Below are 144,179 nucleotides of genomic sequence, written 5' to 3' on the forward strand. Positions count from 1 at the left end.
AACTTTTATTACACTTTTATTTTAGTTCCCATAGGGGACTAATACATGCAATACTTAGCATTGTTCAGTGTATGCAATCTATGCCATAGCATTGATCAGTGTTATCTGTGCCTGAATGCTCCAGCCTGGATCTCAGGCTTGGAGCAATGGAGAGACGATCAGACGGCAGGAAGGAAGGTAAGCACCCTTCCGCTGTCCTCTTAGCTGTTCGGGATGCTGCAATTTCACTGCGGAGGTCCCGAAAAGATCAGCTGAGCTGTCAGTGTTTTCTCCTGTTTTAGATGCTGCTATCAACTTTTATCACAGTGTCTGAAGGGTTAATAGAAGACATCATCCCGATCAGCGATGTCCGGTATTAACCGCGGGTCCCGGTTGCTAATAGAAACCGGGACCTGCCGGGTATGAAGTGCACTCAGCTCCTGAGCGCGCTTCACATACTGGAAGCTGGCCACAGACGTAAATACACGTCCGTATTCATTAAGGGGTTGTACCAGCAACAAAAAGGTTACTTGTATGCTCAATCCTTGGCAACTCACTTCCAAAGAGCATGATAACACATCTGAAAGCCACTGGGCTATACTGCAATTGCTGGAAATGGGGGCTAAATGCTGTGGCCAATGTGCAGCCATTGGCCACTGAATGCAGTCTTGGTTTCACCCACATGCAACTATTACATTAGTCCAAGCTCTAGCGACCAAGTCCACCCCTAGAAAGTGAGGGAAAAAGTGAGCCACCAGGAAACAGGCTTACAGTGACATTTAAAGGGGTTCTCCACTGCCCTGTCTTCTGGAGCTCCGCTTGCAGCGTCCAGAAGTTTATTACTCCGGACGCTGTGTGCGGGCTTCCGTGTTCGAGGCCGCCCCCTCAACGAAAGTCTATGGGAAGGGGGCGCGACCGCTGTCACGCCCCCTTCCCATAGACTTTCGTTGAGGGGGCGGCCTAGAACACGGAAGCCGGCACACAGCGTCCGGAGTAATAAACTTCTGGACGCTGCAAGCGGAGCTCCGGAAGACAGGGCAGTGGAGAACCCCTTTAAACCACTCTGCTAAACTACAAGGAAGGAAGCATAGACTCCTTTACCTACTTAAACTACCTGGTATGATAGTAGTTACACCTCCACTACACTAGACCAATAAAAGTCTGAAATATTGTAATTTTTTCCTCACTTTCTGTTGTCTAAACTTGCGTGCATCTTATAGTTGAAAAAAATTGAGTACTTCCAATGACCTACCCTATATACTCGAGTATAAGCTGAGGCCCCTAATTTTACCCCAAAAACCCAGGAAAAGTTATTGACTCAACTAGGGTGGGAAATACATCCTCTCCCCATGTAATCATCCAGACCCCCCCGTCATCATCACCGCCTGTCAATCCCTTCATCAGTGGTCTTCAACCTGCGGACCTCCAGATGTTGAAAAACTACAACTCCCAGCATGCCCATGTTGGGTGTTGTAGTTTTGAAACCTCTGGAGGTCCACAGGTTGAAGACCACTGCAGCCTTTGTCATCATCCAGCCACCCCCCCCCTCCCCCCTTTTGTTTTGTACTCACCTCCACTCGGCGGGAAGTTAGGGTGAGCTGGTCCGGGCCACCTATGCTGCAGGGACAGTCCGTTGGGGATGGTTAGTCGTTGCGGGCTGTCCATTTTCACCGGGGAAGCCTCTTCTCCGCGCTTCGGGCCCGGCCCCTGACTAGTGACGTTGCCTTGATGATGACGCACAGTGACGTTGCGCATGAACGTCCCTGTGCGTCGTTGTCAAGGTAACGTCACTAGTCTGGGGCCGGGCCCGAAGCGTGGAGAAGAGGGGCGGCTTTATGATGACGAAGGATGCAGTGGTCTTCAACCTGCGGACCTCCAGAGGTTTCAAAACTACAACACCCGGCATGCTGGGAGTTGTAGTCTTGCAACATCTGGAGGTCCGCAGGTTGAAGACCACTGATGAAGGGATTGACAGGTGGAGAGTTCACTCGAGTATAAGCAGAGAGGGGCGTTTTCAGCACGAAAAATCATGCTGAAAAACTCTGCTTATACTCGAGTATATACGGTAATTATTTTAATACAGGGATATGTATGCTTCAGTACAGTCGGAGATTATGACCAGTCTATTATTTACATGGTTAAATCTCTTGTAATGCAATGAAGCAATAAAGGCACATGCAAACATGCAGCATATTGTCTGCCACTGGACAAGTAATGTATTCTCTTGCAATGGTCACAATTAAAGATAAATGAAACTTCAGCCGAAACCAAAGCTAACAGATCGGTTATCGATTCATTTAGTCTGGCCACATTCATTGTGCTTTCATAGTGCTCTGGTTGCCCAAAACAATATATACAGTCCTAGGAGACCTCAGACTGTCATCCTGGATTTTTTTTTGGGCAGCCAGAACACTGAAAGGAGAACGTATTAGGCCAGACTAAGCTAATCAATGGCTTACTGTGGTCACAATCCAGCATCCTTACTATTATTGCATCAAACTGCACAACATTAAGTCTGTTTGTGCACATTTGTATGATTTCTGGCAATCCTCAATTAACCCTTTTCTACAAAAGGGAGACCCAAATACTATTTTTTTCTGTTAAAAAATGCAAACCATACATTGTGTCCATGGATCTTGGATATTTAATTTGTATAACAAATGATTAGGCTCCACATATTTTTCTTACGACATGTTAGTGTTTAAAGAGTTTCACAAGTGTTAAATCTGTTACATGGAACACTTGGTATTATAAGAACATGTGAAAAATTGTGCAAGTGTCTGAGAAGTACAACTAAATTATCAGGAAAGGTAATGACAAAACTATAAAGGCCTTTGATCAATTAGTAGTAAGGATGTTGAAACCAGTTATATGGATATGGGCATAATAAATGAGGAAGGTGCTATAAAGATTTCATATAGTGTTGGTTATACAGCTTATATTTTAAGGCCACAATTTTATTGGCTTTCCTCAAACCTAAACCCTGTATTGTATATTCACCCACAGTTTATGGGGACACACAGCACATATAAGACATTATTTTAAGATCATGTAAATGAGTGGTAGTCTGAAAAGCTCTTTAGGACCAAGAGGAAGAGACTGGATATGAAACATTGATCTTCAGACCATACTATGAAGTCAGATCAACGTGGTATCTTCCCAAACTAGTACATTTTTCACTTCACTTAAAAAGGAGTCCAGTTAGTATCTAGCAAAGCCTATACATGTACAATCAAATTGTTTAAACTGGAATATATCATAATATGGTCCTTTGTCCATGATGAAGTGCAAACGTCAGCAGCTCAACCCATCAGCCTTTTAAGCTGCTGTTCTTCATGTAGCAAGAATATGCCACCATGTGTACTAAGACACTCCACCCAGAGTCAAAACATCAAAGCATATGTTACAAACTCGAACTGGTTTATTCAGGTCAAACTTGATAATGGGAATCTCCTTTGTTGAGCACTTATGACAGAGAAGTCGTCCACAATGGCGACTGTAGGAAGAAAGAAAAGAAAGTACCAACCAGTCAATTCGGCATAAACAGCCATAACTTAGAAACAGTTTAGAAGCATTACAGCCCAGTTTGGGGATTAAGGATAGGTTTCTAATTAAATGTTAAGTACAGTAATTGTACAGTAATTGTATCCTTTATGTGTAAAAAGTCACCCATCTTACCAGTGGTGCTTTCTTGTTGTAACGCCAAACTTGGCAGCACACTCGTAGCAATTGGAACCATCACACCATGGAGGCTCCTGAGTTAACATGTCTGGGAAAGGAAAGGAACTTTGGTAAATATATGCAAAGTATAACATAGGTTTAAACCAATATCATATATGAACTGCCTACTTATGTTATTCTGTTGCTGGAGTATTAACAGAACTTGCCTAAAAGTCTAAAGAGAAGCTGTTTTGTAGCGACTTGATAGTTAAATATGTTGATCCCTTGGTTGTTGTTTACTCCGAGTCTGGCACCAGCCTTCACAATGGCTCGGCAAAGATTGGCGTTTCCTTTTATGTAGGCCAAGAGAAGAACTGGAAAGATAAATCATAAAGCTATAATAAAAAATAAAAAAAACTTAAAATACTAATAAATATGAAACTCTAAAAGGGTAACACTGTTTAAAATGACTGATCTCTAAATATACACTATAAGGCACACATCACAAGATACACTAGATACATATATATTTATTCAACATTGATAAAAATGGTCAATTGCAACCAAAACAATTATTCAGTGGGTAAGATTTAACCACAAATTATTGTTTTAGTTATTTACCCTTAACTGTGCATGGTCCAGTTGGTTATTATGCAAATGACTATTCATTGAAAGACAGTGCCAAAGTGAAAGATTGTGCATCCAGCACCCATCGTCATTGAACATAAATGGCCAAATTAAGCAATTATATCAGCAAAGATATACTGAAAGTGTTTGGCTGTATCAGCAAAAAAAAAAAAAAAACAAAAAAAAAAAACCTACCCCTATCTAATGTGTATACTGCCTTTAGTAATCCTGGCCACTTCAGCCACACCCAAAGCCAATCATATAGCTATGCCATATCCATAGACGAAACTTATCAGTAGAATAGGTCATGTGGAAAGCCACATGTACAGATAATTGTACAGCAACTAACCTGTGCATATGCAGTCACATTGTAACTGTATATTTAAGGTGACAAAGATAACATTTACCCTTGGGCTACCCAGAGCTGACACTTATTAATACAAACCAACTCCTCTTAATCAATTTCCACAAGGGTTTATGGCTACCGTGTGCCACCCACTAACTGCAGACTACTACAGAGACTGTTCGAGCCTGCACAAGTCCGGGCTGCTAAAGCCTAATAAATGCAACAAACGCAACACAAGAAAACAAAACACATTTTTTGGAACGGAGGTTACAAACTGTGAGTAAATGTAGTCACCGGTATTTCCTTCTGAATCTGGTTTATCAAGTGGATATTCTGGCATACATTCCAGGAAGAGTTCAAAGATGGCAGCTGCATTTTCTTTTCCATACTGCCCTAAAATATGCATTGGCGATTGGCCCCTGTCAAAATGAATATAATATTTTTTAACATACAGTCATGTAGTAATGTTTATTTTTATCCAAGAAAGGAGACAACAGTAAAAAAGAAAATAAAAGTGTGAAAATTCAGACTACCCCTAGATGTCTGAATCTAACCTATCCCTTCAGGCACTGCTCCTCCAAACAAGTAAACATGTTTTGGGAGAAAGTACAGCAACTACAACAGTGTGCTATTATCCAATGGGGGTTTCAAACGTCATCAGTATGGATAAGGAAGATTCAGGCTTCAGGACAGAGTGGATGCATATCCAATGCAGGAAGAGAGTGTACACCCAGTGTCCATTGTAACACTAAAGGGATCGGTCTGTTTGGCCAAAAGAAGTGTCTTACGCCTTTAGTGGTACGCTCCCACACACTGGGTGTACTCTCTGTCTCCATGCATTAGATATGCATCCACTCTGCCTGTCCTGATGGAAAAATAAAGCTTAAATCCCCCTTATTCACTAATGCCACTTTTCAAATATCAGTCATGCTCAGAAAAATATAAAAAAATTTATTTGTTACCATGGACTATACAGACATTCTCGGTTAGAACAGTTTTGTCAGTGAACATTTTGCTGTGAAGAACACAATGACATTGCAGGCCACATGGCATTCAAATGCTGGCAGGAATACAGTCATGTGGGCACCCCTGAAATTTTTCTAGAAAATGAAGTATTTCTCACACAAAAGGATTGCAGTAACACATGTTTTGCTATACAGATGTTTATTCCCTTTGTGTGTATAGTAACTAAACCAAAAAAAGGGAGGAAAAAAAGCAAATTGGACATAATGTCACACCAAACTCCAAAAATGGTCTGGACAAAATTATTGGCACCCTTAACTTAAAGGGGTACTCCGGTGGAAAACTTTTTTTTATACATCAACTGGTGCCAGAAAGTTAAACAGATTTGTAAATTACTTCTATTAAAAAATCTTAATCCTTCCTGTGCTTATTAGCTGCTGAATACTACAGCAGAAATTATTTTCTTTTTGAAACACAGAGATGTCTGCTGACATCATGAGCACAGTGGTCTCTGCTGACATCTCTGTCCATTTTATGAACTGTCCAGAACAGCATATGTTTGCTATGGGGATTTCCTTTTACCCTGGACAGTTCCTAAAATGGACAGAGATGTCAGCAGAGAGCACTGTGCTCATGATGTCAGCAGACAGCTCTGTGTTTCAAACGGAAAAGAATTTCCACTGTAGTATTCAGCAGCTAATAAGTACAGGAAGGATTAAGATTTTTTAATAGAAGTAATTTACAAATATGTTTAACTTTCTGGCACCAGTTGATTTAAAAAAAAAAAAAAAAAGTTTTTCACCGGAGTACCCCTTTAATATTTGGTTGCACACCCTTTGGAAAAAATAACTGAAATCAGTGGCTTCCTATAACCATCAATAAGCTTCTTACACCTCTCAGCCGGGAATGTTGGACCACTCTTCCTTTGCAAACTGCTCCAGGTCTCTCTTATTGGAAGGGTGCCTTTTCCCAACAGCAATTTTAAGATCTCTCCACAGGTGTTCAATGTTTAGATCTGGACTCCTTGCTGACCACTTCAGAACTCTCCAGCGCTTTGTTGGCATCCATTTCTGGGAGCTTTTTGACGCATGTTTGGGGTCATTGTCCTGCTGGAAGACCCAAGAATTGGGACGCAAACCCAGCTTTCTGACACAATCTTATTTTTCCACAATTTTGAAAGGGTGCCAATAATTTTGTCGAAGCCCATTTTTGGAGTTTGGTGTGACATTATGGCCCTCATTAACAAAGACTGGAGTGTCTGTTAGGTCTTTTTTTTCCTTGTGATTTACTAATCTGTCGCCCAATTTCCCTTTCTGTCGCAGGTTTTTTTCTGTTGCACAAAATGTATTCTGTGCGACAGAAAAAAAGTCTCTGCAAATTCTGACTACATTAGTGCTTGTACTACTACCCCCATCATGGAACAGGGTCTGTTCCATGTTGGGGGTAGTAGTACAGGGGCTGAGGGATTGATCGCAAACCGATCCGATCAGATGTTATTAAGCAGGGGAGCAGGCGGCATGTTCCGATCCCCTGCAATGTACAGTAAACTTTCATTTTTAAATTCCGCACCAGTCCACCAGGAGCCCTGAATGGCCGGGACCGAGGAGCCAATCAGGGCTCCTGGCAGAGTTTTAATATAGAAGCGCTGTGGTGGGCAAAGATGTATAGAATCACTGGGAGGGTATGTATCTGGCCCCTCTAGCGTTTCTATATATCTTTCCCCCTGCTGCGCTATATCAAACTTAGTGCCCGCTGCGCTTGAATAAATGTACTGCCCCCCCCAGTGCTATTACATATCTATACTGACCCCCGCTGCGCATATTTATATATATACTGCCCCCCCAAGCTGCGCATATTAATCTTAATGTTCTCCCTCCGCTTGCTGCCAATGAATGAAAACTCTATTAGCGGGGGAGCGGAGGGCTGCTGCCCGCTCTCGCTGCTAAGAGTTTGTCATTCATAGCGGGCAGCAGCTGCATATCATGCTGTGGGGGTCAGTCATATGGATATATGTCTGACCCTCTCAGCATACATATACAAATGCCGGCTCACCGTTATGAATGACAAGTAAGCTATTGGCAGCAGCAGCACGAGCCTCCGCTCCCTGCACTGCTTTACTTGTCATTCATAGCGGTGAGCCGGCACCTGTATATATGCTGTGAGGGTCAGACCTATATCCATACGTCTGACCCATATGCACTAAGTTTGATATAGCGCAGCAGGGGGAAAGATATATAGAAACGCTGGAGGGGCCAGATATATACCCCCCCCAGCGATTCTATACATATTTGCCCACCACAGTGCTTCTATATTAAAACTCTGCCAGGAGCCCTGATTGGCTCCTCGGTCCCGGCCATTCAGGGCTTCTGGTGGGGAATTTAAAAATTAAAGTTTACAGTACATTGCAGGGGATCGGAACATGCCGCCCGCTCCCCTGCTTAATAACTTTTGATCGGATCGGGTCTCAGAAGTGAGACCCGACGCGATCAATCCCTCAGCCCCTGTACTACTACCCCAACATGGAACAGACCCTGTTCCATGCTGCAGGTAGCAGCATTTACTCCGTTTTGAGTAATTTCCCGACAGCTCTGAGCTGTCGGGTTTCTGTGTAGCAAAACTCACAGGTTTTCCTGTGAGTTTTCTTCCCACTCGGAGAGTTTTTTCTCTTTTTGTCGGGAACACGCCCCTTTTGTCGTTTTTTTTTTTTTCACTCTGAGTGATTTTGATTTTGTTGGGTTGTGCGCAAATTCTGGCGCAGACAGAATTCTGGCGCAAAACCCGACAAAAAGTGTCGGGATCCTGTTAGTAAATGAAGGCCTATGTTCAATCTGCTTTTTTTCCTCCCTATTTTGGTTTAGTTCTAATACACACAAAGGGAATAAACATGTGTATAGCAAAACATGTGTTACTGCAATCCTTTTCTGTGAGAAATACTTCATTTTCTTGAAAAATTTCAGAGGTGCCAATATTTACTGCCATGACTGTAGGTTCATAATCCACCACAATCCAGCTAAAATGGAAGTATGTACATTGTTTGCAAACACTGCAGTCATGCTTGTCCATACATATTAACTGCTTACCTTAAGTTAAGTGCTTCTGCATCAACATTACATTCTGTTAAAAGACAGCGAATATTGTTCAAGCGACCATGCATTACTGCCAGATGAAGTGCTGTAAATATGAATAATAAAAATTATACTGGTGGTGTATGCTGAGACCAGTGTTACTAGTGTGAAATAGTTTTGTGAATACATCTTAAATTGTCGGGAAATGTACAATAGCAATGCCTAGTGAGCAGGAGCTAAACTCCTCATCTGCTTATATACGTTGTTGCACTTTCAGTTAAGACAAACTATTGGCATTAAAACTCAATGATTATATATTGGCTGTAGCTTGATTTAGGGAAAGCTACCTTAAAAATAATGTTTTATTGGGAAAAAGTAGATTTCTCTCTCTCTCGGAAAATTAATTGGGGGACACAGAACCGTGGGTATATGCTCTTGCCACTAGGAGGCGCTGACACTAGGCATAGAAAGATAAAAGTCGTCCCCTCCTGGCAGGATATACTGACCCTGAGCTAATCAGTTTAGTCCCAAAGCAGTAGGAGGTAACCGACTGAGAAAGAAAAACCAGCAGGAGTCCGTGGGAAACCAGACAAAAAAAAAAAGGAACCAAACCACCCCTTGGACAAAACGAACGCAAACACAAACCCTGGGTGGGTTCTGTGTCCCCCAATGGATCCTCCGAGAAAGAGATTTTACAGTAAGCACAAAAAAGAAAAATCTACTTTTCTCGGTCTGAACCATTGGGGGACGTACCAAAAGCAGTCCTCGGGGTGGGAAAAAAGTACCCCACAGAATCAGGCAGAGGACTGAGCCACTGCCGCCTGCAACACCCTGCGGCGAACACCGGTGTCAGTTGATGTGAAAGTGTGTATAGAATTTGGTGAAAGTGTGCAAGGACGACCAGGTGGCCACCTTGCAGACTTGCAGGGCCAAAGCCCTATTGTGGAACGTCCAAGAAGCCCCAACAGAACGCATGGAATGTCACCCGAAAGGGTGGGACCTTCCCTTTTCAATGGTACAATTCCGAAATGGCAGAACGGATCCAGCGCGAAATGGTTGCCTTGTAAGCTGGAAGACCGTTGCGACTACCCTCAGGAATCACAAAAAAAGGAATCACCCTGCCAAAAAGAGGTGGCCGAAAGATAAATCCGGACCGCCCGAACAACGTCCAGACTGTGCAGGGAATGCTCCTTGGCATTGGAAGGAGCCAGAAAAAAAGAAGGAAGAACTATTTCTTTCTTTGTTTACAGGAAAGAGGGAAACCACTTTGGGCAAAAAGGAGGGAGGTGACTGAAAAACCACCTTATCCTAATGTAGGATCAAAAGAGGAGAGTGACAGGAAAGAGACGCCAACTCAGAGATGCTTCTAATGGAGGTCATAGCGATGAGAAAGGCGACCTTCCACGAAAGGATGCGAAGAGAAGCGTCCCGAAGAGGTTCGAACAGAGCTTCCCTCAAAGCCCCAAGCACCAGGTTGAGCTCCCAAGGAGGAGCCGGAGACCTGAAAGGTGCGGACATGAAAATGAGAGGCCAACTGTCACTGGAAAAGAATAGAAAGAATAGACACTTGACCCTTAAGAGAGCTGTGGGTCAAATGCTGATCCAACCCAGATTGGAGAAAAGGAAGAAGGCGCGGAAAGGAAAAAACAACCGGGGAAACGGACTGTGCCTCACACAACCTGAAATAAGCCTCCCAAATGTGGTGGTAAATCCTGGCGGAGGAGGGCTTTCGTGCCCGAAGCATGGTGTGAATCACCCCAGAGGAAAACCTCCGAGCCCTCAAAACCACGGTTTCAATAGCCATGCCGTCAAATGCAGCAACAGTAAACTGGGGTGGCAGAGAGGGCCCTGGGAGAGCAGATCGGGGCGAAGTGGAAGACGCAGTGGAACATCGGCGACAAGCCAAATCACGTCTGCGTACCACGCGCGTCTGGGCTAATCCGGGGCAACCAGAAGGGCGGAAATGCCCTCCGCCTTGAGTTTCCGCAGAACCCTGGGCAGGAGAGGGAGAGTTGGAAAAAGGTACAGAAGACGGAAAGACGACCACGGAATGACTAGAGCATCCAGAGCCAGAGGAAGAAGCGATCCCTCGGGACGAAAGCGAATTCTATCCGATAACCCTCCGAAATGACGTCTGGTATCCAAAAGTCTTGAACCTGAGCTAGCCAAATGTCCCGGAAAAGGGACAGACGACCTCCCACCCGAGATGAATACGTGGGTGGGGGCGCCCCTTCAGGAAGAAGGCTTACGGGTACCAGACTTGGCAGCGAAACCGCCAGAGCGGTTGCCAGACTTCCAGGCACGACGTGTCTTGAAGGAAGGGGCTTTCCGAGCTTGGGAGGGTGCCTATTTGGGAGGATGACCCAAGGCAAACGGCCGAAAGGAAGTCCCTTTTCGACGGGGATCGGAGTGACGAGACTTGTTCTGCGGAAGCAGAGAATTCTTACCCCCCGTTGTTTCGGAAATAATTTCATCAAGCTGTTTCCCAAAAAGCCAGGAACCGGAGAAGGGCAGCTCTGTTCGAGATCTCTTTGAGGCTGCATCCGCACCCATGCTTTCAGCCACATGGAGCGGCGAATGGCAACCAAGTTACCTGAAGCGAAAGCTGTGCAACTAGTGGACTCCAATGCTGCAGAGCAGAGAAAATCACCGGACTGAGAGTGTTGGCGAGCAACATCCGCCAAGTCCTCCCGGGAAGCACCCGAAAGGATGCCCTGGCGAAGTTGAGAAGCCCATACAGAAACAGCCTTTGCCACCCAAATGGAAGCAAAGGTGGGAAGTAAGGACAGTCCTGCCGCTTCAAAGGGGATTTTCGCCAAGTTCTCAATCTTCTTGTCTGCAGGATCCTTAAAGTGATGCTGTGTCTGCAAGAGGTAGAGTGGTGGATTTGGACAGGTGGGAGACTGGAGGGTCAACCTTAGGCGGCACCGTGCACTTGGCAACAAGGTCCGGAGGAAAGGGGAACCGAGTAAGAATCTTCTTGGCTCCCTGAAGATATATGTCTGGGTGCTTCAAAGGCATGTCCAACAAGGCGTCAAATTCCTCATGAGAACTGAAAGCCTTGGGGGAGCGCCGAGAGCGGCGAAAGGAAACTTCAGGATCGGGATCCGAAGTTCCTGGGTTCTCTAGATGAAAAGTGTCCCTGATGGCTGACACCAAAACATCCACCATTTCAGACACTGCGGTGTGGTCTTCCTGATCCGAGGCGGATTCCAACCCATAATCCACTATTTCCCCTGGGGAGTGGGAATCTGCGGAGGTAGCCTTGGATGGAGGGGTGTGAGACCTGGAATGAGGAGACGGAGACCTGATGATGATGACCTGGAGAGCGGCCCCTGGATAGGGGGCGCTGCCAGTGAACCGGGGAAGAGGAGCGAGACCTGCGGGGTCGGACATAACTGCTAGTGAAAATAGTCAGCAAAAACAAAAATGGAGCAACCTCACCAGTTCTTTGTCCCTCTGGAAAAAAAACAGAGCAGGAGACAGGTTGGAGTGCCGGAGCTGAGGAGGCCAGGAGCAGCTGCGGTTCACGTAGCAGAAGAGAAGAGGGGAGGGCTAATTGTCCCAGGTGAAGACTCTCTCAGCCCAGGACATCCCTCATTGGTAGAGAGTGACCCCTCAGCGTGCGCAAGCAGCCATTGGCTGGCCACAAAAAAGTGGGGGGAGCTCTGCCGCACCACCACACGTGGGCGGGGAGAAGCTCTGGCCCCGGCCGCCACCATTAAAGTAATAAAAAAGTGCCCCAACTGGAAATGCCGACACACGGAACTGACATAGTAAGTGAAAGATGCCGGCCACGCAAGATCAGCAAAAACTAAAGTCAGCACTGCTGCCGGCATCCAGAGACATGTCACCAAAGAAAGCAGTACCAGGGAGGCAGGAGGGGAGGGGGAGGAAACTACCCCGCAAACCCCAGGCCCCAGTACTGAAGAGAAAAAGGACCCTCAACCCCCCCCCCCAGTGGAAATAAAAAGGAGAGAAGTCCCCTTTCTTTTTTCCCTCACAGGAGACCATGAGATAAGGGGCTCCCTAGAGAAAGGTAGAATGGAGGGAATAAACTTACCCCATCTCCGCCATACTTACCTAAAGACGTCTTCAGCCAGCATTTTAGACACCTGCATCATGTCAGGCTGCTACAGCGGGACGAGCAGGGAGAATAGGGGGACCTGGACCCAGGGTGTGCAACCCCAGGCGCTGGGCATTGGCGGGAAGGGGTTAATGGTGCATACATTTATGTCCCGTGCCCCTTAGCCGCAAATGGGGGAACAGGTAGCGCCATGCTCCTGAACCCCACCTGGAAACAAGAAAATAAAAGGATAAAAGAACCTAACACAGGCCCTAACTGAAAAACAAAAAAGAAGACCAGGTCTGGAGAGAGCTCCAGACTTGTGTCTGCCTCCTAGGACACTAAGCTAAAACTGATTAGCTCAGGGTCAGTAGGTGGGGTATATCCTGCCAGGAGGGGCTGACTTTTTTTTCTTTCTATGCCTAGTGCCAGCGCCTCCTAGTGGCAAGAGCATATACCCACGGTTCTGTGTCTCCCAATGGTTCAGACCGAGAAATAACCTTGTTTAAAGGAGATTATCGGTGGGGAAAAAAATGATCCCCTTTCCACAGGATAGGGGATAACTAGCTGATAGTTCGCCCCAATGGTCAGACCCCCCCGCGATCACGGAGCTCAATGAGGAGCGCTTGCTGCAGCCGCATTCGCTCCATTCATTCCTATGGGAGTGCCGAAAATACCCGAGTACAGCTCTCGGACATCATCGGTGCTCCCATAGAAATGAATGGAGCATGTGCTGCCTACTGGTTGACAACACACTCTCCTCACTGAAAGTGCCGAGGTCCCATCCCGGGGGTAGCGGGAGGCCCCAGCGGTCAGACCCCTGCGATCAGCTACTTATCAAGTACTGTATGTAAATTTTTGCCAGAGTACTCCTTTAAATCAGGGTTTTATCACAAACCTAATGGGCAAGATTTATCATTCTTCCTGAAACAAAGACATGATATGATAAGATGGATATGACGGCTCAGCTTTCATATCTTAGCAAGGTATTTTGGTGCATCTGTGACTTTCCATGTGAAGCCCCCACGATGAGGTGGTGTAGATATCTGTAGCTCAATTGTCAGCTTTACATTATAGACTGGAGGAGAATGAGTACTATCATCTCATTAAGAGTGGGCGAGTAATTGTATTGTTAGAGGCCAAGAGACACATATAAGGCTCTATTTACATCTGTCACTCTCTGGGAGATGGGCTAAGCTAGAGACTTTACTTTATAGAGACATTTCTATATCAATTGACTCAATTTCAAAAGTTATAAAGCTCAGACTCCATAATGGACTGTCTATACAGACAATACAGGAAGGTAGTGTGTATCTTCAATATGACATGTCCTAGATAGTTATTTTTTAGATATTAAAAAGAGCTGCTTTAAAAAAAAAAAAAAAAAATTGTAATATTAATAAATACGTTAATAAACATTATTTCTGTCTTACATGTAATTATTTAAACCAACCAAATGCATAGGGCATTCCCTTTAAAAGGTGTTATATCATGTAAACACCCCTTACCATATGTTCTTTGGTATAAGTAAGACATGTGGAAATCATAGTTATAGGTCCTACTTGGATTGCCCACCATAAGCCAGCATGGGCAGCGATTCAACAACTGTGGCTTCCTCACTGTGACAGATTCAACAACTATGTATTACATAGTCAGAGAATATGGCGATAACTACTAGAATTACCATTATTCCCATTTTCATCTGCAGCTCCAAAATCAACACCATTCTCCAACAGTACAGAACAGATAGTGGGCAGATCTTGTTGTGCGGCGAGGTGAAGGGCAGTCTGACGATGCTTTGTCAGTTCATTCACTTTGGCACCTGCAAGAAGCTAACAAAACAGATCACAGACACTATTGATCTAGACATCTACATCAACCAAACGAAAGCAGTCAAAGCCTTTGAACTGCAGAATGACAGTGCAGTTCCGAAATGATTAGGAATTCATTTTAGGTAGATAGTACACATCTGAGTAAATGATCCCATGATTTGACATTACTATACATACCAGGTTACGGACAATAATCTCAGATCCTGCCTGCACAGCCAAATGCAGAGGAGTTAACTTTGAAGCATCCTGCACTCTTGAATTGACATTTGCTTGCACACTTATCAGGAACAGCACACTCTCAATGTCAGAATTCTGTACTGCCACATGTAGAAAGTTCCTTCCTTTGTTATCCACCTGAGTATAACAAATGCAAACTCAATAAAAAGCTATTAGGAATCTTCCAGTGGTACAAAGTCCAAGCTACATCCAATACAAATTGTACATCTATGAAACTTGGTAACTGACAGGGTAAAGATTGGTCAGACCTAAACATTGAGGCTACCCAAAAACAACGCTCTACTTTTTCTTGCTGCACCAACATAAGGCATGTAAAGCATTGGCCACTAAAATAAGGGGGATCCACAAACAGAGCGAAAGATGTTCTTTGTGGCCACTATCTGCTCTGGTTATGGACAGGATCCCGTAGGATTGGTTGTTATGGGCAAACCAAATACGTTTTTAGAGCTGGTGTGGTGTAGATCCGGCACTGCAGAACTATGGTCAATTATAGGAGTGCGGTGTAGTAACAGTGCAGGTGAGGCGTGGGTGTGGACAACTGTGGTGCAGTTCATATGAAGAGACGTAATCCACAAAGAAGAAAATCAAAGAGAATTGCAATCCCCATCCACAAACTTTATTCGCTGGAGTACGGGCACAAACAGCGGAGGCAGGGGCACAACGGGACAAATTGTTTTGCGCTTTGGAGCGCTTCTTCTAGCTGATCGGCTAGAAGAAGCGCTCCAAAGCGCAAAACAATTTGTCCCGTTGTGCCCCTGCCTCCGCTGTATGTGCCCGTACTCCACCAAATAAGTTTTTGTCACAGACAAATTGATTAATCTGGGCCAATGTATAACATATAAAACTATTCCAATTTTCTGTGTAAACCATCTTATTACCTGCTCAGCTGCTCCTGGTTCCCGTTTTAATATGGCCTCTGCTGCTCTGTTATTTTTGAAGGTCATGGCACATGCAAAAGGGGTCATCCCCTGTCTGTCCCTCACATTCAGCCTGATTTCGGGGTGCGAGATCAATAGTTGGATAATTACACGGTGCTGGTTGCTAATGGCAACATGTATTGGAGTTCTTCCTTCTGCATCCTGTAATAGAGATGTTACTTTTTAACATTGTTCTAACCAAAAAAATCACAACTTCCCCTATACCTAAATCACAATACTGATAATTACTGAAAATATGTGGCTAGGCGGATAAAGCACTGTGTGAAGATCTTGTTCAATAGTAGCTTATTTTATTATTGATATTATTGTACCTGTGCGTTCACATTGGCACCAAACTCCAAAAGGCACTGAACTACTTCGTCTAATCCCCAACTTGCTGCCAAGTGCAGAGGTGTCTGCCCATCTCTAGCCTCTTCTTCCCCTTCTCCATTTGGTCCTGGTTTTCTAGGACTGTTGACATCGCAGGCACTGAAAGAGAACAAAAAAAGCGATGCCATTTTACTGACATGCTAACTGCTTCAATTCAGCAATTTTATAGATGAAGTAGGATGAAAAAAAAAAAAAATCTAGATTTAAGGAGCTTCTCCACCATGACAACCTTTTACTTCTTCATATGATAAACACTGTGTGCCTCTATCATTAGACATCCTGTAGAATTTACATTGAGTAGTAAGGGTACATACTCGACCAACACTCCATCCAAAAGGGGCAAAAAGGAACACCATTATCGTGATCACTGGGGGGTCTCAGTGTTTGGTCCCTCATGAACAGAAACTTACCACCATCATGTGAATAGTTAATATGCTGTTACTGTAGAAAATCCCTTTAAGAGTAAGGTCACAAATGCTGTATTTTGCTGCACATGTGTTGCTGTGTATTTTCCTACCCATTGAAGTCAATGGACAGTACAATAGGTAGGAAAATACGCAGTAGCAAATATGCATCAAAATACAGAACTAGTGACCCTCTACCCTAAATAAAAAAATTACTTCCAAATACATTATTCTGGTAAATATGATTTTTGGTTTAAGCCCTGCTTACAACTTTGATGTCAGGCAAAAAGCAGCAGTAAAATGTAGCCAACTTGATATATGTCAGAAGTCTGTATCAGTAGGGGTCTGGGTGCTGAGACCACCACGATCACTAAAATGAAGGGACAGAAGCACAAGGCTGCATGCACTGTGCCCCTTCATCTCTGCGCATTTTGGGTAGTTAAAGCAAGCAGTATAGAGAATTTCAATGCAGGTCTATGGGACTTCTGGTAATCCTGTATACCACTTGCTTAAGCTGCGCAGAGCGGAGATGAAGGTGCATACCTTTGCACCTTCATTCTAACGATCTGTGAGTGTCTCAGCACCTAGACCCCCACTGATACAAACTTCTGACATGTCAGTAATTTTTCCGCCACGATGTCCCGTCACTGTATAACGCCCGTAATGAATTACGGGCATATACGGGTGCAAACAGGCAGTTACAAAACCCCATAGGCTGCAATGCAATTTAGTCACGGCCGTCAGGGGTTTTGTAACGGCCGGGTTTCGCAGCTGTAGTGACGGAACTGGTGAAGGAAGTTTGTAAACGGAAAAATTCAGAGTGTGAAAGGAGCCTTAGAAGTTTGTTGAAATGTTAGGTACACTTACAAACTTACATAGACCCAAAATATTTTGGATCACAAAAGGGTCATTCTGTTTGTTGAAAACAGTGGCCTAGGCTTATAAAAATGTCTGACCAATTACAGCTCAGCTTTCATTTCTTAAACTGCTCTGCAGCTGAGCTGTAATTGGTTGCTATCAGCAACTCTAAGTTTTTTTTCTCTCTCAGACAGGTTAATAAATATCAGCCAATAAGTTGCTCTGGTATAGATACATTTTCTCTAAAAAGTCAGCCACTTTTGTTTAAACTGTTGACAGTGGCCTCCCTTCAGCTCCGCATAAGCATTAAAGGGCTCGTCCTATAATACATTTTTCTGCAGCTTCTATGTGATAAAACATTTCCAAAACGGATAAGCCAAAAATACTTGCATTATTTACAAAACAAACTCTACCCAACCAAATAAATAATCTACTTTTCACAGACTTCTATGGTATACATATAAAAAATTAAGATAAAAACAACTTGTATATGAACAGTGAAAGAAATTATAAAACCAAAATATATACAACACATTAGGGCTGCACAATATGGGGAAAATGTGCGATTGCGATTTTGGGCCTAAATATTGCGATTTCGATATGCGATGCAATCTAATAAATAGTGAAATCGCACCATTTCATGTCCAATCTCCTCCGTTTACAACTATCCACCCATTTTATGCCCACTGACAATTCACATCTCCCCATTTAATTTCTATCTCCCCGTCACATTCTCCTCTCATGGTCACATCTTCTCTCATCACATTTCCCCTAGGTCACATTCCCCCCTCCCCCTGTCACATTCTTTCCCACCCCGTCACATTCCCCCCATACCACATTCCCCCCTCCCCCTGCCACATTCTCCCCCCCCCCGTCACATTCTGCCCCCCTCATATCACATCTCACCCCCTGTCACATTCCCCCGTCACAATCTTCCTTCCATGTCACATTCCCCCTCTGTCACAATCTTCCTCCCCTTGTCACTCCACCCCCCCCCCCCCCCCTTTGTCCCATTCCCCCCCCCCCCCCCCTTGTCCTATTCCCCACCTCCCTGTCACATTTTGTACTGCAGCAACACACTGGGTCGGTTTTCAAATCTCCCACCGGAATCGGGAAACCCAGTGTGTTTGCTGCCGAAAAAGACCTTCCCCCATCAGCCAATCACTGACTTGACACGTGACACCACTGCAGCCAGTGATTGGCTGAAAAGGGAAAGGTCCTACTACTTGTATGGTAAAGAGGAGACACCGGACCGCACGGAGGGAAACGGCATCTGCAGGGACCGGGAGGAGCTGATCAGAAGGTTTTTATTTTTCTCCATGCGCCCTTTTGCTTAGCTCAGTGTTTTTCTATCAGGGTGCCTTCAGCTGTTGTGAAACTACAACTACCAGCATGCCCGGACAGCCTTTGCCGGTCCAGGCATGTTGGGAGTTGTAGTTTTGCTACAACTGGAGGCACCCTGGTTGGGAAACACTGACTTTTAGTATTTAAATTAGTTTTTACCTGCTCTGGCCGTCCCCCGCCGTCCCGAGCAGATAATCGCAAGTTTTCCCGGGGGGGCCGTATCGCTATATCGCAAAAAGTGTGATTCAATTGCTTTTGCGATATATCGTGCAGCCCTACAACACATGGAACTAACCTGCGTATAAGAAAGCAAGCAACCTGCTCTTTGTTCTCATCGATGGCTCTATGCAAAAGAGTCTGTATACATCCACTTGGACCAGGCCCCCAAAATGTTGCATCACATCCATGTCTTACCTAAAATGGGAAAAACAATGAATCTTGGGGGGGGGGAAAGAGAGAAACAAAAACCCTCCATTAACCCTTCTTAGGAAGAAGAATACACAATTCATTTATTAAGAAATAGTGCTGTTATCTACATGTAAATATCAGATTTTTACTTAATGTCTAGACCAGTGGTCTCCAACCTGCGGACCTCCAGATGTTGCAAAACTACAACTCCCAGCATGCCCGGACAGCCTTTGGCTGTCCGGGCATGCTGGGAGTTGTAGTTTTGCAACATCTGGAGGTCCGCAGTTTGGAGACCACTGGTCTAGACTGTTTTAAATTAGGCCACAGAATTATGTTGTTCCTATTCATATGAACTGTTCATATGACTTCAAAATAACAGCCAAGGATAAAGATATAGTTTTATTGGTCAAGTCACCAAAACCAAACGGCAAAAACAAAACAATTCTAAGGAACAGGTTAAACTTACCAATGTGGATGCAATATCTTCCAGTTCATTTTCCAGTGCAATCCACAGTGGAGGGTTCCCTTGTTCATCGGTAACGGACATGTCTGCCCCTCTTGTACAAATCGCATCAACCACCAAGGGAAGCTGGTTTTTAATGGCAAGCTGAAGGGCAGTCTCCCCATCTTGGGTCCTAAAATGAAAAGAAAAATGTAAGTAAACATCTAAGTTTGGCTTTGTTTCCAGTATTTGCATTCAAAAGAGGACATAAAGGGGGAGATTTATCAATATGTGTGTCTGCAGCCACTTTACAGCCTCTTTTTCTTTTTTTATTGTTGTATTTTTGGCTTATGTGCGCCAAATTTATCAAAACGGCGCACAGATTTTATTAAATTGTGCACAAATTAAAAATCACCTCAGAAATTGTTCTAGGATGTCAAGGATGGCAAGGCAGAAGTGGTATGAATTTTCAATTACCCTGAACCTTTTTTTTTTTTTTTAAAGAGTACATGTCATCAACTAAACTTTCCCTGATCCCCCTCCCCATCTGTCTCTTACTCTAACTATGCCTATCCCTGTGTTTATTGAGGTTTAAAACGCTGTGGAAATACCTTTTTTTATCCCTCTTCATTAGCTCAGGAGCACTGTCTTTCTTAGGGGTGGAAGGAGGCGGGTCCCGGCAGGCATGATGTCACATGAAGCCTGGCCGGGACTCTGCTTCTGCCAGTCTTCCTGTATGCTGCTCTCCCTCTGCAGCAGTGTCTCCCAACCAGGGTACCTCCAGCTGTTGCAAAACTACAACTCCCATCATGCCCAGACAGCCAACAGCTGTACGGGCATGCTGGGAGTTGTAGTTTTGCAACAGATGGAGGCACCCTGGTTGGGAAACACTGCTCTGCAGTGTGCATACAGACTGTTTATATGAGAGGCATGTGCAGGCTTGTAGCTCACAGTGCTGAAAGCGAGTCCTGAGCTGAGAGTACTGAACTTCCTGTGGAAGGACCAGTGCCCTTTCAGCATTAGTCCTAAAAGCTGTACACTTACTATGAAAAGCATAGGAAGCTGCCTGCAGACCAGGCATAGAAGAGAGACCCCTAGTGGCCAAAAGTGTAAAATGAAAAAACAATATGTCTTCATTAATGATTATGAACAACATATTAAAAGTTTTTGTTGATGACAGGTACTCTTTAAAAGATGCAGTTAATAAATCTTGTCCACTGCATAGTCAAGCATGAAGCACTGCATTTCACAGTCACTTTTTCCAAAAGTTTTGTATTTTGAAATTGCACAACATTTTTGTACAAAACTAACTGCGCAAACATATTGTGCCAAATTTCTGCCAATAAAATTTCAGAAAGGCAACGACAACTCTCCCCTAAAGTCTGTGGTCCAGCAAAACTTTAATGAGGTTTTACAGTTCTTTTAACTCTTAGGATAGATTATCTATATTAGATCTGTTGTTGGTGCTCCAACATTTACTGTGTTCCTTGTTTAAACTGCTCCATACTTTTAACCCCTTAAGGACATCAGTAAGTTCTGGTGCCCTGGTACTTGGACCAGTGCGTATATTTTCTGCCTATGAAACAAACGCAGGATCTGTACTTGCTACATAAACTGAGTAATGGCTGCTATCAGCAGTCATGCACTCACAATTAAAAATACATCAGCAATCCTGCCCATGTCAGACATTAACTCTTTAAAGTGCCGTGATCAATAGCAATGAATGTCACCTTAACTGATCGGCACCCTTGCAACATATATGAAGAGGTCCAATCTGCTCACATGCCAGCCATCCACTCTTTAAAAAGAGTGAAAAACTAAAATGCTTACATTTAAATTAGCTATGTGTTCTCAAGGCACTGTGTCCTTAGGGTTACTATCAGTGTTTTTTTTTTGCATTATAGTGCATTCCCATTAAATTCAATGGGATCAAGCTGTAGCTAACTGTAATAGCAGGCACAACTGCAATTAGCACAGCACCTTGGCCCCTTCAAACAGCTGATCAGTGGAGACACAAAGAGTCAGATTCCAATTGATCCAATATTTATGGTCATCCATATTGAAGACATGGAAAACCCAGTGAAGAATGACTGGAAAATACTAATAGGAGGAAAAACAAAAAGGAAAACTAACTGGATATACTCAGAATTATGTGGGATATTAGAAAATACTGAAATGCGTAAAGACAACAGTAAGGTGTTGTGAGATAAGACAAAACCCAATAAGCATTCCCAGCCACTCCAAATGAAATCACACCTGATATTTATATCAGCTTGGTGTTCCAGTAGGAAAAGTGCACTCTTACTGTCTTGTCTTCGTATTGCCATGTGCAGCAGGGTCTGTCCATCTGACATGATGTCATTGATAGAGGCACCTGATCCAAGCAGTTGAGCAGCAATGACGTGCATACCTGAAAGATGAGCTGGGATTGTCAGTGTTGACATTGAATAATTATATAGTAAAACTTTTACTTTGCTTTAAAATATTGAAAAATTCATCTTTTGTTCCAAGAAAAAAAAAAAAAAAAAAAGGGAAAGCTGTGCTGAACAAAAACAGCCAAAATGCAAAATACAGGCTTAGAGTTTTCTAATGTTTTAGCCTGTGAAAATGGTGGCTGAACATAGCAAGATAATCTAATAAAATCATCCTAGTACATATAATAGCATTAAATCAAAGCACCTAACAAACCACTAATCATAAGAAAAAAAAAAAACTAAAGGGGAAGAGAAATAAAACGCTCTGTCAGTCTGTGCTAAAAATCTGGTGCGATTTGTGAAAAATAAAAAACACAACAACACAGCAAGTCACACAATAAGTTTGACTTTGTCTAAAAGGGGGCATGGCTTACATGCAGTTTGGCCTGAAAACTAACCAACTTATAAATGCTGCATACTTACACTAAACAATATGTACCAGATTTTACCATGATAAATCTGGTGAATTTTTAGACTGTCTAGCCAAAATTTACAGTGCTTATCCATTTGTCTTGTATGTCCTTACGGTAAGGAGATTCCTTGTATTAAACATTTTAGTTATGCTACTGCAAAACTGGTTACTGTTCTTGGTGACATAAAAAAAATAAATAAATAAATAAAAAAAGACCCTCCAAGCGACAGAACTTTATTTCTCTACGTTACCTGTCCATAAGGCCAGTGCCAATACAGTTTGTTCTTTGGAGTCCTTCAGGCTGAAGTCAGGAATGATTTGAAGATTATTTGTGGCATGCAACGCGTTCGCTTTAAGGAAAATAAAAAAAAGATTATTTATGTATAAGAACTGAAAAGAAAAAGTTTTTTTTTTTTTTTTTAATTCTTACCAAAAAATCTCTTTCTAGGAGGATCCCTTGGGGGACACAGAGACTGTGGGTATATGACACTAGGTGAAACTTGCTGACACTAGGCATACAAAAGAAAGTCGGCCCCTCCCCTGCCTCCCTGAGGGGAGAGTGGAACCACCACAGAAGGGACCGACGGAGGGGGCAGAAGAATCCGGCGATCCAGAGTAGACGGGACTTGCCCCACCGGGCCAAGATTGCCAGCTGGAGAGGGTGATAGTGGAACTGGGTGAAAGGGACCGCCTCCATGGCCACCACCACCCGGCACAGTACCTCCATGCAGAAGCGAATCGGAGCAAGAGAGGAGCACCGTGGGCGAAAGACACCGTCCTGCAGATTTGTCCAACGGAAGACGAACACGGGTGGCTGCAGTGTTGAAATGGAGACCCAGAAAGACAAGAGACTGGGAGGGAGACAGGTTGGACTTTTCCTGGTTGATCACCCAACCAAAGGCGGACAGAGTGTGTACCGTGAGATGAAGGCTCTCCAAGTTTTGGTACCAGGACGGAGCTTTGATCAAAAGATCGTCCAGGTAAGGGAGGACCAAGATCCCCCGGGCCAAAAGGATGGCAATCACCGCCGCTAAGACTTTGGTGAAAACCCTGGGAGCCGTAGCGGGGCCAAAAGGAAGGGCCACGAACGAAAGTGACCCGCAGGGACAGCGAAGTGAAGGAAATGTTGATGGGCGGGGAAAATGGGGATGTGCGGATAGGCATCCCGGATATTCACTGAAGAAAGGAACTCCCCTGATCCATGGACTCTACTACAGAGCAGAGGGACTCCATGGGAAAATGACGTAGCCGCAAATGGGGACGACAAAGAGATTTGAGTAGAACCTCGAAAAACGCTCCGCTGGAGGAACTGGCACAATCACTCCCTGAGCAAGAAGGGTACTTAAAGCGACCTGAACGGCTGCCATCAAAGAACGGGAACAGGAGGGCGGGATCGGAAGAAACGATCCTGGGGAAGGGAGGCGAACTCTATCTGGTAAACAATCGATATGACATCCTGGACCCAGGAGTCCTGAACCTGCGCTAGCCAAACGTCCCGGAAAAGAGACTGACGCCCTCCAACCCGAGAAGAGGACATGGGTGGGGGCGTCCCTTCAGGAGGAGGGAGGCTTACAGTTACCGGACTTGGCCGCGAAACCGCCAGAACAGTTGTCTGGCTTCCAGGAAGGACATGCCTTGAAAAAAGGGGCTTTCCGAGAGTGGGAGGGCGCCTTGAAGCAGAGGACCGAAAGGAAGCAGTCTACCAACATTGATCGGAGCGGCAAGGTTTGTTCTGCAGCAGCAGAGAACTTTTACCTCCAGTAGCTTCGGAAATAATTTCACCTAGGCGTTTCCCAAAGAGCTGAGTACCGGAGAAAGGCAACTCTGTTCGAGATTTCTTTGAAGCTGCATCGGCATCCAACGCCACCAAGTTACCCGAGGCAAAGGCCGTGCATCGGGCTGACACCAAAGCCACCCAACAGAGGAAGTCCCTGGCCTGAGAGAGCTGACGAGCGATGTCTGCCAAGTCCTCTTGAGGGGCGCCTGACAGGATGCCCTGCTGTAGCTGAGAAGCCCAAACCAAAACTGCCTTGGACACCCAAGCGGAAGCGAAGGTGGGTAGCAAGGACAACCCTGCCACTTCATAGGCAAATTTCACCAAGTTCTCGATTTTCTTGTACGCTGGATCCTTAAAGGCTGCGTCTGCCAGCGGCAGGGTAGTAGATTTGAACAGACGAGAAACTGGAGGATCTACTGGAAACGTTTGTCAGGATGCTTCCAAGCCATGTCTGGTAAGGGGTCAAAGTGAGCAAGAGAACTGAAAGCCTTGGGGGAACGCCAAGAATGGCAAAAAGAAACTTCAGGATCAGGATCTGAAGTTCTTGGGTCCTACAGATGAAAAGTGTCCCTGATGGCTGACACCAAGCTGTCCAACATATAAGACACGGCAGAGTGGTCCTCATGATCCGAGGTGGAAACAGACCAGTCATCCATTACTTCCCCTGGAGAGTGGGAGCCTTAAACTGGGGCGTGTGAGACCTAGAACGAGGAGTCGAGGACCTGGGATGGTCACCCGGCAAGCAGCCCCTAGAGTGGGGGCACTGCCGGAGAGCTGGTGAAGAAGGACATGACCTATGGGAAGAGTGTCTATCCCGAACACATGACTCTGGAGAAGAGCCTGGCGAAGTTACTTTAGGGAGTTTGTGAGAGCGCTGGGAGTGGGGGTCAGGAGAGACTCCCTGGGGTTCGTGCGCAGGGGGCGACCGCTCCAAGCCACTGATCTGGAGATCCTAGCCAGTTAGGAAATTGAATGGGAAAGGTAGAAAACCCACTCTGGGAGAGGAGCGGACACCGCATGTTCCAGAGGGACATCCTGAGAAGAAAGCACAGGGGGAATGGAGTGCGTGGGGGAGCAGGCGGGTCAGGTGGATTCAGTAGAACTACCAGGAATTTTGGTCTTGCAGCCCACACAAGAATAGTAGGTGGCCAAGGCTACAGTCGCCTGTCTGGGGGGGGGGGGCTGGCCATTGGCGGGAGGGGATTAACAGTGCATACTCTATGCCCAGTGCCCCTTAGCCGCATATGAGGGAACAGGTAGCGCCATGCTCCTGAGCCCCCACCTAAAAAGAGAAAATAAAAAGGAACCTACAAACAGGCCCTAGCTATAAAATAAAATAAAAAAGAAGACCAGGTCTGGAGAACTCCTGACCTGTGTCTGCCTCCTGCTGACATTAAGCTAAAACGGATTAGCTCAGAGTAAGTAGGCGGGGTATTTCCTGTCCTGCCAGGAGGAGCAGAGTTTCTTTTTGTATACCTAGTATCAGCCTTCTAGTGGCAGCAAGATATACCCACGGTCTCTGTGTCCCCCAATGGAGCCGACCGAGAAAACAGGGAAGCCATGATAATGACTAATTTAATATGGCAAAGTGCTATAAACTCTTTTTCACTATAAGGAGGGGCTCTCACCTTTCTGTTCTAATATGACTGTCACAACATCTGGATGGCGGTAGCCTATTGCCATGTGCAGTGGGGTTTGTAAATATGTGCTGGCTGATGGGCTTGTTGGGGAGGATCCTTTACGTTCAGGGATGGGTTCTTGTGTCTGTAAGTTTGGATTAGCTCCTTGCTGTAATAGTTCTGAAGTAAGATTGGGAAGTCCATGTCGGCAAGCTGTGTGTAATGGCGTTTCCCCCTAGGATGAGAACAGTGTATATAAATATCAAATAAAGGTTTCTGTTCACATTGGCTCTGTTGTATTTAAGAAAAGAATAAGAGTCCCATTCATTAGAAGGATGAAAACCATAATGTGAGCCTAGCAGACCCTATTATATAACTGGGGTTAGTCCTACAACAGAACTGGTGCATAACTGTGCCTTCTAAAGCCATTATGCATATGTGAACAGAGCCTAATAAAAAAAAAAAAGAGCATTTTCTTTAGACATTAAAAAGAAATACAGAATGGATAACCTAGGGGGTCACTTAACACTAACATGCTGTAAACATATACGTATAAATGTTATTAGAATGAATTACCATGCATATAAAAGCCTGTACCATATGCTCTGAAATAGACAGAACTTACCCATTTATTTTTATGGTTGACTTTAGCCCCATGGGTTGCCAAAAAGAGAGCAGCAGCTTCATTTTCTGCCCCTGCAGCTCTTTGTAACAAGCAATTACCTAAGAAAAACGTACATGAGGGGAAAATATGTATGTTATAGATAGATAGACAGATAATACAAGGATCCAGAGAAGCAGCACAGCCAAAGTGCATAAGTGCAGGTGCCCGCAAACAGACAGCCTTGGTCCAGGGCTATTCAGATACAAAAGAAGAAAAATTTGCAGCACTCCAACTAAAAAAGTTAAGGTGAAAAAGAATAAAAATATATTCCATCCAAAATGCATGGTGTTGGGAGACTGCGGGTCCCCGTCGTGTTCAGGTGAGAGCAGGCACCAGAATTGCAGTGGGACTGCTGTGGCCGCTCAGCGACATATACCTGACAGGCCTTTCACCTAGTTACGATGCCCTTACCTCTATTGTGAATCATAGGCTGCTTTCCCTCATCTAAGATGGCCGACTTCATCTTCTTACACCAAGTGTGCATGCGCACGCACTTGACGTCCGGCTGTGAAGTTAGCAGCAGGCTTTTGCTTTTGATTGGCCCCGCTTATATTACTTACTGCCGGGTAACACGCCGGCACACATGAGACTCTGGTCCCCGGGCTTGCTGACGAGTAAGATGATTTTACCTTGGTGAGTGTACTCCATGTACCACCCTGCTTGTAATCTTTTCATACTGAGCACCTGAGCAAATTTTACTTTATTAAGAGTATAAGAAATTTTCCACATGTATGCACTTGCCCTGCATCTGTTGATGTTATGTATATGAATATACACTGTGGCCCAGATTTATCAAAATGTGTGAGAGAAAAAATGGAGAGATTTTTCCACAGCAACTAATCACAGCTCAGCTTTCACTTTACCAGAGCTCGTTAGCGGAGCTGTGATGGGTTGCTGTGGAAAAACCTCACAAATAAACGTGTGTCACCTATTCACACTTGGGCGGTTGTCATGCGTTTTATTAGTGAGGGCTCACAACTCACTGGAAATCCATATAACAATAGTAATAAACGCCACCAACAACTTTGCCACTTTTTAAAATGCTTCAGTGAACATCTTGTAAAAATTCACAATGTCTTTAGCAAAATATTGCAAAAAGTTGATCATACAAAATTATCAAAATTCACCCAAAGTGCACCTTCTACGGACGCACTCGACACTCTTCAAGCTGTAGGAAATTTTCACCCCATATCCGGGCTTCCTGTTAGCAAGACGACCTTCCTCTCACGAAGGGGAACAGACTGGAGCTTCCGTTGACACCTTACGAAGTTTCAGAGACCACGCCTCCTTTTTCAAGTATCCCTAACATGCTCACCATCACCACATTAGATAGGTATGTCAATCTCGCCAGAACTTATCTCTACAAACGAGAAAAATAAAATTAAAATCACATACATAAGAAATGGAACTACGTACAGCATATAAGATGGCTTCTCACAGGTACACTCCAAAATTACATGACTCATTAAGCCCATTTGGGTTCAGTGAATTTAATGACTCAATCCAATAAACTTCACGTTGCAATAATCTTTTCTTTACTTCAATTTCAGTACTACCTTGTATTTCTTCAATTATCATCCACCTCAGTTCACTGATTCTATGGCAACTCCCGTTTCACTATATTTGTTACTTTCTTCAACTGATTTTTTCTTTGCAAGTGTGTTCCGGATTACCGAACGATGTTCGGTAATCCGGTATTTTACACATCGCATCGTTTGGCCTACGTAAATCCTGCCACACGGGCACTTGAGTAGATAAATAACTTGTTTTGTCTCACAACTGTGCCATCCCTTAATAGGGAACTTAGTTCCATATAATGGATGGACGATGTGTTCACTTTTTATAATGCTAGAACAGTTGGAACATGACAAGCAAGCAAATGTACCTTTATTTTTAGAATGTAAAAATTTCTGTTTTGCAATTTTCTTCTTTTTAATATCAGCCCTCACAAGGCTATTTGCTAGTGATTTCCCTTTTCTTTATGTGAAACGGGGCATGTTGCCAAACATTTTGCGAATTTTGTATCCGCCTTAAGGAGACCCCAATATTTATTTATAGCATTTTTAATTAATCGGGCATGTTTGTCATATGTGCCCAAATAAACAAACTCATCAATCTGTTTCTTTTTGCCCGATTAATTAAAAATACTATGAAGAAATATTGGGGTCTCCTTAAGGCGGATACAAAATTTGGCAAAATGTTTGGCAACATGCCCCGTTTCACATATAGAAAAGGGAGATCACTAGCAAATAACTAGAAACAATCTAAAAATAAAGGTACATTTGCTTGCTTGTCCTGTTCCAACTGTTCTAGCATTATAAAAAGTGAACACATCGTCCATCCATTATATGGAACTAAGTTCCCTATTAAGGGATGGCACAGTTGTGAGACAAAACAAGTTATTTATCTACTCAAGTGCCCGTGTGGCAGGATTTACGTAGGCCAAACGATGCGATGTGTAAAATACCGGATTACCGAACATCGTTCGGTAATCCGGAATGCACTTGCAAAGAAAAAAATCAGTTGAAGAAAGTAACAAATATAGTGAAACGGGAGTTGCCAGACATTTTGTTGAACAGAACCATAGAATCAGTGAACTGAGGTGGATGATAATTGAAGAAATACAAGGTAGTACTGAAATTGAAGTAAAGAAAATATTTTTGCAACGTGAAGTTTATTGGATTGAGACATTAAATTCATTGAACCTGAATGTGCTTAATGAGTCATGTAATTTTGGAGTGTACCTGTGAGAAGTCCTCTTATATGCTGTACGTAGGTAGTTCCATTTCTTATATATGTGATTTTCATTTTATTATTCTCGTTTGTAGAGATAAGTTCTGGCGAGATTGACATACCTACCTAATGTGGTGATGGTGAGCACGTTATGGATACTTGAAAAAGGTCTCCGAAAAGTCGTAAGGTGTCGACGCAAGCTCCAGTCGGTTCCCCTTCGTGAGAGGAAGGTCGTCTTGCTAACAGAAAGCCCGGACATGAGGTGAAAATTTCCTAGAGCTTGAAGAGTGTCGAGCGTGTCCGTAGAAGGTGCACTTTGGGTGAATCATGATTTTTTGATAATTTTGTATGATCAACTTTTTGCAATATTTTGCTGAAGACATTGTGAATTTTTACAAGATGTTCACTAAAGCATTTTAAAAAGTGGCAAAGTTGTTGGTGGCGTTTATTACTATTGTTATGTGGAAAAATCTCTCCATTTTTTTTCTCTCACACATTTTGATAAATCTGGGCCTGTATTTTGCACATTTCTGTATGTATATCATTATGCTATAAATAACCTGTATGCACTATTTTGTACTTTATTGTAAATAGATACACAATTATTATCCCTATTTATATGATGCACTTCTTGTCTACACCATTTTGGACGGAATACATTTTTATTCTTTTTCACCTTAACTATTTAGTTGGAGTGCTGCAAATCATTCTTCTTTTGTAGATTGATAGATAAATAGATAATATATAAACAGCAATTTGCTCCGAATGCATTAAGACTTTCAACCACTTTTGCTAGGTACTAACCACTGCAAAATGGGACCTGCCATTTTGAAAATGCATTGAGCCAGTTGTCTAGCCATCAGAATCTGGTCCATGTATACGCCACCCAGATGGTTACACTTATACATTTTTACTGCTTTCATCACATTATAAAGAACGGTTTTCCTGCTTCACAATATATTGCACTTCTTAGGTAGTGTACTCCCATTACGGTTAAAGAGCACCTGTCATCAACAAAAACTTTTAATATGTTGTTCATAATCATTAATGAAGAGATATTGTAATATATCTTCATTAAAAAATATTAATATTTATACCAGTTTTTTCATTTTATACTTTTGGCCACTAGGGGTCTCTCTTCTATGCCTGGTCTGCAGGCAGCTTTCTATGCTTTTCATAGTAAGTGTACAGCTTTTAGGACTAATGCTGAAAGGGCTCTGGTCCTTCCACCGGAAGTTCAGTACTCTCAGCTCAGGACTCGCTCCCAGCCTGTGAGCTACAAGCCTGCACATGCCTCTCATATAACAGCCAGTCACCTCCCCCTCCCCCTGCTCTGTGTTCTCCCTGCCCCTCACCACACGTTATCTTATACATTGTATCATCTCACTGCACTCCCTGCTCTGTGCCCCCCCCCCCCGACATTCATCTTAATTACTGCCTCTGTAATTGCTCCCACTGCCCCTGGTTCTGAGCATTGACTTTTTAGTGCAGAGAGACACAGGAGAGAGAGAGACAGGCTGCTGTCCGTACCCTGTACTTAGTCTGTATGCAGACTGCAGAGCAGTGTTTCCCAACCAGGGTGCCTCCAGCTGTTGCAAAACTACAACTCCCAGCATGTCTGGACAGCTGCTGGCTGTCTGGGCATGCTGGGAGTTGTAGTTTTGCAACAGCTGGAGGTGCCCTGGTTGGGAAACACTGCTGCAAAGGGAGAGCAGCATACAGGAAGACTGGCAGAAGCAGAGTCCCAGCCAGGCTTCATGTGACATCATGCCTGCCGGGACCCGCCTCCTTCCACCCCTCAGAAAGACAGTGTTCGTGAGCTAATAAAGAGGGATAAAAAAAAGGTATTTCCACAGCGTTTTAAACCTCAATAAACACAGGGATAGGCATAGTTAGAGAAGGGGACATATGGGAAGGGGGATCAGGGAAAGTTTAGATGATGACAGGTACTCTTTAATGCATGAGGCCGAAACCACACTCCACAGGATTCACCAATGGCTATGAGACTTTGCTGATAATGACGACAACACTACAGGACCATTAATGAATGTGTGGTTTTGGCATATGGGAACATATCCTTAAGAGGTTCCATTGTCATGAAATACTCAAATGTTATTCTCTTCACCTGCCAGTTCTTGTACCAAAGTGCAAAAGCATCTCCGTAAACGCTACGTGCCTAGATTTTGTACTGCAGAGGATGTCTAATGTTTTATTACAATTAACTGGGATAAGTTGGTTTTACTGCTTCACTGTTTTATGGTGCTCTTACAAATTCACTCTAAAACCAGTAATGTAAAAACCAGTAAAGTATCTATTTTTTAAACTTAATTTCCCATTATGATCCACACATTTTGACTTCAAAAACCGCATCACAAAACAAATATGTCCTGCCCTTTCAGGCTCTCTTCCTTAGCCAGATTATCATATGGATAGGGGAGAAGATGTTCGGCACCGGAGTACCGGTTTTCCACTTAGAATTTAACAAAATAAATCCTCTTTAAAAAAAAAAAAAAAAAAAAAAAAAAAACCTGAACATGAACCCTAAATGTATTCAGGAGAATTCAATAAATGTAAAACAAAGGGTTTAACCAGTCTGTTTAGTCTGGACTTAAGTGTAACATATAGTCATGGCCGTAAATGTTGGCACCCCTGAAATGTTTCTAGAAAATTAAGTATTTCTAACAGAAAAGGATTACAGTAACACAGGTTTATTCCCTTTGTGTGTATTGGAACTAAACCAAAAAAAGGAGGAAAAAAGCAGAATGGACATAATGTCACACCAAACTCCAAAAATGGGCTGGACAAAATTATTGGCACTCTTTCACAATTGTGGAAAAATAATATTATTTCAAGCATGCGATGCTCCTTTAAACTCACCTGGGACAAGTAACAGGTGTTGGCAATATAAAAATCACACCAGAAAGCTGATAAAAAGGGGAGAAGTTCACTTAGTCTTTTTGCATTGTGTGTCTGTGTGTGCGCCACACTAAGCATGGACAACAGAAAGAGGAGAAGAGAACTGTCTGAGGACTTGAGAACCAAAATTGTGTAAAAACAACAACAATCTCAAGGTTACAAGTCCATCTCCAGAGATCTAAATTTGCCTTTGTCCACAGTGTGTAACATTATCAAGAAGTTTGCAACCCATGGCACTGTAGCTAATCTCCGTGGGCGTGGACGGAAGAGAAAAATTGATGAAAGGTGTGAAAGCAGGATAGTCCGGATGGTGGATAAGCAGCCCCAAACAAGTTCCAAAGATATTCAAGCTGTCCTGCAGGCTCAGGGAGAATCAGTGTCAGCACGAACTATCCGTCGACATTTAAATTAAATTAAACGCTATGGCAGGAGACCCAGGAGGACCCCACTGCTGGCAGACATAAAAAACAAGACTACATTTTGCCAAAATGAACTTGATTAAGTCAAAATCTTTCTGGAAAAAACCTTGTGGACAGATGAGACCAAGATAGAGCATTTGGTAAAGCACATCATTCTACTGTTTACCGAAAACGGAATGAGGCCTACAAAGAAAAGAACACAGTACCTACAGTGAAATATGGTGGAGGTTCAATGATGTTTTGGGTTTGTTTTGCTGCCTCTGGCACTGGGTGCCTTGAATGTGTGAAGGCACCATGAAATCTGAGGATTACCAACGGATTTTGGGTCGCACTGTACAGCCCAGTGTCAGAAAGCTGGGTTTGCGTCCGAGATCTTGGGTCTTCCAGCAGGACACTGACCCCAAACATGCGTCAAAAAGCACCCAGAAATGGATGGCAAGAAAGCACTGGAGAGTTCTGAAGTGGCCAGCAATGAGTCCAGATCTAAATCCCATTGAACCCCTGTGGAGAGATCTTAAAATTGCCATTGGGAAAAGGTGCCCTTCCAATAAGAGAGACCTGGAGCAGTTTGCAAAGGAAGAGTGGTCCAACATTCCGTCTGAGAGGTGTAAGAAGCTTATTGATGGTTATAGGAAGCGACTGATTTCAGTTATTTTATCCAAAAGGTGGGCAACCAAATATTAAGTTAAGGGTGCCAATAATTTTGTCCAGCCAATTTTTGGAGTTTGGTGTGACATTATGTCCAATTTGCTTTTTTTCCTCCTTTTTTGGTTTAGTTCCAATACACTCAAAGGGAATAAACATGTGTATAGCAAAACATGTGTTACTGCAATCCTTTTCTGTGAGAAATACTTCATTTTCTTGAACAATTTCAGGGGTACCAACATTTACAGCCATGACTATCATCTTGTGAGTACAATTACTGATTTAACAGAGTTAAAAAACAGAGCAACAGACTCACACTCTTAAAACAACATGTGTGCGATAACCTCTATGAAAGTACAGCAGAAAATGTAGATTATAAGGTTGGGTAATAAGCGTACTGCAAATTAAACTTCCACAAAGAAAATGATGAAAACCTATGGAGCGAAAAGTCTCATTATCCATCAAACACATAGCAGCAGTGAATACAAACCTCTTGTGTTTACCTGTTACTGTGTCGGGTGCATCTGTGTTACTGCCACGTTTGATCAGTCTGGCTGCAAAGCTATTCTCATCAAATGAGGTTCCATTTTCGACAGGGACGTCATCAAAGGGGTTCACAGACTGGTCAGAAGATACTGTGATATACTGGACTGCAAGCCACAAAGCTGTACTTCCTTCATGATCCTTCAGTTCTAAATCTAATCTAACAATGAAGACATTGTCAAAGCCTATCCATTCATATTAAGAGGACATTAAATAGAAAGTAGAATGCATGTAATCTAACAAAAACTTAAAGGGTACCTTTCATCAAAAAAACTTTTGATATATTATGGATTAATGTATGCAGAATAACATTCCAATAGCATGTTATTAAAAAATATGCTTTTTTTTCTATTTAATTTTCCACTTTGAAAAAATGACCACTAGGGGTCTCCCTACCAGTCTTTTTTTTTTTTTTTTTTTTTTTTTTTTTTTTTTTTATAGATTTCAGACTCATGCAGGAGTCCTAAATCTCATACTGCAGCCGGAACACAGACAAACTCACCACTGCTCACTGCCAGGGAGCAGTGTTGAGCTAGTCTGTGTCCCGGATGCAGTCTGAGATTGAGGACTCCTGCATGATTCTGAAATCTATACAAAAAGGACTGGTAGGGAGACCCCTAGTGGTCATTCTTTCAATTGGAAAATTAAATAGAAAAAAGCATATTTTTTAATAACATGCTATTGGAATACTCAGACGGATCCCTCCAAGGAACAGCACAGGATAAAAGCGGCGCACAAGACTTCAAAGGTAAAATGATTTATTTACCCGGCATGCAACGAGATTCGCTGGACAACCAGCTTCATCAGGCATGTTAGGGGTAGGGACACATAAGGTATTTATACATAGTTATTAACCCATACATTGCTGATGTAAAAGCAATGTGCAGGAACACATAAAAAACACGTAAAAACTGGTATAAATGCTACAAACATATACTAAACCAGATAAATATAAAAGATATATAGAAAAAATATAATAAAATATGAAGGAAAAAAATAATATATATATAATAATGGAAAACAGGTCATGCTACCCAGCGTTCTCAATCATCTCATTTAAACCACCAGGAAAAAGGGAACAAAGTGAAAAAATCCAGTCATCAACAAAAACTTTTAATATGTTGTTCATAATCATTAATGAAGAGATATTGTAATATATCTTCATTAAAAAATATTAATATTTATACCAGTTTTTTCATTTTATACTTTTGGCCACTAGGGTTCTCTTTTCTATGCCTGGTCTGCAGGCAGCTTTCTATGCTTTTCATAGTAAGTGTACAGCTTTTAGGACTAATGCTGAAAGGGCACTGGTCCTTCCACCGGAAGTTCAGTACTCTCAGCTCAGGACTCGCTCCCAGCCTGGAGCAGCACTGTGAGCTACAAGCCTGCAGATGCCTCTCATAACAGCCAGTCACCTCCCCCTGCTCTGTGTTCTCCCTGCCCCTCACCACACGTTATCTCTCTGTGCCCCCCCCCCCTGACATTCATCTTAATCACTGCCTCTGTAATTGCTCCCTCAGCCCCTGGTTCTCAGCATTGACTTTTTAGTGCAGTGAGACACAGGAGAGAGACAGAGGCTGTCGTCCCTCCCCTGTACTTAGTCTGTATGCACACTGCAGAGCAGTGTTTCCAAACCAGGGTGCCTCCAGCTGTTGCAAAACTACAACTCCCAGCATGCCCGGACAGCTGCTGGCTGTCTGGGCATGCTGGGAGTTGTAGTTTTGCAACAGCTGGAGGCACCCTGGTTGGGAAACACTGCTGCAGGGGGAGAGCAGCATACAGGAAGACTGGCAGAAGCAGAGTCCCAGCCAGGCTTCATGTGACATCATGCCTGCCGGGACCCGCCTCCTTCCACCCCTCAGAAAGACAGTGCTCCTGAGCTAATGAAGAGGGATGAAAAAAAAGGTATTTCCACAGCATTTTAAACCTCAATAAACAAAGGGATAGGCATAGTTAGAGTAAGGGACAGATGGGGAGGGGGATCAGGGAAAGTTTAGATGATGACAGGTACTCTTTAACCTTTGGAAACAATTTTTTATAGTCGATTGTATAAAATAAAAAATAATTGAAGTTATATCATCAAAATTACCTGCATGGATCTGACAGATATGTCGTAAGACACTGTGTAACATGAGCTGCTTTCCTACATTGGACCAGTGTTTATTCATGCGGGACCGCACCATCTGAACGGTGCGGCCCACATACCGCAAATACAAGATAAAAGATATATCGCATAGCTGCTTTCGCAGCCATACACTCCTTTGATCCAAAAGGTTTTCTTTGAAGTATTACAGATAAAGTTATCACCTTTCTCTATCATAGTGCAACATTTACACCTCATTTATCCACATGGAATAGTGCCATTATCTTGTACTACAGAATTAGATATAACAGATCGATTATTCTTCAAACCATCACTGGGGGCCACCAGATTCCGCAGATTTTGTGATCTGCGGAATGTGACGCCCGGGTGTTCTGACAAAGTATCTTTAAGAATCGGATCACCTTTTAATATATACCAATATTTATTGAGTATTGTTTTTATCTTAGGTGCTGCACAATTAAAATTAGTGATAAAATTATAACTGTAATTCTTAGTTTTTTTATTATTTTTACATTTATCTATTGTAAGGTTTGTAGTCTCCTTCTCAATGTTATTAGCAGCTGTTTTTGAGGTTATCAAATCCTCCTGTCGTTGCACCTTAGCCCGATTGAAAGCTTTATTTATAATAGATTTAGGATAATTTTTCTCTCTAAAGCGGCTCTGTAAAATACGAGATTGCTCTAAAAAAATCAATATTAGAGGTACAATTTTTCCTGATACGCAAATATTGCCCATAGGGCACATTGCGAATCCACTGAGGATAATGGGAACTATTGAAGTCCAACAGGCTATTTATGTCCACTGGTTTAAAAAACATTTTAGTTTTTATGCTGCCGTCAGAATCCTTTCTGAGTTGGAGATCAAGAAAATCAATAGAAGAGGGAGAACAGTGTAAAGTAAATTTTAAACCCCAGGTGTTCAAGTTAAGGGTATCCACAAACTCTTGTGCTTGGAGAAAAGAACCTGTCATCAATATATCGCCTATAAAAGGCAACATATTGATTAAAGGGGACTGTGCGATATGTGAGGACTCGAAACGCCCCATAACCATTACACAGTGTCTCACAACATATCTGTCAGATCCATGCAGCTAATTTTGATTGTATAAAATAAAAAATTATTGAAGTTATACCATCTACTATAAAAAATCGTTTCCAAAGGTAAATTAACAGAGAATCATACTGGATTTTTTCACTTGGTTCCCTTTTTCCTGGTGGTTTAAATGAGATGATTGAGAACGCTGGGTAGCATGACCTGCTTTCCATTATTATATATATATATTATTTTTTTCCTTTATATTTTATTATATTTTTTCTAGATATCTTTTATATTTATCTGGTTTAGTATATGTTTGTTGCATTTTTATTTACCAGTTTTTACGTGTTTTTTTTTATGTGTTACTGCACATTGCTTTTACATCAGCAATGTATGGGTTAATAACTATGTATAAATACCTTATGTGTCCCTACCCCTAACATGCCTGATGAAGCTGGTTGTCCAGCGAAACGCGTTGCATGCCGGGTAAATAAATCATTTTACCTGTGAAGTCTTGTGCGCCGCTTTTATCCTGTGCTGTTCCTTGGAGGGATCCGTCTGAGTGCTTCACCTGTGTTGCCAGGAGCGGCTGCCGATCTTCGCCCGTTGAGGGTTATCCCATGTTTACACCATAGTTGTACTTGGCTGTAGTACAACTATACTCTGTGAGCATTTTTGCTTTTTCCATCTCCTTTTTACAATACGTTATCACACTAGGAGCGCTTCTCCTTGTCTATATGTGCTATTGGAATGTTATACTGCATACATTAATCTATAATATATCAAAAGTTTTTTTGATGAAAGGTACCCTTTAAGTTACATTAAACTACTCAATTATTCCACTGCATTCATTCGTTCATCTTAAAGAAAGATACATTACTATTATCCTTCCCCCATTACACCCAAGTACGACAATGTTCGGAAGCCCCATAAAAAATTAATGGAGTGCTGGCAGCACATGTGTATTGCTGCTACATTTATTCTTAGGACTGTCAGGGTCATTGAGGTCTGACCCACACCAACCACTATTTTTCCCCCATCCAGTTGATAATTAAAGGGTACCTTTCATCCAAAAAAACTTTCGATATATTATAGATTAATGTATGCAGAATAACTTTCCAATAGCATGTTATAAAAAAAAAATATGCTTCTTTCTATAAAATTTTCCACTTTGAAAAAATTACCACCAGGGGTCTCCCTACCAGTCCTTTTTTATAGATTTCAGACTCATGCTGGAGTCCTAAATCTCAGACTGCAGCCACAACACAGATAAACTCCCTGGCAGGGAGCAGTGCTGAGTTTGTCTGTGTCCCTGCTGCAGTCTGACATTTAGGACTCCAGCATGAGTCTGAAATCTATAAAAAAAAAAAAAAAAAAAAAAGGGCTAGTGGTAATTTTTTCAAAGTGGAAAATTTAATAGAAAGAAGCATATTTTTAAATAACATGCTATTGGAAAGTTATTCTGCATTCATTAATCTATAATATATCAAAAGTTTTTTTGATGAAAGGTACCCTTTAAAATACCCCTTTAAGCCATCTCTTTTTAAAGTCTTCTTTTTTATTCCCCTGCCAATTGATTCTCTGGCTATTTATAGCCCAAGGAATTATCCTGCACCCTCCATACATCTCTGACCTAATCTCCCGATACCATTCCAAATAAAATCTCCAATCCTTGTAAGATCTTGTTCTTTTCGCTCTTAAAATAAATAATAAAACCTCCTCATAGATCTCTTTGGAAAAGTGATTTTTATTTAAAGAGCATTCACAAAAATGATGCCGACGGTAACAATTATCATGCAGTTATATACTCTTATGGACCCCAGATGTCATATTACAAAAATATATGTCAGCAGCCTTAGGATGAATCTGGGTAAAGAATATTCACACCAAGGAAGTCCATTTTTTTTGTTTTCAGAGAAAAATGTATGAATCTGCTGTACAACATAAACATGGAGTGAACTTGGCCTCAACCTGAACTTATTTAATAGCAGAATGTTATTAGTGGGCTAAGGATTTTATAGACTACAACAAACCAGCTAAAAATTACCGCAAACTATTTATTACTTACTGTTTGCATTGAAGCAGCTGGTTAAACACGTATTCATTTCTAGAAAGAATAGCTGTATGTACAGGAGTCCTGAAAGCAAAGAGGACAAGAGTTCAGATAAATCAATGTCTGGTTGTTCTTTAATGGTGGAGAAAAAGGCCTTTAAAGGAGTAGTCCAGTGGTGACCCAGTGGTGAACAACTTATTCCCTATCCGAAGGATAGGGGATAAGTTGCAGATTGCGGGGGGGGGTCCGACCGCTGGGGCCCCCTGCGATCTCCTGTACGGGGCCCGACAGCCCACGGGAAGGGGGCGTGCCGACACGCCCCCTCAATACAACTCTATGGCAGAGTCGAAGCGCTGCCTTTGGCAATCTCCGGCTCTGCCATAGAGATGTATTGAGGGGGCGTGTCGGCCGCCGCATCGTGCCAGAGAGCCGGGGCCCCGTACAGAGAGATCGCAGGGGGCCCCAGCGGTCGGACCCCCCGCGATCTCAAACTTATCCCCTATCCTTAGGATAGGGGATAAGTTTTTCACCACTGGACTACCCCTTTAACATCTATCTCCTAAAGTTACTTTATTTACAGGATAAATTGACAGTGAATCTTTAATTCTTTTTTTAATTGCTACTGGATTTCTATTTGGCAACAATAAAAAATACTGAATTTCATGTCAGGTTCTATAAATACATATTTCCAAATAAGAGGAATTAAAAGGAAATTCTTACATAAAGTAGCTATACTCAATTAATTCCTGCATCTGTATCTTTAAGGCTGAAATTATGCGACAAAGCTTGTGCATTAAGTACAATAGTGACGGTCATCATTGATCTAATGGTAATGCCTCACACAGGATTACTGACTAAGCTCTCAAAATCCATCACTTATACCACATGACCTAAGTAAATTCCCAATGAATATCACATAGTAGCAATATTGGATTTCCTATTATACTGGGATACTAAATTAGTTGCAAAAACTTATTAAAGGAGTAAAATAAAACGATGCCAGGCCTTATCAATAGAAGTAGGCAGAAGGAAACAAAAAAAAAAAAACAAAAAAAACTACTTGTCCAAGGGACTAAAGCGGGAACACAATGTACTTGTCCTGGAATAAAAAATAATTTCAACCGAAATAGTATGTAAATAAGGTCTTTATTAATAGGCAGACCTAAAAAAATACTTTAAACCCTCAATGACTGGGCTAATTTTCATTTTTGCTATTAAATAATAAGTAGAGAATGTTGTGTATGCCTTGTGTATACCTATCTTAGCTAATGTGGCATGCATTTATTGTCTGCTATGTGAATTCCTCTTTCCTCTCTGAAAAGGTTTTCTAGTGTTGCCTACATTTCCCATGATGCCTCAGGGGGGGGAGGAGTCTCATCACTGAATTAAGTGCAGTAAGTGACATAGATTCGCTGTCTCCTTCCTTACAGTGTAGAGTACTATAAGTGATAAAGTTGCAGCCTGTCTCCTTTTAAGTGGTTTCTCTGTGAGATTTTACACATAGGGGGAGAAGTGTCAGGCTGCATCATACATCAAGACAAGAGAATCTGCATCCAGGAGACACAGATAAAAGTAAAATGTGTTGGAACAGCTGAGCTGGAATAAAATAGAAGACACTGCATTATATGTGCAAAAAGTAGGGTGCTGATCAGTGAGGATCCAACTGCTGGAACCCCTACCAGACAAAAGAATAAAGGATAGGGCATAAGATATAGGACTGCAGGGGTCTTGTCCCAAGGCGTGACGTCATGAGTGGGCGTGGCCGTGACATCACATCCCGGAGGCAGCGCCCAGCACAGAATGCCAGGGGCTGCACCGAGATCGCGGGGGTCCCAGCGGCGAGACCCCTGCGATCATACATCTTATCCCCCATCCGCTTGCTTTCCTTCTACGAACTCAACTTTTTTATAGGGTATATGAAAATGGGTTTTCTTGATAAAACCATAAACAAGCCACAAAAGATACAGCAACGGCATTCACCTACCTTCCTTTACAGTCCTGCATGTTGGGATTAGCTCCTGCATGCAAAAGTGCCTCAGCAATTTGTGCTATATCAGACATCACTTCCAGAGATCGGTCCTTCATTGTACAAGCAGCTACAAGATGGAGTGGTGTCTCTTGTTCCCCAATTGTAGCAGCATTTACAAGGGCACCATTTTTTATTAAGAAATTGGCAGCAAATTTATCATCTGTAGAAATATAAATATTAGATGGATAGCAATATATACTTATCACGCAAAATATTGCTTGATAATATCTACTTACCCCTTTGGATTGCTTTGTGCAACAGACTCCAACCTTTCTTGTCTACCATATCAACATCTGCCCTACTGTTAACTAATGTTGTAGCTATGCTCTCCAGCTTCCGAGACAGGGCAAGATCCAGGGCAAGATCTCCATTTTGATCCAGCTCATTTAACTTTGCAGGTAACTGAAAAGAAAATGGACATGGTATAATGTTATTAATAAATAGATCATTTTTAATTATAACAGTAGATGAGCTTCAGTATAGTCTATGGCGCCTGTCTATAATTAATCATCAGAAGGGGTCTTGGACTAAAACCCCGACCGATCTTAACTCCAGACATGTCAGTGCAACATATCAAAAGTTAATGACAGTAACACTTTAATTCCATATGTTTACAATGTTACCATACCTGGGAATCCATTTCTATCAGATACAAAAAAACAACATCTTCTCTTTCCACCTTTATTGCTTTGTGTAAGGGGAACTGGGTCTTTGATTTAAACATTTTGTACAAAAGCTGAGCACTCATTGAGCTGAAGTCTTCCTTCCTTAGATCATCCTAGAATACAACAAAATAATAACAAATTACATTAACATTACATTACTACAGAATACAAGTGACAAGAAATTGGGATTACTACTGCCATGAAGGAGCATACTTGTTCTGCAACAATGCTTAGGTTGGTGGTGCAAATCAAAGTAACATCCACATGAAAGCCAGGACCTAAGATTTTCCAGCAGAGCATTGCACAGATTATCACCCTGTCTTTGCCAGCTTGCCTTCCTCCCAGAGTGCATCCTGTTGCAATGGCTTTCCCAAGTAAACAATGTATACATGCGTTCACTTGATCCTGTCACCAGTTCACATACTGTACTACCTTGGATCATTATTGGTGCTGCTTTAAATTGATTGGTAATGACTGCATGATTTAGCACATAAAACAGCAGGGCCATTAACAATGAATTAGAAAAGTGTGCCGATTTACATGATGGTGGCCACACCATGACTACTGCATGCAACCTCAGACTTCTTTATCCCCCCTTGAGAGGTGTGGACTCACCCGAAGGGTTATTAAAATTTTTTTTAAAAAAATCAATGTTCAAAACAATAAAGATGATTTATATCCTTTAAATTGCGTCTAATTGTCTGATCGCTGCAGGTCCAACTAATAGGACCCTCAGTGATCACGAAAACTTGGTTCCCTTGTTCCCTGAGTCAATAGGGTGGCAGTGCACATGCCTGGCTGCTGCTCCATTGACTTGCTAAGAAACTTCTGAAGAGAGTAGAGTGCTGTAATCCTCAATCTTCAGCAGTGCTATAGTGAGTGAATAAAGTGGTGATTGAGCATGTAGGCTGCCACTATATTCACATGGGAGTCAAGGGACCCCCCACCAATCAAATATTTATCACCTATCTTGTGATAGGTTTTAATCTTGCGATAACCCCTTTAAAGGGGTACTCTGGCCCTGGACATCTTATTCCCTATTCAAAGGATAGGGGATACGATGTCTGATCATGGGGGTCTCGCCACTATTTCCAGCACGGCATCCCAGTCATCTGAGCACGGAGCAAACTCAGTGCTGGATGACTGTCGACTACAGCCGCTATGCCGCTATTCATGTATGGCAGTAGGCATGACGGCTACGCCTCCCATAAACATGAATGGAGGGGGCCTGGCGTGACGTCACAAACGTGGAAGCTCCGCTGCCTTTGGATAGGGGATAATGTTTTTTGTCAGAGTACCCCTTTAAGTTCAACCCTATGCAAAATTCCTAAACTATAATGTCTAGTATAATTTGAGTGAAAAATTGTTGACATTTATAATATATATATTTTTTATTTTTTATTTTTTTTTTCACCAATTGTGTTCAGAAACAAGGAGACTATGAATAACCATACCCAGTGACTTGCAATGATCTCGGCACAATAGTTCAATAACGTGCTGGCATTGAGTTCTTCTGCTGTCTGATAGAAACGGATACAGTTCCTCGCATTGACCAGTGACATGACACCCTTTTCACACCTACCACAAAGATAAAAACAATATTTTTCTGATTATTCTACATAAATGTCTCTCTCAAGCCATATAGTACATACAAAAAAACAAATACAATAAAGCTTGAGGAAAAACAATGTACCGTTCTCTCAAGAGTTGAAGCTGAAATCTATTTGCAAGCTTCATCAATTCTGTTAAATAGACATCATCTTCCCGCAAGTCCAGCTCATCTGTATAGATCCAACGAAGCATTGCCATAGTCACCTCGGGGTTAGAATCTGAGGATAGATCAAGCTATGGTAAACAATGCTTTATTCTGTACACTGTAACCTCACAGAGATGCATTTGTATTATAAAGATTTAAAGATTAATTTATTTATATTTAATTTACACAAATTTAGAGGGAGTCAGCCCGAACTTTGCTCAGGCTAACCTGTATAGGCCACAGCAATTACCAAACAGGCTGCATGCACCAGGTTAAAGTTGCAAAAACTCCACATTTACAACAGTAGCAGCTGACAATTTAATGTTGTTCAGCTTATGTGCACCATCACTATTCTCGAAGATAAAAGGTATCATAACCCCTTAAAGGGAACATGACCCCATGAAAATGCAGTCAAATCTGGAGACATCATGTTGTAGAGCAAAAGGAGCAGAACAGATAAAGATATAGAGTAAAATATTTAGTATAACTTGTAATTTATTAATTGAATTCCTGATTTCTTTGTACTTATTAATCTATTGGGTGGTCTAACTGAATGAGTTACAGTCTTTTCTGTATGAGACAGCTGTCAATTACCTAGTAGGACCGCCCACTGGACTCTTTGACTCAGAATAAGGAGAGATTTAAATGAAAAGGCTACAACATACACTAAATCTTTTATCAATCTTCTCTGCTTCTGCTGCTCTATAACATGATTCTGGCAGATCAGACTGCTTGCCCAATGTTATGGGTTCCATTTAAAGGTAATGTGTCACCTATTTAACTTTATTTTTTATCTAGAGATTAAATTAATTTGTCCAAATTTTAATATATTTTTGGAAATGTTTATTTTTTTCCCCACTTGTCAGGAAATATGAAACATAAAACAATAATGTTTCATATTTCTCATTGTTGACCAGAAGAGGGAGCCAACATGGCAGAATCTACAACAAAGTGTAACATGGCTGCTGCAAATTTAGCCTTACCCTTCTCCCCGCTGGTGACCTCCCACCTCCCTTCTTTTTTTGGAGTGGAAAAGGAGGAAGTACAATATTTCAACACCATTGTGCAGTGCCATTTTGTTTGGGTCTGCACTGTGGTAAACTACAGCTTCTATTGATTAAGAGAATATTCAGACCAGTCTGAACTAGTGTTTCCATCTGGATTTTGCAGGTGAAAAATCAGCAGTATATGATGACATTTTAAGGCTTCCTGAAGACAGGTTTTTTTGTACAGAATATTTTATTTTTTCCTGTGTGATGCAGTTTTTGTCCCCCATCCCCCAAATAAAAATGCAAAAGTTTCTATGCATTTTTATGTCACGTTTTTCTCACTACAAGTCATGTGATTCTTTGATCATGTGATTTGAGGATTTCTATTAAAAAAGGGTATAACAAAACGCAAATATATTTACACAAGCTTTTTCTCTACCTGACATTTAATGACAAGTCTCTTTAAATATACTCCAAAATTCTGTGTTATTTAAAGAGAAACTGCAGCTTGTTCACCCGCACTAAACCCATTGTATTATTCTAATTGTTACACATGCACACCATCTATCTGGTGTAGGATTCTATTATGGCACTTGTAGTCCGCTGGAGGTATCCTCCATTGTATGCATTTTTTATGCTGGGGATCGCCCCTAGCAATGGACTACAAGGGCAGGATCTGCTCCCCCAGTATAAATGCACAACCGCATTTGGGGTTGAGCACCTCCTGCCATTTGAGACCACGTTTTTGTTGTTGTTTAAATTTTATACTTGGAGGTGTGTAAACTCCATATGTAATGCGCCTTGAACATCTTCCAGGCAGCATTAAGGTAGCACCTGTGAGGCCATGCCCCTATATTAGCCAACTTAGGTGGGGCTTGCAGTCTGCCTCCTTCCTCCCATTGTATGTGTGCTTAGCCACGCTGGAGGGTACCTGGGAGGACGCTGTGAGTGGCCTAATGCTGCCGTAATTGCCCACTGGCCCCTGTTTTGCTTATCACACACAGGCAGGTTTAGCGTTCAGTCCCGTGCCATTTGAGAAACCTTGGCGTTGGTGTGTGGGCTCTAGTATGTCCTTCATATACTGGCGAATGTCTCAATTTTAACATCAGTGTTGAGGGATAGCCAATGTCATTGTATACATCTACCACAGTAGTGTACCTAAATTCCTGTATTGTATTACTGCACTAAACCCAGTATAGTGGGTTATTAGTGTGGGTGAACAGCTGTAAAATGAGGGGTCGCTTACCTAAATCTGTTGGTTATGTGCAGAGTTATGGTAAATAGTTTTATTCCTAATGCGCACTGGAGGCGGGGAGCCAGCTTGCCGAGCTCCCTAGCCTGCCACCAGCTTGATTATGCAAAATCTTCACTCTTAGGTCACTGGGATGTGAGAGCCAGTGGGGGGAGGTGAATGCTCTGCTGGAAATGGAAGTTGGGTGTAGAAAGGCTTCAGTGGTGAATAAAGATGCGCTCACTCCCCCCAACTCTGCCGTCTCTCTCGTCCTATTGACGCGAGAGTAAGAATTTGAATAATCAAGCCGGGGTGAGTCGGGGAGTGAATATAGATGAGGCAGGGGAGTTTGGCCAGTTGGCTCCGCGCCTCCAATGTGCACTGGAGCGCATTAGGATTAAAACTATTTACAACCATAACTCTGTACATAATCAACAGATTTAAGTAAGTGACCCCTGAGCTGTTCACCCGCACTATAACATAGTATTCTGGGTTTGGTGTGGGTGAACTAGCTGTCAGATTCTCTTTTAAATCATTATTTTAATAGTTTGGTCATTTAAATTTGCATTCATAAATTTCATACCAATTAGGTTTTACTTATTAAATTTTAACTTTTTTTTTTCTTATTTCACTTTGAGTCCCTCTAGAAGACGTGAACAGGCAACTGCTCGATCAGTACATTGCAGTACTAAATGTAATGAAGGAGATTGTCATTTGGAGAGGTTTCACTGTGGCTTCCACCACTTCCTCTAGTGGTGGTTGTATACGGACAACATGCATATGCAGATTTGGAACTCTGTATAATAAAAAAAACTGACAAAATGAATTGATCAGGGGAATGCTTCAGAACAGAAACGCAGGATCATCCTGCATTTCTGTTCTGAAGCATTCCTCTGATTGATTCACTGCACGCGGACAGGAAGGCTGCAGGAGGACCTCATATCTTATCCTCTGTTCCATTGTTGTGTATGGTGTGCACAACAACTTGGCTTAAGTGCCAGTTACATTCAGCGATTCCCCCAGCAATGCTGTTTTATGCTATGGAGTGCTCTTGTCTGTTTATAAAATTAAAAAACAAAACAGACCTACAATACTATAAAGATACATTAATAAATGTATTTGAACACCATTTTTCCTATTTAAATAGTAACATATAATACATAAAAATAGTATTGAAATACGGACATTAAAAGGTTCTCACCATTATCAATAAATGTGTGATTGCCGTTGGACAGACTTCCGAGACCCCCAGTGATCTTGACAACAGAGTTCCCAGTGCTAGCTTCCAAGTGCTGGCAATCTCCAGTGCTAGTCATCCCCAAAGCAAAGCCAGGAGCGGTAATCATGCCCTGCTGCTTCATTCACAAGGGGCCCCTGGGGTCCCAGAGGTTGACCTGCAGTGATCACACATTTATCACCTATGCTGCGGATAGGCGATATGTGATTTTATTACGAAATTCCTCTACAATTTGTACTGAACTGAGAAACATGTAAATATAGAATCTAGTTAAATCTAATTGTAAAGTGAATGTATCATCTAAATTTTTATACTGAATAGAGCCAGATACTGAAACTTTTTTTTTTTTAATCAGTCTTTTTCCTGTCTGTAGATTTTTTTTTATTTCACTTTTATTACATTATTATGTAGGCAGCCATATTGCATGAGCTTCCTAACAGCATTTAAAAGATATATTTTACAGCAAGTTTTACGGGAAAGTTTTCTAGGCATGCACTCTGACCCCTGCAGAGGTTACTGTGCAGAGAGATGGGAGAAGGTGAACTCGGTCCATCACATCTTGTGACCCAACTTCCCCTAACTAGATTTCTCTACAGAACAGGTCGTGTCAGCTTACTATTAAGTTTTACAGCCAGACAGAAAACTGCAAGAATTAATTATTATTAAAAATATAGATATAAAGTGAAACATTTTAGAAAATATCCCCTAAAAGTCTGTTGTTTAACATAACATTCCCTTTAAAGAGCAGAACTCTTTTTTCTCACCTGACAGGTTTAGTTCCTTTGTAGATGCCAAATTGGCCAGACTCCATGCCTCACTTCTGGCAGCCAACACAAACTTATGAGCATTCATCTTCTGGTCTCCAACTTTTATCTTCAGGTCACTGAGGCACAAAAGGAAAGGAATATTTGAGACTGGTGTGATCTCTTACCGCTTTACAGCCTTATAACAATCGTTACCTAAAATCATTTCATCAACTATCCGTCATAACACAACCACATCACTGCCTATAGTAAAGAGACTTGTACCCCATGATAGATAGGTAGGTAGGTAGATAGATAGAGATAGATAGATAGGTAGGTAGGTAGATAGATCGATAGAGACAGACAGGATAGATTTTTTTTGTGCTACTGTTGCTAAATAAATAATAAAAAAAATATATCTTTGTATATCGAGAGCAATTTCTGCAAGTATTACATTTTGGAAACCTGTCATCACTTTCATGATGCCTGAGCCATGAGTCATTGGGGTGGACCCATACCCAGCTGGCCTTGATAGATTTATCCCTATACCTAAACAGAAAGACCTTTATCGATCAAGGCTGGAAGGGTGGAGAGAATCAGGCAGTATAAAAGTGATGACAGGTTTTCTTTAACCACAAAATAAATTTACTTACTTGAAGTACTGTGGTGCTAAACAATTTATTCTCTATTCAAAAGAAAGGGATAAGTGCCTGATCGCAAGGGTCCGATCGCTGGGACCCACTGTGATCTCCCGCCTGGCACCCAGCTCTCCCCATGCACAGAGCGGGGTCAACACCTCTCCTCCATGCATCTCTATAGGAGGGCCAAAGATACAGCATTCGTGTATCTTCAGCTCTTCCATAGAGAGTCATGTTGACCACCACTTCGTGCGGGACAGGGGTTTACAATCTTCTTGTACTGAGCAGAGATCACTCAGTGCACAAGAAGAGAGGCTCCAAGAAGGAGATCGCAGGTGGTCCCAGTGGTCGGACCTCCCTGCGATCAGACATTTATCCCCTACCCTTCGGAGAATAGCGTCACAGTACTTCGAGTTTTTTGCTAGTTATTTTTTTGTGGTTAAATGTTATTAATTGTTATAATAATATATTAAAAAGGCTTTAAAAGTGCATTTTTAGCAAAGTGTTCTACAGCTATGTGGAGGAAAAAGAATAAAAGCACAGAAATAATGAGTTAGGTGTAGGATTAGTTGGAGTTTAAAGCACAAATACTATACAGAAGTCCCCCGACATACGATCATTTCAACATATGACGGCCTATCAGAGGCCATCATATGTTGAAGGCAGCATCAACATACAATGCTCCTGTGTGTAGGGGGTCATCTAAAAAACGGCTATCTGGCAGCGCTGACTGTTTCACTTAATGTGCCCCATTCGCCCCGCTGAATGCTACTCACATGTCCCTGCCGCTTCCGCCCGTCATTTCGCCGCTGCCCTGTTGCTGTCATCACTTTGCAGCTCACATGTAGTAGTGATACAGCAGCAGAGGAGCGGCGAACAGATGGGTCAGAGCGGCAGGGATGCGCGAGTATGATTCATGGTACGAATCCCTCAACATACAATGGTTTCAACAAACAATTGTCCGTCTAGAACCAATTGCCATCGTATGTTGAGGGACCACTGTATAACACACAGAATGAAAAACAAAATACTGAAATTGTACTTTATTTACCAATTCTAAAGAATATATAGATTTATATGTACTACCTGAAAAACCTCTTTAGAAAAAATAAAAACACTCAAAATAGAAATATTAGGTAACAACAAGAGGGGGCAGCTAAAAAAATAAATAAAAGCCTATGGTGGTCATTATTGGTAAAGGAGGTGCAAGTCATATAAACAATCTTAGGCCCCTTTCACACTGCTGCCGGTATGTCCCGTCAAATTCGGCTGTCAACCTCCCTTTTTTTTTTTTTGCAGTTTGACAGGTCATAACGGCCAATAACAGGTCCCGATGGACCCCATTATAGTCAACGGGGTCCGTCGGGCGCCGTTATTTTCCAAGAGAATAGCTAGAGAAAAAGACAGTGCAAGCACTATTCTCAATCCTAAAACAACGGGCTTCACACTGCCGGAGACAACTGGCAGGTTTTTGCCTGTGTGCATGTATCCTAAAAGTAGCAGGCATACAATTCCATGAAAAAAATTGTACTGCAAGGAATAAAATTGGTCATACTAGGATACATGATAGTCTACAATGAAAACATACAGGACTTCATACAGAATATCAATGAATGGAATCAGTGGCAGGAATGCAAGTTACAGAACAGGAAACCTGACCAGTGCAAGAATCTGCAAGAAACTTTCTCCGTTACAGCTTTCTACTCATATCCTGTGATAAAAGTTCCTATCCCAGAAGTGCACAGGAACTTACTTTGCAATAAGTTAGTAGTCATACTGGTCACCACTGCAGAAAACCCAGTCATTTTTTTCTATTTCACTGGAATATTAAGTCACATGCTTGTAATACATCTGAACACCAAGACCCTAACTAAAGGAGTGTATCCCAACCAAGGTGCCTTCAGGATGTTGCAAAACTATAACTCCTAACAAAACTCAGGTGGCAGTTCCTGGGCGCGCCGGAGAGAACAGCACAATAATCATTCTCATGGATAGAAGAGGGACGGCTGCAGTGTAATATGCAAGTGTTTCTCTCAATATTTTATGGTGCTCTCAGGGTTTTTTGCACCAATAAGCACAAATAGAAAAAACATTTGCAATTTTTTTTATACTACAGTATAACTAAAAGTTATGGGCCACAATTAAACAAGGTACTTTCGGTGTTCAAAAACTGCAAAATATACTGGTCGTAAAAGTGAAATTGGTGGAATATGTATATAATGTATGACAATTCAGTGTAAGTATTATATATTGGAACATGACCATTGAAACCTAAAATATTGCACAAACGTTAAAGAACACCCGGGGAGATTTATCCGATTCAATTAGATAGCTTCTTTCATTTTTAAAAAGGCCTCTGAAAAACAGCAATCTGACTGGTTGCTATGGGCAACTGCTCCACTGTTCCTCTGTTTTTAAATTCACATATAATTGTATAAGGGAACTGTAACTTAACTGTTTGGTAACATTTTTAGCGACACTGTCAGCAGTTTTGACCCCTTAGAACTGGTGACAGCAATGAAGGTGTACCTTATTGATTAATATGTAGACGGACCAAGTAAACCATGTGACAGTCAGAAATAGCTGCCCAGAGTCAGGGAGTGATGCCTGCTTCCATGCACTTCTCCCAGTTTGTTCTATTAATTGGGGTATTAGCAGTGAGACCCTGTCTGATCAAAGCTTTTGACATGACTGTCACATGTCAAAAGTTTTTTTGTTTTTTCTATTACAGGTTAAAGGGGTATTCCGGCCAAAGACATCTTATCCTTTATCCAAAGGATAGGGGATAAGATGTCTAATCGCAGAGGGCCCGCCGCTGGGACCTCCGATATCTCCGTGCAGCACCCGCATTCAATGCCAGGCTGCTGCTCCAGTCGCGAAAACCTCTGTTTCCTGGACTGGAGAAGTGACGTCACACCCCGCCCATTCATGTCTACGGGAGGGGGCATGACGGCCGTCCCAACGCCGCAATCAGACATCTTATCTTCTTTACTCTGGATAGGGGATAAGATGTATTTGGCCAGAATACCCCTTTAAGTCACTTCAGTTCTTATAAATCACATACTGACTGGACTATGGAGGATGCTTCCCACAAATCAAGTTGCACCCTATTCTACCTTATTTTTTTTATTGCAAGGGTGTCCCAGCAAAAAGCTCTGAGAAAACCTTGTGTTACAATCAGATTTGGTCGCACATTTCACACACAGCATTGCGGTTAAATGCGTCACAGCATATGATATGAGCTTTTTAAAACTCTATTCATTTGCACGGTTTTGTAGTTTGTTGAAGATTTTTAACCCCAACATATATGCATGGAATTTACACTGACGGAGCTAATAAAAGTCATACGGAGGAAAGTGGTCATCTTGGAAAATCAACATTCCCACATTGCTAAAAACCACAAACACATTCCACATTACCAAGCATTCTAGGTATGTACAAGTCATGGATAAATGGATGATGGGCCCATGACTACTTTAACACTGGCAGCAATAGGAAGTTTTAAGATTACAGTGCTCAGCTATCTCCAGCAGCACCCATATGCAATAGGGTGACAGTGCGCACATGTGACCACCACTCGCTTCTAACAGGAGACTCAAGACTCCATTATTATGATCAATGATATCATCAAAGCAATGGACACCATAACACAACCACTGGACCCCATTAGGATCCGTCGGGCACAGTTGATGTCCATCGTTCAATGCATCTGGCAACTGAGGTCATGGTTGTTGTAACGGCAGTCAAGCTAAAGATGTAAACAGAGCCTTAGTTACACATCTTTGTTGAGTAACAAAAAGAGTTTGTCATATCTTCCGCTAAAATGAAGAGGTTGCAATCAACAGTGTGACTCAATATGTGTGACTTTCTATAGAAGACTTAGTCAGGCCTCCACAACTGCTTTCCTATACATATAGGCCGGCATGTCTCATTGTAGTGTAAGTGAAGCATTCCTTTTTATTGTGTGCTGGTGATGTGTAGGAGCACCACATTTATTAAATGGTCACAGAGACTTTGATAAATTTTGTGCAGGTCACATTTTCTGAAATTTCTTTCTTCACATACACCAAAAAGCTACGCTAAGTCTGGGCTGGTGTCATTTTAGAGACTTTTCAGTGGCTTTGCGCCTTTTTTGCGCCTTTTTACAAAAAGGTGCAGTTTATAAAACCCTTCCATATCATGCATTGCCAAAATCAGTGGATTGCAACTCAAAATCAGCAAAAATGTGTAAAACAATTTAGCACATTTTGGAGGGTTTCGTTTTCACACTGTACAATTTATGGTAAAAATGACATGTGTTCTTTATTCTGTGGGTCAATATCATTAAAATGATACCCATGGCTAGATGTTTTTATATTTTTGTACCGCTTAAAAATAAAAAAATAAAAATCTAAAAACTTTTTGTTCAAAATCAGTAATCTAAAATCGCCCTATTTTGACCACCTATAACTTTTTCATTTTTCCGTATATAGGGCGGTAGGAGGGCTCATTTTTGGCAACGTCATCTGTACTTTTTATTGATACCACATTTATACATTTTAGATCATTTTTTTATAAAAATTTTTGGGAATAAAATGTGACAAAATGTTTTATGCTTTTTGGGGGTAAAATGGGAAAAACTGAAAATGTTCTTTTTTATTGGGGGGGGAGGGGATTTTTCACTTTTTTAAACTTTTTATTTTAACATTTTTCAACTTTTAACATTTTAAATTTTTTTTTAAACACTTTTTATGCCCCCATCGGGGACTATCTATAGCAATCATTTGCTAGCACTACTGTTCAGTGCTATGCATAGGACATAGCATTCATCAGTATTATCGGTGATCTTCTGCTCTGGTCTGCTCGATCTGAGACCAGAGCAGGAGATGCCAGAAGACGGACGGAGGCAGGTGAGGGGACCACTGTCCGCCATTACAGATGATCGGATCCCCGTGGCAGCGCTGCGGGCGATCCGATCATCTATTTTAACATGCGCACTGCCGCAGTTGCCGTGATCTGTACTGATCACGGCATCTGAGGAGTTAATGGCCACGTCATCCATTACCAGCGGGTCCCCAGCTGATGCTAGCCGGAACTTGCCGTGTATGACGTAAGCACCGATCCGATGCTCGCGGTCATACACAGGGCCTAAATGTACATTTACGTCCGTGGTCGTTAAGGGGTTAAATTAATAAGCAAAGTAGAATGAAATACATCCCAGCACCTTTCATCTTTAATAGATTTTTCTGGCTTACATACATCTATGCAACTGGGATGTAGCCAACCACTGGTATGGCTTTATTTCTCTCTTAATGGGGTACTCCGCTTCGAGACATCTTATCCCCTATCCATAGAATTACATTGAGGGGGCGTGGCCTCGACGTGAGGCCGAGCCTCCGCCCCGCATTGTCAGTCATTCGGAAGTTGGCTCCGTGCACTGGATGTCTGGGGTGGAGTACCCCTTTAAGTGTTTAGACATTGCAAAACACAAGAGTCACTTTTAGAACTAATAATACCCCATCTTGTGCCTGAAACCTCATAATATCTGTCCCACTGATATATGCAGAGGAAATGTTCATTGTTGTCTGACTTTGCTGCAATATGGCATGCCAACTGTGACCACAGATCAGCAGACATGGAATGAATTTGTCTGGGACTGTTCACTGAGGCGTCACCATCCAAGGTTCATATAGATAACCAACTGCCAATAAAACTGTAAAAAAATATTAAAATATCTAAAGACACGTAATGCCTGAAAAAGTGGGTAGGATTTAAGGCACAGAAATAATGCTGTTTGAGTTGGAATGTGGATATAGAAAATGTTTATACAAAATAAATGTAAGGCCTTTAATAAAAAAGAAGATTCTGAGAAAATGAAAGCACTCGTCTATTTTAGCATAAGCAGTTTGACTACAAGGAAGAAATATCCCTCCGACTGACCTGTACTGCTCCTGTTGGTACAAGTGAGCGACAATTGCCAGCAGGCGGCTGATGAAGGAGTCGTCAGAAGCCTCTTTGTTTGTCTGCGCTGCTAGAAGGGTACATTTCTTCTCCGTATCTGCCAGTTTCTGCTGCAATTTCACATATTCCTGGCGTAGAAGAGCCAAGTGTTTCTGCAATTTGCCCACTTCCTCTTTAACAGAAAATTAAACAAAAATGAAGATGAAATAAGAAGATATTCAAACATTACAATTCTTAAAGATGCTGTGGATCAACAAAAAAAACGTAAAAATCACGTCCAGTAAAATTCCATTATTTTGGTTTGCTTATTGTTCTGGGTTATCGGGAGAAATTTGACAAGTTTATAATATTTAACAAGGGTAAATGCACACTAGACTGATCAGCAGCAAAGCCGCACAAAATCCTCACAGGTTTTGCCTCAGATTTGCTGTAGATTTTTCCTTCCCCAATGACACAAAATGACATGCTACAGATTTTAAATCCCATTTACTTAAAGGGGAACTCTGTTACTAAATAACTTATCCCCTATCCACAGGATTTGTGCACGGAGCTGTGTCGGCCGCCGCACTGAGCGATGGCCGTCATGCCCTCTCCATGCATTTCTATGGGAGTGGGAGATACAGCAGTCGTGTGTCTATGGCTCTCCCATAGAGATGCATAGAGGAGGCATGTCTGCTGCGGTTTTGCTACACAAATTTCTGAAGCAGAAAATCGGCAGTATATCAGACTAGTGTGCATTGACCCTAATGGTAGCCAGAAATAAAATCCTAAGAAACTTTGTTACAGTGACCATGACCTACAAACCGCCATCTTTGTTTAGTCCTCTGCTTATGGTCCTGTGGCAACAGTTTGGATCTAGAAACAAGCTCTGGAATGCCCCTCTCAGACATGAATTGGGGGGGGGGGGAGGTGGGGGGCGAGGAGTTTCCTGACATTACAAAGGGGCGTGGTGTGATGTCATGTCTCCGTCTCGGGACCAGCGCCGGCACAGAATGTCGAGAGCTAAATGGAGATTGCAGGGAACATAGCAGCGGGACCCCTGTGATCAGACATCTTATCCCCCATCTTTTGAATAATGGATAAGATGTCTAAGACTATAATACCTCTTTAACCCTTTACAGAAGTTACGTAAACTGCATAAAACAGCCACCATGGCTGTTTTTGGTTACCTGCCCACCTCCAGTGACCCCAAGCAGGCTGAAAGGAGCTAGGGTTCCCCTGCTTTCAAGATGATCCCCCCCCCCCACATTTATTAGACATATATGGCATATCCTGTAGATATGGTCTAGATTGGATTACCCCTTACTCCGGTGGAAAACTTTTTTTTTTTTTTTTAATCAACTGGTGCCAGAAAGTTAAACAGATTGGTAAATTACTTCTATTAAAAAAATCTTAATCCTTCGAGTACTTATTCGCTGCTGAATACTACAGAGGAAATGTTTTTTTTTTTTGAACAGAGAGCTCTCTGCTGAATCATGACCTCAGTGCTCTCTGCTGACATCTCTGTCCATTTTAGGAACTGTCCAGAGCAGCATGTTTTCTATGGGGATTTTCTCCTACTCTGGACAGTTCTTAAAATAGACAGAGATGTCAGCAGAGAGCACTGTGCTTGTGATATCAGCAGAGAGCTCTGTGTTCCAAAAAGAAAAAAAATTCCTTCCTAATACATACTGGAAGGATTAAGATTTTTTAATAGAAGTAATTTACAAATCAGTTTAACTTTCTGGCACCAGTTGATTTAAAAATAAAAAAATAAAAGTTTTCCACCGGAGTACCCCTTTAAATCTGGGCAGCAGCAGCAGATAAATCTGCATTTGGGAGGCAAACACTGTAGGAGGTTTCACCAAACCTGAAGGTGCTCACAAGTATTTACACTCACAGGGGATATTTCCCAATCATGGAACTGTGTAATGTAATGGTGAAAGTAAAGAAAGTTAATAAAAAGACATTGTAAGTCCAGCTCCTCTGCCAAAGGTCTGTGCACCAAGCTGTGACCAACTCCTGGAGGCCCCGTGATCCCGGTGACAATCATTGGCTGGCTGTACGTGTATAGTAAAGGCATGTTAAGAAATACAGACACAAAGGGGTTGTGTATAAATGGTGACATCAGGATCACACATTACTACTGCTGCAAAAAAGCGACAAACATGACAGATTTCACATGGAAATGTCTCTGTAATATCTGCTGATTCTGCTGTAAGTTTTTTAATATTTAGTGTACAGACTCTCTCCAGGTTCCTTACATGGATATATGGAACCCAGAGAAAGCCTGTACAATCGGTATAAAAAACTGAAGATAATACAATTACACATACCCTGATCCCATGTTATACTTTAATCCAGGAGTCACTTAAAGGGGTACTCCGGTGAAAAACTTTTTTTTTTTTTTTTTTAAATGAACTGGTGCCAGAAAGTTAAACAGATTTGTAAATTACTTCTATTAAAAAATCTCAATCCTTCCTGTACTTATTAGCTGCTGAATACTACAGTGGAAATTGTTTTCTGTTTGAAACACAGAGCTCTCTGCTGACATCACGAGCACAGTGCTCTCTGCTGAGATCTCTGTCCATTTTAGGAACTGTCCAGAGTAAAAGGAAATCCCCATAGCAAACATATGCTGTTCTGGACAGTTCCTAAAATGGACAGAGATGTCAGCAGAGAGCACTGTGCTCATGATGTCAGCAGAGAGCTCTGTGTTCCAAACAGAAAAGAATTTCCGCTGTAGTATTCAGCAGCTAATAAGTACAGGAAGGATTAAGATTTTTTAATAGAATTAATTTACAAATCTGTTTAACTTTCCGGCACCAGTTGATTTAAAAAAAAAAAAAAAATAAAGGTTTTCACCGGAGTACCCCTTTAACCCCTTAAAGACTCATGACGTACATGTACGCCATGAGTCCGCTCCCAATCTATAACGCGGGACCACGGCGTTAGAGGCCGGAACCCATGGCTAACAGCGCGCGGCATTGATCGCTATTAACCCTTTAGACGCTTTTTTTTTTCCTCTCTCTCTCCTTCCCTCTGTGCCAGAAGGTGGGAGCGGGTTGGGGGGAGACGTTAATAATGATTAGGTATACTTTTTAGATGTAAACAAGTATAAGTTGGTTATATGGTCTTTTTGACTGGTGCTGCTATGTATATCTGAATTGTATACTGTAGTTTTGGAAATTTTACTATTACAATAAAGTGGTAAAATTAAAAAAAAAAAAAAACTGTAGACGCGGCGTTCAAAGTTGAACGCCACGTCTAAAGTGAAAGTGAAAGCATGCCGGTTAGCTCAGGGAGCTGTTCGGGATAGCCGCGGCGAAATCGCGGCATCCCGAACAGCTTACAGGACAGCGGGAGAGCCCCTACCTGCCTCCTCGCTGTCCGATCGCCGAATGACTGCTCAGTGCCTGAGATCCAGGCATGAGCAGTCAAGCGGCAGAATTGTCGATCACTGGTTTCTTATGAGAAACCATTGATCAATGTAAAAGAACAGTGTGTGCAGTGTTATAGTCCTATGGGAGCTATAACACTGCAAAAAAAAAAAAAGGGAATAAAGATCATTTAACCCCTTCCCAATTAAAACTTTGAATCACCCCCCTTTTCCCATATAAAAAAATAAAAATAAAACTGTGTAAATAAAAATAAACATATGTGGTATTACCGCGTGCGGAAATGTCCGAATTATAAAAATATATCGTTAATTAAACCGCACGGTCAATGGCGTGATCACAAAGGAATTCCAAAGTCCAAAATAGTGCATTTTTGGTCACTTTTTATATCAAGAAAAAATGAATAAAAAGCGATCAATAAGTCCGATCAATGCAAAAATGGTACCGCTAAAAACTTCAGATCACGGCGCAAAAAATGAGCCCTCACATCGCCCCATACGCGGAAAAATAAAAAAAGTTATAGGGGTCAGAAGATGACAATTTTAAATGTATAAATTTTCCTGCATGTAGTTATGATTTTTTATAGAAGTACGACAAAATTAAACCTATATAAGTAGGGTATCATTTTAATCGTATGGACCTACAGAATAAAGATCAGGTGTCATTTTTACCGAAAAATGTACTGCGTAGAAACGGAAGCCGCCAAAATTACAAAATGGCGGGTTTTTTCAATTTTGTCTGACAATGATTTTTTTTTCCATTTCGCCATAGATTTTTAGGTAAAATGACTGATGTAATTACAAAGTAGAATTGGTGGCGCAAAAAATAAGCCATCATTTGGATTTTTAGGTGCAAAATTGTAAGAGTTATGATTTTTTAAAGGTAAGGAGGAAAAAACGAAAATGCAAAAACGGAAAAACGCTGAGTCCTTAAGGGGTTAACCTTGTGTTATGATGTATGCTTGTCTACTTCACTAATAATTTTACCCTAGACCAGTGGTCTTCAACCTGCGGACCTCCAGATGTTGCAAAACTACAACTCCCAGCATGCCCGGACAGCCAACGGCTGTCCGGGCATGCTGGGAGTTGTAGTATTGCAACATCTGGAGGTCCGCAGGTTGAAGACCACTGCCCTAGACTATGCCCTGCCCTTAGTTCAAGAAGATATTGCTACAGCAGCGTCTCACTATTTAAAGTGGGAGGGTGGCACAATTGATCTGTAATAGTGATAGATGCCACGTGTCTACAGTATCTCTGGCAGGAAGCCTAAAGCTACGATCAGTCTCCTAAAACCTTCCGCACAGGAGGATATTGTGCCTCGTGACCTGCTTCACTTTCACTGTCAGCAATAGCCCATTGTTTGATACAGGTCCATGTCTACTCTCTAAACCAGTGTTTCCCAACCAGGTGGCCTCCAGCTGTTGCAAAGCTACAACTCCCAGCATGCCCAGAAAGCAAAAGGCAGAACTTTCAACGGGGATCCAGATTCCACCAAAAGAATAAACATGTTCTGCTCAGAAAAGTCCATTAGTCAGTGGGACTCAGACGCTTATTTTCACAGAAAAATTGCTAAGGAAATTCAAAATATATGGATTTCAGCTGTAACACCACTGCTCAATGTACTATTGCCATAGACTGTGGCTGCTGTGCCATGTCTCAATACATTCCTATGAACTGCCACAGTACAGTGCATCATATGGACCGCAGCCGATGTGCCACAGTACAGTGCATCATATGGACCGCAGCCGATGTGCCACAGTACAGTGCATCCTATGGACTGCAGCCGATGTGCCACAGTACAGTGCATCCTATGGACTGCAGCCGATGTGCCACAGTACAGTGCATCCTATGGACTGCAGCCGATGTGCCACAGTACAGTGCATCCTATGGACTGCAGCCGATGTGCCACAGTACAGTGCATCCTATGGACTGCAGCCGATGTGCCACAGTACAGTGCATCCTATGGACTGCAGCCGATGTGCCACAGTACAGTGCATCCTATGGACTGCAGCCGATGTGCCACAGTACAGTGCATCCTATGGACTGCAGCCGATGTGCCACAGTACAGTGCATCCTATGGACTGCAGCCGATGTGCCACAGTACAGTGCATCCTATGGACTGCAGCCGATGTGCCACAGTACAGTGTATCCTATGGACTGCAGCTGATGTGCCACAGTACAGTGCATCATATGGACCGCAGCCGATGTGCCACAGTACAGTGCATCATATGGACCGCAGCCGATGTGCCACAGTACAGTGCATCCTATGGACTGCAGCCGATGTGCCACAGTACAGTGTATCCTATGGACTGCAGCCGATGTGCCACAGTACAGTGTATCCTATGGACTGCAGCTGATGTGTCACAGTACAGTGTATCCTATGAACTGCAGCCGATGTGCCACAGTACAGTGTATCCTATGGACTGCAGCCGATGTGCCACAGTACAGTGTATCCTATGGACTGCAGCCGATGTGCCACAGTACAGTGCATCCTATGGACTGCAGCCGATGTGCCACAGTACAGTGCATCCTATGGACTGCAGCCGATGTGCCACAGTACAGTGTATCCTATGGGCTGCAGCTGATGTGCCACAGTACAGTGTATCCTATGGGCTGCAGCTGATGTGTCACAGTACAGTGCATCCTATGGACTGCAGCCGATGTGCCACAGTACAGTGCATCCTATGGACTGCAGCCGATGTGCCACAGTACAGTGCATCCTATGGACTGCAGCCGATGTGCCACAGTACAGTGTATCCTATGGGCTGCAGCTGATGTGCCACAGTACAGTGTATCCTATGGGCTGCAGCTGATGTGTCACAGTACAGTGCATCCTATGGACTGCAGCCGATGTGCCACAGTACAGTGCATCCTATGGACTGCAGCTGATGTGTCACAGTACAGTGCATCCTATGAACTGCAGCTGATGTGCCACAGTACAGTGTATCCTATGGGCTGCAGCTGATGTGCCACAGTACAGTGTATCCTATGGGCTGCAGCCGATGTGCCACAGTACAGTGCATCCTATGGACCGCAGCCGATGTGCCACAGTACAGTGCATCCTATGGACCGCAGCCGATGTGCCACAGTACAGTGTATCCTATGGACCGCAGCTGATGTGCCACAGTACAGTGTATCCTATGGACCGCAGCTGATGTGCCACAGTACAGTGTATCCTATGGACCGCAGCTGATGTGCCACAGTACAGTGTATCCTATGGACTGCAGCTGATGTGTCACAGTACAGTGTATCCTATGGACTGCAGCTGATGTGTCACAGTACAGTGTATCCTATGAACTGCAGGTGATGTGCCACAGTACAGTGTATCCTATGAACTGCAGGTGATGTGCCACAGTACAGTGTATCCTATGGACTGCAGCCGATGTGCCACAGTACAGTGTATCCTATGGACTGCAGCCGATGTGCCACAGTACAGTGCATCCTATGGACTGCAGCCGATGTGCCACAGTACAGTGCATCCTATGGACTGCAGCCGATGTGCCACAGTACAGTGTATCCTATGGACCGCAGCTGATGTGCCACAGTACAGTGCATCCTATGGACCGCAGCCGATGTGCCACAGTACAGTGCATCCTATGGACCGCAGCTGATGTGCCACAGTACAGTGTATCCTATGGACTGCAGCCGATGTGCCACAGTACAGTGCATCCTATGGACCGCAGCTGATGTGCCACAGTACAGTGTATCCTATGGGCTGCAGCTGATGTGCCACAGTACAGTGTATCCTATGGACCGCAGCTGATGTGCCACAGTACAGTGTATCCTATGGACTGCAGCTGATGTGCCACAGTACAGTGTATCCTATGGACTGCAGCTGATGTGTCACAGTACAGTGTATCCTATGAACTGCAGGTGATGTGCCACAGTACAGTGTATCCTATGGACTGCAGCCGATGTGCCACAGTACAGTGTTTTCTATGGACTGCAGCTGATGTGCCACAGTACAGTGCATCCTATGGACTGCAGCCGATGTGCCACAGTACAGTGCATCCTATGGACTGCAGCCGATGTGCCACAGTACAGTGTATCCTATGGACTGCAGCTGATGTGCCACAGTACAGTGCATCATATGGACCGCAGCCGATGTGCCACAGTACAGTGCATCATATGGACCGCAGCCGATGTGCCACAGTACAGTGCATCCTATGGACTGCAGCCGATGTGCCACAGTACAGTGTATCCTATGGACTGCAGCCGATGTGCCACAGTACAGTGTATCCTATGGACTGCAGCTGATGTGTCACAGTACAGTGTATCCTATGAACTGCAGCCGATGTGCCACAGTACAGTGTATCCTATGGACTGCAGCCGATGTGCCACAGTACAGTGTATCCTATGGGCTGCAGCCGATGTGCCACAGTACAGTGTATCCTATGGGCTGCAGCCGATGTGCCACAGTACAGTGCATCCTATGGACTGCAGCCGATGTGCCACAGTACAGTGTATCCTATGGACCGCAGCCGATGTGCCACAGTACAGTGCATCCTATGGACCGCAGCCGATGTGCCACAGTACAGTGCATCCTATGGACCGCAGCTGATGTGCCACAGTACAGTGTATCCTATGGACTGCAGCCGATGTGCCACAGTACAGTGCATCCTATGGACCGCAGCTGATGTGCCACAGTACAGTGTATCCTATGGGCTGCAGCTGATGTGCCACAGTACAGTGTATCCTATGGACCGCAGCTGATGTGCCACAGTACAGTGTATCCTATGGACTGCAGCTGATGTGCCACAGTACAGTGTATCCTATGGACTGCAGCTGATGTGCCACAGTACAGTGTATCCTATGGACTGCAGCTGATGTGTCACAGTACAGTGTATCCTATGAACTGCAGGTGATGTGCCACAGTACAGTGTATCCTATGGACTGCAGCCGATGTGCCACAGTACAGTGTTTTCTATGGACTGCAGCTGATGTGCCACAGTACAGTGTTTTCTATGGACTGCAGCTGATGTGCCACAGTACAGTGCATCCTATGGACTGCAGCCGATGTGCCACAGTACAGTGTATCCTATGGACCGCAGCCGATGTGCCACAGTACAGTGCATCCTATGGACTGCAGCCGATGTGCCACAGTACAGTGTATCCTATGGGCTGCAGCCGATGTGCCACAGTACAGTGTATCCTATGGACCGCAGCTGATGTGCCACAGTACAGTGCATCCTATGGACCGCAGCTGATGTGCCACAGTACAGTGTATCCTATGGACTGCAGCCGATGTGCCACAGTACAGTGCATCCTATGGACCGCAGCTGATGTGCCACAGTACAGTGTATCCTATGGACTGCAGCCGATGTGCCACAGTACAGTGCATCCTATGGACCGCAGCCGATGTGCCACAGTACAGTGCATCCTATGGACCGCAGCTGATGTGCCACAGTACAGTGTATCCTATGGGCTGCAGCTGATGTGCCACAGTACAGTGTATCCTATGGGCTGCAGCTGATGTGCCACAGTACAGTGTATCCTATGGACCGCAGCTGATGTGCCACAGTACAGTGCATCCTATGGACCGCAGCTGATGTGCCACAGTACAGTGTATCCTATGGGCTGCAGCCGATGTGCCACAGTACAGTGTATCCTATGGACCGCAGCTGATGTGCCACAGTACAGTGTATCCTATGGACTGCAGCCGATGTGCCACAGTACAGTGCATCCTATGGACTGCAGCCGATGTGCCACAGTACAGTGTATCCTATGGGCTGCAGCCGATGTGCCACAGTACTGTGTATCCTATGGACCGCAGCTGATGTGCCACAGTACAGTGTATCCTATGGGCTGCAGCCGATGTGCCACAGTACAGTGTATCCTATGGACCGCAGCTGATGTGCCACAGTACAGTGTATCCTATGGACTGCAGCCGATGTGCCACAGTACAGTGCATCCTATGGACTGCAGCCGATGTGCCACAGTACAGTGTATCCTATGGGCTGCAGCCGATGTGCCACAGTACTGTGTATCCTATGGACCGCAGCTGATGTGCCACAGTACAGTGTATCCTATGGGCTGCAGCCGATGTGCCACAGTACTGTGTATCCTATGGACCGCAGCTGATGTGCCACAGTACAGTGCATCCTATGGACTGCAGCTGATGTGTCACAGTACAGTGCATCCTATGGACTGCAGCCGATGTGTCACAGTACAGTGTATCCTATGGACCGCAGCTGATGTGCCACAGTACTGTGTATCCTATGGACTGCAGCCGATGTGCCACAGTACAGTGCATCCTATGGACTGCAGCTGATGTGCCACAGTACAGTGTATCCTATGGACCGCAGCTGATGTGCCACAGTACAGTGTATCCTATGGACTGCAGCTGATGTGCCACAGTACAGTGCATCCTATGGACTGCAGCTGATGTGCCACAGTACAGTGTATCCTATGGACCGCAGCTGATGTGCCACAGTACAGTGTATCCTATGGACCGCAGCTGATGTGCCACAGTACAGTGTATCCTATGGGCTGCAGCTGACACTATTCCCCCACTGACTGACAGTACAGAGCAGCGAGACCAGCCTGGCGCACAACTGGACTTCCGCCCCCTGCCGTCGGCCGCAGCCCCATTGCTCAGTGACCTGCCAGCAGACACCAGTCCCAAAGCCCCCCCGAGGTTCCCCCAGGGCCACTTCTTTACCTTCCGCCATGATGGATCCGCCCGGCTGGTATCGCGAGAAGAGCGGGTAGATGGGAAGTAACACAGGCGGGCGGGGTGAGGTAGATCCCGGGGGATGTTAGAGAAAGGAAATCCATTGACTCATTCGCTGCCTTTGTGTTTTCGATTTGTGGTGAGAAAGCGTTTAGCGCCATCTAGGGAAGGAATGAAGGAAAGGCCATCCGTCCGGTAGTGCATAGAGTAGAGGGCTCCAGGGCTGGACGTGGTGCTGGGCTTTACAGTAACAATAACATGAAGGAGGCGTAAGGTCAGATGACCGGAAGGATACATATAATGTAATAGCACGCACTAGCTGTACTCAGGGAAGAATGTCTTTTTACTTACGATACAGAAAGAAACATTCCAATACCGAATTCATACAAACTCATGAGGGGGAGGGGAAAGAAAGGCAAAGGATGGCAAAACATTAATATACTTTCTAATATACTTCATAAGGAAATGTTATTTCCTTTTTATAGAAATCATGACTTATAAAATTATGGCTTGTTCAAGCTGGAGCACAGGCATGGACAAAGTCTAGTAAGTGACTGTCTGATAGGATTCCTCTGTGTTCTCTCCTGTCTGATAGGACTCCTCTGTGCTCTCTCCTGTCTGATAGCACTCCTCTGTGCTCTCTCCTGTCTGATAGTATTCCTCTGTGCTCTCTCCTGTCTGATAGCACTCCTCTGTGCTCTCTCCTGTCTGATAGCACTCCTCTGTGCTCTCTCCTGTCTGATAGCACTCCTCTGTGCTCTCTCCTGTCTGATTGGACTCCTCTGTGCTCTCTCCTGTCCGATAGGACTGCCTCCTCTGTGCTCTCTCCTGTCTGATAGGACTCCTCTGTGCTCTCTCCTGTCTGATAGCACTCCTCTGTGCTCTCTCCTCTGTGCTCTCTCCTGTCTGATAGCACTCCTCTGTGCTCTCTCCTGTCTGATAGGACTCCTCTGTGCTTTCCCCTGTCTGATAGGACTCCTCTGTGCTTTCCCCTGTCTGATAGGACTCCTCTGTGCTCTCTCCTGTCTGATCGGACTCCTCTGTGATCTCTCCTGTCTGACAGTACTCCTCTGTGCTCTCTCCTGTCCGATAGGACTGACTCCTCTGTGCTCTCTCCTGTCTGATAGGACTCCTCTGTGCTCTCTCCTGTCTGATAGCACTCCTCTGTGCTCTCTCCTGTCTGATAGCACTCCTCTGTGCTCTCTCCTGTCTGAAAGGACTCCTCTGTGCTTTCCCCTGTCTGATAGGACTCCTCTGTGCTCTCTCCTGTCTGATTGGACTCCTCTGTGATCTCTCCTGTCTGACAGTACTCCTCTGTGCTCTCTCCTGTCTGATAGGACTCCTCTGTGCTCTCTCCTGTCTGATAGGACTCCTCTGTGCTCTCTTCTGTCTGATAGTACTCTCTGTGCTCTCTCCTGTCTGATAGGACTCCTCTGTGCTCTCTCCTGTCTGATTGTACTCTCTGTGCTCTCTCCTGTCTGACAGGACTCCTCTGTTATCTCTCCTGTCTGATAGCACTCCTCTGTGCTCTCTCCTGTCTGATAGGACTCCTCTGTGCTTTCCCCTGTCTGATAGGACTCCTCTGTGCTTTCCCCTGTCTGATAGGACTCCTCTGTGCTCTCTCCTGTCTGATCGGACTCCTCTGTGATCTCTCCTGTCTGACAGTACTCCTCTGTGCTCTCTCCTGTCCGATAGGACTGACTCCTCTGTGCTCTCTCCTGTCTGATAGGACTCCTCTGTGCTCTCTCCTGTCTGATAGCACTCCTCTGTGCTCTCTCCTGTCTGATAGCACTCCTCTGTGCTCTCTCCTGTCTGAAAGGACTCCTCTGTGCTTTCCCCTGTCTGATAGGACTCCTCTGTGCTCTCTCCTGTCTGATTGGACTCCTCTGTGATCTCTCCTGTCTGACAGTACTCCTCTGTGCTCTCTCCTGTCTGATAGGACTCCTCTGTGCTCTCTCCTGTCTGATAGGACTCCTCTGTGCTCTCTCCTGTCTGATAGGACTCCTCTGTGCTCTCTTCTGTCTGATAGTACTCTCTGTGCTCTCTCCTGTCTGATAGGACTCCTCTGTGCTCTCTCCTGTCTGATTGTACTCTCTGTGCTCTCTCCTGTCTGACAGGACTCCTCTGTTATCTCTCCTGTCTGATAGGACTCCCCTGTGCTCTCTCCTGTCTGATAGTATTCCTCTGTGATCTCTCCTGTCTGATAGTACTCCTCTGTGCTCTCTCCTGTCTGATAGTACTCCTCTGTGCTCTCTCCTGTCTGATAGTATTCCTCTGTTATCTCTCCTGTCTGATAGTACTCCTCTGTGCTCTCTCCTGTCTGATAGTACTCCTCTGTGCTCTCTCCTGTCTGATAGTACTCCTCTGTGCTCTCTCCTGTCTGATAGGACTCCTCTGTGCTCTCTCCTGTCTGATAGGACTCCTCTGGCTCTCCCCTGTCTGATAGGACTCCTCTGTGCTCTCCCCTGTCTGATAGGACTCCTGTGCTCTCCCCTGTCTGATAGGACTCCTCTGTGCTCTCTCCTGTCTGATAGGGCTCCTCTGTGCTCTCTCCTGTCTCATAGGACTCCTCTGTGCTCTTTCCTGTCTGATAGGACTCATCTGTGCTCTCTCCTGTCTGATAGGACTCCTCTGTGCTCTCTCCTGTCTGATAGCACTCACCTGTGCTCTCTCCTGTCTGATAGCACTCATATGTGCTCTCTCCTGTCTGATAGTACTTCTCTGTGATCTCTTCTTTCTTATAGTACTCCTCTGTGCTCTCTCTCCTGTCTGACATTACTCCTCTGTGCTCTCTCCTCTCTGATAGTACTCCCCTGTGCCCTCTCCTGTCTGATAGCATTCCTCTGTGCTCTCTCCTGTCTGATAGCAGTCCTCTGTGCTCTCTCCTGTCTGATAGTACTCATCTGTGCTCTCTTCTGTCTTATAGTACTCCTCTGTGCTCTCTCCTGTCTGGTAGTACTCCTCTGTGCTCTCTTCTGTCTTATAGTACTCCTCTGTCCTCTCTCCTATCTGATAGTACTCCTCTGTGCTCTCTCCTATCTGATAGTACTCCTCTGTGCTCTCTCCTGCCTTATAGGACTCCTCTGTGTTCTCTCCTGCCTTATAGGACTCCTGTGTTCTCTCCTGCCTTATAGGACTCCTCTGTGCTCTCTCCTGTCTGATAGGGCTAATCTGTGCTCTCTCCTCTCTGATAGCACTCTTCTGTGCTCTCTCCTGTCTGATAGCATTCCTTTGTGCCCTCTCCTGTCTGATAGCACTCCCCTGTGCTCTCTCCTGTCTGATAGGACTCCTCTGTGCTCTTTCCAGTCTGATAGTGCTCCTCTGTGCTCTCTCCTGTCTGATAGGACTCCTCCGTGCTCTCTCCTGTCTGATAGGACTCCTCTGTGCTCTCTCCTGTCTGATAGGACTCCTCTGTGCTCTCCCCTGTCTGATAGGACTCCTCTGTGCTCTCCCCTGTCTGATAGGACTCCTCTGTGCTCTCCCCTGTCTGATAGGACTCCTCTGTGCTCTCCCCTGTCTGATAGGACTCCTCTGTGCTCTCTCCTGTCTCATAGGGCTCCTCTGTGCTCTCTCCTGTCTCATAGGGCTCCTCTGTGCTTTCTCCTGTCTGATAGGACTCCTCTGTGCTCTCTCCTGTCTGATAGGACTCCTCTGTGCTCTCTCCTGTCTGATAGCACTCACCTGTGCTCTCTCCTGTCTGATAGCACTCATATGTGCTCTCTCCTGTCTGATAGTACTTCTCTGTGCGCTCTTCTTTCTTATAGTACTCCTCTGTGCTCTCTCTCCTGTCTGACATTACTCCTCTGTGCTCTCTCCTGTCTGATAGCACTCACCTGTGCTCTCTCCTGTCTGATAGCACTCATATGTGCTCTCTCCTGTCTGATAGTACTTCTCTGTGCGCTGTTCTTTCTTATAGTACTCCTCTGTGCTCTCTCTCCTGTCTGACAGTACTCCTCTGTGCTCTCTCTCCTGTCTGACATTACTCCTCTGTGCTCTCTCCTCTCTGATAGCACTCTTCTGTGCTCTCTCCTGTCTGATAGCGTTCCTTTGAGCTCTCTCCTGTCTGATAGCACTCCTCTGTGCTCTCTCCTGTCTGATAGGACTCCTCTGTGCTCTCTCCTGTCCTATTAGACAGAGAAGTGCTAGCCCACCCTCACTTACTGGACAATGTCCATTCCTGTGCTTCAGCTTGGACAAAGTCATGATTTTATAAGCCATGATTTCTATAAAAAGGAAATAACATTTTCTTATGAAGTATATTAGAAAGGTTAATGTTTTGCCAAGATGTACAACATCTAAAATGTTTTTGTATCTGACAGTGCCCATTTAACCCCGTAGGGATTTTTCATTTTTGCACTTTCGTTTATTCCTCCTCACCTTCTAATACTCACATTTTGAATTTTCCACTTACAGACCCATATGAGGGTTTGTTTTTTGCATAACCAAATGTTCTTTGAAAAAAATATAACTTTTTGTACTTAAATTAGTAAGCCTAAAATTGTCCTATTTTGACCCCTATAACTAAGTTCATTTTTTTTATCTGTATTATTATTTGTTATGGTTTTTGTTGTGGTGGAATTTCTTGATTGCTTTTTATTAATTTATTAATGTAATTCTGGACTTGTGCACAAAAGTTTCACGGGCATATAAGATGCATCTAATAGCCTTCATTAGGACACAAACACAATTTCATCTACCTGGGACTCAATATACATTAATAGTCACCAATATCCAAGTGACAAATTGAGAATATAATCTGGTTAATAAGCAGCATGTGACTGAGCTGCAGTGAACACATTCCGTCTGGTCAAAATCTCAGATTTTGGTCTCCTGCTTGTAATGGCAGGAGACCAAAACTCAGGAAGTGTTTCTCTGCCCTGAGCTTGATTGAAAGCTGCACAGAGCCTCACTGAAAGCTGCAAAGAGCCTCACTAAAAGATACACAGACTGCAACCATGTGAGGGCGGAGGTGATCCCAAACGCCCACTTTCTCCTGCTGGGAGAATAAAGGAATGATACAAAGCTTTTGAAATCTCTGAAAAAAAATTTAAGGGCAGGAGGGGTGTTAGGAGTAGTTAGGGAACATAGCCTGAGTTAGTTTAGAAAAGTTTATTTGGTGACAGGTACTTTTTAAATTTACTGCCTAAGTCCCTAAAATAATTTTTTAAGAACGCTCCACCTACCTCCTACTTTGTTGTCATTGGTGCCAATTAGGGCTGCACGATATCAGAAAAATGTGAGATTGCGATTATGGAGATAAATATATTGCGATTTCGATATGTGATCGCGTTATAATAAACAAATGGTGAAATCTCCCCCCCCCCCCCCCCCCATTTCATGTCCAATACCCTAATTTCATATAGCCACCCCTTTCCTGTTTATTGACTGGGTGGGAACACTGGGAATTAGGGATCGACCGATTATCGGTTTGGCCGATAATCACGATTTTGGGCATTATCGGTATCGGCAATTACCTTGCCGATAAGCCGATAATGCAGCGCCCCCCCCCCCCCCCCGACCCACCGCGTCGCACCCCCCACCGCACCGCCCCGGCCCCATTGCCTCCCCCATCCCCGGTTTTATAATTACCTGTTCCCGGGGCCCGCGCACAGTGACAGCTCAGGAGGACGCCACCGGAGCCAGATGTAGAGGGGGCCCCGGGAACAGGTAATTATAAAACCGGGGATGGGGGAGGCAATGGGGGCGGTGCGGTGGGGGGTGCGGCGCGTCGGTAGGTGGAGCGGCGCGGTGCGGCGGTGGGTTGCGCGGTGCGGTGGTGGGGGGAGCGGTGGCGGTGATAGGACTCAGGACCCCCGGACAGGCAGGGGGAGAGAAGCGGGTGGCAGCGGCGGCCTATGGCACTGCAAAAGCCACTGCAGTGCATTGATTTAAAGTGCCCGCTTTAAATCAATGCACTGCAGCGGTGTCGCGGGGGGATAAATAGCCGATAACTTATACCGGAATATCGGTATAAGTTATCGGCTATCGGCCCTAACCTCCACCGATTATTGTTATCGGCCCTAAAAAAACGATATCGGTCGATCCCTACTGGGAATATGTTGGGAACATTTTTTTTTCTTTTTTAAATCACCTGGTGCCAGAAAGTTAAACAGATTTGTAAATTGCTTCTATTTTAAAATCTTAATCCTTCTAGTACTTATCAGCTGCTATATGCTCCACAGGAAGTTCTTTTCTTTTTGAATTTCTTTCTGTCTGACCACAGTGCTCTCTGATGACACCCCTGTCCATTTTAGGAACTGCCCAGAGCAGGATAGGTTTCCTGTGGGGATTTGTTCCTACTCTGGACAGTTCCTGACATGGAACAAGGTGTCAGCACAGAGCACTGTGGTCAGATGGAAAGGAAATTCAAAAAGTAAAACTTCCTCTGGAACGTACAGCAGCTGATAAGTCCTGGAAGGGTTTGGATTTTTAAATAGAAGTAATTTACAAATCTGTGTAACTTTCTGGCACCAGTTGATAAAAAAAATAAAATAATAATGTTTTCCAGTGGAGTACCCCTTTAAGGCTAAGTTTCTACTTGGTTTTTTTCTGGCAGTTTTTGAGCCAAAGCCAGACGTTTTTTCAAAAGGAATAAGAAATATAAAGGAAGGACTTACACTTCTTCTCCCTTATGGATCCATTTCTGACTTTGGCTCAGAAACTGCAGTGACCGTATTCCAAAAACTGCCAGAAAAAAAACCAAGTGGAAACTTGTTTTTTTTCCCCCTAAAAACCTATAAGCAGCCCCAAAAAGTGTAGCCTATTTTCATTTGGGCTCCTATCCACTGCAAAGTTTTGCATGCCTGCCCTAAATAGACAGTACTAGGAAATATTTGCAGAATATCTCGCAATGTTGGAGGGACAGCATCACAGACTTTAATTACAATTTAAAGCAGCACTCTGGTAATACTGGTAATTCACTTACCCCTTTGCTTTATTTAAAGTTAGGAGCCATGTTAATACTTTCATTGTATTCATTCGTACTGTATTTATTTCTAAGCGATGTATTTATTTCTAAGCGATGTCATTCATTGAAATGACATCACTTAGGGGGCAAATTTTAAGCTAACAGATTCAGCCATGTCTCCTCAGACAGCAGAGGATGATGGGTCATCTCAGGAGAAAAGGAAAAAGACAGGGAGCTGCAACACTACACTGAAAATGAGAGGACTACACAACATCCTTTTAGGGGCAAGTCAAGCAAAAACATTCTGAAGCCAGTGAAATTTGTGACACTATGTCTTACTAATAGTTTCTTTTTAAATACACTTTTCTGATACCAAAATACCTCTTACCGGGAACAAATCAGAAGATTTTAGCATATATAACACTCAACAACGCTTTATATATATATGCTAAAATGGTTTTCGTCACCATCCCCAGGGGACGTTTTTATCCCCAGAGATGGTGAAGATATTAAGTTATAAAGGACTTATACTTACCAGCACCCATTGCTGCTTGTCACTCCGGCCGTGGCTCTGCCCCGAAGGCTTGAATGACGGCTCGAGTCATCGCTCTGCTCCCTAAGCAGATGGAGCAGAGCGGGGACGCAAGCCGTTAAATAAAGCAAGGGGGCGGGACCACAGCTACAGGGGACTACTTGCTGGGCGGCTGGGGACGACGACTTTATAACAATATCTTAACCATCCTTGGGGGCACAAACGTCCCCCGGGGATGGTGAGGATAATGATTTTAGCATATACATTCATGGCCATTAATGTTGGCACCCCTGAAATTTTTCTAGAAAATGAAGTATTTCTCACAGAAAAGGATTGCAGTAACACATGTTTTGCTATACACATGTTTATTCCCTTTGCGTGTATTGGAACTAAACCAAAAAAGGGAGAGAAAAAGCAGATTGGACATAATGTCACACCAAACTCCAAAAATGGGCTGGACAAAATTATTGGCACCCTTCCAAATTGTGAAAAAATAAGATTGCTGTTATGATTCGGCAGGCTGGAGGTGGATCCTCTGTGTCAGCGAGGGATTGGCGTGGGCCGTGTCGGTGGACCGGTTCTAAGTTGCTACTGGTATTCACCAGAGCCCGCAGCAAAGCAGGACGGTCTTGCTGCGGCGGTAGCAACCAGGTCGTATCCACTGGTAATGGCTCAACCTCTCTGACTGCTGAGACAGGCGCGGTACAAAAGGACAAGGCAAGAGCAAGGTCGGACGTAGCAGAAGGTCAGGGCAGGCAGCAAGGGTCGTAGTCAGGGGCAATAGCAGAAGGTCTAGAACACAGGCTTGGGACATACACAAAACGCTTTCTCTGGCACAAGGCAACAAGATCCAACCATGCTGGGAAGGGGAAGTGAGGTTATATGAGCAGGGAGCAGGTGGAAGCTAATTAGACTGATTGGGCCAGGCACCAATCATTGGTGCACTGGCCCTTTAAATCTTAGAGAGCGTGACAGCCGGGGACCGGTAACAGGTAAGTGGCTTGGGATGCGATTCGCGAGCGGGCGCGTCCCGCTATGCGAATCGCATCCCCGTCGTCAGTGTCAGTGCAGCGCTCCCGGTCAGCGGGTCTGACCGGGGCGCTGCAGAGAGGAAAATGCTGCGAGCGCTCCGGGGAGGAGCAGGGACCCGGAGCGCTCGGCGTAACAATTGTTTCAAGCAGTTGATGCTCCTTAAAACTCACCTGGAGCAAGTAACAGGTGTGGGCAATATAAAAATCACATCTGAAAGCAAATAAAAAGGAGAGAAGTTCACTTAGTCTTTGCATTGAGTGTCTGTGTGTGCCACACTAAGCATGGACACCAGAAAGATGAGAAGAGAACTGTCGGAGGACTTGAGAACCAAAATTGTGGAAAAATATCAACAATCTCAAGGTTACAAGTCAATCTCCAGAGATCTAGATTTGCCTTTGTCCACAGTGTGCAACATTACCAAGAAGTTTGCAACCCATGGCACTGTAGCTAATCTCCCTGGGCGTGGACAGAAGAGAAAAATTTATGAAAGGTGGCAACACAGGATAGTCCGGATGGTGGATAAGCAGCCCCAAACAAGTTCCAAAGATATTCAAGCTGTCCTGCAGGCTCAGGGAGTATCAGTGTCAGCACGTACTATCCGTCGACATTTAAATAAAATGAAACGCTATGGCAGGAGACCCAGGAGGACCCAACTGCTGACACAGAGACATAAAAAAACAAGACTACATTTTGCCAAAATGAACTTGAGTACGCAAAAATCCTTCTGGGAAAACATCTTGTGGACAGATGAGACCAAGATAGAGTTTTTTTTTTGTAAAGCACATCATTCTACTGTTTAACAAAAAAGGAATGACGCCTACAAAGAAAAGAACACAGTGGAGGTTGATGTTTGGGGTTGTTTTGCTGCCTCTGGCACTGGGTGCCTTGAATGTGTGCAAGGCATCATAAAATCTGAGGATTACCCTCATATTTTGGGTTGCACTGTACAGCCCAGTGTCAGAAAGCTGGGTTTGCATCCAAGATCTTGGGTCTTCCAGCAGGACAATTACCCCAAACATACATCAAAAAGCACCCAGAAATGGACGGCAACAAAGCGCTGGAGAGTTCTAAAGTGGCCAGCAATGAGTCCAGATGTAAATCCCATTGAACACCTGAGGAGAGATCTTAAAATTGCTGTTGGGAAAAGGCACCCTTCCAATAAGAGAGACCTGGAGTAGTTTACAAAGGAAGAGTGGTCCAACATTTCGGCTGAGAGGTGTGAGGAGCTTATTGATGGTTATAGGAAGGGACTTATTTCAGTTATTTTTTCCAAAGGGTGTGCAACCAAATATTAAGTTAAGGGTGCCAATAATTTTGTCCAGCCCATTTTTGGAGTTTGGTGTGACATTATGTCCAATTTGCTTTACAATGTTGCCCCCTTTTTTTCAAGGCTTCTGAAGTTCACCCTGGCATGCTGGTTATGAGCTTCTGTGCCAAATCTTGACTGATTAACCCCTTAAGGACCAGGCCAATTTTCACTGTAGGACCAGAGCGTTTTTTGCACATCTGACCACTGTCACTTTAAGAATTAATATCTCTAAAACGCTTTTACCGAATATTCTGATTCTGAGATTGTTTTTTCGTGACATTCTACTTTATTTGATTGTAAATTTTCGTCGTTACTTGCATCCTTTTTTGGTGAAAAATCCCCAAATTTCATGAAAATTTAGCATTTTTCTAACTTTGAAGCTCTCTGCTTGTAAGGAAAATGGATATTTTACGTTTACATTTTATTTTTATTCACATATACAATATGTCTATTTTGGCATCATAAAATCGACATATTTTTACTTTTTGAAAAAATTAGAGGGCTTCAAAGTAGAGCAGCAATTTTCAAAAATGTCATGAAAATTGCAAAATTTGAAGGGACAGATGTTACAGAACTACAACTCCCAGCATGCCTGGGCAGTCTAGGCATGCTGAGAGTTGTAGTTTGGCAACATCTGGAGGGCTACAGTTTGGGCACCACTGTAACAGTGGTCCCCAAACTGTGACCCTCCAGATGTTGCAAAACTACAACTCCCAGCATGCTGGGAGTTGCAGTTTGGCCTTCCTAGTGGTTGCCACAGTAAAGATCACTTTACTTTCACTTTTGCCCCCCCCCATCGCTTCCCTACCTGAGCCAGGATCCAGCAGTCTACAGCGACGATCAGCTGTTCCCAGGCATCTTCTCCCCATGTTCCACGCGACATCCAGGGGTGGGCAGAACGGGAGGTTGCCATGGTCCTGCTCTGCCATTGGTCAGAATCAGTTCTGACCAATGGCAGGAGATAGGAGGAGATCACATCACTGCGACCTCACTCCTACCCTGCAAGATGATCTGGGCTGTCACTGACAGGTCAGATCATCACTATTTTCCGGGTGATCCGGTCACCAGAGACCCGATCAGCCCGGAATAGCAGAAAATCGCATGTCTTAATTGACATTCGATTTTCTGTGATCGCCGACATGGGGGGTCTCAGGGCCCCCCTCGGCGTTTGCCTCGGACACCTGCGGAACGATTTCAGCAGACACATCTGTGTTGGAGAATCATCCATTGTATTATTATCTTTCCCATAAATTTGAATGTCTAGTAGGCTCCAAGACATCTATGAGAAACCAGGTTTTGATTACTTATAGATGTCAAAAGTAATCCCTGAATTGTTAATTATGGCTCCATACTTCAAGTGTGGAATGTGGGTTTAAGAACAGTTATTGGCAGTTAACCCTTAATGGTAATGATGCTAATTGTTTATGCAATAGCACCCCCTAGCTCATGGGTAGTTGACATTACACTGACAGGAAAGGCATTATGAGTGATGTGCTCAATGCATTCTGGGTATTATAGTGATGTCATAGTCATTACCATAGGTACACGCCCAACCTACATTCATTGGGGAATTCCAATTTATGAGGGTGTGTCTAACTAATTAAAAAGTCTAGTAAACCAGATGTTAGGGACTTTACTAGACTCTGAACTGGAGACTGTAGGCTGAAAAGAACACACAAAGACACAGGAAAGAGGTCCACTAGATGGAAGCCATGAAAGCCATGTGAGATCCCAGCCAGACGGACTGATCACACAATACCCGACCCAATGGCTATCCATGACGATGAAATGGACCGTTCAGTGTTCCTAAGAGCTGAAGCGAGGTTCTTACATAGACTTGGTAAGAGACACAAAAATGGTATTCCATTTAATAAATACTAATTGGGATAATGTGGATGAAATTATACCATTTAGACTGGTGAATAAATTAATAAAATAAAGTATTTAATTATCTCCATATTGAGATTATAGTTTTAGGATATTTTGAGACTTCATTCTACCTGCAGAAGAATCAGGACTCATAATCTATCAAGGCATTAAATAATTGCTTAGACATATTGATAGATTTCCTACTCGCCAAACTGGGTGTTATAAGTATATTTCCCACACAGGAAACTTGTTTCAAGTTCTTCCTCCTAAAATATAGAGCAAGATCATATATCTCTGCTACCAGTCTTAATGTCTTACCAAGATGATGTATAGAAAATAGTCTAGAATGGGGCGGAAGTATTCTTCCATGTTTATATTCCTATGGATTTCCCCATTCTTGGAGTCATGTGATTTGTAGTTGGTTAGAAGGGGGCGGGGAGTGTATTTAGCATTCCATATTGATATGCCTATGATTACATATTGCCCACCTTGTTATCATGAGGTTCCTCTGAATAGAGTGATACATAAACTTTTTCTTATATGATATTCCTAACCTAGTAGCTTTTGTTTATTGTAACACGTTACTAACTACTCACATGTATTGTTCTACTATATGTAGTCAATTAACAAGCTTGTAATGTTTACTAATATATCTAATTGATATTCATTTGCATATATCATTGTGTTTATTACTCATTTATGTTTATAACCTTATAACCAATAAATCTTACTTTATAATACCTGTGTATTATTGTTTCTCTATCGGCTCCATTGGGGGACACAGACCGTGGGTGTATCTTGCTGTCTCTAGGAGGTGTGACACTATGGTAACAAAAAAAGTCAGCTCCTCCCAGCAGGATATACCTGCCTTCAGGCTCTGAGCTAGTCAGTTTAAGCTTAGTGTCTGAGGAGGTGGACATGGGCTGGATTCTCCAGTCCAGGTCTTCTGTTTTTTATTTTCCTAGTATAGGGACGTGTTCGTTTTTTATTCCATTTTCTTTTCTGTTTTCAGGTGGGGACTCAGGGACTGCGGTTCCCTGTTTCCCCATTGCGAGTGAGGGGGCACAGACATTGCGTATATGCGCTGTTAACCCCCCCTCGCCAACGGTCAGCGCCTGGGTGGTACCTCATGGGTCCGGGTCCCCCTATGTCTCCGCTCGCCTCGCTCGCGCATAGCAGCTAGGCGTGATGCGGGCACCATAAGCTGGCTGAAGACTTCACTGAAGACTCCATTAGGTAAGTTCTTCTGACTGATTAGGTATGGACTCGCAACCTCTGGAGACCCCCTGTTTTTGGTCCACCTTCAGTTTTATGGGGCTGCATTTTACAGGGGCTGATTCTTTTTATTGGGGGAGCAGTGGCACCTAAGGGGGCATATATTACAGGGCACTTTACTTCTGGGGGCACCTTATTTTACTAGGTGTGTGTGTGTGCTTGGTGCAATACTTCAGCGCCTTATATGCGGCTGTCTGCCGCGGAGCTGTTCGGGCCGGGCACTTCCAGTGCCGGCTTACTTTCATTTTCCCTCAGCGCCTTATCCGTGGCTTACAGCCACGGCGCCGCTTCTGCGCCGGCTAACTTTCACTTTCGTCTGCCGGCGTTTACGCCGCCCGCTCTGTTCCCCCGAGCGCTATGCGGACTGGACATGGCACTCGGGACAAGGAGCTGGCGCCATTACAGTCCTTCTCGGCCGATCTTAGCTCCGCCCACAAAGCTGGGAGCTTCCAGGGGCGCGAAGCAGCCCCCAATCAGCGCCGTGGGCGCGATTATCACTACGTTGGGGGGGGGGGGGGTGCCTTACTTCGGGCACGCCCCTCCCTTTCTATTGGCTGGTCTTTTTCAGTCTCCTTAGCTGCATGGAGTGATTTCTCACTGCAGCTGACAAGGGACACAGACCAGGGTGAGAAGGCTAGTCCCTCTCTCCATCTCTTTTTCCACTATTATGTCCGCTCCCAGAGCTGTTCTGGTCAGAAACCTGGAACATCAGTAACTTATTATGTTGTAGCACTGTAATACAAGATGTCTGGCTCTGCTGAGCCCCCTTGCCCTGCCTGCTCCACTGCTCCCCCAGACCCCCTGGTACCCCCTGATGCCATTTCGGTCCCGGTGGGTTCAGCCGCTCACCACCCTGGTTTTCTCCCTGATCCAGTATATGGCTGACTTGACCCAAGTCTCCCGTTTGGTGGCTGAGGCCTTCCGGGTAGTGGTGTCTGCCCTGAAGGGGTGGGTCCTCCCTGCGCGGGACCTCTGAGGGGGCCTGCTCCTCGTTCATGCTTCACGCTCTTACAAGCGTAATAGGGGTGCCTCGTCTGACTCTTCAATTGAGTTTTCAGATAGATGTGGGCGTTCCCCTCGTGGGTCCCGCCCCCCCTGTCATCTGGGCACAAACGTCGCTCCTCAGGGACGTTTGTGCCAAGATGACAGGGGGGGCGGGACCCATGAGGGGAACGCTCACGTCTATCTGAAAACTCGAAGAGTTCTCGGATTCGCCGCTCTGCCATGCCAGAGCTGCGTACCCGGTCAGGGTCGCCCCCCTCCAGGACTGCCTCTACTCATTCACTTCTCCTGGTGAACTGGTGGACGAGGCTCCCGAGCCGGCATCTGACTCAGAGGACCTCAATTGCAACGGTGAACTCATTGGTGACAGCCATAGTAGTCACCCTTCATCTAGGAGGACCCAGGATCTTCGGATGTCTATCCAGAAGTATCCTTTCATCGTGCTAAGCCAGCACCTCAAAGGTTCAGCTCTCACGCTGACTTTGACGACATTCTGGAATCTGCATGGAAACATCCAGACAAGAGGTTCCCGGGAATCAAGACAATCCAAGGACGTTATCCATTTGTCAAGGACCTTGTAGCTAAGGTGGTTTCCCCTCCCTCAGCAGATCCACTAATCTCCCAGACCTCTAGGGTGACTACACTGCCTCTGGCAGTTGCCGCTGCCTTCAAGGATCCCACGGACAAGAAGGTAGAATCCTTAGCGAGGTTCGCTTCTGAGGCAGCTGGCTCTTCCCTTCTTCCCATCTTCGCCTCGACATGGGTGTCCAAGGCCCTGTCGGAGTGGTGCCAAACTCCATCCACTCCATCAGCATATCTTAGCGCAATCCCCCCACCAGAGGATCTCTCTGCTCTGGCTCTCCAATGCTCTAAAGCTGGGGACTTTGCTGTGGGTCATCTAGCGGCTCTCCGCCGCTTTATGTGGCTTAAAGCTTGGAATGCGGATGCCGCTTCCAAAGGTCTCTCTCTGAGCTTCCCTTTATGGGTGGCCGTCTTTTTGCCGACCGCCTTGATGAGATGATCTCCGTGGCAACTAGAGGTAAGAGTTCCTTCTTACCTCAAAATAAGGCTCGCCCTTCTTCCCTATGGAAGTCCTTTTTCCTTTCTGTCATTTTGGGCCTCTGGTTCCAGCTAAGGGTCCGGGCAGGCACCCTCGCGGGACAAGAAGGCTCCCTCGTGCCGGGCACGCCTGGCTTGCAAGTCGGAATCCAACCGGTCCGGCTGTTTTGCACCCAAATCGGGCAACCGCAAGCCCACTTCTGCTGAAGTGAGGCCCCCACCCGTGTTTTCTTTCGGGTGGGAGGTCGTCTCTGGTTTTCCGAGACATCTGGACTTCACACATTCAGGACTCTGGGGTCAGGTATAAGATGTCCAACGGTTACTGGATCGAATTCGCCTCCCTTACGAGGGATCGCGTTTTGCGATCCCGGGCCCCCCGGTCTCCCCCTCTGGCGAAGCAATTTTGAGCGGCTCTCCAGTCTCTGCTTCTCCAGGCGGTTATCGTCCCCGTTCCTCCAGGGGCACGTTTTTTCAGGGTTCTATTCAGATTATTTTTGTGGTCCCAAGGATGGACGGTTCTGTGCGACCAATCCAATCATCACATTCTCATCCACCACTTCAGAATGGATTCTCTCCGTTCGGTGGTGGCGTCCCTGTAACAAGGGGAGTTACCTTCATCGGTGGACATCAAGGATGCCTACCTCCACGTGCCAATATTTCTGGGCCATCATCGGTTCCTCCGCTTGCGGTCCCGGAGGGGCATTTTCAATTCGTGGCCTTCCCCTTTGGTTTGCCACGGCTCCTCACAAAGATCCTTGCGCCAGTGTTGGGCCTGTTTGGTCAAGGGGAATATCTGTGATATCCTATCTGGACGACTCTCTCATCAAGGCTCCGACCAGCGCCCAGACTCTGGAGAATCTGGACGTCACTCTCCACTCTCTGACTCGCTTCGGGTGGATGGTCAACTGGGACAAGTCAGACTTCTGTCCTACCCAGTCCCTAACCTTCATGGGACTTCGATTTGACGGCCTCTGCCCGCATCTGTCTTCCGCCGGACAAACGTCTGGCGCTCTGGTCGGAGGTCCGCCCCCTTCGGACCCAGGTGTCAGTCTCCATCTGCACAGTATGGACGTCCTGGGTCGGGTGGTGGCAACTATGGAGGCCGTACCCTTTGCCCAGTTTCATTACCGCCCCATTCAACTGGCGATTCTCTCTCGATGGAACAGGTTTCCTCTGTCCCTCGATCGTCAGATTGTTCTCCCTCGCAGGGTCCGTCAGTCTCTGCTCTGGTGGCTCCGCTCCCCCCTTCTTCCCCTTCTCTGGCGGGTTGTGACACCAGTTGCCAGCCTCTCGGCCTGGGGCGGCGTGTTCAGGGACTGGACGGTCCAAGGACTCTGGTCTCCCCAGGAGACCCTTCTTCCGATAAACATATTGGAATTACGGCTGATTCTTCTTCGTTATCATCATTGGGAGCCCCGTCTTCAGTCGTACAACGCCACGGCCGTGGCATACATAAATCGACGGGGCGGCACTCGCAGCTTGGCAGCCATGGCTGAGGTAACCAGAATTCTCTCCTGGGCGGAGAGCAAGGTTCCGGCCATTTCGGCGATCCACATTCCGGGAGTGCTCAACTGGGAAGCGGACTTCCTCAGTCGGTCCTCACCCGACCCCGGCAAGTGGTCTCTTCATCCGGAGGTCTTTACGCAGCTCTGCGACCTCTGGGGCGTTCCGGATGTGGACCTCTTCGCGTCCCGGCACAATCAGAAAATCCTTCCGTTTGTGTCCAAGTCCCGGGACCCTCAGGCTTTGGCCGTGGATGCTCTAGTGATTCCTTGGGCGGGGTTCGCCATACCTTATCTGTTCCCTCCTCTTCCACTCCTTCCCGGGGTGCTGAGGAAGCTCAAGGCAGAGGACGTTCCCGCCATTCCAGGCCCCGAAGGTTGTGGTACGCCAACGTAGTCAGGCTCTTGGACGACGCTCCTCTGCGCCTTCCGCTCCGCCCGGATCTACTCTCTCGGTGTCCTCTTTGCCACCCCAATTTACATTCGCTGCATTTGACGCCGTGGCGGTTGAGCCCGCGGGTTCTCTTCCTAAGTGATTCGCACCATGCTCAAGACTCGTAAGCCCTCCTCCGCAAGAATTAACCACCGTACTTGGCGGTCTTATTTTCGTTGGTGTGAAGCTCAGGACTTCTCCCCGGTGACCTTCTCTGTTCCCCGTCTTCTCTCCTTTTTGCAGTCGGGGTTGGAACTGGGGTTGTCTCTCAGTTCCCTTGAAGGTAAGGTTTCGGCCCTTACTGTTCCTTTCCAGCGGCCCCTGGCTTCTAATCCTCATGTCCGGACCTTCCTGCAAGGAGTGGCGCACGCTGTTCCTCCTTATCGGTCACCCTCTCCTCCTTGGGACTTGAATTTGGTTCTGAGTGCCCTCCAGGGTGCACCCTTTGAGCCCCTTAGAGAGGTGTCTCTCCGCCTCTTTTCTTGGAAAGTGGCGTTTCTGGTGGCTATCACCTCCATCCGGAGGGTTTCTGAATTGGCAGCTCTTTCCTGCCTTCTCCATTTCTGGTGATCCACCAGGACAAGGTCGTTTTCCGGCCAGACCCTTCCTTTTTACCTAAGGTGGTCTTGGCCTTTCATCTCAATGAGGAAATTGTCCTGCCGTCCTTTTGCTCGGCTCCTTCTCATCCTAAGGAGCGCTTACTACACAAGCTGGACGTAGTTCGGGCTGTTCGGTCTTATCTCTCCATCACTTCGTTTCGTCAGTGTGATTCCCTTTTCGTCCTCACGGAAGGTCGTCGCAAGGGACAACCTGCTTCCTAGGCCACCATTTCTAGGTGGATTCGGTCCGCCATTTCGGAAGCCTATCGCTGTAAGGGGAAGATTCCTCCTTTCAGGGTTGTGGCTTATTCCACACGTTCTGTTGGGGCATCCTGGGCTCTCCAGAATAGAGCCTCGGCCTCGCAGATTTGCAGGGTGGCTACCTGGTCATCTTTGCACACTCTCTCGAGGTTCTACCGGGTTCATACTTTCGCTACTTTGTCTACAATTCACCAGGTCATAATTTTGATATTTTAATAATTTAAAATTTTTTCATAATTAATCATTTTTATGACCATAATTCATAATTGAGTTATTACCGCACGACAATACACAAATGCTGTATCTCCAACTCGCCCATAGAGATGCATGGAGGAGGTGTGTCAGCCACTGCTATATGCGGGGGTTGACACAGCACCATTCATGCAGATAGCTGGGGCACCATGCAGGTGCTCCTCTATGGGGGAGTCAGAGATACAGCATTATCCAAAGAATCCTGCACCACAGTACTCCTTTAATATGATATTTTGCTTAGAAGTTATTTTGTACATCGACAGTTTTTTATTATTTTGTTTCTCTTAATCTCTTTGTTCCCTCTCTCTTTTCCCTTTCTACTTACTTTCTTCCCATGCTGATGTATATTAGTGTCAAAAGGAGAAATTTTTTGAAGCCAAACATAGCTATACAATAAATGCAAAGAATACAGAGAAAACGCTGCTTAGTACGAGAAGTCGCTGCTTAGTACAGGCCGAATGTCACAAACAAATACTGATGTACAGTATATTAATCCAGAAGTTGAGAGGAGAGGGGGGGGGGGGGAATAATGGGATAATGAGTTCTGAAGCTTGACCAATGGATCTTTGACCCCAACACCCTCACAGTAGAGCAGTGGTTCTCAACCAGGGGTACTTAGCAGTTCTCCAGGGGGTACTTGAAAAAAAAAATCAGTAATGGCAGCCACAGTCACTGGTCTGGATCACTTTGAAATAAATGGTAGGCTGACGTTACTGTACCGAGGAGAGGAGCAGAAGGACAGCAAAGGGGAAGCGCGGGCACGGGGCTGCTGTGGGCAGTAATTACCATCAGCTTTGTTGCTCCACTGAACCTGCAGACTGGGGACATACTGGTAGGAGCCATAGAAAAAGGTCCCCAGACCAGAGGAGCACCAAACCGGGACAGTATGGTGGCCTACAACTATATATGGGGGCAGTTTGGGAGCCTACAGCTATATTTGGGGGCACAACAACTTTATGGGGACTCAAAGCAGGTATTATTACTGTGTGTGCCAATAAACATGGGGAGTTTGTAAATAGGTGGGTATTGTACTGCAGAAGGGAGCCTAAAATATTTGTATGGCTGGTTCTGTGGAGAAGTCATGTATGGGAGAAATCTTAATGGCGGTCTAGGCCAGATAGTGAAGAAAACTAAACAACTCCGGTTAGAGAAGACCTCACCTGTAAATCGGTGGACTGGGGAGATAGGGAGAGGAACAGGGGGCCTGTTATAGAGGAAAGTAAAGCATATGAATTATACTATAATCATAAAAAAATGTCTCTAATATGGGGGTACAATATTTTAGGAATGGGCTGTCAATGGGTACTCAGGCAACAAAGGTTGAGAGCCACTGCAGTAGAGAATAACTGTTAAATTGTTTGATATTATTTAAAGATGGTTATTTTAGGGTAATTATAATTCCTACACTCCTAATAATTGTATTGACCTGTATCTGTTGCAAAGTTGAATAAAAATAAATATAACAAAAAAAAGGTAATGTCGGGAGGCCTCCGAATCTAAATAAATAGATCTTATTAATGAATAGAGACTTAACCTCATCTGTGCTGCTGTTAGGACTAAGGGAATACAAATTAAAGTTAGAAAGTCTATGTTGAATTGACATCTGGGGAGTTTCTTGCCCATGGACCCAAAATGTCAATGGCTTTGTACATGAAGGCACATAGTTATCACTTTTGCCTTAAACCATGGGGCTTTATCATGCTGTAAAACAATATTCATCAACAAATTTCTCCTGAATCATTAGGAGTTGCTGTTGGAGGATATTTAGATACCATTTTTTATTCATTGCCATGTTTTTAGGCATAACTGAGAGTGAGCCTAATCCCTTAAATGAAAATAAACCCCACAAATAGCCTCATGATTCCTTACTGTTGGTATGATACAGGACTCATGGTAGCATCACTTCTTCGTACAATTATTTTACCAGATGTTCCAGTCTGAAGGAGCCTTCATCAGAAGAAAAACACTTTACCCCAGTCATTTGTAGTCCAGTGGCTGCACTACCTTCAGAATGTCCATCTGTCCTTGATGTTTTTCTTACAGTAAAGAGACTCATCACATTGCGGCTCAGCTGAGTAGCAATGCGATGTATTGAGTCTCGGCACTGGCCTTTTTCCTGGTGCCAAGGCCCAATATGTTACACCCCCCGCTCTTTCTATTGTCAGTTGAGGCAGTACATCGCTGGGGCTGGTGAGGGAGCGATGGTAGGTAAATCTAAGTTTCATGTGCCAGCAGCATCTTTTACACTTTGTGGCCTAACGAGAAGTTCACTCAAATGATGTTAGTTTTTTTTTTTTGTGGGAGTGCCAAAATTCTGTAGATTCTTGGTGATTACAATAATTTTCATGGAAAGGAATGACTTCATTTTCTCTGATCACGCTTCATAACCATCTAAAGTTAAAGGAAATCTGTCACCAGTGTCATCTGCACTAACATGTCGGTACAGACAGGTAGAGCAGGTGACACTGATGACAACGGTACTTATCTTGTCCCATTCCGTCCAGTCGTTCTTCGGTAATCTTCTCCAGTGTCTTCAGCTCCATGCCCGGCTTAGTGACATTACCGCTGCAGTTCTCTGTTGTGTCCCGCTGCTAGAAAACACCAGTGGTAACGTCACTAAGCACCGCCCATGCTCCAAGCCAGGCTCGGAGCTGAAGATACCGGAAAAGATTACCAAAGAATGACTGCACGGAATGGGGCAAGGTAAGTACCGTTGTAATCAGTGTCACCTGCACTACCTGTCGGTACCGACAGGTTAGTGCAGGTGACAATTTTCCTTTAAAGCAAATTGCATGTAATGTGAAGAAAGTAGAAATGCTGCACTCACAACTGTAGGCTTCTTACTTTATTGATACATACTTTTCAGTACACCCGTCATCTGTATGTCCATATTTAATGCTTTGTGAGTATGTGTCACACAGTGGGGAGTGCAGCATTTCTACTTTCTTTATATTACCTGTGAACTATGTGTTTTGCACCACCAAGAGGAATTGCTCCAGCAGACACCATCGCTAATTAATAGTATAGAGGTGAATAGGGTTGGATTATAGCTGTAAAACTCACTACAATCCATTTCTTAGGTGCAGAGTTATGCTTGTAAATAGTTTTATTCCTAATGTGCCCCAGCATGCATTGGAGGCAGGGAGCCGGCTGGCCAAGCTCCCATGCTTCAATTATATATTCACTCCCCAGCCTGTCCCCAGCTTGATTATTTAAATTCTTCACTCTCATATTACTAGGACGTGAGAGCCAGCAAAGGGAAGTGAGCACGTTTCTATGCGCCACAGAATCCTCGCAACCGACTTCTGGTTGTAGCAAGCCAGCAATACCTGCACTCTGCTTAGAGAGGTGAGAGTGAAGTATTTGAATTATCAAGCCGGGCTGAGGGCCGGGGAGTGAATATAGATGAAGAAGGGGATATTGGTCAGCCGGCTCCCCACATCCAATGCATGCTGGGGCGCATTAGGAATTAAACGATTTACATGCAAAACTCTACCCCATGGATTTTAGTGAGTAACCCCTCATTTTACAGCTGTTCACCTGCACTATACTCAGTATACTGGGTTTAGTGCAGGTGAGCTAGCTGTCAGATTCTCTTTTAAGACATGTTGGTAACCTATCCCGCTTCTGATACTCTAGACCAGGCTATGACTCTGCCCATCTGTCTTAACAGACTAAATGCAGACAGAAATGGTCTGTTACTCCCAGCTCTCCCCCTCTGTCAGCTCTTTCTAACTTGCCGGTGCACCCATCTACACCAGAGGTGGAGTCAATTCAGCATGGTTCTACCTTGACCTCAGAGGAGAGCAAGAAAATCCATCAACTCACTTAATCAGATCCTGTGTCAAGCGTCTGCATCTAAGTAGTCATCAAGAAGGCCACTTAGGCACATAGGTATCCTTTGCATCATGTAACGCCAGGCAATATCCCTCTGGAGGGTATTAAAGGGGGATTTTTTATTTTATTTGACTATGCTACAAGGGCTGTAAAATTAGTGTAGTTCATAATATAGTGTCTGTACCTGTCTCTGATAATTGGTCTCACATTCTTATTTGATCTTTGCTCTGGATGTTCATTTTTAACAGCATACAAAATGACTCCTGTCTCAGGTATTCCCAGGATGCAGTGTGGCAGAGACACTACCTCCCTAGCCAGGTGATGACAGTGAGCCTGTTCTGTTTCAATGGGTGGAGCGACCACAGGGAATTTGCAACAGCTGGTGGCATATTGGTTAGAAAGCACTGGTCTTTTGCATGGAATTCAGCTTGTTTGTGGTTCAATGGGTGGAGTGGCTAATGTGTGGGAGGGAGAAAAGTGGAATTATAGGATTTGTAGTAAAAGTGAAAACTCACAGGAAAACGCCAGTTTACAAAAAAAAAAAAATTATTATTATAAAGGCAATCTCACATAATAGACATTTAACCCAAGCACATATCTTTCCTAAGCATGTTCATTACTGACTGGAAGGTAACTTCAAAAATCACCTTATGGTGGATAACCCTTTTAACCTATCGGCTATCCGAACCGATTTGGAATCTGGGGTGAAAATGTAGGTTGAAAACGTGGATGTGGTTTCTGAATCGGAGAGGTGAGAGGAGGTGAGAGGGAATGTTTGTGATCTGGATGACATGAATGATTGGTGTGATAATGGAGGAGGTTGATATGAATAAGGACATTGATTGCCTATCCGTGATTAATCCAGTACCCTCTCAGGTTATTGAGGGTCCTGAGGCACCTTATAAAAGGAGGTACTGTAATGACTCAACCTTGTTCTGGCCAAAGAGTAAAATTTAGCTGAAGCATCATGAGTAGCTGTGGCAAGGCCCAGTCCTATCAGGGGGCCCATCACATCTGCGTTGTGCCAAACCCCCTCTAAGGCTGGGTTCACACTACGTTTTCTCCCATACGGGAGCGCATACGGCAGGGGGGAGCTAAAAGCTCGCGCTCCCGTATGCCTTCGTATGCGCTCCCGTATGTCATTCATGTCAATGAGCCGACCGGAGTGAAACGTTCGGTCCGGTCGGCTCATTTTTGCGCCGTATGCGCTTTTACAACCGGACCTAAAACTGTGGTCAACCACGGTTTTAGGTCCGGTTGTAAAAGCGCATACGGCGCAAAAATGAGCCGACCGGACCGAACGTTTCACTCCGGTCGGCTCATTGAAATGAATGACATACGGGAGCGCATACGGTGACATACGGGAGCGCAAGCTTTTAGCTCCCCCCTGCTGTATGCGCTCCCGTATGGGAGAAGACGTAGTGTGAACCCAGCCTTAGGTAGATATAAATTTCCAGCCAGCCTGTCATTCATTGTTTGTATCTGCATTAGCTCTTTTTATACTCCTTGCTTGATCCTCACTGTGTATTGTTGACCCTTTTGGCTAGTGACCTGACCACTTTCCTGTCTTCCGTATCGGTACTGCATGCTCCCTCCAGTATAGATACAGCCTGTTAAAGTCTGATTTTACATTTGTTTGTGCATTTCCTGTCAGTCTTTTCTCTAAGTTCTGTGCCTGTTAACCCATTGTATCCTACCTGTTTCCCTGACTTCTGCACAGTGTTTATTGTTTTAGAGTTTTATTTCCCTTTACTTAGTTCAGGGACCACTGTCCAGTTGAGGATCCGTCGCTTAGGGTGTATACTCAAGTAGGCAGACGAAAAAAGGGTGTGGGCGAGTTCAGGACTCATATCACTGCACTACATGATAAAAATCTTATCTTCAGATGACAAAAACTGACAGCTGCCCGTTTGAGCTGTCAAACCTGTTGCTGGGCCTAGTCTTGCAGCCATAAAAATTCGCCAGTATTATGCTAGTTTGACCCTAGCTCTATGGCAAGTATTTTTAGACATAACCAGGAGAAGAACCAACACCAAGAAAAACTTAAATGGAAAGATTTTGACCCTCTTATAGTATTTGTCAGTATTGTTTAAGCCAAAACCATATGTAAACCCAGCTGAAAGCTGTGGTGCTGCTTCTTACCTCATGCAAGGTTACAGTACTACTATGCAGAATTTGATACAATCACATGTATGACTGCTGCCATTGCTTTGCTACCAAATGTTTGTAGATCTCTTCTAACTGCATCCCTTTATATAAAAGCTGTGGTTCCTATTTTTCTTCATCTTCAGAAAAAAATCCAACTAAGTAAATTTTACATAAAATTTCTAGTAAATTATAAATTTTGTTCTTAAAATTGCAAGTGTTGAGATTAGATTTTAAAATGGCTTATAAACACCAATTCTGCTGGGTTTTTCAATGATCAGGGTCTGAACTGAAATCATACTTCTACTTTATATTGATTTACAAAACAATTATATGAGAATTTTGTTAATACAGGGTTATGTTAACCTTTCATTCATGGCACCATAGTAAAAAATAAATAAAAAAAAACTATGTAGATTTCAGTGAGCTGGTAGATAGCATTTCAGTATTAAACTACTTTGCCTCTTATATTTAACTGTATTACTGAAACACAGTAGACAAAAAACATCTTTTGTAACATGACTGGTTGCCAGCTGGCTGCTGCTTCGAGTCCTGCCCAGCTGGAAGCCAAGCACATTTTCTCAGTTTATTGTGTCTGGCTACTAACCAACTGTCAAGCAACACATTTTGTCTGCTTACCAGAAAACACTATTCAGAAGCTGTTAATGTGAAGGGTGTTGCACATGATGGAAATGGGGAAAGAAAGAAGACTCAGATATGACCTGACAAAGCAAGAAGAGTTATTATTACCAATTAGTATGTGAACAAAACCTAATTCGCATGCAGGGGGAGGGGGGCACTTCTTTGCAGCTAGCAGAATTTATCACTTTTTTTTAAGCCATTTAGAGACATCTGCTCTGAAAGATGGTACATCAACATTTGCCAGCAGTTACACACATGGCAATATCAGTTTACTTATTTATCCAGAACAGAATACCTTGGGGGACCAAAGCACTTCACCTGGACATTATCTACACATATAAAGTGGAGGACAGACAAGTCAGATCTTTGGCCAATTACAAAAACTTAATTGGGCACTATGGCTTGCATGGAAGGTATGACTACACATAGCCGCTATCAGTGTCCACGACCAAGACTGAAGCTTCATTCACGCGCCATTTGGGAGTTTTTTTTTTTTAAAGGGCCTGGAGATGATGAGGAATTAAGAAATATTTGAAACCTTTAGATAAATTTTCATTGCGCATAACCACAAACAGAATCTTCTAGAATATAATTTGTAGAATATGCATTCAGGAGAGAATACCTGGCACTGCTTAGTGATGCAATGTACGTGTATATTAATATGACACTCTCTGGCAGTGAGTCTGTCCTGTGGATTGGTGGTGGTGCTGGCTTGTGTCAGCAGCAGGTATTTCAACAATTGTAAATATAAAGAGTAGACAAGCGCACTCACCATGTTGGCAGCTTCAAACACAGCAGCTTTATTGAAGACATCCAGGTACAGACAACATAAGTGCAGGGGGACGACAGGAAGAGGAGGTAGTCTCGTGCTACGGAACTGTCTCGCGCTGATTGCACTTCTTAAGGCCCCTACTGTAGGGGCCTTAAGAAGCGCAATCAGCGCAAGACTGTTCCGTAGCCCGAGACTACCTCCTCTTCCTTTCGTCCCCCTGCACTTATGTTGTCTGTACCTGGATGTCTTCAATAAAGCTGACGTGTTTGAAGCTGCCAACATGGTGAGTGCGCTTCTCTACTCTTTATTTTTATAATTTGTAGAACCTTTCCTGCTGACTTGGACAGTGGAAATATCTTCTAAATAGCCTTTCAGAATCCACACTGACATATGTAATCTCCCCACCTCGAAAAAACAAATAGGCTGTGGGGCAAAGGAAATCCTGTAGGGCAGTGGTTGCAAATTTTAATTTTTTTGTTGCAGTTACCTTTTAAAAGAATGTACTCCCCATATTAACATGTTTGTAAGTAATATAGCTGTTCTTTTAAATTGATATGCTTTTCTTTACTTCATATCTTCTAGTCAGCCCCCCCCGCCCCCCCGACTCCCTTTTCTTCCCTATCAGGCCTAGACTGCCATTAAGACTTCTAGCAAAGACTTGTTTCCATAGAACCTGGCAGACAAAAATTTTAGGCACCTTATCCAGGACAATGCCCATCTCTTTACAAACTCCCCATGTTTACTGCACCACCAATACCAGTGCCAGTTTTGTGCCCCTATATAAAATAGTTAGGCCCCCCTCCGTGTGATCCCATATAGTAGTAGGAGGCTCCTTTACTGTCCCACATTGGTGTTACACTGCTCCACCAGTCCAGGGGCCTACTGCTATGGCACATAGCAGTAAGTCCTCAGTCCGAACATGACCACCACATAAGCTGATGCACTAGTTACTGTACACAGCAGTCTGGTGCCCTGCTTCTCCTCTGCTAGCAGTGTCAATATTGTAAGGTTTTTCCAAAACGCTAAAAGATCTATCTGGGGAACTCCTCAGTTGTCTATTATATGGAGGGGCAGTTCCTGCTGTCCTAGATCCACTTCTGAGAGGTTCAGGCCATGTTCACATGGTGTAAAATGTGCAGAATGTTAGCACAAAAAAACACATGTGGACATTCTGCAAATATGAATGATCCAACAGGTGCTAGGAACCCAAAAAGAGTTGACAAGTTTTTTTTTTTGCGAATAACAATCAAGATTTCTGCAGAAGAAACATCTGCCACGGAAATTCCACCTTGTGAACGGTGCAGCAGAATCCTATTGAAATCAATGTAGCGGAATGTCCATGCGGACATTCTGCCATGTAAACATACCCTCGGATAGTCTGCCTAGACATTTTCTAATCCTTTCAGGTCTGCTGACAAGGAGAGAACTGACCTTTATGCCCAGATTTCTGGCTATGTCCTGAAGGAAGGATAGAGTAGTCATGTCAGAAAAGGTTTTAGATTATTTACTCATAAGGGGTAATCACTAGTTTAGAGATTTGTGATTGATCTCCTTTGACCATATCCCTGCACTTTCTTCTTGGGAATGTCAGCTCCTCAGTCTGTTATGCTCGCAACCATTCTAATCCTTTTGCTATACTGTCCAGATACCTCTACTACTAAAGAGTTCTTTGTGGATAGATCAGGATGTGGGAGATCAGGATCTTTTTGTCTTGAATGATTTTGTTCCAGGAAAAAATCCTTAGTTTGTAAAGTTCTTGAGCAAGTCTGGCTTCAAGCACTACTTGGATACAAGAGGTCCCACACGGAACCTTCATGCACATGCAAATGGATGTCTACTTTTCCTATTAGTGGGGGGAATAAAAAAATAAAATTGAATAAAATAATTTTCCAAATTTTGGGTGGTTTTGTTTATACACAGTGCACTTTATTTTTTATGTCTATAAAGTAAACCTTATGTTTGAGGGCTCATTTTTTTTGCCGTAGCCAGTTTTTTCAGTATTTTTTCTGTTTAGACGGGACTTTGATCACCTTAGATATTTTTTTGTCTTTTTTTAATGTCTACACCATTTAACAAATAGGATAAATAAAAAGGTTAGACTTTATTAGTTTGGACAATTCCACATGTGGAGATACCAAATATGTGTTTTCCTTTTTATTTTATTTTTTAAAGGAGGAGATTTGAAATTTTATTAGGGGAGGTGTTATTTTTTATATTTTTTGATTTTTTTTAAAATTATTTTATTTACACTTTTTAAGTATCCATAGGGGATTATTATATGCAGGCATTACATTACTAACACTGACAAAAGCATAGGGAGCAGGCGTCCTCTGGCAGACATGGACTCCCCACATGTATGTTGCGGGGAAGCCGATGGGGCAGAGGGACACTCAAAGGCTTAAGTGCCGCGATCGCTATTGATTGGGGTCAAATCACTTACTGTGCGTGCATGGCTGCACAGAGGGAGCACAGACCCTTTGCTCACTTCATAGACATTAACCCCTTAAGGACAATGGACGTACTCCTACGCCCCCATTTCCGAGTCCTTAAGGACCGAGGACGTAGGAGTACGTCCTGTCCTTTCCCGGCCCCCTGCCGCTAGCCGGAGGGGAGCCGGGGCCGGATGCCTGCTGAAACCGTTCAGCAGGCATCGCGGCATATCGCCCAAGGGGGTCATTATGCCCCCCCATGTCGGCGATGGCCGCAGATCGCTGGACAATTCAGTCCAGCGATCTGCGGCGATTCCGGGTCAATCGGGTCTCCAGTGACCCGGAATTACTGGCTGATCGGGGCCATCAGAGACGGCCCCGAACAGCCAGAGCCTGCAGGGGTGAGGTGGCACTGGTGCCACCTCACGATCGCCCTGATTCGTCGGCCGGATTACCGGCCGACGAATCAGGGCGCCTGCTGCGGGTGTCACTCCCGCACCCGCTCCTCTTCCGGAGGACGTGAGCGTGACGTGCACCCCTGGTGCTGGGGACCCCGATCCCCGGCGTTAATGTTGGGATCGGGGCCCCAGGAGCGGCGACGGCGGCGAGACTGACCTGTGCGGCGATCAAGCAGCAGCAGGAGGTGAGTGACAGCCTCCTGCTGTTGCTTAGCAACAGCTCCCAGCATGCAAAAAGGGCATGCTGGGAGCTGTAGTTATGCAACAGGAGGAGGCAGACCACCACAACTCCCAGCATGCACTTATGGGCATGCTGGGACTTATGGTTTTGCAACAGCTGGAGGCACATTCTTTCTATGGAAAAGTGTACCTTCAGCTGTTGTGTACCTACAACTCCCAGCTTGCACAAACAGCTTAAGGGCATGCTGGGAGTTGTAGTGGTGCATCTGCTGGTTGCATAACTACAACTCCCAGCATGCCTGTTGGCTGTCGGTGACTGCTGAGAGTTGTAGTTTTGCAACAGCTGAAGGCACACTGAGTTAAGTAGCAAACCAGTGTGTCTCCAGCTGTTGCATAACTACAATCCCCAGCATCCCCAGCCAAAGTAGTATGCCTCCGGCTGTTGTATAACTACAACACCCAGCATGCCCTTCCGCTGTCCGTACATGCTGGGGGTTGTGGCTTTTGCAACAGCTGAAGGCACACTGGTTGCAAAACACTGAGTTTGTTGTCAAACTCGGTGTTTCACAACCTGTGTGTCTCCAGCTGTTGCAAAACTACAACTCCCAGCATGCACTGATAGACCGTACATGCTGGGAGTTGTAGTTTTGCAACAGCTGGATGTCCCCCCCCCCCCCCCCCAATGTGAATGTACAGGGTACACTCACATGGGCAGAGGATTACAGTAAGTATCCGGCTGCAAGTTTGAGGTGCGGCAAATTTTCTGCTGCAGCTCAAGCTGCCAGCGAGAAACTACTGTGAATCCCCCCGCCCGTGCGACTGTACCCTAAAAACACTACACTAACACACAATAAAATAAAAAGTAAAAAAACACTACATATACACATACCCCTACAATAAAAATGAAAAACGTCTGGTACGCCACAGTTTCCAAAACGGAGCCTCCAGCTGTTGCAAAACTACAACTCCCAGCATGCACTGTTAGACCGTACATGCTGGGAGTTGTAGTTTTGCAACAGCTGGATGTCCCCCCCCCCCCCCAATGTGAATGTACAGGGTACACTCACATGGGCAGAGGATTACAGTAAGTATCCGGCTGCAAGTTTGAGGTGCGGCAAATTTTCTGCTGCAGCTCAAGCTGCCAGCGAGAAACTACTGTGAATCCCCCCGCCCGTGCGACTGTACCCTAAAAACACTACACTAACACACAATAAAATAAAAAGTAAAAAAACACTACATATACACATACCCCTACAATAAAAATGAAAAACGTCTGGTACGCCACAGTTACCAAAACGGAGCCTCCAGCTGTTGCAAAACTACAACTCCCAGCATGCACTGTTAGACCGTACATGCTGGGAGTTGTAGTTTTGCAACAGCTGGATGTCCCCCCCCCCCCCCCCCCCCCCCAATGTGAACGTACAGGGTACACTCACATGGGCGGAGGATTACAGTAAGTATCCGGCTGCAAGTTTGAGCTGAGGCAAATTTTCTGCCGCTGCTCAAACTGCCAGCGAGAAACTACTGTGAACCCCCGTCTGTGCGACTGTACCTTAAAAACACTACACTACACTAACACACAATAAAATAAAAAGTAAAAAACACTACATATACACATACCCCTACACAGCCCCCCTCCCCAATAAAAATGAAAAACGTCTGGTACGCCACTGTTTCCAAAACGGAGCCTCCAGCTGTTGCAAAACAACTACTCCCAGTATTACCAGATAGCCACTGACTGTCCAGGCATGCTGGGACTTTTACAACAGCTGGAGGCACCCTATTTGGGAATCACTGGCGTAGAATACCCCTATGTCCACCCCTATGCAATCCCTAATTTAGGCCTCAAATGCGCATGGCGCTCTCACTTTGGAGCCCTGTCGTATTTCAAGGCAACAGTTTAGGGTCACATATGGGGTATCGCCGTACTCGGGAGAAATTGTGTTACAAATTATGGGGGGTATTTTCTGCTATTACCCTTTTTAAAAATCTAAAATTTTTGGGAAACCAACATTTTAGGTAAAATTTTTTTTTTTTTTTTTACATATGCAAAAGTTGTGAATCACCTGTGGGGTATTAAGGTTCACATTACCCCTTGTTACGTTCCCCGAGGGGTCTGGTTTCCAAAATGGTATGCCATGTGGTTTTTTTTTGCGGTTCTGGCACCATAGGGGCTTCCTAAATGCGGCATGCCCCCAGAGCAAAATTTGCTTTCAAAAAGCCAAATGTGACTCCTTCTCTTCTGAGACCTGTAGTGCACCAGCAGAGCACTTTTCACCCCCATATGGGGTGTTTTCTGAATCGGGAGAAATTGGGCTTCACATTTTGGGGGGTATTTTCTGCTATTATCCTTTTTAAAAATGTAACATTTTTGGGAAACCAAGCATTTTAGGTAAAACATTATTATTATTTTTTTTTTTACATATGCAAAAGTCGTGAATCACCTGTGGGGTATTAAGGTTCACTTTACCCCTTGTTACGTTCCCTGAGGGGTCTAATTTCCAAAATGGTATGCCATGTGTTTTTTTTTTGCTGTCCTGGCACCATAGGGGCTTGCTAAAGGTGACATGCCCCCCAAAAACCATTTGACGCTCCTTCCCTTCTGAGCCCTCTACTGCGCCCGCCGAACAATTAACATAGACATATGAGGTATGTGCTTACTCAAGAGAAATTGGGTTTCAAATACAAGTAAAAATTTTCTCCTTTTTACCCCTTGCAAAAATTCAAAAATTGGGTCTACAAGAACATGCGAGTGTAAAAAATGAAGATTGTGAATTTTCTCCTTCACTTTTCTGCTATTCCTGTGAAACACCTAAAGGGTTAATACACTTATTGAATGACATTTTGAATACTTTGGGGGGTGTAGTTTTTATAATGGGGTCATTTATGGGGTATTTCTAATATGAAGACCCTTCAAATCCACTTCAAACCTGAACTGGTCCATGAAAAATAGCGAGTTTGAAAATTTTGTGAAAAATTTCCAAATTGCTGCTGAACTTTGAAGCCCTCTGGTGTCTTCCAAAAGTAAAAACTCATAAATTTTATGATGCAAACATAAAGTAGACATATTGTATATGTGAACCCAAAAATGTTTTATTTTGAATATCCATTTTCCTTACAAGCAGAGAGCTTCAAAGTTAGAAAAATTCAAAATTTTCATTTTTTTTCATCAAATTTTGGGATTTTTCACCAAGAAAGGATGCAAGTTACCATAAAATTTTACCACTAAGTTAAAGTAGAATATGTCACGAAAAAACAATCTCGGAATCAGAATGATAACTAAAAGCATTCCAGAGTTATTAATGTTTAAAGTGACAGTGGTCAGAATTGCAAAAAACGCTCCGGTCCTTAAGGTATAAAATGGCCTGGTCCTTAAGGGGTTAAAGGGGTTATCCAGGAAATAAACTTTTTTTTATATATAAACTAGCTCCAGTAAGTTAAACAGATTTGTAAATTACTTCTATTAAAAAATCTTAATCCTTTCAGTACTTATGAGCTTCTGAAGTTAAGGTTGTTCTTTTCTGCCTAAGTGCTCTCTGATGACACGTGTCTTGGGAACCGCCCAGTTTAGAAGAGGTTTGCTATGGGGATTTGCTTCTAAACTGGGCGGTTCCCGAGACACGTGTCATCAGAGAGCACTTAGAAGAGAACAACCTTAACTTCAGAAGCTCATAAGTACTGAAATGATTAAGATTTTTTAATAGAATTAATTTACAAATCTGTTTAACTTTCTGGAGCCAGTTGATATATAGAAAAAAGTTTTTTCCTGGATAACTCCTTTAAACACTCCAGGTCATAAATACGATTTATAAAGCAATTTAAGTTGATTATGGTTCAGTATGTCGTGTTTTTTTCCGAATAGTGTCCAAAGTCTTTACTGTCCCTGGGGGACTGAATCCTGTAGCATCTGAAAACACTACAAGAATGATTGTGGATTTTGTTGAAATTTTCTTGATCTAACAGACACAGATCATTTGTCAGACCCAGGGATGTGTAGTGATTTGTTTGCATGCATCTGCAAAACGGAAAAAAAAAATAATAATAATCTTCTTGCTAAAAAGTTCAGTATTATTTAGAAGAGAAGAGAGAGAGGGATTGTAATTGGGAATAAGAATTAAAAGGGTGCCCCCCCTGGAAAACATTTTTTTTTAAATCAACTGGTGCCAGAAAGTCAAACAGATTTGTAAATTACTTCTATTAAAAAATATTACTCCTTCCAGTACTTATTAGCTGCTGAATACTACAAAGGAAATGGTTTTCTTTTTGGAACACAGTGCTCTCTGCCGACATCATGACCACGGTGCTCTCTGCTGACATCTCTGTCCATTTTAGGAACTGTCCAGAGCAGCATATTTCAAAAATAAAGTTTTCCACTGGAGTGCCCCTTTAACATCTCTGGACTTGTGTTTGTAATAAGTGTGATTTAACCCCTTCCCTAATAAAAGTTTGAATCACACCCCTCCTATCGCCGCATGCGTAAATATCTGAACTATAAAAAATAGAACGTTGATTTACCCTTTGGGTTTTTTTCTTCCATCCCTTCTAAAAATCATGAAGCTTTCAATTTTGCACTTACAGACCCATATACGGGCTTGTTTTTTGTGTCACCAATTGTACTTTGTACTGACATCACTTATTTTATAACAATCTGTGGCGAAACAAAAAAAAAGAAAAAAAATATATATTTTGTGGGGTGAAATTAAAACCATTTCGTAACTTTTGGGGGCTTCCATTTCTACGCAGTGCACTTTTCGGTAAAAATGACACCTTATCTTTATTCTGTAGGTCCATACAATTACAAGGATACCCAATTTATATAGGTTTTATTTTTATTTTACTACTTTAACCCCTTGCTGCAAATGGACATTCATTAATGTCCATCTGCGGCTCTCGAGGTATGACCTGCTGAGTGCGCATTGTATCTGGAGGGTCCTGGTTGCTATAGGCAACCAAGACCCACAGCTAATGCCGGACATTGCCAATCAGGCTGATGTCCAGCATTAACCCTTTAGACGTGGTGATCTAAAACGAAAAGTAAACATTGCCGGTTAGCTCAGTGGTGCTGTTCGGGACCGCCGCGTTGAAATCGCGGCATCCCGAACAGCTTGCAGGACACGAGGAGGATCCCTATCTGCCTCCTTGCTGTCCGATCACCCAATGACTGTACTAGGAAATCAGTATGTGCAATGTTCTAGTCCCCTATGGGGGCTATAACCCCTCAAAAAAAAAAAAAAAAAAAAAAAAATGAAAGTAAAAAAGTTAATGTGATTTAACCCCTTCCCAAATAAAAGTTTGAATCACTCCCCTATTCCCATTTAAAATAAAAAAAACTGTGTAAATAAAAACATATGGTATCGCCGTGTGCACAAGCGTCCTAACTATAAAAATATATCTTTAATTAAACCTACAATGGCGTACCATAAAAAAAACTCAAAATCAACTGGTGCCAGAAAGTTAAAACAGATTTGTAAATTACTTCTATTATAAGATCTTAATCCTTCCTGTTCTTATTAGCTGCTGAATACTACAGAGGAAATTCTTTTCTTTTTGGAACACAATGCTCTCATCACGAGCTGACATCACGAGCACAGTGCTCTCTGCTGACATCTGTCCATTTTAGGAACTGCCCAGAGCAGCATATGTTTGCTATGGGGATTTTCTCCTACTCTGGACAGTTCCTAAAATGGATAGAGATGTCAGCAGAGAGCACTGTGCTCGTGATGTCAGCAGAGAGCTCTGTGTTCCATAAAGAAAAGAATTTCCTCTGTAGTATTCAGCAGCTAATAAGTACTGGAAGGATTAAGATTTTTTAATAGAAGTTATTTACAAATCTGTTTAACTTTCTGGCACCAGTTGATTTATAAAAAAAAAAAAAAGGAAGAAGAAAAAAAGTTTTCCACCGGAGTACCCCGTTAAGTATTAAAATTAAATCAAACCTATATAAATTGGGTATCATTGTGACCGTATGGACCTACATTATATATATATATATATATATATATATATAACTATATAACTATATATATAACACTATATATATATAACACTATATATATATATAACTATATATATATATAACTATATATATATATAACTATATATATATATAACTATATATATATAACTATATATATATAACTATATATATATATATATATAACTATATATATATATATATATAACTATATATATATAACTATATATATATATATATAACTATATATATATATATATATAACTATATATATATATATATATAACTATATATATATATATAACTATATATATATATATATATATATATAACTATATATATAACTATATATATATAACTATAACTATATATATATATATATATATATAACTATAACTATATATATATATATATATATAACTATATATATAACTAACTATATATATATATAACTAACTATATATATAACTAACTATATATATATATATATATATATAACTAACTATATATATATATATATATATAACTAACTATATATATAACTATATATATATATATAACTATAACTATATATATATATAACTATAACTATATATATAACTATATATATATATATATATAACTATAACTATATATATAACTATATATATATATATAACACTATATATATATATATATATATATATATATATATATATATATATATATATATATATATATATCTATCTATCTATCTATCTATAACTATATAACTACATATATATATATATATATATATATATATATTTTATAACTATACATATATATATATATTTTATAACTATACATATATATATATATATATATTTTATAACTATACATATATATATATATATATTTTATAACTATACATATATATATATATATATTTTATAACTATACATATATATATATATATATATATTTTATAACTATACATATATATATATATATATTTTATAACTATACATATATATATATATATATATATATATTTTATAACTATACATATATATATATATATATATTTTATAACTATACATATATATATATATATTTTATAACTATACATATATATATATATATTTTATAACTATACATATATATATATATATTTTATAACTATACATATATATATATATTTTATAACTATACATATATATATATATATTTTATAACTATACATATATATATATATATTTTATAACTATACATATATATATATATATTTTATAACTATACATATATATATATATATTTTATAACTATACATATATATATATATATTTTATAACTATACATATATATATATATATTTTATAACTATACATATATATATATATATTTTATAACTATACATATATATATATATATTTTATAACTATACATATATATACACACATATACATATATATATATATATATATATATATACACATACATACATACATATATATATATATATATATATATATATTTTGCATTGTTTTACCGAAAACTGCACTGCGTAGAAATTGCTTATTTTTTTTTTTTTTTTGCCCCACAAATACGTTTTTTTTTCCAGTGGAGTTCCCCTTTAATGGTATTTCAAAGTAAATTTTGGCGCAAAACGAGCCCTCATATGGATTTTTGGTGGAAAATTGAAAGTGTTATGATTTTTAGAAGGTCAGGAGGAAAAAACTAAAGTGCAAAAATGAAAAATCGCCAAAGAGGGAAGGGGTTAAAAAAATTATAACTAAATGCACCAAAATTAGTATGTTTAACCTCTTAAGGACGCAGGGCGTACCTGTATGCCCTGCACCTGGTCCCGGCAGCTTATGATAGCTGGAACCCATGGCTAATAGGGCGCGGCACCAATCGTTGTACCGTGCGCTATTAACCCTTCAGACACGGCAATCAAAGTTGATCGCCGCATCTAAAACGAAAGTAAGAGCTTCCCGGCAGCTCAGTCGGGCTGATCAGGACTATAGCGATAAAATCGCGATGTCCTGATCAGCTAGGACACAAGCAGAGGTCCCCTTACCTTGCTCAGTCGTGTCCGATCTTCGTTTGATAGCTCCAAGCCTGAGCTACAGTCTTGGGCAATCGAGACCCTATTATGCTGATCCCTGCAAAGCTATGGCTTTGCAGGGATCAGGGTTAAAGATCAGTGTGTGCAGTGTTATAGCCCCCTATGCGAGCTATAACACTTCAAAAAAAAAAGTGGGAGAAAAAAGTTAATAAAGGTCATTTAACCCCTTCCCTAATAAAAGTTTGAATCACCCCCCTTTTCCCATAAAAAAAAAAAGTGTAAATAAAAATAAACATGTGGTATAGCCGCGTGCGGAAATGTCCGAACTATAAAAATATATAATCAATTAAACCGCATTGTCAATAGCGTAAGCGCAAAAAAATTCCCCCAAAAGTAAAAAAAAATGAAATTTTTTTCTTCAATTTTGTCGCACAATTAATTTTTGGGTAAAATGACTGATGTCACTGCAAATTAGAATTGGTGGAGCATGAAATAAGCCATCATATGGAATTTTATGTGCAAAATTGAAAGCATTATGATTTTTAGAATGTGATTAGGAGAAAATGAAAATGCAAAAACGGAAAAACGCTTAACCCTTAATGGGTTAAAATTGTCATTTTCTGGCCCTATAACTTTTTTATTTTTCCGCATACAGGGGTATATGAGGGCTTATTTTTTGCACCGTAGTTTGTAGTTTTTATCGGTACCATTTTTGTTTTGATGTGACTTTTTAATCGCTTATTATTAATTTTTTTACGGTACATGAAGTGACCAAAAATGCACAACTGTGGACTTTGGTATTTTTTTTTCCCCGTGTACGCCATCGATTGTGCGGTTTAACTACCCCTATATTTAAAATAGTTCAAACAGTTAGGCACGTGGTGGTACGACCTCTGTGATTATTTTTTTATTTTTTCAAATGGGAAAGGAAAGGGGGGGGGGGGCGGGGGAGGTTTAATTTTATTTAAAAAAAATCTTATTTTTTAGCATGGAGCAGCAGATCACAGATCGGATGGCAAGGAGGGAAGTTTCACTGCGATAGTCCTGATCAGCTCCACTGAGCTGCCAGAACATTTTACTTTCGTTTTTAGATGCCGCAATCAACTTTGATCGCGGCATCTAAAGGGTTAATGCCAGGCACTGGCACGTTCAGCGGTGCCCGGCATTAACCCTGGGTCCTGGCTGCTGATAGCAGTCGGGACCCACCGGGTTTGATGCGCGCTCAGCTCGTGAGCATGCGTCAAACCCTGGTACGCCCTCTGGCCTTAAGTACGGGTACGCAAGGGCGTACCCATATGACCTCCGTCCCCAATAGGTTAACCCACACAGACAATGGTGTATATGTAAAAAAGAATACCAATATTTTTGTCACTTTGTTTACCCTAAAAAATTTATTAAAGACCAAAAAGTGCCATCAAAACAAAAATGGTACCAATAAAAACTACCGAAAATGGCGCAAAAAATTAGCCCTCACACATCCCCATATATGAAAAAATAAAAAAATAAAAGTTATAGGGGTCAGAAAAAGGACAATTTTAAACAAGCTATTTTTCAAGGGGTACTACCGTGCTGACAACGTATCCCCTATATAAAGGATAGGGGATAAGTTGCCTGATCGCGCGGGGTCCCGCCGCTGGGAAACCCCGCTCTCATCAGGCCCCGGAGCGAACATCGCTCCGGGTCTGATGACTGCCGATCACGGGGCCGGAGTATCGTGACGTCACGGCTCCGCCCCCATGTGATGTCACGCCCCGCCCCTCAATGTAAGTCTATGGCAGGGGGCGAGACAGCCCAGTCTCGCCCCCTGCCATAGACTTGCATTGAGGGGCGGAGCGTGATGTCACACAGGGGGCGGAGCTGTGACGTCACGATCACCGACCCCGTCAGACCCGGAGCGGATGTTCGCTCCGGGGCCTGATGAGAGCAGGGTGCTGCGTGCGAGATCGCGGGGTTTCCCAGCGGTGGGACCCCGCGCAATCAGGCAACTTATCCCCTATCCTTTAGATAGTGGATAAGTTGTCAGCACGGTAGTACCCCTTTAAACAAAATAAAACCTATATATTTTGTGTTTCCTTGCAACTGTATGGACCTACAGAATAAAAAGAGAACATGTAATTTTTACTGAAAAGTACACTGCATAGAAGCAGAAGCCCCCCAGATTTACAAAATGGTGTGTGTGTGTGTTTTGTTTTTTGTTTGTTTGTCCATAGATTTTGTGGTAAAATGCTTGATTACAAAGTAAAATTGTTTGCGCAAAAAACAAGCCCTCATATAGGTCTATGTCTGTTAAGGGTTTTAACACTCCGCACCCCTTAGCCCAGGGGTCTCAAACTGGTGGCCCTCCAATGGCTGTCTGAGCATATCCAGGCATGCTGGGAGTTGAAGTTTTCCAACATCTGGAGGGCCGCCAATTTGAGACCCCTGCATTAGCCCATTCAGAAGAATGGTACATATTTCCATTCACAGAAATTTGTATAAGTCAGAGTATGAACGCACCCTAAATATATGCAAATTAGGTCCAGTATTCTTACCCCTAATAGTCCAAATGACATAACTATTGTATTTAAGCCATCTGCTTAGCTCACTGGTGTAAGATACCTTAGAAAATAATGCAATCACACAGACAATAAAAGCTTATTGGAAAAAAAAATTATATTTTGGAAGAACGCACTACAGTGACAGAATTCCAAAATCAAATTACATGAAAATATACATCGCAATTTTCTCTTTGTACAATGGGTGAGGAAAAATGCTGAAAAGAATTAAGAATGATACGAGAGCTGAGGTGGAAAACATCACTTAAGAAAGGGAAAGAAGTAGAAGACAAGAAGAGAAGAAGAAAAAAAAAAAAAGAGAAAATGCAACATTATGTCAAACCCTGAAGATAATTTAATAAACTGACACGTATGCATGCTTTCCTTCTTTCAAAGTTCAAGACCAGGCAGTTAAGGTAAAGTATTGTAGAGGAAATACAAGTGATTCATTCACTGGTTGCTTCAATAAAAGCAGCAGGGTTTTAGGGCTCTAGGAACAAACTTTAGTACAGCAAGGATGAGCAGCATGTGTGTACATAGACTCAGTAGAACCAAGGGTTTCACATAACATTCACTGGGGCATTAAGCACTTCAGAAGTTTAGTTACCAAAAGTCATAGTCCCCTTAGGGGTTAAATATAGATTATCACAAAAAAGTAACCAAACTTCTGCAGGGAATATTTAGGAAAAGTATGTCTAGTCATAAGCCTGTGAGGCCAAAAGACAATAAGGCGGGAGACGTTGGGGCAGAGAATGGGGTATTCTAAAATCTTGCTGCAAGGGAAAATTAAAACCAACAGAGTATTTACCCACCAATAGCACTAAAGGGGTTTTCTGCATAGAAAGGATTGTTTCAATGTTGAGAGCAGAAGGAAGATTCATTTTGAAAGACTTGACCAGCACTTGTCAGGAGAGAAGGGGGACCCTGCACTGCTTGAAATCTGTCCAACTGTTTGCACACGTTTCACTGAAGACAGGAGAAGGAGGAATGAAATCTGGAAAACAAAGGACTGGCAAACCCCAAGTTCAAGCAATCTTCCTTCATTTCTTGCTCCGTTTGCATTCTCAGACTTAATTGTTTTCCTAACAAGAAAGCATTATTTGGTACAATGTTTATTTATGGATGTACATGAACATTATATATATTATCCAGATCATGTTGTGCTATGTACAGGTCTGTACAATTCTTCCTGAAGTTTAAAGCAGTTCTTTAGATTTTTGAAATGCGAAAATCACCTTTAAGTTGGCACTTTTTAGGCTCTTGTCAGCATTGGTAACTGGCATGTTTTATTGCAACCCCGGTGCCAGCCAGTGTTTGCCAACTTATTACAACAAAAAGTCCAGCAATAGGTGGGTAGAGTGCAGGAAAAACAGTGCCTTGTTTCTCAAATGGAGACCTGTATGGGAGTAGGAAAATGCTTTAAAATTTTTATACACACACATTAAAAATCTTAAATAAATAATAATATTCACGGTACACACTGCTACGCCATTTAAACTGGGAGTGATGGAGAGGTCTTGCATTTCTGTCATGTCTTCATACCTTTACATAGTTCACCTAACAATTCTAGTTAAAGGGATTGTGTCACCAAATGTGATTTTTTTTTAGAAGTTAAATAAGTAAAAAAAAAACGAAAAAAAAAAAAAAAAAACACTTGTCATAATATGAAAAGTTAAATAACTTGTCATATCTCCCACTGTTGACCAGCAGAGGGAGCCAACATGAGGAATCTGGTGAAAGCAAGCAACTTGTCTGGCTGCAGCAAATTAGACCTCGTCCATCTACTTTCCTCCTTTGTTTATGTGCAAAAAGAGAGGAGGGGGAGGGGGTTTGTAGTTTCTTCAATTCCACTGTCACCAATTTTTTGGTGTCTAAAGAGTGGTAAAGAACAGACTAGACGTCTCTTGATAGGTCACTGCTCCTCAGGGACTTCAAGAAAATGGTGCTGGTTCCCCCTTTCATTTAACCTAGCCTGTGCTATGCACATGTGCAGAAAGCAGTCCATGCTTTTCTATTAAACACTCTCCGTCTTAACTTTCTTATGGCCTGTGCCTGCTATAAAGCAACTGTGTAGGTGTGACACACCACAATGAGGCTACAGTAATGGCAGCCCCCAGTACACTATTAATAAACAACATTAAAGGGGTATTCCAGGCCAAAACTTTTTTTTTTATATATCAACTGGCTCCGGAAAGTTAAACAGATTTGTAAATTACTTCTATTAAAAAATCTTAATCCTTCCAATAGTTATTAGCTTCTGAAGTTTTCTGTCTAACTGCTCAATGATAATGTCACGTCCCAGGAGCTGTGCAGTTCCTATGGGGATAATTTCCCATCATGCACAGCTCCCGGGACGTGACATCATCATTGAGCAGTTAGACAGAAAACTTCAGAAGCTAATAACTATTGGAAGGATTAAGATTTTTTTAATAGAAGTAATTTACAAATCTGTTTAACTTTCCGGAGCCAGTTGATTATATATATATGAAAAGTTTTTGCCTGGAATACCCCTTTAAATCTACATTGTCCTAAAACTAAATACATAAATGAAATGCTTTATCCTGATTGAATAATTTTATTTATAAAAAAAAAAAATTAAAAAGGTGACACATTCCCCTTAACAAATGTAAAGTTTTACACTACTGAAGGACTGATCAGTTTGTCGTCATCAATACAGTTTAACACTTATTTTGTGGTTCAAAATAAGAGAACAATTAAATTAATATTAAAGCAGGAAAATAAACATGATCAGAAAATGAAAGCAGTAGCTGATGAAAGTTCAGCTTATACACAGAACTGGTGACATTCATATAGATGGAATATGCCTGGGATAAACATATATTTCGTTTTTGTCTTTAGGTAAAGGGGGTAAGATTTCTCCTTGAGGAGACCATGCGGATCTTTAAAGACCATTAGCACTCCACTGGGTATTCTGGGAAGAGGGAATATGCAAACCAGCTCAAACAGATGCCATTTCACAAAGTTTTTCCTAAACATCAGTTTTTCACTCCAATTACAGAGTTTTAGAAACAGGTTTGGATTTAATGCTAAGGCTCCTTTCACACTGAGTATTCATCCGTTATTAAACATGTTTTCTGTGTAAAAACAGATGTATAATAACGGATGAAATAACGGGTGCTAACGGCTGAATAATGTCTGTCAAAATAACGGGCATATTCATCCGTTAAGACCCGCTATAACATCTCTCATGTACCCATGTCTGGCCCCCACAGCGCTTCTATTATCAAATGCCTTGGCAGCGCTATGAAGGAAAAAGTATTCTACAGCAGCGAATTGATAGCGCTGCCAAGGCATTTGATAACAAAAGCGCTGTGGGGGCCAGACATAGGGATATATGTCTGACCCCTGCAGCGCATCTATATACAGATGCCGCTGCAGCGCTATGAATGACAAGTATTCTTTCAGCAGCACATCGCCTTTGCCAGATGCACTGCTGTAGAATACTTTTCATTCATAGCGCTGCCGGGGGGCTTATGATAGCACTGCAGGTGGGACAATATATAAATGCGCTGCAGGGGGGGGGGGAACATATATATAAATGCGCTGCAGGGGGGGGGGGGACATATATATAAATGCGCTGCAGGGGGGGAACATATATATAAATGCGCTGCAGGGGGGAACATATATATATAAATGCGCTGCAGGGGGGAACATATACATAAATGCGCTGCAGGGGGGAACATATATATAAATGCGCTGCAGGGGGGAACATATATATAAATGCGCTGCAGGGGGAACATATATATATAAATGCGCTGCAGGGGGGAACATATATATAAATGCGCTGCAGGGGGGAACATATATATATATATATATATATAAATGCGCTGCGGGGGGGGAACATATTATATATATATATATATATATATATATATATATATAAATGCGCTGCGGGGGGAAACAAATGCGCTGCGGGGGGGGGGGGACAAATATAAATGCGCTGCGAGAGGGGGGGCATATATAAATGCGCTGCGGGGGGCAAAATATATAGAAGCACTGTGGGGGCCAGATATATACCTCCGCCAGCGATTCTATATATCTTTCCCCACCGCAGCGCTTCTATTTGAAAACCCCTCCGGGAGCCCTGAATCGCACATCGTAGGGGAGTGCAGCATGCTGCCCGCTCCTTCTAAACGCATCGGTCTGAGACCCGATGCGATCAATCCTTCAACCCCTGTACCACAACCCCATCATGGAACAGAGTCTGTTCCATGATGGGGGGTTGTAGTACAAACACTAACGTAAACTCTCCAAGCCACCGGCAGACTCCTGCAGCCATAATGGGAGTAGTAGTAGTAGTCCCTCAGCACTGCAGGAGTCTGCTGATTTCACCTCTTCTGAGCATGCTCAGAAGTAATAACGGATATTATAATCCGGGTGCAAACGGATAACAAACGCTCATCCGTTTGCCATAGATGTCAATGTTAAAAATAACGAACGTTCATTTACCGTTCCTTGTGACGGAAGAAAAATTAGTGCATGTGCCGTTTTTTCTTCCGTCACAATTAACGTCCGTTATTCATGACGGGCCATAACGGATAATCAAAATATCCCATAGACTTGAATGGGATTTTGTAACGGACATTTAACATCCGTTTTTAAAGCTTTTCTAACGGACGACGTTTTTTACGGATCTTTTAACGGATGAATTTTATAGTGTGAAAGCAGCCTAATCCAAAGATCTCTCCTGAAGGAAAAAATACCTATCTGCAGACAGTGCTGTTTTGTGGTTTGTTGTCCCTCATCAGTACAGAGCAGAGTGTTCTGGCCTACCTTGCGATAGGCCTTTTTGTTTTAGGATAGATAGAAGGGTAGACTAGATGGACCATGAGGTATTTTGGCTATCCGTCGTATGTTTGTAAGTCAAAGTCTGTAGAGATTCTCAGAACTGAAGACCTGACAAAGTCTTTATAAAGGAAGATATTTTTTCTAGACTTCCAGTCCTATCATTGTAAGGGAAGGTTGTGGTGTTCTTTTACCCAGCATGAAATAACTGCTCTCAGAATCAATAGATTATAAAGATATAATAAGTTATTATAAGAAAATGTAAATTACCCTGAAATTGTGAAGCTACTAGCTGCTGCATAAATGTCACTCAAAAGCAGTCTCTTGGCTTTTTCTTACACAGCGGGCAACTTTCCTTTTAAATTCACCATTACGATCTTCTCTCCACTCTTTCTATGAGGGTGTAAAACAGAAAAAAAATTTATTATTTGGAAAGTCACATTGATAATATTGCCAGAAGTACTCAGAGGCGCACCTAGTCACTGCTAGAAATGCATTAAAGGGGTAGTCCAGTGGTGAAAAACGTATCCCCTATCTATCCTAAAGGATAGGGGATAAGTTTTAGATCACGGGGGATCCAACAGCTGGAGCCCCCCGCAATCTCTCTGTACGGGCCCCGGTTCGCTGGCCAGATGGCACGTGTTGACCACCGCACAAAGCGGTGGCCGACACGCCCCCTCAATACATCACTATGGCAGAGCCGGAGATTGCCGAAGGCAGAGCTTCGGCTCTGCCATAGAGTTGTATTGAGGGGGCGTGTCAGTCGCCACTTCGTGCGGTGGTCAACACGCCACTTTCCAGCAGGCTGTCGGGGCCCCGTACAGGAGATCGCGGGGAGCCCCAGCAGTCGGACCCCCCGCGATCTGTAACTTATCCCCTATCCTTAGGATAGGGGATACGTTTTTCACCACTGGATATCTCCTTTAATCTCCTCCACATATCTTGCTATGTGAAGGACAGAACATATAGTGGATTAATCTAATAAAACGTAACCTTCTTAAAAATGCTTTAAGAACAACAATTTCTAGCAGTTCTAAGCTTGTTACTGGATCAGTATTCGGTTATTTCACACATAGGGCCACAATCCAAAACAGCTGAAAAGGTGTACCAGAGTTCAACAAAAACTGAATAAAATGCACTGGTCTTATTTCACAAATGTGTGTCCCCCTAAATCCATAGATCTGTTCACTTAGGTTGTTAGTTTATTAGCTGTCACCACCAGTCCAGTGCCCCCCTCCCTTTTTTTTTTCTTGCAGTCCTGTTTTCCAGTAGTTTACACTGCCAGCACTAACACTGCTCTATGTTATATTCCTTTCTACTTAAGCAATCTGTCTGAGACATGATAGACAGAAACAGGACAGATTGATAGATCTGGGCCTGTGTGGTACACTGGCTTTTCACTTGCTATTTCTGCCTCTGAATCTTCCGGATAGAAAGTGGTTAGCCTTCGGAATCATTTTATGTAACCAACTGTGCAAAAAGCTATAGCCCAATTGTATTTTGTAATGACATCACTCATTTTACCAGGAAAACTATGCATCTGTGCTGGTTGCATACAGCACATTCATGGCAGGCATATGGGCCTTTACAAGGCCTCTGGCTGCCAACAGTGCTTCAATTTTCTTACATGCGGCTGTCATAATTTAACCCAAGCATGTAAGGAGTTAGATTCTCCGGACCTGGCTGGTAGCACAGGAGCATGGCTTTCATACTGACCGCTAAGCTCCTGTCATCCTGGCACAGAGATCCAGGTGACTATGCTGTAGCCTTTAAAAAGGTCCCCTTAGTGGTTGCAGTAAAAACACATACAGCTGGTAACCAAGTTAAAAAATAACAGAAAAACAATTGCTGCAGACTGACACGTGGCGCCCATTTCTGTGCCCCAGCTACTGCACAGAATAGGATTAAGGCCCTCATATCAAGCAATTGCTGACTGGCTTCTCCTATTCTATAAAGAGATTCTGCTGAGGTTTCTATTATAAAGGAATAAGGCATCCCTTACTTTAAGCTATAAATAATATTGCACATTACCTCAAAGTTCCAAAATCTGCAGCTTTTTTATATGGCACTGGGACTCCGATAACTAATGTTGTTATAATTTCAAATCAGAGGCTATAGTATCCTATATAGAACACTACAAGTGTGAGGAGGATAATTATTTCTGAAAATATCCTTTGCATAAGGACAATTTATACAGTTTACATATCTGCTCTCTGTATCAATTTCCCATGGTTTAAGATTGCAGTATACCAATTATTTACATCTAGAAGGCGTCATGTGACTCATAGCTGCTGAGCCTAGTACAAGGTAAACCTCTAAAAACTACAGAAACTAATAAGAAAACATCTGTGCATCTCATACGATGGGCTGTCAACAGAAAAAAAAAAAAAAAAAGTAGAAAAGTTTTTGCCACAAAATAAAATAAATTTTGCAGCATGCCTATTATGTTGCTGACGGTCTTCATCCTTTGTAATGCCAAGTCTACAGAGTCTGTATTGGCTACCAGAAGAATATAGATCAGATAAAAGCGGTAGAGCAAAAAAGGTATAAATATCAACACAAATTAACATGAACGTACTGCTGCATCTACATTGGCAGGGGAGTCTCCATTGGGGTCTGCTAGCATAGAAATGACACTGATCATTATAGTTTCCACCGTATGGATAGGTAGCCAGCGCTCTTCTGGTTTTTCATAGCCATATTTATCCTCTCCAGGCTCGTGAAGAATAGAAATACACACATCACCATTCTTATCAACTGCAAAAATTAAAATTAGATTTAAGTTCAGAAGCAATACTTAAAACATTAAAAATAGAAGTTAGTTACTTTCTGTAAAAACTTATTAAATCCTACTATAAAGATCACTCCACAAGATCATAGCAATACAGATACAGAGAAAGTCTTCTCCAGAATTTATAACTATACCATGGTAATAATATTGCATTTCAGACATGTATCTAGGCCTCCTAAACTCTTGTAGTGAGTTTACTCTATAACAACTTACTCTGGCAGAGAGAGTTCCATAGTCCATAGAAATGTGTTTCCTCAAGACATAAGAGTATGCCTCCTTGTTATTGTATGCCTTACACCATGACAGATCTTTGTATTGCTTCTTAATATATTAAAATGTCTTAAAAGGGGTACTCCAGTGCTCTCTGCTGACACCTCTGTCCGTATGAGGAACTGTCCCGAGCAGGAGAGGTTTGCTATGGGGATTTGCTCCTACTCTGCTGACACCTCTGTCCGTATGAGGAACTGTCCCGAGCAGGAGAGGTTTGCTATGGGGATTTGCTCCTACTCTGCTGACACCTCTGTCCGTATGAGGAACTGTCCCGAGCAGGAGAGGTTTGCTATGGGGATTTGCTCCTACTCTGCTGACACCTCTGTCCGTATGAGGAACTGTCCTGAGCAGGAGAGGTTTGCTATGGGGATTTGCTCCTACTCTGCTGACACCTCTGTCCGTATGAGGAACTGTCCTGAGCAGGAGAGGTTTGCTATGGGCATTTGCTCCTACTCTGCTGACACCTCTGTCCATGTCAGGAACTGTCCCGAGCAGGAGAGGTTTGCTATGGGGATTTGCTCCTACTCTGCTGACACCTCTGTCCATGTCAGGAACTGTCCAGAGAGCACGGTGGTCAGACTGAAAAGAATTCCAGAAAAAATACAACTTCCTGTGAAGCATAAGTACTGGAAGGATTAAGAGTTTTAAACAGAAGTAATTTACAAATCTGCTTAACTTTCTGGCACCAGACGATAAAAATAAATAAATAAAGTTTTCCACCGGAGTACCCCTTTAAAAGGAAACCTGTCATCAGTGTCACCATCACTAGTCAGGTGACACTGATGACAACGGTACTTACCTTTTCTTGCTCCGTGCTGTGGTTCCTTCGGCAATCCTCTTAGTTATTTTGAGCTCCGGGCCCGACTTGAAGCATGGGAGGAGCTTAGTGACATCACCGCTGCTGTTTGCTAGCAGCGGGACCCAGCAGAAAACAGCAGCATCACTAAGCTCTGCTTATGCTCCAATTCTGCCCTGGAGCTGAAGTAACCGAAGAGTTTTGCTGGAGAACGCAAGTGCCATTGTCATCAGTGTCACCTGTGACACTGATGACAGATTTCCTTTAAGGACATGTGGATTCTGCATAGCTTCAAAAAAGCACAGTACTGAGAACCTCAGGTACAAAAGCTAGGTGTAGAAAAGAAAGAAAAATCCAAACCTTTAAAGTGTGAAGCTTTCTACATACTTTTGATCATCTGGTTTACTTACAAAGGTTATCTGGGGAATACAACTTATGCCCTAGCCACAGCATAGGGTATAAGTGTCTGATCGTGCGTTGTCTGACCATTGGGAACCCCCCCCCACGGTCTCCTGAACCTGGCTAGGTGCCGACTTCTTAACTCAGCAGTCTGCTGCTTTTCCCCTAAGTGCTTTGGCTCCCACCTTCAGAGAAGCACAAGTGCTAAACAGCAGTGATGGATCTCTTAGCCAATCATGGTTAGTCTTGTTCAGCACCAGCTTGTCTCTAAAGGGGGGGGGGCAAGAGCACTCAGGGGACATTTCTTTGGTAGTTACATGCCATGGATTTATGCTCTGAATATAGTTAGTCCTAGTTAACGGGGCAAATCTGGTTATCCAAAATTAGTCTTATTCAAAAGCACTAAATGCGGAGAAAAGAAAAATCAGCACAAACTACTCACCATTCGGGTGCCAGATTTCTGTAATGAATTTCATTTTTGGCGGCCTTAGGGGATAGTCTCTTGGAAAAGTAAGATGCGCTTTGAATACACCACCCTCACTTTGGAACAAACAAAATGTGCACATTATAGGTATGACATAACAAAAACAAAAATACATGTAATGCTAATGTGATGGTCCTTCCCCAGAATTTACAGCACAAGCCAATATGCTGTTTAAAATGGCAATGGCGCTAGTGCAGCCTTTAAATATTTACTGCTGCTTATCCCTGTATTACCATTCTATGTTTGCAGTGGTAATGGTGCAAGGTAAGTAAACATTTACCCCTTAAGGACCAAGGGCGTACAGGTACGCCTTTGCTCCCTGGTACTTGAGGACCAAGGGCGTACCTGTACGCCCGTGGGAATTTCGGTCCCCACCGCGCGCCAGGCGGGGTGACTGCTGATATCTATCAGCATGCACCCCGCGCAAATGCCCAGGGGGGGTCATCAGACCCCCCCCATGTCGGCGATCGGCGCAAATCGCAAGTGAATTCACACTTGCAATTTGCGCGATTCCAGGTCATTACGGGTCTATGGTGACCCGGAATATAAGGGGGATCGTGGGTGTCTAAGACACCCACAATCCCCCTGAAGAGATAGGAGTGAGGTGGCAGGGGTGCCACCCCTCCTATCCCTGCTATTGGTGGTCGCGCCTAGACGCGACCACCAATAGCAGATCGGGGGCGGGGGGTTAACTTTCATTTTCCCCGTTCTGCCCACCCACATTAGGCGGGGCAGAAAGGGCAAATGACAGAGGACCGGCGCCGGAGTCCACTTACCGATCTGCGGAGGCTGCGGGCGACGATCGGCGTCGGAGATTGGCGGGCGGCGATGTCATGCAGAAAGCTCCCTGGATCCGACGGAAGCCGGTAAGTTGCCTAGTAACATCTGGAGGGCTGCAGTCCGAGACCACTATATAGTGGTCTCTATACTGTAGCACTCCAGATGTTGCAAAACTACAACTCCCAGCATGCCCAGACAGCTGTTTGGGCATGCTGGGAGTTGTAGCTTTGCAACAGCTGGAGGGCTACAGTTTGAGACCACTATATGGTAGTCTCTGAACTATAGCCCCCCAGATCTTGCAAAACTACAACTCCTAGCATGCCCACACAACTGTTTGCTGTCTGGGCATGCTGAGATTTGTAGTTTTGCAGCATCTGGAGGGCCACAGTTTGCAGTGGTCTCTATTCTGTAGCTCTCCAGATGTTGCAAAACTACATCTCCCAGCATGCCCTTCGGTGATCAGTACATGCTGGGGATTTTTATTGGGGTGGGGGAGACAGTGTGTTTCCAAAACGGAGCCTCCAGCTGTTGCAAAGCAACAACTCCCAGCATTTCTGGACAGCCACTGACTGTCCAGGCATGCTGGGAGTTTAGCAACAGCTGGAGGCACCCTGTTTGGGAATCAATGGCGTAGAATAACCCTATGTCCACCCCTATGCAATCCCTAATTTAGTCCTCAAATGCGCATGGCGCTCTCTCACTTCAGAGCCCTGTTGTATTTCAAGGAAACAGTTTAGAGCCACATATGGGGTATTTCCGTACTCTGGAGAAATTACACTACAAATTTTGGGGGGCTTTTTCTCCTTTTACCCCTTATGAAAAGGAAAAGTTGGGGTCTACACCAGCCTGTTAGTGTAAAAAAGAAAAAAAAATTTACACTAACATGCTGGTGTTGCCCTTTACTTTTTATTTTCACAAGAGGTAAAAGGAAAAAAAGACCCCCAAAATTTGTAACGCAATTTCTCCTGAGTACGGAAATACCCCATATGTGGGCGTAAAATGCTCTGCGGACCCACAACAAGGCTCAGGAGTGAGAGCGCACTATGTACATTTGAAGCCTAAATTGGTGATTTGCACAGGGGTGGCTAATTTTACAGCGGTTCTGACATAAACGCAAAAAAATAAATACAGACATGTGACCCCATTTTGGAAACTACACCCCACACGGAATGTAACAAGGGGTATAGTGAGCCTGAAAACCCCACAGGTGTTTGACGAATTTTCGTTAAAGTTGGATGGGAAAATGAAAAAAAATTTTTTTTCACAAAAATGCTGGTTTTACCCTAAATTTTTCATTCTCACAAGGGAAAATAGGAAAAAAAAAAAGTCCCACAAAATTTGTAACCCGATTTCTTCTGAGTAAGAAAATACCCCAAATGTGGATGTAAAGTGCTCGGCGGGCGAACTACAATGCTCAAGAACAGAAGGAGCGCCATTGGGATTTTGAAGAGAAAATGTGTCCGGAATTGAAGGCCACATGTGTTTACAAAGCCCCCATAGTGCCAGAACAATGGACCCCCCCCCCCCCCACATGTGACTCCATTTTGGAAACTACACCCTTCACGTAATGTAATAAGGGGTACAGTGAGCATTTACGCCCCACAGGTGTGACAGATTTTTGGAACAGTGGTCCGTGAAAATGAAAAATTTTATTTTTCATTTGCTCAGCCCACTGTTCCAAAGATCTGTCAAATGCCAGTGGGGTGTAAATACTCACTGCACCCCTTATTAAATTCTGTGAGGGGTGTAGTTTCCAAAATGGGGGTCACATGTGGGGGGGATCCACTGTTCTGGCACCACGGGGGGGCTTTGTAAACGCACTTGGCCCCTGACTACCATTCCAAACAAATTCACTTCACTCTTTAAAAGCTCAATGGCGCTCCTCCTCTTCTGAGCATTGTAGTTCGACCGCAGGGCACTTGACGTCCACACATGGGGTATTTCCATACTCAGAAGAAATGGGGTTACAAATTTTGGGGGGTATTTTCTGCTATTAACCCTTGCAAAAATGTGAAATTTGGGGGGGAAACACATTTTAGTGAAAACATTTTTTTTTTCTTTTTTTTACATATGCAAAAGTTGTGAAACCCCCGTGGGGTATTAAGGCTCACTTTATTCCTTTTTATGTTCCTCAAGGGGTCTAGTTTCCAAAATGGTATGCCATGTTTTTTTTTTTTTTTTTGCTGTTCTGGCACCATAGGGGCTTCCTAAATGCGACATGCACCCCGACCAAAATTTGCTCTCAAAAAGCCAAATATGACTCCTCCTCTTCTGAGCATTGTAGTTCACCCATAGTGCACTTCAGGTCAACTTATGGGGTACCTCCATACTCCGAAGAGATTGGGTTACAAATTTTGGGGGTATTTTCTGATATTAACCCTTGCAAAAATGTGAAATTTGGGGGGAAACACATTTTAGTGAAAAAAAATTTTTTTAACAAATGCAAAAGTCATGAAACACCTGTGGGGTATTAAGGCTCACTTAATTCCTTGTTACGTTCCTCAAGGGGTCTAGTTTCCAAAATGGTATGCCATGTGTTTTTTTTTTTTTTTGCTGTTCTGGCACCATAGGGGCTTCCTAAATGCAACATGCCCCCCAAAAACCATTTCAGAAAACGTACTCCCCAAAATCCCCTTGTTTCTCCTTCGCTTCTGAGCCCTCTACTGCGCCCGCCGAACACTTTACATAGACATATGAGGTATGAGCTTACTCAAGACAAATTGGGCTACAACAACAAGTATAAATTTTCTCCTTTTACCCCTTGTAAAAATGCAAAAACTGGGTCTACAAGAACATGCAAGTGTAAAAAATGAAGATTGTGAATTTTCTCCTTCACTTTGCTGCTATTCCTGTGAAACACCTAAAGGGTTAAAACGCTGACTGAATTACTGAATACTGAATTACTGAATACTTTGGGGGCTGCCGCTTTTATAATGGGGTCTTTTGTGGGGTATTTCTAATATGAAGACCCTTCAAATCCACTTCAAACCTGAACTGGTCCCTGAAAAATAGTGAGTCTGAAAATTTAGTGAAAAATTGGAAAATTGCTGCTGAACTTTGAAGCCCTCTGATGTCTTCCAAAAGTAAAAACTTGTCAATTTTATGATGCAAACATAAAGTAGACATATTGTATATGTGAATAAAAAAAATGTATTTGGAATATCCATTTTCCTTACAAGCAGAGAGCTTCAAAGTTAGAAAAATGCAAAATTTTCTATTTTTTCATCAAATTTTGGGATTTTTCACCAAGAAAGGATGCAAGTTACCACAAAAATTTACCACTATGTTAAAGTAGAATATGTCATGAAAAAAAACAATCTCGGAATCAGAATGATAGGTAAAAACATTCCAGAGTAATTCATGTTTAAAGTGACAGTGGTCAGATGTTCAAAAAACGCTCTGGTCCCAAGGTGTAAAATGGCCTGGTCCTTAAGGGGTTAAAGAGGCTGCAACACTTGCACCAGCAGTGCATCCTCTTCAAACAGGTGTACCAGGAGGTACCAAAAGTTTGTCCCTGAAGATCTAATATTGATGAGTATAGGAATTCATAATTTAAGGCTGGACAACCCTTTAGGGCCTCCTTACAGCAACAAAATCAACAACCTCTGAAGTATACTTTCCAACAGTATACAAAACCTATTTTATTGCAGGACTTGAAAGTATTTAGAAAAGTTGTATTTACGAATATCATCACAGACCTCATGCCATCCATGCAGCAGGCAGTTTGTAACTCTACATTAGAAGACACAACATCCTTAGTCCTAGTCTCCAGTACAGGACCCAGTGCCCTAGAAGGCAGCAAGATGTTCTATCTTCTACAGCAGTTATGAGCAGCCTGCAGTGCAGAAGGCAATAGGACCATGCTAATACCTACAAGTAGTACAAGAAAATGACTATTTTGCAGAAAGCCATTATGCGCACTATAAGAATTGATTGTAAAACTCAGGAAAAACTGAAACCTGGACTGTCTCTCCTACGCATCCATATCCAGCAGGAAGACCCACTGTGCTGCTCCTATTATCTACGAGTGTATGTGTGCCCCTGACTACAGTGAACATAAGTATGTGTGTCCTTGACTGCACGGAGCATACACCTGTCCTCAACTACACTGTACATGAGTGTCCCTGACTGTATGATCAAACCCAATGTGCCCTGTGAATATACCAAAATCTGCAACAGCTGTAGTTTCTTACTGTGCAGACATCAACAAAATGGCACGGCACAGTGGTGCTGGGAAAAAAATAAAATAAAATAAATTTGATAACCCCTCCTTTTTCACAGTTACAAGAGGAAGGGAGCTGTGAGGTCAACAGCAGGGAGAAGGGCGAGGACAATTTGCAGCAGTCATGTTAGAGGTTGCTTGCCTTCATAGATTCTCAGTGGGGAAATATGAAAATGATCAAATAAAAACAAAACACAACATTTTCAAATATATTGTTTTTAATCTCTATAAAAATCAAAATAATTAGGTAACACTTTCCCTTTAAGCAGCAGAATACTTACTATAATGTGTCAGGAGGACCAATAATAAGAACTTCCCATCGGTATAGGTCGTTGTCATCTATTAAACCTGCAGAGAACCCTTCTACTGGGTTTTTATTTAGTTCTGCAAAAACAAAAAACACCACAACTTTAATATTCCATAACACAAATAATATTGGCTAACCTTAACTGCACCACATGGAAGGATTGTTCCTTTAGTGAAACATGTATACAACATACAGATAAGAAATAAGAGGCAGAGTTATTAACCTGTCTTATAGCACGATTCTCTTTGTTGCCTATAGCAGCCAGAGCTCAGCTTTCATTTCTTCTATCAGTTGCTATGGGCAACAAAGAGGATCTTACTATAAGACAGATTGACAAATCTCCAAGTATTATTCCTCTTCTTAACTTATGCTTCATGTATGTCACTGTATAAAACCAATTTGTCGCTGGTATTATTGTATTCTAGAATTATCAGTACTGTAAAATTAAGCAAAACCTCCTTGAGGACAAGTGTTTTGGTTCTTTTTGCATGCGGATTTACCTCCTCACCTTCTAATAGCCATAATGCTTTCAGTTTTCCTTCTACAGACCCATAATAAGGGCTTGTTTTTTGTGTCACCAATTGTACTTTGTAGCGATATTAATCATTTTACCACAAAATCTTTGCCAAAACAAAAAAAAAAAAAAAAATAATTAAATTGTTGGGGAAAATTGAAAAAGAAAATGCCATTTTGCAAATTTGGAGGGTTTCCGTTTCTACACAGTATTCCAAAAAAAAAAAAAAAAAAAAAAAAAAACTATATTCCGTAGGTCCATATAATTAAAATAATCCTGAATTTATATAGGTTTTATTTAGCTACCAGTTAAAAATTCTAACTTTTTGTATGAAAAAAAGTATTCTTAAAATAGTCATCTTCTGATCCCTATAACACTTAATTTTCCATATACGGGGATGTATGAGGCCTCATTTTGCGCCGTGATCTGTAGTTTTTATTGGTAAAATATTTTTGTTTGGATGGGACTTTTTGATCACTTTTTACGCATTCTTTTCTGGTATGTGAAGGAACCAAAACTACGCAATTCTGAACTTTGGTATTTTTTTTTCATGTGTACACCATTGACCGTGTGGTTTAATTAACAGAATATTTGAATAATTCAGACATTTATGCATGCGGTGATACCACACTTTTTTTTTTTTTTTTTTACTTTTTTTTATGGGAAAAGGGGGGGGTGATTGAAAGTTTAATTAGGGAAGGGGTTCATTAACTTTTAGACTATTAGATGCAATCTTTAGATTGCATACACTGTTCAATGATGTTCCATAGAACAGCATTGATCATTGTTATCAGTGCTTTATTGCTAGAGCCTGCCATGGCTGGCTGCAGAATTGGGGCACCGATCGGGCAGCGAGGGTGCAGTTAAGGGCCCTTTCGCTGTCTTCTAAGCTGATCGGGAGCCTATGATTTTCTGTCCTTTAGGTGTTAACGTTTTTTTTTTCTTTTTATGAAAAGTACATGTTAACATTTCGTTTTAAGATCCACCCCCCCCCCCCTCCCATGGATCAGGAAATGGATGCTTCACTCCCCAGGTCACCACACACACTGTCCAGCACCTGGAACCCTGAAGTAAAAGGCAACTTTATTCTCTAGGTCAGTATGACTACAGATAGAAAATAAAATACATTTTCCATGTTTTACTAATAGTAAAAAAAAAAAATAAAAAAAAAAAAATGTTTTTATATATTTATATAAGGAGTTGCCTGACAATTAAATAGGATTTTAGATCACAAAAAAATATAAATCCTGGGTCTACAAATACATGCTTGGTACGGCTTATATCCTCTGGCGTGCCTCTGATTCTCCCTCCAAACGTAATGTCTCTCAGTTCCACTGCCTTGATCCTCATGTAAATGGAAATGTGCAGGTCACACAATAGAAATCTGTGAATTTGAAAGAGAAAACTCTAGGGATTTGGTGCCAGGCGCTCTGCAGTTTAGCATGGAGAGATTCAATTCATGCTTTGTGGTTGGGTTGCAAGGGTAACTGGCCGACACCCAGGTGTTCCATGCACAAGTTTTATTAATTAGAACAGGGCTTGGGCACAGAACTCAATGGGCATTGAACAATTGCCCCCGACCCAAGCAGTTTATAAACCCCATAAGTTAAAGGATTCCTGGGGCTTTCCAATTATAAATAGATGCAACTGCCTTATGAGCTGTAATATTACACAATAGGGTTCACATATAATACAACTAATAAAGTACTAATTTGAAAAATCTTGTATTATCTAAAAATGGGGGGGGGGGGGGGGGGGGGGGAGTTTTATTTCACATGTCACTTCCTGGAAAGTTCCAGAAGATTAAAAAACAAACAATGCAGATTGGGAAGCCTCATTTCTTGTCAAGAATAAGATTCATGTTCAGTTACTTAACAAGGAAAAAGCTGCCATCTCATGTGTCTTCTAGACGCTTAAGATGCCAGCACACAGCTTCAGCTGACTAGTAACTAAATCTGTAATGCAATTATATACATTCTGCATAGAAGGTGGCGACAGGTGCATTTAATGCCATATGTCAAGCCTGTCTGAAAGATCACCTTCCATTTATATTAAGTACAGGTCTTATATAGGTCTGCAATGACCATTACGTGCGGATTAAACAGGACTGTGTAGCAGCTGAAACATTGCCACTTTATGAAACCATGTGATGGAATAAATCACTGTGCGCTGCGACGATATCTCCATATGTTGATGCACCCAATAACTGGATTATATCTGGAGTATTAGAGGATATCAAGCACAAGCTTGTAATCTAATAAGCATGTACATCAGTAAACCATCAATGAAGAGATCATAAAGAGAAAGTTCTATATTCACAGATTTCCACAGAGGTAAAATGGGCACTTTCATTACAAAAACCAGTCCAGGGGAAAGATTGCTTCTTTCATTTTACAAAAGAAGCGATCTGATTGGTTGCTATGGGCAATTCAGCAACTTTTCCTTTACAATCATCAGATTTTACAGTATATAACGCTTGGCAAAGGGTAAAATCTTTATCCTCACCATCCCCGGGGGACGCTCCTGCCCCCAGAGTTGGTGAGGATATGAACTTATAAGATGCTCCCCGCCACCCTGTAAGTAGCCCCCTGGGTGGAGAGCTCCTCTCACCTAGTCCCATGTCTTTAGCCGGCAGCGACGCCCCCTCCGCTTGATTGACAGGCCACGTCACTCTACTCACTGAACAGACGGAGCAGAGCCATGACGCAGCCCGGCAATCAAGCCGAGGGGACATCCCTGCCGGCGTAAGTAACAGGACCTGATAAGAGGCGCTCCCTGCCCAGGGGACTACTTACGGCTGTGGCGGTGACTAGTTTATAAGTTCATATCCTCACATCCCTGGGGACAGGAGTGTCACCCTGGGATGGTGAGGATAAAGATTTTACCCTATATAAATGCTTTGCCAAGCATTATATAGGGTAAAATCTGATGATTGGTTCCCTTTAAACATTGTCATAGTGACACATCACAAGTTTTGATCACAGTGATCTGAGTGCTCAGACTCCTCAGTAGCACAAGCTGGGAGAAGAGTGCACTTAGGGAGTCCACTCCCGGCTCTCCCTTGCTGCCACATGTTTCTCTTCTTGCTTATTCTTGTGATAAGAAACCACTGTCTCAATTACCCATAGATCCTACCCTCCTTGTGAGCCTGTGGTCCCTGGCTGCATCCTGCCATGGTTCAGCAGCACAAACATGCATAGTGAAGCTTCCACCGCCATCAGTATTGCATGTACAGCGGAGCATTATATCTCAACGGCTGCGCACATGTTTACAACCAGGGCTGCATTATTTCAGACAGCATCAGGGCACACATTCTTGGCATATGTATTTATGATGAAAGAGTAGGCCAAGGCTTACCACTTCTCCCGAGAGCAAAGTGCGGTACGGCCTGGGGTGATGTTGACATGTGTACCGCCAAGGGCTGATGTATGGGCACCATGAGCAGGACTTTGACTTTTGCTCTTAGCCAGAGGAGCAGACACACACTGCTTATCTTCAGTCCCTTGTTTCTGCTGTCAGGGTTCAGACCCCCAAGGACCGCCCCCCCCCAAGGCTCTTTAAGAGGTGGGCCATCTCTCTCAACTCTGTATGGAGCAATGGGGATAGCATGCGTTCTGTGTATAATCTATGGGGTCACCAGAGATACCTGGGATCGAATTCTTATCCCCTATCCATAGAAATATCCCTTTAAACGCCAGCCTGACAAGTGCAAGTTAGTGAAAAGCAAGAAACAGATTGAGTATGACTGAAGGACCAGACCACATAAGGTTTGTAGTCTGGTACTATGGAAACCTAGGTCTGCATATTAACAGATATGATGCTGCTTTGTTTTCTTTAAGTATAGTACATTGCAGGACACGTAATTGCATACAGCACAGTACACTTTAATCCTAGTAGAACAAAGGCAATATTCTGCTTTTTAGGAAATAAACCTAAACACTTCTAACTGCAAAACAGACCCAGTTTTGCATTTCAAGAATCACTCCCTGCTCGCAGTTGAAAAGCACACACATTGTGAGCTACTGAACTACATTCACACCAACAATTACTAGCCGCCTGAACGAGCTGAGGGATCAGCACGCGCGTTGCAGCATACATTTTCTGGAATGATCAGGACACAGCGAATGCACGGCCACAGTGCACATAATAAGGCTGGAGATTCCTGCAGCTGTCCTGCTTGTCTTTACAGGCAATGGAACAAAAACAACTCAGCTATTAAAACATGACTAAGCAGAAAGAACCCGCTAGCTAAATTCAGAGCTATGAGCGGTATCCAAACTTTCCAAGTTTGTGCTTATAGTCACCAGCCAACCATTTGACTTCATGGAAACCCAACACTGATCTTATGCAAGCCACAAAATCAGGAAAGGGCTGTGGCTGCACATAGCACAAACCAGGCCTAGGGAATAGGCCCAGAAAAAAAGTGCTAGTATCATATTCAATCCATATCCCATACTGTAAGGCAGTCTATTCCATCCCATGTCCCATACTGTAAGGCAGTCTATTCCATCCTTATCCCATACTGTAAGGCAGTCTATTCCATCCCTATCCCATACTGTAAGGCAGTCTATTCCATCCCTATCCCATACTGTAAGGCAGTCTATTCCTTCCCTCTCCCATACTGTAAGGCAGTCTATTCCATCCCATGTCCCATACTGTAAGGCAGTCTATTCCATCCTTATCCCATACTGTAAGGCAGTCTATTCCATCCCTATCCCATACTGTAAGGCAGTCTATTCCATCCCTATCCCATACTGTAAGGCAGTCTATTCCATCCCTATCCCATACTGTAAGGCAGTCTATTCCTTCCCTATCCCATACTGTAAGGCAGTCTATTCCATCCCTATCCCATACTGTAAGGCAGTCTATTCCATCCCTATCCCATACTGTAAGGCAGTCTATTCCATCCCATGTCCCATACTGTAAGGCAGTCTATTCCATCCCATGTCCCATACTGTAAGGCAGTCTATTCCATCCCATGTCCCATACTGTAAGGCAGTCTATTCCATCCCATGTCCCATACTGTAAGGCAGTCTATTCCATCCCTATCCCATACTGTAAGGCAGTCTATTCCTTCCCTATCCCATACTGTAAGGCAGTCTATTCCATCCCTATCCCATACTGTAAGGCAGTCTATTCCTTCCCTATCCCATACTGTAAGGCAGTCTATTCCATCCCTATCCCATACTGTAAGGCAGTCTATTCCATCCCTATCCCATACTGTAAGGCAGTCTATTCCATCCCATGTCCCATACTGTAAGGCAGTCTATTCCATCCCATGTCCCATACTGTAAGGCAGTCTATTCCATCCCATGTCCCATACTGTAAGGCAGTCTATTCCATCCCTATCCCATACTGTAAGGCAGTCTATTCCATCCCTATCCCATACTGTAAGGCAGTCTATTCAATCCCAAATCCCATACTGTAAGGCAGTCTATTCCTTCCCTATCCCATACTGTAAGGCAGTCTATTCCATCCCTATCCCATACTGTAAGGCAGTCTATTCCTTCCCTATCCCATACTGTAAGGCAGTCTATTCCATCCCTATCCCATACTGTAAGGCAGTCTATTCCATCCCTATCCCATACTGTAAGGCAGTCTATTCCATCCCTATCCCATACTGTAAGGCAGTCTATTCAATCCCAAATCCCATACTGTAAGGCAGTCTATTCCTTCCCTATCCCATACTGTTAGGCAGTCTATTCCATCCCTATCCCATACTGTAAGGCAGTCTATTCAATCCCTATCCCATACTGTAAGGCAGTCTATTCAATCCCATATCCCATACTGTAAGGCAGTCTATTCCATCCCTATCCCATACTGTAAGGCAGTCTATTCCATCCCATACTGTAAGGCAGTCTATTCAATCCCATATCCCATACTGTAAGGCAGTCTATTCCTTCCCATACTGTAAGGCAGTCTATTCCATCCCTATCCCATACTGTAAGGCAGTCTATTCAATCCCATATCCCATACTGTAAGGCAGTCTATTCAATCCCATATCCCATACTGTTAGGCAGTCTATTCCATCCCTATCCCATACTGTAAGGCAGTCTATTCCTTCCCTATCCCATACTGTAAGGCAGTCTATTCCATCCCTATCCCATACTGTAAGGCAGTCTATTCCTTCCCTATCCCATACTGTAAGGCAGTCTATTCCTTCCCTATCCCATACTGTAAGGCAGTCTATTCCTTCCCTATCCCATACTGTAAGGCAGTCTATTCCATCCCTATCCCATACTGTAAGGCAGTCTATTCCATCCCTATCCCATACTGTAAGGCAGTCTATTCCATCCCTATCCCATACTGTAAGGCAGTCTATTCCATCCCTATCCCATACTGTAAGGCAGTCTATTCCTTCCCTATCCCATACTGTTAGGCAGTCTATTCCATCCCTATCCCATACTGTAAGGCAGTCTATTCAATCCCTATCCCATACTGTAAGGCAGTCTATTCAATCCCATATCCCATACTGTAAGGCAGTCTATTCCATCCCTATCCCATACTGTAAGGCAGTCTATTCCATCCCATACTGTAAGGCAGTCTATTCAATCCCATATCCCATACTGTAAGGCAGTCTATTCCTTCCCATACTGTAAGGCAGTCTATTCCATCCCTATCCCATACTGTAAGGCAGTCTATTCAATCCCATATCCCATACTGTAAGGCAGTCTATTCAATCCCATATCCCATACTGTAAGGCAGTCTATTCCTTCCCTATCCCATACTGTAAGGCAGTCTATTCCATCCCTATCCCATACTGTAAGGCAGTCTATTCCATCCCTATCCCATACTGTAAGGCAGTCTATTCCTTCCCTATCCCATACTGTAAGGCAGTCTATTCCATCCCTATCCCATACTGTAAGGCAGTCTATTCCTTCCCTATCCCATACTGTAAGGCAGTCTATTCCATCCCTATCCCATACTGTAAGGCAGTCTATTCCTTCCCTATCCCATACTGTTAGGCAGTCTATTCCATCCCTATCCCATACTGTAAGGCAGTCTATTCCTTCCCTATCCCATACTGTAAGGCAGTCTATTCCATCCCTATCCCATACTGTAAGGCAGTCTATTCCTTCCCTATCCCATACTGTAAGGCAGTCTATTCCTTCCCTATTCCATACTGTAAGGCAGTCTATTCCATCCCTATCCCATACTGTAAGGCAGTCTATTGCTTCCCTATCCCATACTGTAAGGCAGTCTATTCCTTCCCTATCCCATACTGTAAGGCAGTCTATTCCATCCCTATCCCATACTGTAAGGCAGTCTATTCCATCCCTATCCCATACTGTAAGGCAGTCTATTCAATCCCAAATCCCATACTGTAAGGCAGTCTATTCCTTCCCTATCCCATACTGTAAGGCAGTCTATTCCATCGCTATCCCATACTGTAAGGCAGTCTATTCCTTCCCTATCCCATACTGTAAGGCAGTCTATTCCTTCCCTATCCCATACTGTAAGGCAGTCTATTCCATCCCTATCCCATACTGTAAGGCAGTCTATTCCTTCCCTATCCCATACTGTAAGGCAGTCTATTCCTTCCCTATCCCATACTGTAAGGCAGTCTATTCCATCCCTATCCCATACTGTAAGGCAGTCTATTCCTTCCCTATCCCATACTGTTAGGCAGTCTATTCCATCCCTATCCCATACTGTAAGGCAGTCTATTCAATCCCTATCCCATACTGTAAGGCAGTCTATTCAATCCCATATCCCATACTGTAAGGCAGTCTATTCCATCCCTATCCCATACTGTAAGGCAGTCTATTCCATCCCATACTGTAAGGCAGTCTATTCAATCCCATATCCCATACTGTAAGGCAGTCTATTCCTTCCCATACTGTAAGGCAGTCTATTCCATCCCTATCCCATACTGTAAGGCAGTCTATTCAATCCCATATCCCATACTGTAAGGCAGTCTATTCAATCCCATATCCCATACTGTTAGGCAGTCTATTCCTTCCCTATCCCATACTGTAAGGCAGTCTATTCCATCCCTATCCCATACTGTAAGGCAGTCTATTCCTTCCCTATCCAATACTGTAAGGCAGTCTATTCCATCCCTATCCCATACTGTAAGGCAGTCTATTCCTTCCCTATCCCATACTGTAAGGCAGTCTATTCCTTCCCTATCCCATACTGTAAGGCAGTCTATTCCATCCCTATCCCATACTGTAAGGCAGTCTATTCCATCCCTATCCCATACTGTAAGGCAGTCTATTCCATCCCTATCCCATACTGTAAGGCAGTCTATTCCATCCCTATCCCATACTGTAAGGCAGTCTATTCCATCCCTATCCCATACTGTAAGGCAGTCTATTCCATCCCTATCCCATACTGTAAGGCAGTCTATTCCATCCCTATCCCATACTGTAAGGCAGTCTATTCCATCCCTATCCCATACTGTAAGGCAGTCTATTCCATCCCTATCCCATACTGTTAGGCAGTCTATTCCATCCCTATCCCATACTGTAAGGCAGTCTATTCAATCCCTATCCCATACTGTAAGGCAGTCTATTCAATCCCATATCCCATACTGTAAGGCAGTCTATTCCATCCCTATCCCATACTGTAAGGCAGTCTATTCCATCCCATACTGTAAGGCAGTCTATTCAATCCCATATCCCATACTGTAAGGCAGTCTATTCCTTCCCATACTGTAAGGCAGTCTATTCCATCCCTATCCCATACTGTAAGGCAGTCTATTCAATCCCATATCCCATACTGTAAGGCAGTCTATTCAATCCCATATCCCATACTGTAAGGCAGTCTATTCCTTCCCTATCCCATACTGTAAGGCAGTCTATTCCATCCCTATCCCATACTGTAAGGCAGTCTATTCCATCCCTATCCCATACTGTAAGGCAGTCTATTCCTTCCCTATCCCATACTGTTAGGCAGTCTATTCCATCCCTATCCCATACTGTAAGGCAGTCTATTCCTTCCCTATCCCATACTGTAAGGCAGTCTATTCCATCCCTATCCCATACTGTAAGGCAGTCTATTCCTTCCCTATCCCATACTGTTAGGCAGTCTATTCCATCCCTATCCCATACTGTAAGGCAGTCTATTCCTTCCCTATCCCATACTGTAAGGCAGTCTATTCCATCCCTATCCCATACTGTAAGGCAGTCTATTCCTTCCCTATCCCATACTGTAAGGCAGTCTATTCCTTCCCTATTCCATACTGTAAGGCAGTCTATTCCATCCCTATCCCATACTGTAAGGCAGTCTATTGCTTCCCTATCCCATACTGTAAGGCAGTCTATTCAATCCCATATCCCATACTGTAAGGCAGTCTATTCAATCCCATATCCCATACTGTAAGGCAGTCTATTCAATCCCATATCCCATACTGTAAGGCAGTCTATTCCTTCCCTATCCCATACTGTAAGGCAGGGCTTGACATTCGCTCTGAATTTAGAAGCCCGCAAAAAAAGTTAGGAACCTGGATTTTGACTTCTAAGGGCTAATTTTTGTGCTGTGAAGTGTTTTTTTTTTTAATTTTATTAGTTACCACTTGACATTAATTTTTATTAACATTTTTCTAGGATGTGATGTGGCCATAAGCAATTTTGCCAGTTCGATTTTTTAGCATTTACAACTTTGGCCAAAGTGTGATAATTTAATTGTTCAGACAATTCCCCATAAAGCCATACCAATATACCAAACATGTATATTTTCTTTTTTTATTGGAAGGGGTTGAATTAGGTGGGGCTAGAGCAATTGGACCACTAGGTATGCGCACGAAAACTGTTAAAGTGCCACAGTGATCTCTAATGTCCGTACCACTTGCCGTACAATTTTCCCACAATCCACTTGCATGCATACACAGTAGAGACTAAAACAATATGCAGTTGAACTGAGCATGGATGCCTAAAGAAGGTAACACAGCAAAAGGAAGACAGTACATTTGTAAATGCAGGAAGCGCTGCTTAAAGAGGCACTGTCATTGTTAAAAACTTTTCATATATTGCAGGGCTCATAATATGACATTTCACAATATACACATGTTAAAAAATATTTAAATTTTCACCTGAAATTCAAGCTCAAAATAGCCACCACTAGGGGTCGCCTGTCTTTTAGCCAGACAGACTCGTCTAGATTTTACAGCATAATGGATACTGGCCGCAAAGCATACCGGTATCCAGTAGGGATCGACCGATTATCGGTTTGGCCGATAATCACGATTTTGGGCATTATCCTTATCGGCAATTACCTTGCTGATAAGCCGATAATGCCCCGCCCCCTGCCCCGCCCCCCTGACCCACCACACCGCCCCGGCCCCATTGCCTCCCCCATCCCCGTTTTCATAATTACCTGTTACCGGGGTCCACGCTACTTCTGGCTCCTGCTGCGCCCTGTGTTACGCTGTGCGCAATGACGAGTGACGTGACATCACCGTCAGTGCGCACAGTGACAGCTCAGGTGGACGCCACCGGAGCCAGATGTAGAGTGGACCCCGGGAACAGATAATTATAAAACTGGGGATGGGGGAGGCAATGGGACCATGATGGTGCGGTGGGGGGTGCGACGCGGCATGGTGCGGCGGTTGGGGGGGGGGGGAGACAGTGATAGGACTCAGGACCCCCGGAAAGGCAGGGGGAGAGAAGCGGGTGGCGGTGGCGACGGTCTATGGCACCGCAAAAGCCACTGCAGTTCATTGATTTAAAGCCCCCTCTTTAAATCAATGATCTGCAGCGGTGTAGCGGGGGGATAAATAGCCGATAACTTATACTGATATTCCGATATAAGTTATCGGCTATCGGCCCTAACCTCCACCGATTATCGGTATCGGTCCTAAAAAAACGATATCGGTCGATCCCTAGTATCCTGTATAGGAGATTTCTATTGTGTATGCAAAACTACAGATAAATTATGTGTGGACATGCTGGGAGCTGTAGTTTTAAAACAGCTGGAGGCAACACTGCTCTAACACAGTTATTTACAAACATTGCAGCTTCAGTTGTTACTAAACTACAACTCCCAGCATGCTGAAATAGTCAAAGCTTTCTCGGACTCCTGAATGACAAAGATAAAACAGATAGAACATGTATTCATAAAAATGCTGTACTTTTATCTATAAATCATTTTATAAAGATCTATTCTTATATTTATACATTTTATCCTGTTATGAATTCACCATAATGTCTTCTGATTACTGCAGGCAAGCTCCAAGTATCTTCCTCTGACACATGACACAGCATAAAACCAGAGAGGAAAGGGTTACAGAGTAGAGAGTACCAATTGGCTGACGGCCCAGGCTTGCTCCTGTGAGGGAGACAGACTGACACGCCCCCTCCAGCCTGCACAATGAAAAAGTAACTCACCAGAAGATAAATGCTTATATCTCTGGATATATAGGTCAGAGACACATAAAAATGATATGCACATGATCAGGATTGGGTCTTGAGTAACATATCACTTTTTCTCTTTTTTTGCACTATGACAGGTACGCTTTAACAAATTGATAGCCGTGGGGTAGCCCAATTTTGGCTTACACAAGCATTATTAAAGGGGAACTAGATTTTAACCTATATAACTGGTGGTGAGAGGTAAAATACAGTAAGGTTCCTCACCATGTCTAGATGTCCTCCTGTCCATCCGTTAGTGTAGAAAACAAGTCTTGCACCTCATGCGGGGTACTCCGGCCCCGAGACATCTTATCCTGTATCCAAAGGATAGGGGATAAGATGTCTCACCGCGGGGGTCCAGCTGCTGGGGACCCCCGCAATCTGTATTCACCACCCACCTGTTTGAGCTGCACACCACGGTGTCAGCTCACAAACAGCCGGGTGGCAACCACGGGGCCGGAGTATCGTGACATCATGACTCCGCCCCGTGTGACGTCACCCCTGCCCCCGCTATGCAAGTCTATGGGAGGGGGCGTGACGGCCGTCACACCCCCTCCCATAAACTTGCATAGCGGGGGGCGACGTCACGATACTCCGGCCCCGTGGTCGCCACCTGGCTGTTTGTGAGCTGGCACCAAACAGGTGGGTGGTGAATACAAGATTGCGGGGGTTCCCAGCGGCAGGACACCCGCTGTGTGACATCTTTTCCCCTATCCTTTGGATATGGGATAAGATGTCTCAGGGCCAGAGTACCCCTTTAAGTAGTTATATGTGCGTGCGGCATCCTGAAGTCACAGCAGCCCGACCTGTAATCATGCCGGATTACTCAGGCTCAGCCCCACGTCACTGCCCCTGCTCCCTAAAGTATTGCCCTAGCCCAGAAGCCGCGTCATGCCCAGGGACTGAGTGCTTGATTACAGCTTTGGGCGCTGGGAGTACATTGGAAAGCTGCACACTTATATGACTACTTAAAGCGCAACTGTCATCATGTTTTGACCCCCCCCCCAGACCACTATAATGGTGTTCCAGATGATTATAAGGTGAGTGCAGCCATTCCTTTATTGATGTTTGCTCTTCTTTTCTTACTAATAAAAACCTTTTATCCAAAAGTCAGGCACAGTCAGACAATCCTGCCTTCCAGCGCTGGGACCGCTTTGTCTTACTACACAGTGCATCCACAGCACATGCGCCCGTCCCGTCGGCTCTAACGTGCGCGCGCCGCCGCATTCTGAATTGACAGAGTGAGCGTTTGCTCCTGACTGTCCCAGCGCTGGAAGGCAAGATAGGCGTGTTGGCAGCTGGGCTTGGCGAACTCCAAGCCACACCTATCCGACTGTGCCTGACTTTTGGATAAAAGGTCTTTATTAGTAAGAAAAGAAGAACAAACATCAATAAAACGTATGGCTTCAGTCACCTTATAATTCTCTGGAACACCATTATAGTGGTTGGGGGGGGGGGGGGGTCAAAATATGATGACAGTTGTGCTTTAAGCCTCATTACAACACTGCGAAGGACAATAAAAACGTATTTGTTTTCGACACTATTGCGGATGGGCAGGAGAACATGCAAACAAGGTAACAAACCTTTTTGTATGATGTATAACAAAATGTTGCCCCAGTTATATAGGTTCCCTTTCACAGCACAATGAAATTGTATATATATACCCCTCTATACATATAGATCTATCTAAATACACACATTCCCTATGAGGCTCGGGAGGGGGCAGCAGTTCCACAGCATATCTGTGTTAACACTCCACTAAAATAACCTGTATTGAATCATTTTACAGAGCAAAGTAATGCACATTTCGTACTCCGACAGAAGCAAGTTTTCCATGTACAGTAGTAAGCCATTCTTCAAAATATACACCCTCTCAGAATGCCTGCGTAACCATATACTGTGAGCCAGCACAGCTCAGCTTGCATCCGGTGTTAGATCAGCAGTTGCAGGCAAACCCTTAAAAAGGTCAGCCCAGAAGCCTCTTGTCTAAGCTGTGGTACATATGCCAGGCATGTCCAAGTGACAGCGTCAAACTATGGTCACTTCAGGCATTCAAGCTACTCCTATATCATGTCTGCATTTATCAGTGCTCACAAGTCTTACTTCGGCAGTAATCTGCCTAACACAAACAGAGCTAAGAGCAAACATAAATGGGCACAATCATTAAATGGGCACGGTCATGAAATCAAAAAATTGATATGTTGTAGTACTTAAGTACTACAACATATCTCTAATATACTTTAATTTAAAAAAGTGATTTTAACCTCTTCAGGACACATGGTGTATGGATACGCCCTACATTCCGAGTCCTTAAGGACCGAGGGCGTATCCATACGCCCGTGGGAAATTCGGTCCCCACCGCTAGCCGGTTGGGGACCGGAGCCGGATACCTGCTGAAATAATTCAGCAGGCACCCCGGCACATCGCCCAGGGGAGTCCTGAGACCCCCCCCATGTCGGCGATCGGAGAAAATCGCATGTCAATTCAGACATGCGATTTTCTCCAATTCCAGGCTGATCAGGTCTCTGGTGACCCGATCACCCGGAAAATAGGGCTGATCGGAGCTGTCAGCAACAGCCCGGGATAGGAGTGAGGTCGCAAAGCTGAGATCTCCTCCTATCCCCTGCCATTAGTCAGAACGGAGTTCTGCCCGCCCCTGGATGTCAAGGGGATCTGGGAAGAAGATGGAGGCCGTACCTGCAGGAGAAGATGCCCGGGGACCTGGGATCTTCGCTGGAGCCTGCTGGATCTTTGCTCAGGTAGGGAATCGTCAGTGGGGGGGGGGGGGGAATTGAAAGTGAAAGTAAAACGATCTTTACTGTGGCAGCCAAAGGCTGTCTGGGCATGTTGGGAGTTGTAGTTTTGCAACATCTGGAGGGTCACAGTTTGGAGACCACTGTTACAGTGGTGCCCAAACAGTAGCCCTCCAGATGTTGCCAAACTACAACTCTCAGCATGCCTCGACTGCCCAGGCATGCTGGGAGTTGTAGTTCTGTAACATCTGTCCCTTCAGATTTAGCATTTTTCATGAAATTTTTGAAAATTGCTGCTCTACTTTGAAGCCCTCTAATTTTTTCAAAAAGCAAAAATATGTCCATTTTATGATGCCAACATAAAGTGGACATATTGTATTTGTGAATAAAAATACAATTTATTTGGAATATACATTTTCCTTACAAGTAGAGAGCTTCAAAGCTTTCATGAAATTTTGGGATTTTTCACCAAAAAAGGATGCAATTAATGCCGAAAATTTACCACCAAAATAAAGTAGATGTCATATGTATATGTCACAAAAAAACAATCTCTGAATCAGAATATTCGGTAAAAGCGTTTTCGCGTTATTAATTCGTAAAGTGACGGTGGTCATAATTGCGAAAAAGGGCTGCGTCCTTAAGGGGTTAAAACAGTTTAAAATCACTTAAATTCAGCCACTAGGGATCGCCCTCCTAGTGGCCGAATGCATTGGGCAGTGACATCACTAATGAATTTCGACTCGTTGAAGCCTGGCAACGAGTCAGAATTCATTCACTGCGGTGCTCGCTCCCGCCTGTCAATCAGACAGGCGGGAACGAGCGCTTTGAATGAAGAGGACGTGCGCAGGCTCCCTGGCAGGCCTCGGCCGACAGGTAAGATTATCTATGTTGTGTCTGTTACTAAATGTTTTTGCGGGGGGAGGAGGGGGGGTAGTGGGTTGTGCGGCGCAGCAGGGCCAGGGGGGTTGCGGGCTGCGCAGCAGGAGCGGGATGGGCCATCACGGTGTTCCTCTAGTTGTTTCCCCACTACAACTCCCAGCATGCCCTGACAGCCAATAGATGTCAGGGCAAGCTGGGAGTTGTAGTTGGGAAACAGCTGGAGGGACACCGAATAGGTGAACTAAGGGGGGTGGGGAGGGAGTTGAGCGGCGCGACGGGGGCCGGGGGTTGCGGGCTGTGGGCCGCGCGGCGGGGAGCGGGATGTGCAGCCATCACGGTGTGCCTCCAGTTGTTTCCCCACTACAACTCCCAGCATGCTCTGACAGCCAGTAGATGTCAGGGCATGCTGGGAGTTGTAGTGGTGAAACAGCTGGAGGCACCCTTTTAGGAGAACTAAGGGCGAAAGTTGGCCCCCAGCAGGCATCAGTGACGTGGTTCCTGCTGGGGAAGTCGCCTGGTAGTAAGCACACTACCAGGCAGACTAAATGCCATTTTTAAAATAGTAAAAAAATAATAATAATAAAGGCAGGGAGGGTGTTAGGGATAGAAGGGAAATAGGCAGGGACAGAAAAAAAAAAATACATGATGGTGGGAGCTACCCTTTAAAACTAATTTTCTCTATTGTACTCCTTATGGTAAATAAAAAAAATCTTTCTAATGTAATATGTTTAACCCCTTAACGACGCCGGACGTAAATGTACGTCCTGGTGAGCTGGTACTTAACCCACCAGGACGTACATTTACGTCCTAAGCATAACGGCGAGCATTGGAGCGATGCTCGGGTCATACGCAGCAGGTCCCGGCTGCTGATAGCAGGCAGGGACCTGCTGGTAATGGCGGACATCTGCGATCGCATGGATGTCCACCATTAACCCCTCAGATGCCGTGATCAATACAAATCTGCAAAATTATCTTTTACTATTTCAATTTCACACTTCACCTAATATATTATAACTAGCCGAAATATCTCAAGCCGTTTGGAAGTTATGCAGTAACATATATTTCCCATTGACTTGTATGGGACTTTAAACATAAACCCCGCCCCTGGCAAATGGGGGTGAGTAAGGGTTAAATCACCTACCCCATGTTTGTTGTTGACATATAAGTAAAATGTGTGCCAAGTTTCATGTTAATATCTTTAGCCGTTTGGACGTGATGCTGGAACATACACCATACACACACGTTGGAGTGTATATATTTATTTATTAATTTTTTGGGTTCAGAGAATGTTATTGAAAAATTAAAAGGTATCCTTATAGTAGGTAGTTATGGCTATTATAGGGCGAGGAGGAAAAAATGTGAACGTTAAAGTGAAAATTGGTCCGGACAGGTGGATCGTCATGAGGGACAAGTAGATTTTGCTCCATTTTAGTCCCGTGGACAAGTTTTTTTTAAATTTTTTTTATTTATTTATTTTTTTTTTTTTTCCACACCCCTGTACCTTTCCAGCAGTTACAAATACCATCTTCCCCTTTGCTAGCCTTAGGCTGCTTTCACACTATAAGGCTAAGATTCCACTTGTTTTTTTCTTCTGGCAGTTTTTGGAATACTGCCACTGCAGTTTTTGAGCCAAAGTCAGAAGTGGATCCATAAGGGAGGAGAAGTGTAAGTCCTTCCTTTATATGTCCTATTCCTTTTGAATACATTTCTGACTTTGGCTCAATAACTGTAGTGGCAGTTTTCCAAAAACTGCCAGAAAAAAATCAAGAGGAAACTTAGCCTAAAAATTTATCCGTTACAAACGTCCGTCAGAAAACCCATGTTAAACGGCCGTTAAACAATCTCATTCAAGTCTATGGGATTTACTTATTACCCGTTATGACCCGTTATGGCCCATCATGAATAATGTCCGTTAGTTGTGACGGGAGAAATAACGGCACATGCACAAATTTTTCGCCAGTCACAAGAAACGGGTAAATTAACGGACGTTATTTTTAACAATGACGTCTATGGCAAACGGATGAGCCTTTATGTCATCGATTTGCACCCGGTTTATAATATGTTATTACTTCTGAGCATGCTCAGAGGAGGTGACATCAGTAGTAATTGCCTGGCTGCGGGAGTCTGCAGACAGCTGGGGAGGCTACTTTAGTGTTCGTACTACTACCCCCATCATGGAAGAGTCTGTTCCATGATGGGGGTTGTAGTAAAGGGGCTGAGGGATTATGCGCTGCTAATAGAAATACTTTTCATTCATAGCGCTGCAGGGTTATATGTATATAGAAGCGCTGGGGGGGTGCAGACATATAGTGTTATCCGACCCCCCACAGCACTTCTATATACATATGCCGGCGCTGCTCTACGAATGAAAAGAAGTATTTCAGCAGCATTGGGTCGGCCGATGCTGCCGCTAGAATGCTTTTCACATATAGTGTTGCGGTGACATATGTATATAGATGGCACATTATAGATGGGGGCACATTATAGATGCGCTGCGGGGGTATATACATATAAATGCGCAGCAGAGGGCATATTATAAATGCGCTGGGGGGCTTGATATATAGGCTATTTGTCTAACCCCCCCCCCCCTGCAGAGCTAAATATCTTGCCCCCCACAGTGCTTTTAATATACATATGGCCCCCACTGCCACTCACAATGTTCATTTTAAAAACCCAGCGGAGAGCCCTGAATGGCTCCTCGGTACCGGCCATTCAGGGCTCCCCGCGGGGGATTTAAAAGTGAAAGTTAAAACACACTGATACATCGCAGGGTTGCAAAGCTTGCCACCCGTTCCCCTGCTTAACCCCTTAAGGACTCAGCCCATTTTGGCCTTAAGGACTCAGACAATTTAATTTTTACGTTTTCATTTTTTCCTCCTCTCCTTCTAAAAATCATAACTCTTATATTTTCATCCACAGACTAGTATGAGGGTTTGTTTTTTTGCGCGACCAGTTGTCCTTTGTAATGACATAACTCTTTATATCATAAAATGTATGGCGCAACCAAAAAACACTTTTTGTGGGGAAATTAAAAAGAAACGCAATTTTGCTAATTTTGGAAGGTTTCGTTTTCACGCCGTACAATTTACGGTAAAAATGGTGTGTTCTTTATTCTGAGGGTCAATACGATTAAAATGATACCCATTATTACATACTTTTATATTATTGTTGTGCTTAAAAAAAATCACAAACTTTTTAACCAAATTAGTACGTTTATAATCCCTTTATTTTGATGACCTCTAACTTTTTTATTTTCCCGTATAAGCGGCGGTATGAGGGCTCATTTTTTGCGCCATGATCTGTACTTTTTTTGATACCACATTTGCATATAAAAAACTTTTAATAATTTTTTAATAATTTTTTTATTAGTCCTCCAGATGTTGCAAAACTACAACTCCAAGCATGCTGGGAGTTTTAGTTCGGCAACATCTGGCTCTAAAGATGTTGCCGAACTACTACTTCCAGCATGCCTGAGAATGCTGGGAGTTGTGGTTTTGCAACAACTGGAGGCACACTGGTTGGGAAACATTGTCTGTTTCCTAACTCAGTGTTTCCCAACCCGTGTGCCTCCAGCTGTTGCAAAACTATAACTACCAGCATGCACTGATAGACCGTGCATGCTGGGAGTTGTAGTTTGTACATTCACATGGGCAGGGGGCTTACAGTGAGTATCAGGCTGCAAGTTTGCGATGCAGCAAATTTTGCGCGGCAGCTCAAACTCGCAGCGGGAAACTCGCTGTAATCTCCCGCCCGTGTGACTGTACCCTAAAAACACTACATACACACATCCCCCTCCCTAATAAAAATGAAAAACGTCTGGTACGCCACTGTTTCCAAAATGGAGCCTCCAGCTGTTACAAAACAACAACTCCCAGTATTGCCGGACAGCCTTTGACTTTCCAAGCATGCTGGGAGTTTTGCAACAGCTGGAGGCACCCTGTTTGGGAATCACTGGCGTAGAATACCCCTATGTCCACCCCTATGCAAATCCCTAATTCAGGCCTAAAATGCATATGGCGCTCTTTCACTTTGGAGCCCTGTCGTATTTCAAGGCAACAGTTTAGGGCCGCATATGGGGTGTCGCCGTACTCGGGAGAAATTGCATAACAAATTTCGGGGGGCTTTTTCTCCTTTCACCCCTTATGAAAAGGTGAAGTTGGGGTCTACACCAGCTTATTAGTGTAACATTTTTTACACTAATATGCTGGTGTTGCCCTATACTTTTCATTTTGACAAGAGGTAAAAGGGAAAAAAGCCCCCCAAAATTTGTAATGCAATTTCTCCAGACTACGGAGATACCCCATATGTGGGCGCAAAGTGCTCTGGGGGCGCACAACAAGGCCCAGAAGGGAGAGTGCACCATGTACATTTGAGGTGATTTGCACAGGAGTGGCTGATTGTTACAGCGGTTTTGACAAACGCAAAAAAAAAAAAAAAACACATGTGACCCCATTTCGGAAACGACACCCCTCACAGAATGTAATGAGGGGTGTAGTGAGAATTTACACCACACTGGTGTCTGACAGATCTTAATAACAGTGGGCTGTGAAAATTAAAAATGTTGTACAGCCCACTATTCCAAAGATCTGACAGACACCAGTGGGGGGGGGGGGGTAAATGCTCACTGTACCCCTTATTACATTCCTCAAGGGGTCTAGTTTCCAAAATGGTATGCCATGTGATTTATTTTTTTGCTGTCCTGGCACCATAGGGGCTTCCTAAATGCGACATGCCCCCCCCGAGCAAAATTTGCTCTCAAAAAGCCAAATATGACTCCTTCTCTTCTGAACATTGTAGTTCGCCTGTAATGCACTTCAGGTCAACTTATGGGGTACCTCCATACTCAAGAGATGGGGTTACAAATTTTGGGGGGTATTTACTGCTATTAACCCTTGTAAAAATGTGAAATTTGGGGGGGAAACACATTTTAGTGAAAACATTTTTTTTACATATGCAAAAGTTGTGAAACACCTGTGGGGTATTAAGGCTCACTTTATTCCTTGTTACGTTCCTCAAGGGGTCTAGTTTCCAAAATGGTATGGCATGTGTTTTTTTTTTGCTGTTCTGGCACCATAGGGGCTTCCTAAATGCAACATTCCCCCCAAAAACCATTTCAGAAAAACGTACTCTCCAAAATCCCCTTGTCGCTCCTTCGCTTCTGAGCTCTCTACTGCGCCCGCCGAACACTTTACATAGACATATGAGGTATGTGCTTACTCGAGAGAAATTGGGCTACAAACATAAGTATACATTTTCACCTTTTACCCCTTGTAAAAATTCTAAAATTGGGTCTACAAGAACATGCGAGTGTAAAAAAATGAAGATTGTGAATTTTCTCCTTCACTTTGCTGCTATTCCTGTGAAACAACTAAAGGGTTAAAACACTGACTGAATGTCATTTTGAATACTTTGGGGGGGGGGGGGGGGGTGCAGTTTTTATAATGGGGTCATTTGTGTGGAATTTCTAAGATGAAGACCCTTCAAATCCACTTCAAACCTGAACTGGTCCCTGAAAAATAGTGAGTTTGAAAATTTTGTGAAAAATTGGAAAATTGCTGCGGAACTTTGAAGCCCTCTGGTGTCTTCCAAAAGTAAAAACTTGTCAATTTTATGATGCAAACATAAAGTAGACATATTATATATGTGAACCAAAAAAATATATATTTGGAATATCCATTTTCCTTACAAGCAGAGAGCTTCAAAGTTAGAAAAATGCTAAATTTTCTAATTTTTCATAAAATTTGGGGATTTTTCACCAAGAAATGGTGCAAGTTACCACAAAATGTTACCACTATGTTAACACCTTAAGGGCCATGGACGTGTATACACGTCCAGGCTAAATGCATGTTCAGCCATTAGGACGTGTATACTCGTCCATGGCTCTCGTGGGTGCTGCCCAGTGCACCCACGAGATCGCAGCAGGGACTCGGCTGTAACACACAGCCGGGACCCTGCCGCAATGCCTTTTAACCCTTTTTTTGGCATTTTAACGCTTACAGCCGCGGTCGGAAGTGACCGCTGGCTGTAAGTGTTATGACAGAGGGAGGGAGCTCCCTCTGTCACCCCTGCAGCGCGATCCCGGGGTGCTGTGTGTAATCCCCGGCAGGCGGGGACCTGAGTTACTACCGGGACAGAAGAAAACTTCGGTCCCGGTAGTTTAACTCTTACAGCCGCGGTCGGAAGCGACCGCGAGCTGTAAGAAGTTTTGACAGAGGGAGGGGGCTCCCTCTGTCTCTCTCCTGTAGCACCCCGCCACTATCGCGGGGTGCTGCTGCTTACCTGGGCAGCCAGGGGTCTTTACTAGGACCCCCAGGTCTGCCCCGGTTATTGCCTGACAGGACGTGCCTGAGGCACATCCTGATATGCTGCCTGCTAGTGTAAAACTGGAAGACAGCATATAACTGCAATGCTTTGGAATACTAAGTATTCCAAAGCATTAAAAAAAAAAAAGTAAAAAAATCTAAAATAAATAAAAGTGTAAAAAAGAAAGTGTAAAGACAAAGGAAAAAAATTGTAATATTTTTTTTTTAAAGTGTAAAAAAAATACATTAAATAAATATAATCAAAAATAAAAATGCATAATGTGTAGGATCACACGGCGCACATCCGCAGCATATTACATGCTGCGGATGCCCGCCAGCAGTCACAATAATGAGCTCCCTGCTGCGGCTAGGTAGCTTTGTGTGTCCACTCATAGCGGCGGATTTCCCACCGGCAGTCATGAGAGGATACACTGAGCTACCCAGCCACAGCAGTGATCTCGCCCCTTGTGACTGCTGGGGGGCATCCGCGGTGTGAAATAAGCCGCGGATGTGCTCTGTGCCCCTACACTGCGTCCCGTTCATACTGAGTTTGTGCACTGTTAGAGGTATCCGTCAGCATCACGTCAAAAAGAGTGATGCTGATGTATACTGTAGCATCTCCATTTATTTCTGAATGAGACTGCTACAATATACATTGGCATCCCTTTTTTGACATGACAACGGACACCTATACTGCAGAAATGCAGTATGAATGGGGACTATTCATATAATGATGCCCTGAAAGCCAAAGGGGGGCTCCTCTCCTTCTTGGTCCTACCAGGCGGTGAAGCAACCAGAAATAGCCTAAGTAGGGGTACTGCCCAGCCCGTGACGAACAGGGTGATAAAATACGGGGCGCATTTCCTCCATTTAAAAGCGACTTACCAGAATGATTTCCCACAAATAAAGAATTTGTGGGGAAAAATAAATAATTCTAGCCACACAATAAGGGCTCAACATACTCACTTTTGCCCTAGGTGAATACTTTAGGGGGCGTAGTTTCGAAAATGGGGTCACTTCTGGGGGTGCAGGATTGTTCTGACAGCTAGAATGCTTTGCAAGTTGAAGTGCGGCCTATAATTTGTATAATGATATCCTGAAAGCCAAATGGGGCTCCTCTCCTTTTGGGTCCCACCATGTGGCCATGCAACCAAATATGGCCTAAGCGGGGTATTACCGAACACGGGAAAAACAGCGTAATAAAATATGGGGCGCATTTTCTACTTTTCAGATGCAATGTACAAAATATATGTCCTACAAATGATGCAATTGTGAAATTTTTTTTTTTTTCCCACTGATTTTGTACCCATTCCAGCCACACAAAAAGGACTCAAAGTACTCCCTTTTGGTCTAGATGAATACTTTACGGGGTGTAGTTTCCAAAATGGGGTCACTTGTGGGGGTTCTGTATGGTTCTGGCAGCTAAAACCCTTTGCAGGCATGAAGTGCAGCCTACAATCCATTCGGCCTAAAATGATGCACTGAAAGCCAAATGGCGCTCCTCTCCTTCTGGGTCCTACCACACGGCCAAGGAACCAAATATGGCCTAAGCGGGGATATTTCCAAACACGGGCCGAGCAGCTTAATAAAATATAAAGGTGCATTTCTTGCAATATCAGTAGTGATGTACAAAGAATGGCCCACAAATGATGCATTTGTGAAAAAAATGCAAATTTCAAATTTTTTACACTGACTTTGTAATAATTCCTGCCAAAAAACTATGGTGTTAAAATACTCACTGTACCCCCTAGCGAATACCTTGAAGGGTCTAGTTTTTAAAATGGGGTCATTTGGGGGGTGTTCCTATGTTCTACCACCTTCAAATTTCTGCAAACCTTGCATAGCACATAAAAGTTGTACTTTTCAAAATTTCAAGTTAAATTGTTAGGCTTCTAATTAATTTAAAATGTGAATTAAAAATAAAAATAAAAATGCTGTCAAAATAAAAGTAGACATCTGAAAGTATAAGTTTAATAAACTATTTGGTCAGTAAGTATAAATATATGCAACCTATTAGTGTTAAAATAGCAAAAAATCTTAATTTTTAATATTGGCTTACTTTTACTATGTACATGAAGGACAACTTGTGACAAAAAAAAAAAAAATAACAATGTCAGAATTATTGTGATTGGCAAAACGTTACCAGAGTTATTCTCTAATAAAGTCAGACATCCCCGATTTGAAAAAACAGGCCTGGTCTTTCAGGGGCGTACAGGTTTACTTGTGTTGGTCCTTAATGGGTTAAAACTAAATTTGTAATAGTTTTTCAGTGCTCTAAACATTGAACAGAAGTTAGCAGCTATTTTACCAGTGTCTTGGGATCTTCGTGTCATCTTTGAAGTCATATCTCATTTTACATCCTTGGCAGATAGGATTTCCTACAGGAAAGCAAGCTTCCTAAACATAAAACCTTACTAAGAGACCCTATACAAGCTGACATTTTCAAATACTCCAAAAAAGAAAAATTTAACACAAAGCATACATTGCATAAAAAAACTACAGGTGTTTTTTTTCTTTATGCATGTTTTTGTTGCAGTTTTTTCACTGCAATTTTACTGCAATAAAAAAAAAAAAAAAAAAAAAAACATAAGGCTATGTTCACACAATGGAATTTCCATGCAGAATTCCGCTGCAGCAGAGACCAAAAGAGATTTTAAGGGAATTCTGCTGCACTGTGCACATCCACGCAAATCCCGATTCGGGAGTCTGCAGAAAGAATAGACATGTCTGCTCACTGGGGAGTCCATACAGAAACGCATTGCCCACTATGAGATGGGGCATTTCCGAGTGATCCTAGCGCCAAAATGCTCTGGATATCATGTTATGTTATAGATATCATTACTAAGTTGTCCCCTTTAAAGGGATATTCTGGTATCAGAAAATTGTATTTAAATAAAAACCCCAGGACATACAGTATATCTTTTTTATATAGTACTTTTACAAATTTTACTGACCTCAGCATATTTTTGCTAGACTCGCAGTGACAGGAAGCTATGCAGATGTTTTCTCTTCACTGTGGTGTCTCAGACGCACCCTGGCTCCTCCTCTCAAGGCAACACATCACCCTCTACTTTGTTAGGAAGCTTGGTTGGATCTAGTCTCTGAGCTAAGCCCCACCTTCTGTTCTATATTTTCACAAGTGTGTGTGTGTGGTGGGGGACATTTTATTGGGACATTTAGGGTACATTCACATATACACAGATTTGATGCGCAAGATTAGATGCACAGGATTTTCTGCTGCAGATTTCAATGTGAACTAAATGACTGACCACCGATTCTAATCTGCAGTTACAAATCCTGCGCATCAAATCTGCACAGGATCCTGTATGTGTGAACGTACTCTTAGGGAAGAATGTTAAGTGTTTTTACAATGCTGCCTTGTGATAAACCATACCACAGGCAAAGGAGCAGTCAGGTAGATTAAAACAACAGCTGCTGGGTGACTGTTCCATGATGGAAGTAGTTTACACACTGCAGAGATTGCAGATCCATAAAAGAAAGTGTGCAGTGTTTCTGTCAAAACAAATGCATGTTAAATCAGGTTGTAGATCTGCTGCAAATCTGCAGTGTGTGAACATATACTAAAATACTCTATAGCAGCTTTGGGTGGGACATTAAAGCCACAGCTACGAAAGTGGGAATTGGCAAGAATGCTGTGGGAGGACTAATGAAGAGCTGAGGGGAATCACTGTAATCAGTGTACTTCCTGTTTCACTGTACTTCCTGTTTCACTGTAATCAGTGTACTTCCTGTTTCACTGTAATCAGTGTACTTCCTGTTTCACTGTACTTCCTGTTTCACTGTAATCAGTGTACTTCCTGTTTCACTGTAATCAGTGTACTTCCTGTTTGGGCATCTATTTAACACTACAATTTGTTGAAAGGATATGCAAACTAATTTCATGTAAGGCTATGGCTATAGAAGAATTTTGGTGGCACAATCTGAAGTGTCAGACAAGTTGTACAACCAGAACATCTGTGATCTGCGAGTCTGTAAGGGTCCATTCACATAATCGTCTTACTGAATTTCCTCAGTGGAAAAGCCGAAATCCTTTACTTCTCCATGAAGAAACCCATGCACACTAGGTCATTTGAGGCAGATTCCTGCATAATTTCCTTATACATCAGGGGTGTGGAAATTTTATAAAAAACTACTTGTCCACGGGACTAAAATGGAGCAAAATCTACTTGTCCCTCATGACGATCCACCTGTCCGGACCAATTTTCACTTTTAACGTTCAAATTTTTTCCTCCTCGCCCTATAATAGCCATAACTACCTAC

At 43.2% G+C, this 144,179-nt stretch overlaps 2 protein-coding genes across 2 annotated transcripts in view; both read right to left on the minus strand.

Annotated features, from left to right (window-relative positions):
• Positions 1–2,536: 2,536 nt before the first annotated feature.
• Positions 2,537–64,466, minus strand: ANKFY1 (ankyrin repeat and FYVE domain containing 1). Its single transcript, XM_056556406.1, has 25 exons — positions 64,198–64,466; positions 54,140–54,332; positions 47,604–47,722; positions 43,320–43,455; positions 43,081–43,204; positions 41,590–41,739; positions 41,198–41,363; positions 40,917–41,121; positions 38,948–39,016; positions 33,701–33,900; positions 26,446–26,543; positions 25,830–26,055; positions 22,676–22,774; positions 21,795–21,948; positions 19,563–19,731; positions 18,984–19,102; positions 16,025–16,181; positions 15,654–15,854; positions 14,716–14,892; positions 14,391–14,538; positions 8,656–8,746; positions 4,907–5,031; positions 3,867–4,013; positions 3,658–3,748; positions 2,537–3,475 (listed from the first exon to the last, which is right to left on the minus strand). The coding sequence occupies exons 1-25, from the start codon at positions 64,205–64,207 to the stop codon at positions 3,343–3,345; spliced, it is 3,507 nt and encodes a 1,168-aa protein (XP_056412381.1). The 5' UTR covers positions 64,208–64,466; the 3' UTR covers positions 2,537–3,342.
• Positions 64,467–103,345: 38,879 nt separating this feature from the next.
• The window catches only part of UBE2G1 (ubiquitin conjugating enzyme E2 G1), a 59,157-nt gene continuing 18,323 nt past the window's right edge, over positions 103,346–144,179 (minus strand). The window contains exons 2-6 of the mRNA XM_056556408.1: positions 118,071–118,173; positions 112,746–112,843; positions 110,626–110,804; positions 108,318–108,440; positions 103,346–104,637 (exon numbers count right to left, since the gene is read on the minus strand). Coding sequence (XP_056412383.1) covers positions 108,354–108,440; positions 110,626–110,804; positions 112,746–112,843; positions 118,071–118,173 — 467 coding nt within the window. The 3' untranslated portion in view covers positions 103,346–104,637; positions 108,318–108,353. The remainder of the gene's footprint in view (positions 104,638–108,317; positions 108,441–110,625; positions 110,805–112,745; positions 112,844–118,070; positions 118,174–144,179) is intronic.

This window comes from Hyla sarda, chromosome 2 (genome assembly GCF_029499605.1).
Source record: "Hyla sarda isolate aHylSar1 chromosome 2, aHylSar1.hap1, whole genome shotgun sequence".
Lineage (NCBI taxonomy): Eukaryota > Metazoa > Chordata > Amphibia > Anura > Hylidae > Hyla > Hyla sarda.

Bases quoted from the DNA above. Each gene is read 5' to 3' on its own strand.
- ANKFY1 (XM_056556406.1), bottom strand. The intron at 41,122-41,197 runs GTAAGTAGATAT...ATATTTCTACAG, and splicing joins GCACAAAGCAATCCAAAGGG to ATGATAAATTTGCTGCCAAT. The intron at 15,855-16,024 runs GTACAATAATAT...TCTCTATTACAG, and splicing joins GTGCCAATGTGAACGCACAG to GATGCAGAAGGAAGAACTCC.